Source organism: Scyliorhinus canicula, chromosome 1 (genome assembly GCF_902713615.1).
Source record: "Scyliorhinus canicula chromosome 1, sScyCan1.1, whole genome shotgun sequence".
NCBI lineage: Eukaryota > Metazoa > Chordata > Chondrichthyes > Carcharhiniformes > Scyliorhinidae > Scyliorhinus > Scyliorhinus canicula.
Genome location: NC_052146.1, coordinates 103,974,044 through 104,118,222, shown reverse-complemented (window position 1 = coordinate 104,118,222; position 144,179 = coordinate 103,974,044). Strand labels below are relative to the sequence as shown.

The following is a 144,179-nucleotide window of genomic DNA, read 5'->3' as shown; positions in this document are numbered from 1 at the left end:
CGATGTGAAGAGTAAATACACCAGCAGTGGTTGCTTAGCAACTGGGGCTTTGTAAGGTGGAGAAGCTTTTCGGTTTTTGTTTAGCTAATTTGAATGCAGTTGGAGATAGTGAGAGAGAAGTCAGCTCTCATAGCTCTGCTGAAAGCAGTTGGTTTTAGAAGGCTGAAGAGGGAATATCTCTTTCAGCCTTGCTAGGGGGAAAGCCACACTATGGAGTAATGGTTAGGAAAACAGATGCTGGAATCCTAAAGTCCAGCTAGTTAAGGAAAATAGAGTCTGGAGTTATCAGAACAGAAGAAACTGGAAACCAGAACAGATTACTGTTCATTAAAATCCAAGAGTTAAAAGGCAGTGGATTATGATAGGCTGAAAGATATCTGCAGTAGTGCCAAGATTTCTGTGAGATTACTACAATTTTGGAGACATTATTTGAAATAATTGTGGAAATTGGTGACTGGACCTTGTAGTTTGTGCAAAAGCCTTAAAAGCAATGGGAACCTGAAGGGGGAGATGTGAAACCTTAAGCGAAACCTTGACAGAAACAATGGAGGGAAAACAGAATTTAAAAGAAGATTTGAAAGTATGACTTTTGAAGTCACTTGTGTGGAAGCCAGGATTCAGTGAGTCGAGGTGGCTCACAATTTAAGAACCATCTGGGGAGATTTTTTTTTTAAATTTAAGAGTACCCAATTATTTTTTTCCCCAATTAAGGGCAATTTAGTGTGGCAAATTCACCTAACCTGCACATCTTTGTATTGTGGGGGTGAAACCCCCGTAGACATGGGAGAATGTGCAAACTCCAAATGGACAGTGACCCAGGGCCGTGAATTGAACCCGGGTCCTCAGCGCCGCAGTTCCAGTGCTAACCACTGCGCCACATGCTGCCCTCTTCTGGGGGGATTTTAAGGAGAAATCCACAGACATTCACTTCACTTCAGACAGGAGTGTATCTTCCTACAGTCATCTTGTGTGCTTAAAAGGAACTTTGTATTAATGAGACCATTGCAGTTTAAGATCTACTTTGTTGGGCAGCACAGTGGTGCAGTGGTTAGCACTGCTGTCTCACGAGGTCCCAGGTTCGATCCTGGCCCTGGGTCACTGTCTGTGTGGAGTTTGCATATTCTCCCTGTGTTTGCATGGGTTTCACCCCCACAACCCAAAGATGTGCAGGGTAGGCTGATTGGCCACACAAAATTGCCCGCTAATTGGAAAAAATGAATTGGATACTCTAAATTTATTTATTTTTTAAATATTAAAAAATATGTACTTTGTAATCTTTGTTAATCTTATAATCTGTGCACAATTGTTAAACTAAGGGGGGTAAGTAAAGAAGTAGTGTATTATAATCCAATTTGTTCATGTTTAATAAATGTTTTTTTCCTGTTCTGAAAGCTAATTAGTGGTCCTGTGACTCTGTGTCTCCACATTTTATTTTAGACAGTACAAGTTACGATCTTTTGAGCCAGGGTTCCATTCTGGTGTCTTCTTGTTCAGTTATAACAGCAATTGGGATTGTAACAGGTTGATGAATAATTATCAACAAATGCTCAAATAAAAAAAAATAGAGGGTTTGCTATTTTTTCATATTTCAATTTCCATGGTCTACATCCTGTGTTCGAATTAATTAAAGTTTCTGCAAACAGCAGTAGGCCATTTGGCAACCCTGAGGCTGCTCCGACATTCAATAAGATCACGGCTGATCTGATTGTGGCCTCAACTCCATATTCCTGCCTACCCCCGATAACCTCTGACCCCCTTGCTAGTCAAGAAGTTACCTACCTCAACCTTAAAACCATTCATTGACTCTACCTCCACCACTCGCAGAGGAAGAGAGTTCCAAAAACACACAATACTCTGAGAAAAAAAAATCTCGTCGTCTCTGTCTTCAATGGGTTCGCCCCCTAATTGTTAAATTGTGTCCCATAGTCCTTAGATATGAAATAATTTTTTTTAAAAATTTCATTCTTGGGATGTGGGCGTTGCTGACTGGCCCAGTATTTTTTGCCCATCCCTAATTGCCCTTCAACTGAGTGGCTTGCTGGGCCATTTCAGAGGGGGGCCAGTTAAGAGTCAACCGCATCGCTGTGAGGGTCTGGAGTCAAATGTAGGCCAGACCGGGTAAGGAAGGCAGATTTCTTTCCCTAAAGTACATTAGTGAACCAGGTGGGTTTTTACGACAAGTGGCAACGGTTTCATGATTATCATGATACTTTTAATTTCCTGTTTTTTTAAATCAAATTCAAATTTCACCACATGCCATGGTTCCCAGAGCATTGCACTGGGTCTTTGGATTGCTAGTCTCGTGACAATACCACTAGGCCACCAAATCTGAGAAGACGTTTGTGCTTTAATTTTCCTTTTTTTTTCACCTTTGTCTGACCTTTCCTTGTCTGGGAGAGCAATGCTGTCAAGCTTGTGGATTTTCTGTGAACCAGCCGCTGCCGTTGCTCGAACGTTCAGTCAACAGGAGGTGACAATTATTTATTTTTAAAAAAAATTTAGATTACCCAATTATTTTTTCCAATTAAGGGGCAATTTAGCATGGGCAATCCACCTACTCTGCACATTTTTGGGTTGTGCGGGTGAAACCCACGCAGACACGGGGAGAATGTGCAAACTCCACACGGACAGTGACCCAGAGCCGGGATCGAACCTGGGACCTCAGCGCTGTGAGGCGGTTGTGCTAACCACTAGGCCACCATGCTGCCCAGGAGGTGACAATTATGACAGCCAAAGTCAAATTCAATTCCTTCCGTCACACAGCTAACTAAACTCATCACATTTGAAGCCAGTAGATTTGAGAAAGAAACAGCTTCAGGACCCGTTATCCTGGATTACAAAACAAGCATCATTACCACAACACGCAGCCTCCTAGGCTGCAGAATTTAAAGGTGTGAGATTTTGCCAGAGAAATGTGCGGAGTCTGCACGTTCCCCCCGTGTGTGTATGGGTTTCCTCCGGGTGCTCCGCTTTCCTCCCACAGTCCAAAGATGTGCGGGTTAGGTGGATTGGCCATGCTAAATTGCACTTAGTGTCCAAAAAGATTAAGTGGGGGTTGCTGGGTTGCAGGGATAGGGTAGATACGTGGGCTTGAGTCGGTTGCTCTTTGTAAGGGCCGGTGCAGACTCGATGGGCCGAATGGCCTCCTTCTGCACTGTAAATTCTATGATTCTATAAATCAAAAATACCTGGATGAAGTTAGACCCTTAACATTTGCAATAATAAGTGAATGCTTATGAAATAACATGAGAAAAAAAACATATATATATTATATATATATATATCCCCAGTTGGTTACTTTAGATTGATAGGTTGACTCAGCATAATAAACATAATGATCTCGCTGCTGTCAGAAATGTCTAGCATCAGTTAGAAATAATTACATATCTTGTGTCCTGCCGTGTTGGGTGTTGGCTGCTATAATTAAGCTGAGGAATGTTGTAAAGTGTTTCACCTGGACGCGCACAGTATTGAATTCAAGTTACTTTCGCAACAAATCCACGGTGAATAGGGCCCCGCTTGAAACTTCAGGAAGGTCTTTTCCTAATTCTTAGGTGGGGTGGTGGGAGCAAGACCGATCATTCAGGCATTTCCACATAGTGCGTCTTTAATGATTCAAAGCTGCATTGCCCGACTAGCAGCTGAATGCTTGTTTGACGGAGATGCACATGAAAATATTTGAAGATAAGTTTGAACATTTTCAATTTGAAGTGTTTGGAGAAAGGGAGTCCAGTACAAGTCAGCAAGCATAGGGTTAATGGGAGAGCTGCAGTAGTGCATGATGGGATAGAGACCGCTGAAGTGACAAATCAATCACAAAACCAACACCACATGTAAGCTTCCAAAATCACTGATATAAATTTTGCTGTAATCAATCAGCCAGCTACTTTTATGCATGACTTGTGACAAATGTCTAGTTCATGATTCATGTTATTTTAGAGGCAATGATTAATTCTAGGAAGATTGTTGTTGATAAGATAATGTAACTAAAATGAGCTTTAGAGATTGCCAGGACACCTAACAGAAAATGATAGTTCAGAAAGTTACTCAGAATACTCACGTTTGTTTGATAGAGTTATAATAGAAGAGATGGAGCCAAAAAAAACAGCAGGTGGGCTCACTTAGCTGGAGACATGGGGCTAGGTCCTCCGTTTCTGCAGCTAAGTGTTGACACCAACGGAGGATTTGTGGAGTTCTACGACGGAAAAATTGGTGCCATACCCGCACCGATTCAGATACCAGTGAGGGGCTATCACCAGCGGCGCGTGAAACACCGCGGAACATGCGGAAAACAGTGGGAGAATTGCCGGGTCCGCACGTACGCTTATACCGGCCACACACGTACCGATCACGCCCGAAAAGATGGCGCCGGTTGTGCTGGACCGCATGCCTGTCCATCCTGACCCCACAGCTCACCTCCCGGCCACCCCCCACGACTATCCCCAGTCCTGGCAGAAGCCCCCCGGCCAGCGACACAATTGTCGGCGATGTATGTTGGTGCTAGACACAATCTGTATGCCCTCTCTCTCTCTCTCCGCAGCCATCATGCCAGGCTCACGTGGCCCATCCATCAGGAACTCGACCCATCGGAGGCGAGGCATCACTGGCGGGCCCGATAATGAGATGCGAACGCGGTGGCAACTGCGCACGCCGCGCGTCGCAGTGACGCCGATTTGGAAGGGGCAGAGCATTGCGATTCGGTGCCAATCCGCTGTCTGCCACGATTTCCGCCCGATCACCGTTCCCAATTTCGGCATCGGGCAACGGCAATCGGGCCACCTATGATGTCTACACAATGATTGAAAAGAAGTACAGTCCAGGCAGATGTTCTGTTATGGGAGTTAAGAATTAAATTAGTTTAAAAGCATTCAGTGAACTCTGAAAGGCTACCCCATCGTGAAATTGGGTGGAGCTTAATAAGGTTATTTTAATTAATTTATGGAATTTGGATGTCACTGGCTAGGCAACCATTTATTGTCCATCCCTAATTGCCCTCGAGAAGGTGGCCTTCTTGAACTGGTGCAGTGCTGTTAGGGAGGTAGTTCCAGGAGTTTCACCCAGTGACAGTGAAGGAAAAATGATAGCCTTCCAAAGTCAGGATGGTGTGTGGTTTGGAGGGACCCTCCAGGTGATGGTGTCCCCATGCATCTGCTGCCATTGTCCTTCTAGGTGGTAGTGGTTGTGGGTTTGGAAGTTGCTGTTGAAGGAACCTCGGTGGGTTGCTGCAGTGCACCTTGAGCTCCAGAAGGTTCTCTGCATTCAACTTATCGGTGTGTTTACTGGGAGGGGGATTGGTTGCAGTTTAGAACTCATGCAGTTTGCAGCTCACAACAAACCCCTCAGAACTGTAAGCAGGTCCAGGCTGTTAGAGGTCAGAGAAGTCCTGGAGAGCTAAAATGTTGATAGAGGTCATTGGTTCTGTACCAAGCAATCCTGGCTCAGAGGAGCCCAGGACCTAATATTTTTAGCTTGGGAATAGGTAGGGATGCAAAGGTTTATAAGGGGGACTATTTGAAGGGGAAAGACGCTCATTTTTTGTCCAAGAAAGAGCCAAGAAAGACGAAGATTCTGGTTCAGCTCCATGTTTATTGTTAGCAAAGCATTTAGACTTTTCTTCAGAAGGTTTACTGAATCAGAATGTATTAATACAGGGTATTGATAGGATCTGTGTGCATTTCCCACTGCATAAAATAAATTGAATCTGTGGTCTGATGAAGAGGCCTTGCGTGGTTGGAATTGTCCCTACAACACTTGGAATTATGGTCCTATGGAATATTGTGTACGGTTCTGGTCAACCGATTATAGAAAGGATATTATTAAACTCGAAAGAGTGCAGATAAGATTTACTAGGATGCTACCGGGACTTGATGGTTTGAGTTATAAGGAGAGGCTGGATAGACTGGGGCTTTTTCCCCTTCAGAGTAGGAGGCTTAGGGGTGATTTTATAGAGGTCTATAAAATAATGAAGGACATAGATGGTAGATAGTCAACTTCTTTTCCCAAAGGTAGGGAAGTCTAAAACTAGAGGGCATAGATTTAAGGTGAGGGGGGAGAGATACAAAAGTGTCCAGAGGGGCAATTCTTTCACACAGAGGGTGGTGAGTGTCTGGAATGAAATGAAATGAAAATTGCTTATTGTCACGAGTAGGCTTCAAATGAAGTTACTGTGAAAAGCCACATTCCGGCACCTGTTCGGGGAGGCTGGTATGGGAATTGAACCGTGCTGCTGGCCTGCTTGGTCTGCTTTCAAAGCCAGCGATTTAGCCCTGTGCTAAACAGCCCCCTCAGGAATGAGCTGCCAGAGGCAGTAGTAGAGGTGGGTACAATTTTGTCTGTTAAAAAGCATTTAGAAAGTTATATGGGAAAGATGGGTTTAGAGGGATATGTGCCAAATGCGGGAAATTGGGACTAGCTTAGGGGAAAAAACTGGGCGGCATGGACAAGTTGGGCCTGTTTTCATGTTGTAAACCTCTATGACTGTATTAACTATTAATGTACAATTCTGTATTGGGAAATAACATAGTGGGCAATGTTGTTTTTCCACAATCGGGGACAGTATGCCACAACTCAGGAATGTTTCCTGTGAGTAAAAACACCTCACTTATCTCCAATCCAGTTTAGAAGCAAACAGATGGATGTACAGGTACTGATGGAACTTTATCCCAGCAATGGACCACACAGAGATAGCAAAAGGGTCTGCAGAATGTCCAAATCAACTCTTGTCACAGAAAGGACTGAAGCCTCCGAATAACCAAGAGGGTTTGATAAATGTAGGAATTGCAGATATATTCAGGCATTTGGTGCAGTACGGGTTAAAAACCTGGTGTTGTGTGTGTGTATGACTGCTGCAGTCATGTTTTAAAAGAATCCTGGTTTGAAAAGTTGGGAGTCTGGGGTGAGGTGCAATTAAGGCTTCGTAAAAAGCTTGTGATAATGCAGTTCAGTTTGGATTAAAGGGGACTTCTCTGTGGAGTTAATTAGATTTCAGCTTGGTAAGATGACACAATTACTGGGAGGAGCCAAGTTGTCGGGCATTTTTCAGAAAAGCAGAGTTCAGTTGAATGTTAGCTGGATATGAGCAGAGATCAAGCATCTCAGTTCAGTTAAATATGGGCAGCATGGTGGCACAGTGGTTAGCACAGCTGCCTATGGCACTGAGGACCAGGGTTCGAGTCCTGGCCCTGGTTCACTGTCATGTGGAGTTTTCAGAGTCTCCCTGTGTCTGCGTGGATTTCACACTAAACTGTTAACGCTAAATTGCCCCTTAATTGGAAAAAATAATTGGGTCTAAATTTTAAAATAAAGTTCAGTTAAATATATGTCTGTAGCCAGATTAACACTCTTTGTTCAGACTTTCATGATTAGAAGGGGAGCTAAAACAAGTTGAGAATCATCTTCTAGAGAAATACATCCAGAGTTTCTGCATGGCTCTGACAGGATTCAGATCTGTTCTTTAAAGCGGTGTCGAAAGATCTCTCTTTCACGAAGAACATCTCTGTAAAGCAGGTATTCCTGAGTGTTAATGGTATTTAACAGTGGATTCAGAGCTGAGATTCTGCCCCGTGTACTTGCCACTGTTTGGGTCTGGTCTGGGATGGTAATACGGGTTAATAACAGTTAACATTAATAGTCCTGCCCACCTCATGTGGCGGCCATGAGTTGAGCGGTCACATGAAAATGGCTCTCGTCTAAGAACATTGACTAAGGCTTTTAACCCCAACAATCAGGCACCAAAAGTACTCGGAATCCCTCAGACTAACCCCCTATTAACCACACTGCCAAGCAGGATGGGAAAGAATCAGCCGCCCAGCTGAGAAGCCAGTAAAGATGAGGGGAGGGAAACCTCAGCCTCGGAGCAGGGAACCACACGTGGAGGCACAGGACCGGTGAGGGTTGACCCTGCAGAGCTCCCAGCACAGACACAGGCGCTGATGGACAATTGCCGGGTTTCATCACCTCTGAGCTCCAGATACATAGGGAGGAGATGAGAAAAAGATCTCCTGGCAGCAGTTGAGGCGGCAGTGGAACCTCACCCCCACGACCCAAAGATGTGCAGGGTAGGTGGGTTGGCCACGCTAAATTGCCCCTTAATTGGAAAAATTTAAACCAAGAAAGCAAGCAGCCGGAAGTTGGGGAGAAGTTGGGTAGCAGACCAAAACGAGGTTAATGAGGACTTTGCAAACTTCTACCTGGCAGTCCCCGGAGTGGGACTCGGTAATGGAACAGTTCTTCGACAGACTGGATATACCGGTGGTGGGGGAGAACAGGAAACAAGGGCTGGAAACACCTCTAGGGCTGGGTGAAATCATGGAATGCATCAACTCCATGCAATCGGGGAAAGTGGCAGGACTGGATGGGTTCCCGGTAGACTGTTACAATAAATTCTCAGCAGCGCTGGCCCTGCACCTGTGGGAGATGTTCATTGACTCACTGTCAAAGGGGTCCTACCACCTACGCTGGCCCAGGCCTCAATCTCATTGATCCCCAGAAAGGATAAAGACCCGACAGGAAGGATCATACAGACCCATCTCTCTCCTAAATACTGATGTGAAAATCTGAGCGAAAGCACTGGCAAAGTGAATGGAGAGCTGCCTGCCAGGATTGATCGCAGAATATCAGATTGGGTTTGTTAAGGGCAAACAACTAACAACTAACATCAGATGCCTGCTGAATATAATAATGACCCCATCCGGGGAGAGGACACCAGAGGTGATTGTCTCCTTGGACACTGAGAAAGCCTTTGATCGTGTAGAATGGAGGTACATCGTGGAGGTGCTTGAACGGTTTGGGTTTGGAGCAGGGTTCACCGCGTGGGTGAAGCTCCCGTACAGCGCTCCCACGGCGAGCGTACAGACAAACGCCACCAGCTCCGAATACTTTCAGCTGCATAGGGGAACGAGACAGTGGTGCCCATTATCCCCACTCCTGTTCACACTGGCCACACTGGCAATCGAACCACTGCCCATCGCCCTTAGATCGGCGGAATGGTGGATGGACATTCTTACTCGATGTGGATGACCTGCTCCTCTGTGTCGAAACCCCTTGCCAGCATGGGAAAGACTCCTCAGGGAATTCGGTGCCTTGTGAGGTTACAAACTCAACCTGGGGAAGAGCGAAATCTTCCCGGTGAAGCCCCAAGAGGGAAGAGCAGAGCTGGAGGAACTGCCGTTTAAAGTAACCCAATCCAAGTTCAGGTACCTGGGGATCCAAGAAACCCTCACCTAGACGAGGCTCCACAAATGGAACCTCTCCAGCCTCATGGAGAAGGTGAAGAAGGACCTGCAAAGATGGAATTTGCTCCCTCTTTCACTGGTGGGAAGGGTACAGATGGTCAAAATGAACGTGCTGCCTAGGTTCCTCTTAGTATGCAGATCACTTCCGATCTTCATCCCCAAATCCTTCCTCACCAGAGTTGACAACCTAATAGTGGCTTTTGTCTGGGGGGGGGGGGGAAGAGTCCCATGGATAGCCTGGCCCTACTGAACCTCCTATTCTGTCACTGGGCGGAAAATGCGGACAGCGTGAGAGGGTGGCTGAGGGAACCGGAGACGGACTGGGTCCGAATGGAGGAGGCCTCCTGCACTGGGCTGTCTCTCCGGGGATGGCCACTGCTCCAATCCCGGTCCCCACACACACTCACTCTGGAAGGCCGGTGGTAGTGGCCACACTAAGGACATGAAACCAGTTCAGATGCCATTTCAAGCTTGGCGAGATGTCTATAGAAGCACCCATCTACAACAACCCATAGATTCACCAGTGAGAATAGACACCACATTTGGGACGTGGAGGGAGGACTGGGGGGCACTGAGAGTAGAGAACATGTACATGGACGGTAGGCTGGTGACCCTGGGGGAACTCTCAGAGAGGCTCCAACTCCCAAGAAGGAACAAGCTCAAATACCTGCAGCTGCGTGACTTTCTCCATAAGGAAACAAAACTGTTTCCTCAGAGACCCGGACACACATTTCTGGACACAATGGTCTGGCTGGCCTTGTTAGTGGACAGCAATTGTGGCGACATCTACGGACAACTTATAGATAAGGTTAGGACCCCACAGGACGAGAGCAGACGGAAATAAGAGGAGCTGTGTATCGAGATAGGGGGACAAGACTCTGCATCGAGGCGCTGCACAAGATCAAATCCACCTCCTCCTTTGCCGGACTAAGCCTGATGCAGCTCAAGGTAGTGCACCTTACGAAGATACGTATGAGCAGGTTATTCGTGGAGGTGGAGGATAAGTGCGAGCGGTATCGGGGGGGGGGGGGGGGGGGCAACCACACTCACATGTTCTGGTCCTGACCCAGACTCAGGGAGTTCTGGATGGCCTTTATCGGGGTCATGTCCAGGGTTGTGGGGGTCGTGCCCGTCTGTGGTAGTCTTCAGGGTGTCAGAGCATCCGGAGCTCAGGACAGGGAAGTGGACAGACGCCCTGACCTTCGCCTCACTGATCACCAGCCGGAGACTTCATCTAAGTTGGAAGTTGGCAGCACAACCAGGGCCTCGGAGTGGCTCTCAGATCTGGCCCTGTTTCTGAGATTAAAAAAGATAAAATTCGCGATAAGGGAGTCTGAGGAAGCGACTTCCGGTTGCGGCAATGAGTGAGTGAGCCACACATTCAGGGCTCTCACTCCGGCGGGACTTTAGGACCAGGTTTCCCGGTTTTGCGGGACTGTGGAGCGGTGAAAGGACGGCCACGGAGGTGTGGAGGAGCGGGCAGGACTGCATGGAACCGCGGGAGAGCAGGAAGCAGCGAAAATGGGAGAGGAAGGGACAAAGGCAAGGTGCAAGGGAAGATGACCCGGGACCCAAGGTGGTGGACCTGCGGACCTCGGAGCCAGCAAGCGCTGGAAAACATGCTGCAGGTTATTAAAAGCAGCTTTGAGTCGCTGAAGCGGGATAACTTGGACCCACTTCAGAAGGCAGTGGATCAGCTGAGTCAGAGGCTGGATGCCCAGGACGAAAAAGTTAAGGAGCTGGGAGAGGCGGTGGAGGAGCAGGCGGATGCGCAGACGATTGCGGCACTAAAAGTCGACGGGTTGAAGGAGAGGCAGAGAAGACTGCTGGACAGAGTAGAGGAGCTGGAAAATAGAGCCCGCAGACAAAATCTGAGGATCATCGGCCTCCCGGAGGGGGCTGAGGGAGCTGATGCTGCAGCGTTTGTGGCAGACCTGTTGATGCAGCTGATGGGGGCTGAAGCCTTTCCGCGACCGCCGGAGCTGGAGGGGGCACATAGAGTGCTGGCGAGGCAGGTGCATCCAGGGGTTCCCCCCCGTCCGATGGTGATCAGGTTCTACAGGTTTGTGGAAAAGGAGCAGGTTCTACGGTGGGCAAAGAGGGCCCAGAGCAGCACGTGGAATAACAGTGTTCTTTGCATCTACCAGGACCTAAGCCAGGAGGTGGCTAGGCGGCGAGCAGCCTTTAAACAAGTTAAGGAGGTGTTGTTCAAGAAGCATGGATCGGTCGTGTCCCAGAACGGGTAGAGTCCCAGCAATGGCAAGGGAGCTGAAAGGGTTCATGGCGCAAATGGGGGCAGTGGACCCATGGAGAGCCAGACAGCCGACGGGAAGGGGCTACTCGTTTTACTCACACGTCCATAAAGTATATTCTAGGATAGATTTCTTTATCCTGAGCAGGGACTGTGTAGGGGAGTAAAGAATACGGAATATTCGGTAATCACTATCTCGGACCATGCCCCGCACTGGGTGGACCTGCAGGTCGGGGGGGCGAATTACTAACGCCCGCAATGGAGGTTAGACGTAGGATTGTTGTCGGAGGAGGGGATATGTGAGAGACTTCGGAAGTGTCTGCAAAACTACTTGCAGGTGAACGATACAGGGGAGGTTTCAGCAGCGACCCTGTGGGAGGCGTTGAAGGCAGTAGTGAGGGGGGAGCTGATCTCAATTCGGGCCCACAGGGAGGATAGAGCAGAAATGGACAGACTGGTTAGGGAAATTTATCGGATAGACGAGGAACATGCGTGGTCCCCGGGGGAGGACCTACTCAGAGAGAGATGGAGATTACAGGCGGAACTGGGGTCGTTATCCACGAGTAGGGCCGTGGAACAACTTAGGAAGGCGAGGGGAGTGGTGTATGAGCATGGGGAGAAGGCCAGCAGATTGCTAGCGCAGCAACTCAGGAAGAGGGAGGCGGCCAGGTAAATAAGTAGAGTTGATGGGGAGGGGAGCAGAGTGGAGGACCCGGCAGGACTGAATAAGGTATTCCGGGACTTCTATAGTAGGCTGTATACTTCAGAACCCCCCGAAGAGCCGGAGGAGATGAAAAGGTTTCTGGACGGGCTAACATTCCCAAAAGTAGGCGGGGGACTAGTGGACAAGCTGGGGGCCCCGATTAGAGCGGAGGAGGTATTGGGGGGCTTAAAGGCCATGCAGGCAGGGAAAGCCCCGGGGCCGGATGGATATCCAGTAGAGTTTTACAAGAAGTTCTCAGAGTTAGTGGGACCGGTCATGGCGAGGGTTTTTAATGAGGTAAGGGACAGAGGGACCCTGCCGCCGCCGATGTCGCAAGCCACCATCTCGCTGATATTGAAGTGGGACAAGGACCCGGAATCCTGCGGGTCATACAGGCCAATCTCCCTGATCAATGTAGACGCCAAGCTCCTGGCAAAGGTCCTGGCGATTAGAATTGAGGACTGTGTACCGGAGGTGATTGGGGACGATCAGACAGGGTTTGTTAAAGGCAGGCAGCTGACAGCTAACTTGAGAAGATTGCTTAATGTGACCATGATGCCCCGACGGGCAAGGAGGTGGAGGTGGCAATGGACGCTGAGAAGGCCTTCGACCGGGTGGAGTAGGGCTATCTGTGGGAGGTGCTGGGCCGGGATGGAAAATATACTGGAAACATTGAGGAAGTTCGGCCGGTTTTCAGGGTACAAATTAAATATGGCCAAGAGTGAGATGTTTGTGGTGCAGGCAAGGGGCCAGGAGAATAGACTGAAGGAGCTGCCATTTAGGCTGGTTGAGGAAAGTTTCCGGTACTTGGGGATACAGGTGGCACGAGACTGGGGCAGGTTGCACAAGTTAAATTTGACGAGAGTGGTGGAACAAATGAAGAGGGAGTTCCTCGTTAGTATAGTGGTTAGTATCCCAGCCTGTCACGCGGGAGACCGGGGTTCAATTCCCCGACGGGAATGTGTACCTCTCCTGGAAGAAAATTGCGGTCCTTTGGGGCCTCACGGTAGCATGGTGGTTAGCATCAATGCTTCACAGCTCCAGGGTCCCAGGTTCGATTCCCGGCTGGGTCACTGTCTGTGTGGAGTCTGCACGTCCTCCCCGTGTGTGCGTGGGTTTCCTCCGGGTGCTCCGGTTTCCTCCCACAGTCCAAAGATGTGCGGGTTAGGTGGATTGGCCATGCTAAATTGCCCGTAGTGTAAGGTTAATGGGGGGATTGTTGGGTTACGGGTATACGGGTTACGTGGGTTTAAAGTAGGGTGATCATTGTTCGGCACAACATCGAGGGCCGAAGGGCCTGTTCTGTGCTGTACTGTTCTATGTTCTATGTTCTATGTTCCGGAGATGGGATGCACTCCCGCTGTCACTGGCGGGGAGGGTGCAGACTGTAAAGATGACAATCCTCCCTAGATTCCTGTTCATCTTCCAGTGCCTCCGGATCTTTATCCCACAGTCCTTCTTCAAAAGGACTGGCAAAATCATCATGAGCTTTGTCTGGGCGGGAAAATCCCCGCGGGTGAAGAAGGAGATGCTTGAGAGGAGCCGCAGCGAGGGAGGGCTGGCATTGCCGAGTCTGATCAACTACTACTGGGCGGCTAACATAGCTATGATAAGGAAGTGGATGGTGGGTAAGGGGTCTATCTGGAAGCGGGTGGAGGCGACTTCGTTCCGGGGCACCTGTTTGGCAGCCCTGGTCACGGCTCCCCTACCGCTGTCGCCGGCCAGGTACTGCACCAGTCCGGTACTGGGGGCGGCCCTGCGGATATGGGGCCAGTGGAGGAGGCATGTAGGGGAGGTGGGTGCGTCTGTCTGGACTCCAATATGTGCTAATCATCGATTTGCCCCCGGGAACATGGATGGAAGGTTTCGAACATGGCGGCGGGCGATGAGGAGGGTGGGCGATATGTTCCTGGAGGGGAACTTTGCAAGTTTGAGGGGCTTGGAAGAGAAATTTGGGCTGGCAAGGGGAAATGACTTTAGGTACTTACAGATGCTGGACTTTGTCCGCAGACAGGTCCCATCCTTCCCACGCTTCCCGCCAATAGGGATCCAAGACAGAATAGTCTCTAGAGGAGAAGGAGGAGAGGGTAGAGTCTCGGATATTTACAAGGTGCTCATGAAGGGGGAAGAGTCCCAGACGGAGGAACTGAAACTCAAATGGGAGGAGGAGCTAGGCGGGGAGATGGAGGACGGGCTGTGGGCAGAAGCCCTGAGTAGGGTAAACTCAACCGCAACATGTGCCAGGCTCGGCCTGATTCAATTTAAGATCGTTCACCGGGCCCACATGACGGTAGCTCGGATGAGCAAATTCTTTGGAGTAGAGTATAAGTGCGCTAGATGCGAGGGAGGACCAGCAAACCACGTTCACATGTTTTGGGCATGTCCTAAGCTTAGGGGGTACTGGGAGGGATTTGCGGGGATTATGTCCCGGGTGTTAGAAACAAGGGTGGGGATGGGTCCAGGGGTGGCAATTTGTGGGGTTTTGGAAGACCCGGGAGTCCAGGGTGAGAAAGAGGCTGATGTTTTGGCCTTTGCTTCCCTAATAGCCCGGCGGCGAATACTGCTGGCATGGAGGGACTCAAAACCCCCGAAGACCGAGCTATGGCTTTCGGACATGTCAAGTTTTCTGGGTATGGAAAAAATTAAGTTCACCTTGAGGGGATCTGTACTGGGGTTCGCCCGAAGGTGGCAACCATTCATTGACTTCTTCGCGGGAGAGTGAACGTCAGCGCGGGGGGGGGGACGGGACATCAGCGCGGGTGGGGGGGAGATTAGAGTACAGTAGGAGGGGTAAATAGGCGGGTAGTGTCTATGGGAGAGGAGCGGGCTTGTGCAGAATGGCTTGATTGAAGTATTGATTTCATGTTGATGTTTGCACATTTTTGCCTTTTTTTTTGTTATCTGTAACTGTTTACAATGTCAAAAAATACCTCAATAAAATTGTTTGATAAAAAAAAGGGAGTCTGAGGAAAGATTCCACAACACATGGAAGAAGTTTGCAAACATCTGTGCAGGCGTGTTCTCAATCAGCAACTAACTAGAGGGTGGTGGGGTGGTGGTGAGCAGGTGGGAAGTGGGGGCGGGAATGGATAGTAAGGGGGGAATAGGAAGTGGGGGGCAGGGAGCACTGCCGGAATGAAAGGGAGCTTGCGCAGTGGAGAAACAGGGAAGAAGGCTATTCACAGGAGGGGACACGAATCCCTCCCATATGTAACAAACCGTGAAGACGGACCATCCTAACCTCCCCTAAAAACTCAAAGAGTTCTGACAATAATTCTAAATACGAATGTAATGTTGTGTATAATTCTTATTATTGAATGTTAAAAATCCAAATAAGAACACTTTAAAAAAAGAATGTGTATGACACATACTAATGTAAATAATGTAGGAAATGATAGAACTGGGACTACTGTCATAGATGTGGTGGCAGCTTGTGATTCTTGTGTTAGTGTTGTTATTGTTTTGATTATTATTATTGTTTCTATATTGTTCTGTAAAGTTTCAATATTAAGTGCAAAAATCCTAATAAAAATAATTTTCAAAAACACTCATTGATAGTCCTGTCAGTACTGAGGCAGTACAAGAATTAACCATGCCTGTCGGTGTTGAGATACAGGTGAAAACATCTAGGCAGCTGGAATGAGTTGAAAAGACCATTTGCAAACTCAGAATGATTGGAATAAAGTAATTTTGAATTGCTTGGAAGAACAAAGTCCTCGAAAAAAAGTTTAAGATCCAAAATGAGGAGGTTATTGATATTGTTCAGAAAGAATTAAATAGAATTCAGTCTGTGTGAGATGAGGAGAAACTGAAAGATCACAAATAGTTTAAAGATCAGACAAGAATATCAAACCATTCAGCTTGAGGTAAAACACATCTGAATGATGTTCTTCAAGTGGCTAAGGAAAATTTTGATCAAAGAAGGAATGAATTGTTAGCACAAAAGAAGCTGGGCGAGATTCTCCGGACTTACGACGGTTCGGAGAATAGCGGGCGTCGGAAATTTTTACGGCGACGCTGTTCCGACGCCCTCCCGCTATTCTCCGAACCCCGCAAAATCTCGGAGTCGCCATTCCCGACAAACGCCTCCTTCCCGCCCCTGACACGACCAGAATCGCCACTGATAGCCCCCCCCGCTATTCACCGGCCCGGATGAGCCGAAGTCCCGAAGTCATCGCGTCCTGTTTGCACGGCGTGAAACACACCTGCTTTTTAAGTTCGTCAAACAGTCGTGCTGGCTGACGACAGCTTGGAGGAGGTCAGGGCACCACTCTGCGCACCGCTCAGCGCATCGCTCAGCGCACCGCTCGAGTCTGGCCACAACGGGGAAGGCATCCCTGAGAACGGGAGGGGGGGTCCAGAGCGGGGGCAGTGGGGGAGACGGGGGAGGCAGTGGGGGAGACGGAGGGGGCAGTGGGTGAGACGGAGGGGGCAGTGGGTGAGACGGAGGGGGCAGTGGGGGAGACGGAGGGGGCAGTGGGTGAGACGGAGGGGGCAGTGGGTGAGACGGAGGGGGCAGTGGGTGAGACGGAGGGGGCAGTGGGGGAGACGGAGGGGGCAGTGGGGGAGGCAGTGGGGGAGGCAGTAGGGGAGACGGAGGGGGGGGTTAGGTAGAGAGTGAGCCGTCCAACCCCGTAACAAAATGTCTGCCAGCGTGCCATGGCGTGCCGGTCACGAGGACACGGCCGCTGGTTGCCCTGTGGCTTCCGGACACAGGCCACTGACGCACCCATGAGGAGGACATAGTTTACTGGCCGTTGGATGCAGAAAGTGATCAGGGGTTAGGCTGCCCGCGTGTCAGCAGCGCGACCAGGCCACCGGGACACACAGGTATCCCGTGGCAGGCGGCTGCCGAGGTGTCGACTAACCTCCGTCTAACATGTCCCGTTTCTCTGCCCCCACCACCCTTCTGTAGGTTAGCACAATGTCTGTGAACAGAACGGCTATGTTCTGCACAGTGGTTGGGGCCGCTGCACTGCATTTGGCGATGCAGCAGCATCCACACCCACAACCCGCAGTGGATGCAGGGCCAGCTGCAGCAGCAGAGGGAAGGGCCGAGGAGTCGCCAGTCGTCGAGCAGCATGGGGGGGGAGGAGGAGGAGGAGGAAGAGGAAGAGGAGAGAGTGAGGGTGCAGCCACGGCGCCAGAGGCGACGACCAAGGCCGAGGGTGTACCGTGTCCGGGTCTCTTTCCTAACAATGACGAACATCACCTGCAGGAGGAGACTCCGGCTGAGTAGGCGGACGGTGATACATATCTGCAAACTCCTGTCGCACCTCGCCCCACGTGGAACGGGGGGAGGACACGCGATCCCGGTTGCCATCAAGGTGACGGTCGCTCTTAACTTCTATGCTACCGGCTCCTTCCAGTCTCCGAGCGGGGACCTCTCCGGGATCTCCCAGTCATCGGTGCACAGGTGCATCCGGGATGTGACCGACGCCCTCTATGCCATCATGGACCGCTACATCACCTTTCCCGAGGACCAAGCAAGTCAAGATTCACGAGCTCGTGGATTTGCCAACGTGGCCGGGATACCGAGGGTGCAGGGGGCAATCGATTGTGTTCACGTCCCCATGCGCCCGTCTGCAGGGGACAGGGAGGTGTTCACAAACAGAAGGGGGACATACTCCATGAATATCCAGGTGGTATGCGCCCCCCACATGAGGATCATGAACGTCTCTGCAAGGTTCCCAGGGAGCGTGCATGACTCCTACATACTGGAGCAGTCGTTCATCCCTGCGATGTTTGAGGGACGTCCCCCCCGGCTGAGGGGCTGGTTGCTAGGCGACAGGGGTTATCCTCTGAGGTCTTGGCTGATGACGCCTATACGGAGGCCTCAGACCAATGCGGAAACACGATACAACGAGGCCCATGCAGCAACCAGGGGTGTGGTGGAGCGCTGCCTTGGCCTCCTGAAGATGAGATTCAGGTGCCTGGCCCGCTCCGGAGGGGCCCTGCAGTACCAGGCCGAAAGGGTCGCTCGCATTGTAGTGGTCTGCTGTGCGCTGCACAACATCGCGATGCAGAGGGGAGATGACCTGCTGCAGGAGGCGGAGAGAGAAGCTAGTGGCAGTGGTGCCAGAACAGAGGAGGAGGAGGAGGAGGAGGAGGAGGAGGAGGAGGAGGAGGAGGAGGAGGAGAGGGAGGAGGAGGAGGCTGCTGGAGTGGCGGGCGCAGCACGCAGACACGACCCAGATGCTGGTGATGTCCAGGAGGCGGCACGACAGACCCGGTGAGGACGGCGGGCACGCGACGCCTTGGTGGCAGCACGGTTCACGCATCGCATGTGACGTCCCCGCTGAACACCAAACCACCACCTGCATCGATCGTTGTGCAGAGGGTTAACACATAACTGCCACCACCACAACCCCCCCCCCCCCCCCCCCCCCCCACCCCCTCTCAGTGTACACTGCTCCACTTCAACATCACCCTTATCACTGGGTCCAGACGGTATGGCAAAACATTGATGGCTGTGTCAGTGGGTGTGATCAGTGTCATGTGGAATGATGACAGCCCGCTCTGCGATGAGCTGTGAGCTCAGAATCGTTAGAGAGAGTCTGACCCATGGCAATAGCTGAACCATCCACCTTGGTGGCCGCTGAGATCGTCACGGACACTCCATCACGTGCCCGCGTGGGCTAGCTGTGGGAGGGGGTAGGGGCAGGGACTGCACACCCGGCACCGAGGTTTCACCACTCGTCAACCCCAGCGACACTCGGTCACCATCACGATTCCTGTGGCTGTGGAACAATCACACGGTATTACAAGTAAGGTGGAACAGTGCGTTTAATGTTAACAAGTATTTACAGGTGCCCTAGCCCCTACAACTAAACTGTGCCCTTCACCCGTGCCAACTTACTCAGTGTCTATTTTACTTGCCTTACGGGCCCTACCACTACGTCTACGTGACTCCCCAGATGATACAGCAGGAGTGGAGGAGGATTGCTGCAAATCGCCCCCTCGACTCGTTTCTCCTTGGCTAAGCGTTTCCTGGGGCGACCCGGCCTTGATGGGCCAGGCTGCTCTGCGGACGTCTCGGGTGACATTGTGCCACCCTGCTCTGCCTGCTGCCCACCCGATGCACCAGGGATGGGACGGGGGGAGGCCGAGAATTCCGGGACGTCCCGTGATGGCCTTAATGGGACGGACCCCGAAACCTCCTCCTCCCTCGGGGAGCCCGGTGGCTCCCGGGCCTCACTTTGGGACAGAGGTGCAAGTGGGGAGGTGCCCCGTCGCACCACCAACACCTGGCACTGCCAGTCCTGGAGGCCTGTAACGGTATCCACCAGGATACGAAGGTTTGCAGAGACGGAGTCCAGGGAGTTAGACATTCCCGCCAGGGACTGTGCGATCTCAACCTGTGTGTGCACGACGCCATCCAGCACATGTGTCAGGCGGTTGATGCTCTCGGCGACTGACTGCTGCGACTGGCCAATGACCTGCTGAGACTTGGCCAAGGCACGCAGGGCGCCGGCAATGTCGTTTTGGCTCTGGCACATTGCTGCCTGTGAGAGGGCAACCCTGTCCAGGGCCGAGGATGACGCGTGCATATTAACCCCAATGCCTTGCATAACCTGACCCATTGCCTCCACCGCGGATGCCATCCGTGCGGTGTCGGACTGGGTCTCTGCCATGAGCGGCACCACTCCCTGCTCTTGGACGCGGTTCGACTCCTCTAACAGCGTCTGCAGAGCCAGGAAGGCAGCCACCTTCCCGTCATTGTTTCCCTGGGTTTCTTGAGGCATCGGCTGTGCGGGTGGGTTGAGAAACTCCAGGAACTCAGAAAACGTCTGCATCCTGGGCCTGGTCTGGCCTCCGCGAGTCCGGGCCCTCGGTTGCTCCAACCTCCACCTGCTGTACCTGCTCAGCTGTGATGTGCCAACCAGACTGTGACCCAGGAGACTCATCACTAAATAGGCCCGCCGGGGTGTGTGTCTCTGGGATGATGGATGTTGTGGGAGATAGCAGTGCCGCAAGCCCGAGGTTTTCAGTGTTTAGGCCCTCCTCCAGGGTGTGGGGCTGCTCAGCGTCCGGAGGGTTGTCCCTGGCCATTTATGGTGGTTGTGGTCTCGCAACCCTCTGGGCGTCCTGGTCCGCAGATTGGGTTGGGGCGGATGGGGCTGCCCGCTGATCGGGCACCCTCTGTTGTGCGGCCCCGGGTGAGGTGGCGGCAGATTCCTGTCTCCGTCTGGAGCCAGACGGCCCTGGTCGTTCGGCATCACGTCCTAGGGAAGAGAATGAGACGGGTTATTTAGATTTGCTCGGCAGGTCGCTGGACGGTCCCAGTGGGCAGGGTGTGAAGGGACAGAGGATGGGGGAGGTATCCCAGTGGGCAGGGTGTGTGAAGGGACAGAGGATGGGGGAGGTATCCCAATGGGCAGGGTGTGTGAAGGGACAGAGGATGGGGGAGCTATCCCAGTGGGCAGGGTGTGTGAAAGGACAGGGGATGGGGGAGGGGGGTGTTTGTCATGCAGGGTTGTCTCACTTGCTGCAGATCCGCCAACCTCGCATAGCGCGACATCCCGGGTAGCAGACCCCCCAACAAGGTCCAGGGCCCTCTGCTCAAAGGTGGTGAGGGGGTGCAGGTTGGGCGAACCCCCTCCAGTCTTGTGCCGCTCACGGTGGTTATGACCGGACTTGGCCTGTTGGGGGAGTGTACATAGGTAGATCATTACAAAACGGCAGGTATCAGCAGTCCGTTCAGATACTGGCACAGTTTGGGGGGTCAAGTTGTCATAAGACGATTGCATCTCTCCTCGGGGCCAGAGCGCTGGGTCTGTGACAACTTTGTGAACCATCCTCAAATAACTCTGCCCCAATCCCCCCCCCCCCCCCCCCCCCCCCCCCCCCCGCCGTGCCAGGGGGGGGGAGGTGGGTGATTAAGTTAAGGGGGATGGATGGTTGTGACCAGGGGGCACCTTCTTGGCACTTACCCTGGCAGCCCTGGTGAGGTCGTGTAGCTTCTTCCGGCACAGCTGAGCGAGGGGCCTGCCCCACAGCACTAACGGCAGCACCCACCTCACGCCAGGCCTGGCATACCGCGCTGGCAGGTTGGCGATGCCCTCTCCGCGGGCGGATGATGCCCCTCCTCTGCTCAACGGCATCGAGCAGTGCCTCTACGTCAGCCTCCACAAACCGAGGAGCAGCTCTCCTCGGCTCCGACATCCTGACCAACAGATTCTGTGGTCGCCCGCGCCTTTTTACGGCGTCACGTGGGCGTGATCGTGTCGTCGCCGCGTTCCGTCGTCATCACGCACGTGATTGACGCGGCCGCGTTACTAGCCCATTTCCCGGAAGTGAATACGTCGGGAAATGGAGCCTTCGCGACCGTCGTAAAACGCGCCCGATTTTTACGACGGTTTTACAATTTTCCGCGGGTGCGGAGAATCTCGCCCGCTGTTTTGAACTTATTATCTCAAAGGGAAATTTTTAAATGTTCAAGTCTGGAAATGAACTTAAAATTGAAGATACGACTACTGCTATCAGAGAGAGTGACAATTTAACTCTGGACTTAACTGAAACATTCTTTGGAGAGCTTAAGGATGAGAAAGTCATAGACATGGAGAGCAATGACAAACTCAGCAAAGTCCTCCTTACTAACCTTTGGGGGCTTGTGCCAAAATTGAGAGATGTCCCACAGACCTGTCAAGCAGCAGCCTGACGTAACAATACCTGAAATGAAATGAAATGAAAATCGCTTATTACACAAGTAGGCTTCAAATGAAGTTACTGTGAAAAGCCCCTAGTCGCCACATTCTGCCGCCTATTCGGGAAGGCTGGTACGGGAATTGAACCGTGCTGCTGGCCTGCCTTGGTCTGCTTTAAAAGCCAGCTCTTTAGCCCTGTGCTAAACCCTCTGGGCCAGAGCGCTGTGAATTCCAGCCCTACTTGACCCAGAGGCGCAACACGGCTGAAGTTAACTATTATTTTAAAATACCTGAGGACTTCGGCTGCCCAACACCGACAGCATCAGGTTTGTAAATTTAAACACAATTAACTTTTTATTAAGAACGGTAACCAAACATATGGAGCCAAGGACCCGGGTTCGATCCCGGCTCCGGGTCACTGTCCCTGTGGAGTTTGCACATTCTCCCCGTGTTATATAGATACATAGAAGATAGGAGCAGGAGGAGGCCTTTTGGCCCTTCAAGCCTCTCCGCCATTTATCACAATCATAGCTGATCATCCAACTCAATAGCCTAATCCTGCTTTCTCCCCATAGCCTTTGATCCCATTCTCCCCAAGTGCTATATCCAGCCGCCTCTTGAATATATTCAAAGTTTTAGCATCAACTACGTCCTGTGGTAATGAATTTCACAGGCTCACCACTCTTTGTGTGAAGAAGTGTCTCCTTATCTCTGTCCGAAATGGTTTACCCTGAATCCTCAGACTAAGACCCCTGGTTCTGGACACACCCATCATTGGTAACATCTTCCCTGCATCTACCCTGTCTAGTCCTGTTTATAATTTTATAAGTCTCTATGAGATCCCCCCTCATTCTTCTGAACTCCAGCGCGAACAATCCCAACCTAGTCAATGTCTCCTCATATGACAGTCCTGCCATCCCTGGAATCAGTCTGGTAAATCTTCACTGCACTCCCTCGAGAGCAAGAACATCCTTCCTCAGAGAAGGAGACCAAAACTGCACACAATACTCTCAAGTGTGGCCTCACCAAGGCCCTGTACAATTGCAGCAACACATCCCTGCTTCTATACTTGAAACCTCTCGCAATGAAGGCCAACATACCATTACCCTTCTTTACCGCCTGCTGCACCTGCACGCTTACCTTCTGTGACTGGTGCACAAGGACACCCAGGTCCCGCTGCACACTCCCCTCTCCCAATTTACAACCATTCAGGTAGTAATCTGCCTTCCTGTTTTTGCTTCCAAAGTGAATAAGCTCACACTTATCCAAATTATACTGCATCTGCCATTAGTTTGCCCACTCGCCCAACCTGTCCAGATCTTGCTGTAGGATTCCTGCATCGTCGTCACAATTCACCATCCCACCTAATTTGGTATCATCTGCAAACTTTGAGATGTTACATTTTGTTCCCTCATGCAAATCATTAATATATATTGTGAATAGCTGGGGTCCCAGCACCGATCCCTGTGGTACCCCACTGGTTACTGCCTGCCAATTTGAAAAGGACCCATTAATCCTTATTCTTTGTTTCCTCTCTACCAACCAGTTTTTTATCCACCTCAATACATTTCCCCCAATCCCATGCACTTTATTTTGCACAATAATCTCTTATTTTTATTTTATTTTTAAAATAAATTTAGAGTACCCAATTATTTTTTCCAATTAAGGGGCAATTTAGAGTGGCCAATCCACCTATCCTGCACATCTTTTGGGTTGTGGGGGTGAAACACACGCAGACACGGGGAGAATGTGCAAACTCCACACGGACAGTGACCCAGGCAATAATCTCTTATGCAGGACTTTGTCGAAATATACCACGTTGACTTGCTCCCCCTTGTCAACTGTGCTGGTTACCTCTTCAAAGAATTACAACAGATTTGTCAAGCATGATTTTCTCTTCATAAATCCATGCTGACTCTGACTAATCCTCCCACTGCTTTCTAAATGTTCGGCTATGAAGTTCTTGATAATGGATTCAAGCATTTTTTCCCACTACCGATGTTAGGCTTATTCCCTGCTTTCTCTCTACCTCCCTTTTTGAATATCGGAGTGACGTGAGCTACCCTCCAATCTGCAGGGCCAGTTCCAGCGTCTATAGATTCCCGGAGGATGATCAGCAATGCATCCACTATTTCCAGAGCCACCTCCTTAAGCACTCTGGGAAGCAGATTCTCAGGCCCTGGGGATTTATCCGCCTTCAATCCCATCAATTTTCCCAGCACCATTTCTCTACTAATGTCGATCTTCCTCAGTTCTTCCCTCTCACTAAACCATTTATTCTCCAACATTTCTGGGATCTGATTTGTGTCCTCATTTGTGAAGACAGAACCAAAGTATGTATTCAATTGCTCAGCTATTTCTTTGTCCCTCATTATGCATTCCCCTGTTTCTGTCTGTAGGGGGCCTACATTTCTCTTTACCAATCTCTTTCTCTTCACATATCTGTAGAAACTCTTAGTGTCAGTCTTTATGTTTCCTGCAAGCTTCCTTTCGTACTGTACTTTCCCCTTCTTAATCAATCCCTTCGCCCTTCTTTGCTGAATTCTAAACTACTCCCAATCCTCAGACCTATTATTTTTCTTGGCCAATCTGTATACTTCTTCCTTGGATCAGATACTATTTCTAATTTCCTTTGTAAGCCATGGATTGGCCCTCTTACCGTCTTTGCTTTTGGGACAGACAGGGATGAACGGTTGCTGTAGTTCCCCCATGCGTTCCTTGAGTGTTTGCCATTGTCTATCCACTGTCATCCCTTTAAGTAACCCTCCCCAATCTATCAAGGTCAAATGTTTGGGTGGATCTCACCCCCACAACCCAAAGCTGTGCAGTGGTGGTGGATTAGCTACGCTAAATTGTCTCTTAATTGGAAAAAAATATTTTTTAGAAAAAGAACAGTAACCAAAATTAAATAACAAATACAATGGGTTAACTACTATCTAATCTCTAACACCATTTAACTCACCCCACCCTCTGCACACACACACGGACAAACAAACACAGAGGGGGAAAGGGGTGTGAAACAATGATGAAAGTAAAAGGATAAGAGTCTTTGTTTTAGATGGACGTCTTCCAGTTAGGTTGCTCTTCAGTCTTGGGTTTAGGTGGGTGCTATCTTTTCTTTCAGCTTGTAATGGTTTTCATTGTAGACGCACGGAAATAGCAGGCAGTCAGCATTTGAGAGAGAGAGGAGCAGTTTCTTCTTTCAGAGTATAGAAGTTTCTGCCTTCGGACAGTAGGCAGCAAAGCAGAGAGAGCTGCCTACCAAGCCAGGGAATCAGCCCTGGTTCAATGAAGAGTGCAGGAGGGCATGCCAGGTGCAACACAAGGCATACCGAAAAATGAGGTGTCGACCTGGTGAAGTTACAAGACAGGACAAACAGCATAAGCAGCAAGTAACAGACAGAGCTAAGAGATTACACAACAAACGCATCAGATCTAAACTCTGCAGTTCCGCCACATCCAGCCATGAATGGTGGTGGACAATGAATCACTGGAGGAGGAGGCTCTGCAAATACTCCCATCCACAATGATAGAGGAACCCAGTGCATCAGTGCAAAAAGATAAGTTTGAAGTATTCGCAATCTTCAGCTAGAAGTGCCGAGCGGATGATCCATCTCGGTCTCCTCCAGAGGTTCCCAGCATCACAGATGTCAGTCTTCAACCAATATGATTCACTCCACATGGCTGAAGGCACTGGATATGCAAAGGCTATGGGTCGTGATAATATTCCGGCAATAGTATGGAAGACTTGTGCTCCAGAACTTGCTGCATCCCCAGCCAAGCTGTTCCAGTACAGCTACAACACTGGCATCTACCCGGCAATGTGGAAAGTTGCCCAGGTGTGTCCTGTACACAAGAAACAAGACAAATCCAAGCCAGCCAATTACCATCCTATCATCCACCTGATACGTTGCCGACATCCTCCCCTCTCCAACCCATATCCCCGAATGCACCCTGTCTTGGACCCCTCGTGGCGGCAGCAATGGGAACTCCACCACCTGCCGCCTAACAAACGCCCTTACCCGCACATATCTGAAGGTGTTCCCCGGGGGGAGACCAAACCTCCTCTCCAGCTCACCCAGACTCGTAAATTTCCCGTCCACAAACAAGTCCCCCATCCTTTTAATGCCTGCCCTGTGCCAACTCAGGAACCCTCCATCCATTCTCCCCGGGATAAACCGGTGGTTCCTGCGTATCGGGGACCACACCAAGGCCCCCACGTCCCCCCTGTGCCGTCTCCATTGCCCCCAAATTTTCAGGGTAGCTGCCACCACCGGACTCGTGGTATACCTTGTTGGAGGAGGCGGCAGCGGCGCCGTCACCAGCGCCTCCAGGCTCGTGCCCACACAGGACGCCATCTCCAACCTCTTCCATGCCGCCCCCTCCCCCTCCATTACCTACTTGCATATCATCGCCACTTTGGCGGCTCAATAATACCCACAGAGGTTAGGCAGCGCCAACCCCCCCCCCCCCCCTATCCCTGCTCTGCTCCAGGAACACCCTTCTCACCCTCAGGGTCTTCTGTGCCCACACAAACCCCATGACGCTCCTGTTGACCCGCCTAAAAAAGGCCTTGGGGATCAGGATAGGGAGGCATTGGAACAAGAACAAAAACCTCGGGAGCACCGTCATTTTGACTGACTGCACCCTTCCCGCCAGGGAGAGTGGCAGCACGTCCCACCTCTTAAACTCCTCCTTCATCTGCTCCACTACCCTCATGAAGTTAAGCTTATGTAAGGCCCCCCAGCTCCTAGCTACCTGTACCCCCAGGTACCTAAAACTCCTCTCCGCCATTTTCAACGGGAGCTCACCAATCCCCCTCTCCTGGTCCCCTGGGTGCACTACGAACAGCTCGCTCTTCCCCATATTGAGTTTGTACCCGGAGAAATCCCCAAACTCCCTAAGGATCCTCATCACCTCCGGCATTCCCCCCACCGGGTCCGCCACATACAACAGCAGGTCATCCGCATATAGCGACAACCGATGCTCCCCGCCCCCGCACTATCCCCCTCCAGTTCCTCGATTCCCTCAGCGCCATGGCCAGGGGTTCAATTGCCAGCGCAAAGAGCAGAGGGGACAGGGGACACCCCTGCCTCGTCCCCCGGTGCAATCGGAAATACTCTGACCTCCTTCTGTTCGTAGCCACACTCGCCACCGGGGCCTCATAAAGCAACCGCACCCACCTGACGAACCCCTCCCCAAACCCGAACCTTTTCAACACCTCCCACAGGAACCCCCATTCCACCCTATCAAAGGCCTTCTCCGCACTCATCGCCGCCACTATCTCCGCCTCCCCTTCCACAGCCGGCATCATTATAACATTCAAAAGCCTTCGTACATTAGCATTCAACTACCTCCCTTTCACAAACCCCGTCTGATCCTCGTGTATGACCTGTGGCACACAGTCCTCTATCCTCGTGGCCAAAATCTTTGCCAGCAACTTTGCATCTACATTTAGGAGTGAGATCGGCCAATATGACCCACACTGTAGGGGATCCTTGTCCCGCTTCAGGATCAAGGAGATCAGCGCCCTAGACATCGTCGGGGGCAGAGCCCCCCCTTCCCATGCCTCGTTGAAGGTCCTGACCAACAGCGGGCCCAGCAGGTCCGAATACTTCTTGTAAAAGTCAACCGGGCCCCGGTGCCTTCCCCGCCTGCATGTTCCCTATCGCTTTGACCAACTCCTCCAGTCCAACCGGCGCCCCCAACCCCACCACCCGCTCCTCCTCCACTCAGAAATCTCAGCCGGTCTAGGAAGCGACCCATCCCTCCCTCCTCCACTGGGGGCTCAGACCGGTGCAGTTCCTCATCAAAGCTCCTAAAGACCCCATTGATACCCACCGCACTTCGTACCGTGCTCCCTGCTCCATCCCTAACTCCACCGATCGCCCTAGCTGCCTCCCGCTTCCGAAGCTGGTGCATCAGCATCTTGCTCGCCTTTTCTCCGTATTCATATACCGCCCTCTGCACCCTCCTCCACCGCGCCTCCACCTCCCTGGTGGTCAGTAAATCAAACTCAGCCTGGAGGCTACGCCACTTCCTCAGCAATCCCTCCTCTGGGGCCTCCGCGTACCTCCTGTCCACCCTCAACATCTCCCCCACCAACCTCTCCCTCTCTCTCCTCTCCCCCCTCTCCTTGTGTGCCCTAAAGGAGATCAGCTCCCCTCTGACCACTGCCTTCAGCGCCTCCCAAACCACCCCAACTTGCACCTCCCCATTATCATTAGTCTAACACTACATCTTTTAGCTATCTTGGAGAACTATACAAGGAACATCACCTGGTACCAGGTAATTACTGAAGTAATTTAGCTAAAATTAGATAGAATCTAAGAAGAAAGAAAATCAACGCGTGCTCAGACTTCAATGGCAAGACTGCTTCCAGACCTGTTACATCAACTCACATGGACAAGTCCAGACCTCATGGAGAAACTGCAGACTCTGAAACACTTCTGGACTTCTGATAAAATTGATGTTAATTGGAAATTTTTTAAGCAGAGATTTCAACTGTACCTCTCTGCCTCAGATTTAGATACAGCTAGTGATAACACAAAACTCGCGTTAATTTTAACAATCACTGGACCACAGGCAATTGAGCTATATAACTCCTTCCAATTCTCCACGAAAGATGATAAAATAAAATTTAGTGTAGTGATTTAAAGATCTGACCTTGGGACTTCCGGTTGCGGCTATGCGGAGCTAAGTCGCACGTTCGGCAACTCCTGCCAGAGACGGACTTTTGGGCTCTTTTTAGGGCCCTCAACGGCATTTGTTCGACGATTCCAGAGTGGGAAGGTGACAGCAATATTTCCCCGGCACTGTATGGATTGGACCAGGAGTGGAGCGGTGAAGGAAGTAAAGTTGGAGCAGCGAAAAGTGCGAGGGAGGAAAACCAAGATGGCGGCGGGTGGAGACCAGGCAGCGTGGGCGCAGTGGTCGCAGGAGCAGCAGGAGTTTCTCCAGCGCTGCTTCACGGAGCTGAAGGTAGAGCTGTTGGAGCCGATGAAGGCTTCAATTGACAAGCTGCTCGAGACCTAGAAGGCCCAAGGGGTGGCGATCCGGGAGGTGCAGCAAAAGGCCTCTGACAACGGGGATGAGATCTTGGGCCTGGCGGTGAAGGTAGAGGCTCACGAGGACATGGAGAATCGGTCGAGGATGAAGAACTTGCGGATCCTGGGTCTCCTGGAGGGGGTGGAGGGGTCGGATGTCGGAGCATACGTGGTCACGATGTTGAACACGCTGATGGGCGCGGGGGCCTTCCCGGGGCCCCTGGAGCTGGAGGGGGCCTATCGAGTCCTGGAGAGGAGGTCCAAGCCCAACGAGCCGCCGCGGGCGGTGCTGGTGCGGTTCCACCGCTTCGTGGACAGGGAGTGTGTCCTAAGGTGGGCAAAGAAAGAGCGGAGCAGCAGGTGGGAGAATGCAGAGGTCCGGATTTATCAGGACTGGCGCGGAGGTGGCCAAGAAGAGGGCCGGGTACAATCGGGCTAAGGCGGCATTGCATTGGAAGGGGGTGAAATTTGGAATGTTGCTGCCGGCGCGACTGTGGGTCACCTCCAAGGACCGCCATCACTACTTCGAGACGCCGGAGGAGGCGTGGACCTTTATCCAGGTCGCAAAGTTGGACTCGGATTGAGGGTCGGTGGCGAGGGGATGTCAAGAGGGGATTGATGTGATTGTTGTGTTTTGGGGGAATGTTCTGTTCTGTTCGGTACTGCTTTTCTTCTTTGTTCTTTTCTGGTTGGTAGTGGTGGTTTGGTGAGAGTGTGGGCGTCGGTGGTTGGAAGGGGGGGCCCCGTTGGGGGGGAAGGGAAAGGGGAGGCCCGAGGTGGGGGAGCTGGGATTAGGCTGTGAAAGGGAGCTGCTCCAGAGGGTGCGGGGCCAGATTGGTGGAAAGCACCGGCTGATCCGGCTGATAACCTGGAATGTGAGAGGACTGAATGGGCCAGTCAAGAGGGCCCATGTGTTCGCGCACCTGAAGGGACTGAAGGCAGATGTGGTCATGCTCCAGGAGACGCACCTGAGGGTGGCAGACCAGGTTAGGCTGAGAAAGGGGTGGATAGGGCAGGTCTTCCATTCGGGGTTGGACGCTAAGAATCGAGGGGTGGCGATTTTGGTGGGGAAGCAGGTGTCGTTTGAGGCACTGAGTATTGTGGCAGACAATGGAGGTAGGTACGTGATGGTGAGTGGCAAGCTGCAGGGATTTCGGGAGGTTTTGGTGAATGTGTATGCCCCGAACTGAGATGATGCCAGATTTATGCGGCACATGTTGAGCCGGATCCCGAACTTGGAGACAGGAGGCTTGATAATGGGGGGGGGGCTTCAACACGGTGCTGGATCCAGCATTGGATCGCTCTCAGTCCAGGACGGGTAGGAGGCCAGCGGCGGTCAAGGTGTTGAGAGGGTTTATGGACCAGATGGGAGGAGTGGACCTATGGAGGTTTGTTAGGCCGCTGGCCAGGGAATTCTCATTCTTTTCCCACGTCCATGGAGCCTACTCCCGGATTGACATTTTCGTGATGAGCAGGGCGCTAATTCCGAGGGTGGAGGACACGGAGTGTTCTGCCAAAGCCATCTCTGACCATGCCCCGTACTGGGTGGACCTTGAGTTGGGGAGGAGAGGGACCAGCGCCCGTTGTGGCGCCTGAGGTGGGGTTGTTGGCAGATGAAGAGGCGAGCGGGCGGAACCGGGGGTGCATAGAAAGATACCTAGAGGTCAACGATAATGGGGAGGTGCAGGTAGAGGTGGTCTGGGAGGCGCTGAAGGCGGTGATCAGGGGAGAGCTAATCTCCATTAGGGCTCACAAGGAGGGGAAGGAGAGGAGAGAAAGGGAGAGGCTGGTGAGGGAGATGGTGTAGCCACCTGGGGTGGCCACTGCCCAACACAAAATGGAAGATTACAAAGAATGCAGGGAAAATGGACATGTTGCAAAAGCAAGCAGCTTGCAAAAGCGCTTGTGTATTCTGACTGCTGCAGAAACCAGACAGCACTGTGAAAAAAAAACAAGTTAGCATACAAATGTGGCGATACCCGGTGATTCCCAGGTACAATGGAAACAAGTTAACTCAAATCGCTACATTGAATAGGAGGCCAGACTTCTCGGCGCCAAGAGAAGTCCAAAACAATAAGCCCCAAGAACCGCCCAGTGATCGAGGGACTGCCCTGTTATTGGGGAAATTCAAATGAATCGATTGGGAAGAGACCCAATCGACTGCAGGTTTATAGAGGGTCCGCCCTGAAGGATGCAAAGCCCCTGGGACCTATAAAAGACAGGTCACACAACTTATTCACTCTCTTGACCAGCTCTCTTAGCCAGCCTCTCCTTGACCAGCCAGCCCTCCTAGCAGAACACCGTTGCAGCAGAAGACCTTGAGAAGGAGAGGCCTGGTCAGCAGCCGCCATCAAGTAAGTGTCATACAATGCACACTACGAGAGTAGACACTCCTGACCCCTTTAGTCCACACTGGCTGGAAGCCTGCGGATCCAGGCCAAAGCTAGAGGCCGTTGTTCCCTGATCCGGCAGTTCCCTTATTCCAGATAAGTATTGGCCTGTTAGTGGTAGGATTAGCTTAGTCTTGTAGTTTTATATGCACAATTAGTAGATAACTGTATTATAATAAACGTTTCTTGTTTGAACTTACTAACTGGTGTATGGAGTTATTGGTCTGAACTTGAACTTGAAACTTGTGGCGGTATCTTAACGATACCTGGCGACTCTAGAGCTAAGGAACGAAACAGAGCCAAATTGAGTATAAAGCACACTCACCCAGAACGAGCAAAAATGGTAAGGGTAGATAGGAGGTACGCAGAGGTCCCCGAGGAGGGACTACTCAAGGAGTGACAAAGCCTCCAGGCCGAGTTCGACCTGTTGACTTCCAAGAAGGCGGAGGTACAGTGGAGGAAGGCGCAAGGGGCGGTGTATGAATATGGGGAGAAGGCTAGCCGGATGCTGGCACACCAGCTTCGGAAGCAGGAGGCAGCGAGGGAGATCGGGGGAGTTAGAGATAAAGGGGGAACACGGTGCGGAGTGCGGTGGGAATAAATGGGGTATATAGAGACTTTTATGAGGGGCTGTATAGGTCGGAGCCCCCGACGGAAGGGGGGGGGGATGCGCTGGTTTCTGGACCGGCTGAGGTTCCCAAGGGGAGAGGAGGGACAGGTGGCGGGGTTTGGGGCACCGGTTGGGTTGGAGGAACTGGCTAAGGGGCTGGGGAGTATGCAGGCGGGGAAGGCACCGGGCCAGATGGGTTCCCGGTGGAATTTTACAGGAAGTATATGGACCTGCTGGGCCCACTACTCGTGAGGACTTTCAATGAGGCGAGGGAGTGGGGGTCCTACCCCCGACGATGTCTAGGGCGTTGATCTCGCTTATCTTGAAGCGGGACAAGGACCCCTTACAGTGTGGGTCGTATGCTCCTCAATGTGGATGCGAAACTGTTAGCGAAGGTGTTGGCTACTAGAATTGAGGACTGTGTCCCGGGGGTCATCCACGAGGACCAGACGGGTTTCGTGAAAGGAAGGCAGCTAAACACCAAAGTGGGGAGGCTCCTAAATGTAATCATGATGCTGGCAGTGGAGGGGGAGGCGGAGATAGTGGCGGCTATGGATGCGGAGAAGGCATTTGATAGGGTGGAGTGGGGGTACCTGTATTGAGGAGGTTCGGGTTCTGTGAGGGGTTCGTCAGTTGGGTTAGGTTACTATATGAAGCCCCCGTGGTGAGTGTGGCCACGAATCGGAGGAGGTCGGAATACTTTTGGCTGTTCCGGGGGACGAGGCAGGGGTGGCCCCTATCCCCCCTGCTATTTGTGTTGGCAATTGAGCCTTTGGCGATGGCTTTGAGGGAGATCTGGAACTGGAGGGGTGTAGGGGGGGGAGGAACACCGGGTATCGCTGTGTGCCGACTATCTGTTATTGTAAGTGGCGGACCTGGTGGGGGGGATGCCGGAGGTGATGCGGATCCTCAGGGAATTTGGGGACTTCTCCGGGTATAAGCTCGACATGGGGAGGAGCGAGCTGTTCATGGTACACCCAGGGGGCCAGGGAAGGGGGATAGATGAGCTTCCACTGAAAAGGGCGGAAAGGAGTTTTAGGTACCTGGAGATCCAGGTAGCCAGGAGCTGGGGGGCCCTACACAAGCTCAACTTGACGAGGCGGGTAGGGTGCAGTCGGTGAAGGTGATGGTGCTCCCAAGGTTCCTTTTTATATTCCAGTGCCTCCCCATCCTGATCCCCAAGGCCTTTTTTAAGCGGGTCAGCAGGAGCATTATGGGGTTTGTGTGGGCGAAGAAGACCCCGAGGGTGAGAAGGGTGTTTGTGGAGCGGAGCAGGGACAAGGGGGGGCTGGTGTTGCCTAATTTATGCGGGTACTACTGGGCTGACCAACGTGGCGATGATACGCAAGTGGGTAATGGAGGGGGAGAGGGCGGCGTGGAAGAGGCTGGAGATGGCATCCTGTGTGGGCACGTGCCTGAGAGCGCTGCTGACGGCACCACTGCTGTTCCCGCCGACAAGGTACACCACAAGTCCAGTGGTGGCGGCGTCCCTCAAAATTTGGGGGCAATGGAGACGCCACAGGGGGGAGGAAGAGGCTTCGGTGTGGTCCCCGATCCGAGAGAACCATCGGTTTGTCCCAGGGAGAATGGATGGGGGGTTCCTGCGCTGGAACAGGGCAGGTATTAGACGGATGGGGGACCTGTTTATAGACGGGACGTTCACGAGTCGTGGGGCATTGGAGGAAAAGTTCGGGCTCCCCCCAGAAATGCCTTCAGGTACATACAGGTAAGGGCGTTCGTAAGATGGCAGGTGATGGGAATTCCCGCTGTTGCCAGCACGCAGGATCCAGGATAGGGTGCTCTCGGGGGCATGGGATGGAGAGGGCAAGGTCTCGACGATTTACCAGGAGATGCAGGAGGAGGAGGAGGCCTCGGTGGAGGAGCTAAAAGGTAAATGGGAGGAGGAGCTTGGGGAGGAGATAGAAGAGGGTATGTGGGCGGATGCCCTGGGTAGGGTAAATTCTTCCTCCTCATACGCCAGGCTTAGCCTGATGCAATTTAAGGTTCTTCACAGGGCACACATGACTGGGGCAAGGCTGAATCAGTTTTTTGGGGTAGAGGACAGATGTACGAGGAGTTTGGGGAGCCCGGCAAACCACGCCCACATGTTCTGGGCGTGCCCAGCGCTGGATGAGCTCTGGAGGGGCGTTGCGAGGACGGTGTCGAAGGTGGTGAACACCCGGGTTAAGCCGAGCTGGGGGCTCGCAATTTTTGGGGTATCGGACAAGCCGGGAGTGCAGGAGGCGTAAGAGACCGGTATTCTGGCCTTTGCGTCCCTGGTAGCCAGGCGGAGGATTCTGTTGCAGTGGAAGGATGCGAGGCCCCCAAGTGTGGAAGCCTGGATCAGCGACATGGCAGGGTTTATTAAATTAGAGAGGGTAAAATTTGCGTTGGGAGGGGGTACTCTGTGTTTACTATTGTATTTATTATCGTTTATTGTTTAATGGGGAGCATGTAGCCTGGGGGGAAATGTGTGATATAGCTATACTCAGTTTATTTACGCGTTTTTTGTTGTTTCTCTTATTTTTGTATGGGAGGTTTGTTTGTTGTTGAAAATATGTGAAAAATTTTGAATAAAAATTATTTATAAAAAAAAGAAAAATCTGACTTTCATTGCAAAGCTCAAATTAATGAAAATTATGAACGATTTGTCTTTCAAACGAGAGTGCAGAACGGAGAATCTGTAGATTGCTTCATTACTGATTTAAGATTAAAGTCACAAACCTGCAACTTCTCAATCCTTTCAGACTCAATGATTAGGGATCAAATCATTTTTGGCATCAAAGATGAAAAGCGAAGAGAACATTTCTTGAGGCAAAAAGATTTAAAATTGAAAGATGCAATTGAAATGTGTAGAGCGAATGAAATATCCAGGAATCAGTCTTCAGATATGCTGATAAAAGAAAAGGGTGTGAAAACACACCTCGGGGTTGACTGCGTTGGATCTGTGGCGCAGTTGAGAAACAAGCGCGTTTCGGACGGCAACCGTACTGTGCATAGTCGTTCTGCACATGCGCACTTCAACAAACTATGTAATTTGGACGAAGACCGTTATGCGTATGGACGCAACCAATTTGCGCATGACGAACGCAACGCCATGACGTGTGGACGTTGTGAACACGCCCACCCACACAGAAAATACCCAGCACATGGAAACATTTTCTCCAAATGTGGCAAACTGAATCACTTTGCTGTCTAGTGGAGATCTGCACTAAAAGGGACACACTTTAAAATATCAAATTCAATGAAGAAACAAATGAATGTTCAGAGTGTTCGTACAAGTGCAGAAACCTCAAAGATGGCTAACCCTAATGTTAATTAAAAAATGCTTATTGTCTTGAAGATTCTATCTTTGTGAGTATTGTTGCGAAATACCAGACAACTGTAAAGAACACTTCCTATCCACAGGTACTGTATCCCATACCATCGATTAACATGGAATCTGAATGGAACACACCATTACAAGTCAATGGTTCCAAGATTGTGTTCAAACTGGACACTAGAGCATCTGCTAATTTAATCAATACTCTTGATTTATCCCAATGTGTCATAGTCTGAAGGTTCACAAAACTGACTGCCAGTTACGTGACTACAATGGTAACACGATTACTTTTTTAGGATCATGCTATCTTTTAGTGACAAACAACGACACTACTATATCTTTGCGGTTCGCGATTGTTGAAGCTAGACATTCATTACTATTAGGTGCACAAGCCTGTGAACACCTTGTGAACACCAACAAAACTCTTCCAGCTGTGCAGGAAGACATTGAAAGCATCCTAGCAAAGTTTTGCTCAGGTATTTGAAGGTATGGGTGCTCTTCCTTTCCAATACAATATTCAACTAAAAGCAAATGCTAAACTAGTGGTACACCCGCCAAGAAGAGTCCCTGCTCCATTGCATGACCGTTTCAAGCAAGAACTGGAACAAATGCAGTACCTTGGGATTATTTCCAAGATCACAGAACCTACAGATTGGGTGAGCTCGATGGTATGCATGAAAAAACCCAATGGTGACCTCAGGATTTGTACTGATCCGAAGGATCTGAATATGAACATGAGACGTGAACACTATTCAATACCGAAATGCGAGGAGATAACTAGTGAAATGGCTAATGCCAAGATATTCTCCAAACTAGATGCTTCCAGAAGTATATGGCAAATGCAACTGGATGACACAAGCAGCAAATTGTGTACATTTAACGCAACGTATGGTCGTTATTGCTTTAAAAGAATGCCATTTGGCATAATCTCAGCATCTGAGATATTCCATCATGCCATGAGAGAAGGCATAAATGGAGTTTGTGTGTATGTTTTTTTTATTTTTTATTTTATTTTTTATTTAGAGTACACAATTCATTTTTTCCAATTAAGAGGCAATTTAGTGTGGCCAATCCACCTACCCTGTACATCTTGGGTTGTGGGGCAAAACCCAAGCAAACACAGGGAGAATGTATAAACTCCACACGGACAGTGACCCAGAGCCGGGATCGAACCTGGGACCTCGGCGCAGTGAGGGCAGCAGGGCTAACCCACTGAGCCACCATGCTGCCCGTTCGCGTGTATGTTGACGACATTATAATATGGTCATCTACTCATGAAGAACACAATGCAAGACTCCTGCAAGTGTGACAGAGAATATGTATATCTATATATACTTTTTTAAAATGTAGAGTTCCCAATTCATTTTTTCCAATTAAGGGGCAATTTAGCTTAATTGGGCCAAGTGCAACTTTGGCATCTCAACGTTAAATTTCTGGGTGACCAAATATTGAAACATGGTGTGCAGATGATGATAAGATTGCTGCTATCCAGAAGATGTCCATCCCAGAAGATAAAAAATCAGTTCTGTGATTCCTTGGTGTAGTGAATTTCTTTTGAAAATTCATCCTCAACCTTGCTTCACGAACAATTGCCTTGCGTCACCACATAAGGAAGAACACATTCATCCCATGGACTGCAGAGCACACAAAAGAATGGCCTGATCTCAAGTCAGCACTGACCACCGCACCTGTCCTTTCTTTCTTTGACCCTGGGCGAAAAATGAAGATTTCCACAGACGTGAGTCAAAATGGAATTCGGCAGTCCTCCTTCAAAAGAAAGATGATGCTTTTTGGAGACCCATTGCATATGCATCCAGATCTATGACCACCACAGAATAACGTTACGTTAAGATCGAGAAAGAGTGTTTAGGCTTGCTTACGGGAATACAGAAATTCCATGACTACGTATCTGGTCTTTCGATGTTCACGGTTGAAACAGATCACCAACCATTAGTTCATCTGAATGATATGACACCAAGACTGCAACGAATTATCATGAAACTACGAAGGGGGCAGCACGGTGGCCTAGTGGTTAGCACAACTGCCTCACGCGCTGAGGTCCCAGGTTCGATCCCGGCTCTGGGTCACTGTCCGTGTGGAGTTTGCACATTCTCCCCGTGTCTGCATGGGTTTCGCCCCCACAACCCAAAAAATGTGCAGAGTCGATGGATTGGCCACACTAAATTGCCCCTTAATTGGAAAAAATAATTGGGTAATCTAAATTTATTTTTTAAAAAATGAAACTACGATGGTACAACTTTCAACTGGTCTAAACTCGAGAGTAAGATCTTACCATTGTCGACGCATTATCTCATGCTACAGAAACAGATGAACAGTAACGTGAGATAGTTCAACCTGTAGAAGCTCAAGTGGAACTTCTAGCTGAAACTCTTCCTGTCTCTGATGAAAAACTCAAGCTCATCAGAGCAGAAATTTAAAAAGATGCAATGTTACAAGGAGTAATCAGCCATATGAAAAAAGGTTGGCCGAAAAGAAACGTATTAGATCTGATATCACTGTCATAGATGGATTTCTACTTCATCTCGATCATCTTGTCATTCCCACAATGCTAACACACATGATCCTCCAGAAGGTTCATGAAGGTCATTTAGAGTGTAAACGTCGAGCAAGACAAGCAGGAGATTGACCTGGAATAAATTCTGACATAGCCAATTTTGCGCTAGAATGTGAGATATGCCAGGAAAATCAGTCAATAGAGAAAAGAGAAACTCACAGTTCATGATCTCGAGAAGACTCTGTGGTCGAGGTGTTGATCTTTTTCATTTTCATGGTCGTGATTATGTATTGATCATTGACTATTTTTCAAACTATCCGGAAGTAATGAAATTGTCTGATTATACTTTGAAATTCGTGATCGAAGCGACTAAAGAAATATTTGTTCATCATGGATACCTTTCAGAGTTATGACAGACAATGGACCTTGCTTTGATAGTAATGATTGGACAGAATTTGCTCGTAACTAGAATTTTATTGATAACATGTCTCGTCCTCTTTATCCACAATCTAATGGCAAGGTTGAAAAAGGCATTCACATTGTGAAACAACTTTTCAAGAAAGCACTTGACTCTGGCTCATATATGTTCTTAGCTTTAGTAAATTATAGGGCTACTCCTCTCTCATTGTTAATGAACAGATTGTTGCACACTTCCGTGTTTACAACTAGCTGATCCTGATCTTCAGCAAGTCCTCGAGAAAATGCAGCATCAAAAGCATCTTCAGGAGAAAAACTACAATGAACATGCAAAATCGATGATTTGATCCAGATGATCTAGTGAGAATTCAGATTCCCACTGAAGGATGGTCTCACTTAGCTAAGGTCATATGCCAAGCAGCACCTCATTTGTATATTGTTAAAGCAACTGATGGTTCTGTTTTTAGAAGAAAGCGACATGCTCTTCTGAGAGCCAAGTCTTCTCAAATTTTATTTCCATTTATTCAGTTTGATGGCAATTTATTACATAATACTACAGGATCTGATGATAAACAAGATGACTTCTGGAAGTCATTGAAAACATCTGCAACTCAATTGACTGGATTGAGGAGATCATCCAGATTCTGAAAGAAACCTGACTTAATTTGTACAGAAACAAACAAATTTTTAAACAAATTTAGACTAACTTTTGGCACACATATCAATGTATCATGTAATATCATTACTCAGATTTTGCTGTTTGTACTGTCTAAACATCTATTAAAAAAAGGGGATGTAATGATATGTATAATCTAAGTAGAGCAAAGGGTTAGCAAGATGATATTCATGTATCTCAACACTGTGATCTGGCAGATATGTCGCACTTTCCCTCTGCTCAGCTGGAATCTTCGATGGCATGCTTCGAATGACACTGCTGGTACACACTAGGCCTGATGCGGTGCCTCCTTCCCACCTCCTCCTCGGTCTGGTGGGCGGCCGACTCCTGTTCCTCTGCAGCCAGGATAAAGGCCTGGTTGGATTCTGATTGCCATTGTCTGCAGGGAGTGAAAGGCAGACATGTTAGCATGGTGCGTACCCCTGTGCCCAACTAGGTCCAATGGGTTACACGGTGGCCCTGGTTTATACAACAGCCATTGTCTCACAAGTGCCCCTCCTCTCCATGTCCCCTCCTCCCCCTTCCCCACACCCATTTGTTCCCCCTGGCACTCTGCCCTCCACAACCCCTGGTCCCATTGGTGCCCAGCACCATGGGGGCCTCTGGCACTGGCACCCATCTCTTCTGCCAGGGGTACCGTTGGCTGGTGCTACCAATGCCAGTGATAGGCTCCATGGCCCCAGGCCAACACCCTCCTGCAGAGGCTATTGTTGCCATTGCCCTAGGGTGGGCCGCAAGCTGCCCCGCCAGTGGGTAGCGGCCGGTTGGGGGGATGGATTTGATGAGGTGTGATGTGGTGTGCGAGGGTGGTGGTGTTGGGGCTGGGATGCAGGGGAGTGATGGGTGTGGGCACCCATATGGCTGGTGTCACTCTGCACACACTCACCGGCCGCGGTGGGCAGTCAGCGGGGTGCCCAGCAAGGTGGTTGCCTTGCAGGCCACAGCAATGGTGGTTCGTGCCTGGGCACCCCAGACCCATAATTTGTTGTTCAAGAACTCCACCAGCTGCTCCATTGACCACTGGGCAGGCAGGGCTGTTCCACCCACTTGGCCTCTGCTATCTTCACCTGTGGCACACCACAAAAATATTCCTGCTACAGCTGCTTGTTCTTGTGGCATTCCTCATCCGCTGATCCATATACCAGCCTCACCAGAGGAGTATTACCTTTTCTGGGCACCCATACATCTCTTACCCTCAAATACCACACCATTCATGTGGTGAAGGAGCAAAAAAATCCACCTTGAGCAGGAGGCACCAAATAAGCAAGCACTCACTCCACGGCCACCACTGGAGGTCACTGCGCATTATCATCTAATGCCTTGTTGAATACCTCAATTGAACCTGCCTCCACACTTCCAGGCAATGCATTCCAGACCCGAAGCACTCATGTGAAGAAGTTTTTTCGTACATCACATTTGCTTCTTTTACAAAACACTTTAATTCTGTGCCTCGTTTTCATCCATTCACGAGCTGAACATTCCATTCACAGGTTGGACATATCTACTATGTCCAACCCGCTCATGATGTTGAACATCTCTGTCAAATCTCCTGTAAACTTCCTCTCTCAAAGGAGAACGGCCCCAACCTCGCCAATCTACCCTCATAACTGAAGTTTCTATATTCTCCCCGTGTCTGCATGGGTCTCAACTCCACAACCCAAAGATGTGCAGGTTAGGTGGATTGACCACGCTAAAATTACCCCATAATAAAAAATTAATTAAAAAACTGAAGTTTCTCACCCCAGGAACCATTCTTGTTCCAGGGGTGAGAACCCTTCTGCACACTCTCCATCTTTCCTATAGTGTGGTGCTCAGAACCGCATAAACACTCCACCTGAGGTCTAACTAGTGTCTTGTTTAAGTTCAATAAAACCTCCTTGCTCTTGTACGCTATGCCCATATTAATAAATCCCAGAATGCTTTTATAACTGTTTTCTCCACCTGTCCTGCCACCTTCAATAATCTCTGCACATATACACCTGATTTCCTCTGGCCCCGCAACCTTTTAAGAATTTTACCCCTTATTTTATATTTGCCGGACATTTCCCATATTTTTTTCCCAGTGTCAGGTTCTGACTGAAACCAGCGTTTAGCTGTCCAGGTTTTGAACCTTTCTGGTGGAAAAAGAAGTGGGTACGGTTTATGCCATAGCTGCGGCAGGGTAGGGCCTGACAAGAGTGGGGCACCCCAATCAGCATCAGCACAGAAAGAACCCCCTGCCACAGCCATGGGGAGGACCAGGGCTCTCCCCCCAACCCCAAACATCAGCATTGTGGGCCTTCACCACCCCCACCCTCCCCCCAGTATCAGCATTGTGGGCTCACACTATTAACTCACCGAGGGGCATAGAAAATGAGAAAATGTGATCGGCCGGAGAGAATGGAGTTTTCGGATTCTTGCAGGATTTTCCTCTGTTCTGACGGCCAATACAGGCTGCAAATCGCCCCATTGCCGGTCCATATTCTTCCGACCAAAATGCATCACCTCCCACTTCTCTGCTTTGAATTTCATCTGCCCACTCCATCACCAAATTGTCCACATTCTTTTGAAGTTTTGCACTGTCCTATTCAGTTTACAGTACTTCCAAGTTTTTTGCGTCATTTGCAAACTTCAAATTTATAAGAAAAATGATGGCAGTGGTTGGCATGCTGCCTCACAGCGCCAGGGACTCTGTTTCGATTCCAGCCTTGGGTGACTGCGTGGAGTTTGCACTTTCTCCCAGTGTCTGCGTGGGTTTCCTCCCACCATCCAAGGATGTTCAGGTTTGGTGGATTAGCTATGCAAAATTGCTCTAGGGTCAAAAGATGAGGTTGGGGGGGGTTTTACCAAGTAACAGGATAGGGTGGGGATTAGGCCAAGGTAGGGTGCTCTTTTGGACAGTAGCTGCAGACGATGGGCTGAATGGTCTCCTTCTGCACTGTAGGAATTCTATGATTCGATTCTAAAAGCAAGTATCCCACTAACGACCCCTGGGGAACACCACTGCACACCTTCCTCCAGCCTGAACAGTATCCATTATGGTCTGCTTCCTGTTTTTTACCCAATTTTGTATCCATGTTGCTACTGTCTCTTTTATTCTACGAACCATAACTTCTCTCATGTCCATTGTTTGGCACTGCCTTTTGAAAGTCCATGAATCAACCCACATTTTTCCATGTGATTACTAGTTTAAAAAAAATTTCAATTAAGGGGAAATTTAGCGTGGCCAATCCCCCTACCTCCACATCTTCAGGTTGTGGGATTTCTGTTTATTTTCCAATGCCTGCCGATTTTCCTGCCAAAAGATTGAAGGAATGATTACCCCATACATATGGGGAGGCAAGGTGGCCAGAGTTAGAAAGGTGCTGCTACAGAGGGAAAGGCAGGCAGTGGATTTGGGTCTTCCAAACCGGATGTATTATTACTGGATGATGAATGTGGAGACGGTGCGGAGCTGGGTCAGGGGGGGGGGGGGGGGGGTTGATTCCCAGTGGGTCAGAATGGAGGAGAGTTTGTGTAGAGGATTGAATGCGCTAACAACAGCACCGCTCTCAATGGCCCCGGGGAAATATCAAGGAGTCGGGTAATAATAGCTTCATTGAGAATTTGGACGCAGTTTTGCCAAATCTTCGGGTTGGGGGCAGGGTCAAGGGAAATGCCGATTCAGGGGAACCACAGATTTGAGCCAGGGAAGTGGGATGGAAATTTTTGGAAATGGAAGAAGGGGATTAAGACATTAAAAGATTTGTTTCTTGGAAGTCGGTTTGCAGGACTGAAGGAGCTGGGAGCGAAGTATGGGCTGGAGCAGGGGGAAAGATTTAGATACATGCAGGTTCGGGATTTTGCCAGAAAGGATAGAGCTTCCCGGTGGAGCTGGCCTCCACATTGCTGGAGGAGGTGCTGAAGACAAGGGGACTGGGGAAGTGGGTAGTGTCAGCAGTTTACATGGCTATTTTGGAAGAGAAGGCACCACTGGAAGGGATCAAAGCAAAGTGGGAGGAAGAGTTGGGAGAGGGGTTCTGGTTTGAGAGTGAACGCCTCCATCTCGTGCACGAGATTGGGGCTGATACAGTGAAGGTGGTATATAGAGCACACCTTACAAGGGCGAGGATGAGCCGGCTTTTTGTGGGGGGTATAAGATATGTGTGAACATTGCAGGGGTGGGGCCGGAAATCACATTCATATGTTTTGGTCCTGTCCAAAGCTGGAGGATTACTGGAAGGAGGTTTTTAGGATAATCTCTAAAGTGGTGCACATGAAACTGAACCCAGGCCCTCAGGAGGTCATATTCAGGGTGTCGGACCAGCCGGGTTTGGAAACTGGTACGAAAGCAGATGTTGTAGCCTTCACCTCGTTGATTGCCCGAAGGCAGATCCTGTTGGGATGAAGGGCAACCTCCCTACCCTGTGCTCTGGTGTGGCGGGGCTACCTGTTGGAATTCTTGACTCAAGAAGGTTAAGTTTGAACTGAGGGGAAGGATGGAGGGTTTCTACAATTCATGGGCGTTATTCATTATGCACTTTCAAGAATTGGATAACATTGAACATTACAACATTAGTGGGGGTGGGGGGAGAACTGTATGTGTTAATAGTGACTATGGGTGATTCTTGATTCCTTTTTGTTATTTGTTTTATGTTAATATGCAGGCAGGTGTTTGGGGGTTGGTGGGAGGATGGGATTGCTGTTGGATTTGGGGATTGACATTATATTTGTTACTGCTTATTGTTGGTGGGTGTAAATTTCAGAGAAAATGTGAAAAAAGGAGAATAAAAATATTTGAAACAAAAATCATTAGGTTGTGGGTGCGAGACCCACACAGACATGGGGAGAATGTGCAAACTCCACAAGGAAGTGTCCCAGATCCTCGGCACCATGAAGAAGCAGTGCTAAGCACTGCATCCTTTTCATTACTAGTTCTATTTTTTCTGGAAGCTTGTCCACCACTGATATTAAACTGACTGGGCTGTAATTGTTAGGGCTAGCTACCTTTGCAGCCTCTTTTGAAAAAAACACCAAGTAGTTCATTTTCAAATAAATCACAACTCAAAAAACCCATACATTCGACTTTTTATTTAAAATATATTTGTGGCCTTACACAAGGTGTAGTCTTAGCACACTGATGACAAAAAGTGCAAAATCTTCTAGAATTTAGCAAAAAAGGTGCCTTTTTCTTTTAAGCACCTTTCTTTGCATGCCAAAATATAAATCTGACAAGCCAATAAAAATTACATTGCTTTTCCACTGTTTAAAATGTGTATAAAATGAAAAGTCCAATTGGCATTTCATGCATATCTGTGGACCAGCTGTTAATTCTAATGGAAAGTCAGTTAAGTGTACTTTAGTTCAGAAACTGTCCTTGTAATTCAATCAATCTACATAATCATTTTTACAACCAATAAAAAGCATAACATAATTTGCTTTGACTGTAGACACTAGGGTTGACAACATTAAATGTCAATAATTCACAGTAAAATTCTTGGCACACTAAAGAGGTACAATAAGGGAAACCATTAGTGGAGTGATTCAAATGAAAGCTTTAGGTACTATGGTGAACTAATCTTCAGCTAGGTTATCAAGTGAGGCACCGCCACCTCAGGAAATAAGAACTTGCAAATGTATAGCACCTTTCACAACCGTAAGTAGTCCCAAAGCACTGTATAGCCAATGAAGTACTTTTGAAGTGTCGTCTTTGGATGCACGTTACTAAAACCATCACAACAATGGGAATGCAGGAAATTAGAGGAACATGTCTTAAAAACCCGTAGGGTACAGCATAACAAACTTAGTGATTAATTTGTCACTCGCTCAAATTATCCTTGAAATCACTGTCATTAAATTTGCAATACAGTCGCCGCTTTAAAAAGCTGCTCACACCGGTCAGAATTTTTACACTCTTAATGACGGTGCTCCTACCACTTTCATTTTTCTGCTGATATGGACATTTGTTGCCCATCCCCAATTGCTCTTGAGAGCAGTTAAGAGTCAACCACCATGCTGTTGATTTTTATGACAATTGCTGACAGATTCATGGTCACCATTACCAAGACTAGCTTTCAATTCTAGATTTTTAAAATAAATTTCATTTATTTATTGACTTCAAATTCCACCAGCTGTTCTGGTGGGACTTGAACTCATGGTCCCTAGAGCACTAGTAGTAGCACTAGTTCAGTGATATTATCACTAAGACATTGTCTCCCCAATTCATTCATTCCTTTTCAGCCCAAAGGCACTATGTGAGACCCGTAGCTGCACAATAAAATAACAGTGCAGCTATCTGAAGTGTTGCAAGTGCTATACTAGACTAGCAACCCAGAGATGGAGTTCAAATCCCACCTGAGCAATAAATCTGAAAAGAAAAATGCAGGAATCAGCAGCTCGGGTAGCAATGTGACATGATGAGTATTTTCAAGCATCTTGTGTTTATGTTTCAGATTTCCAGCATCTTGCATTGCCTCAGTTTTAAAGCAATAAATCTGGTAGCTTTAACTATGAAATTTACTGGAATGATGCAGAAACTCACTGCTTCATTAATGTCTTTTGGCTCTACCCAGCTTGGCTTATACACAATTCTGACAATGCTATGCAGCTAGTTCTAACTGTCCTCTGATGTGGCCGAACAACTAATCCAGTTGCAAAAACAATTGCAAGGAGACTTCCCATCACCTTCTGAGCAGCAATATGTGGTTTTCATAAGTCATTGATATTCCAAATGTAAAACAAAGTATAGAGTACTGGCTTCCGACAGAAAATGGTTGGAATGAAAAAAGGATGAACATTAAGAGTGCCAAGATCACGAGCTATGTAAAGCATCACATCAGCACTATTCATCATTGGGCATTCCACTAGAAGCTTGATCAAAACCAATGGAAACCCCTGCAAGTTCATAGAAATAGGTTTGACAAGTCCTATTTGACACAAGATAACCACAAGATCGCCACAAAAGTGGTGATCGTTAGAAGCGAATTTCACCAAGTACAATGTGAAATGATTTGTTGGTGAGGTTGAAGGAGGGAAAGATACAGATATCTCCTTTAAGGAACAGGAATTAAATAGAAGGACAACAAGAGTTTGAAACAAACCCTATTGTCCATAGAACCAGTTGGGACTCCGCTCCTCCTTCCTTGAGGCAGTGAGGGAAACGCATGATCCTATACTCCACCACACTTCGACACATGTTGCAGTGTTCCTCAAGTCAGACACTGGTGGGAATACTGGTCCTTTAGAAACGTTTTGAGCAACCCTACTCCGTAGCATATGGGCCAAAAGGGAGACTGGATCTGCAACACTAAACATCAGTTAGAGGCAGTGGAATATTTTAATAGGCTCCAAGTAATATCTTTATCATTTATACCACATTTCTAGGTAGCATTTAAGACAACAAGAATTGCAGTTGTGATGAATGCAAAGATCATTTGACATTTTCAATCTCGAGTGTGCAAAGTAACCCGAGTTAATTAGGGAGCGTGGTTATAGTGAAATTCATTAAAGCAAGTAAGAATGGTCCAAAAGAATCTCCTCACAAACCTAGGTATTGCAGTGAAAGTATTTAAAAAATGATACAATATGAACAAGCTTCAATATTGAGCTACCTTGATCCATTAATAGCCCTAGTGTTTACAGTAACCACACATTAAAACAAATGCCAATTTTATGAAAAATATTGACCATTACATCAAAAAGTTTTATTTCTGCAAATTCACTCAAAATATCCTAAAGCACATACTAGTATGGCTGGGGAAAAAACACTGTCAATAATACAATCACTCACACTCTTGCTCTCACAAACAAAAGGTCTGCTGCATTTACACAGGAGTTAATGCTACAGAGCACCCAAGGCATTTGAATGGGCCATCACATAATTTGGTCAGAAGTGTGTCTCCCCCTCCCCCCCCCCCTCCCAAGAGTAAGCTGCTCCACTTGGCTCAGTCTCATGGTCATGGTGCCCCAAAAACTTGGCAGTAATGGGGTGGAGAAAAAAAAAGGAGGTTTGAAACCAGTGCATCAAGTCTACAGTGAGTCTACTGTAGGGCTGCAGTAGCTTAGCTTTACCACCGGATGAAATCTAAAAGGATGATTTCCATCATATGATCCTTTCCTCATTATAAATTACATGCTACTGGGTTGTTGGGTCGGGATGCCAGGCGTTCCTTGTCGTTGAAGAGTATACATTGCACCCAGAAACTGATCAGCAATTCGACCGGCTTCCCTTAATCCACTCAATAAAGCGCCATGAACTGTTGCAGGGTAGTTGCGGATAGTGTGCTCTCCAGCAAAAAAGAGACGAGGAACTGGCTGTAACAAAAAGAAAATGAAATCAGTTTTCCAGACAAATGTATTAAAATAGTAAACACCAACAGCAGTAGTTTATGTTTAATAAGTTTATAGCAATCCATAATTTGAAGTTTAAACAAAACAAACTTCACTTAAGATGCACTTTATCTCGTCTTCTAAAGGTGCAAAGGCTTGTTAGGAAATAATTTACCCTGCATTAGCATTCGATCACATATTTTATATTCTGTACTTCTAGCTATAAAACCCAGCTTTAATCTCTTTTAAAAATAAATTTAGAGTACCCCATTTACTTTTCCAAATAAGTGGCAATTTAATGAAATGAAAATCGCTTATTGTCACAAGTAGGCTTCAAATGAAGTTACTGTGAAAAGCCCCTAGTCGCCACATTCCGGCACCTGTTCAGGGAGGCTGGTACGGGAATTGAACCGTGCTGCTGGCCTGCCTTGGTCTGCTTACAAAGCCAGCGATTTAACCCTGTGCTAAACAGCCCCTTTTCCAATTGAGGGACAATTTAGCGTGGCCAATCCACCTACCCTGCACATCTTTGGGTTGTGGGGGTGAAATCCATGCAAACACAGGGAGAATGTGTAAACTCCACACAGACAGTGCCCTAGTGCCAGGACCTCGCCACCGAGAGACAGCAGTGCTAACCACTGCGCCACCGCGCTGCCCCACTCTTATTTGTTTTTAACATAAAAGTCATGTTTGCTTACTGTCCAATTTAGTGACACCTCCCCATAGTCTAAAGGCTCTCTACCTAATACAGTCAGTGCCTCCTTCCATTAATGTCCTTCCTCGTAGGGCGCATGCGGATTGTTGAGAGTTGGTGGAATCTGTTGCCTTCACTAATTCAGCACAGATTGGGAACCAAACCTGGTATCTGACCATGTAATCTGTTTCCGTGATGTTGCCCGAGGCCAATGGGGAAGTTGCTATAACTAAGGGCGATATTGGGAAGCGTCTTTCCCACAAAACCATCTGACGTACTGATCTGCAGTTAATGTAAATCCAGTGAATTTACAAACCATATGAAGAGTCCAGTTTCTTGTACTTCAGCTTCTATGGACACTACAACACATCAAAGATCTGTAGAGGGACAGGTAGTATTGAGGAAGCTAGGGGGCTGCAGAAGGTCTTGGACAAGCAAGGAGAGTGGGCAATGAAGTGGCAAATGAAGTGTGAGGTTATGCACTTTGGAAGGAGGAATCTAGGCATGGACTATTTTCTAAATGGGGAAATGCTTCGGAAAGCAGAAGCACAAAGGGACTTGGGAGTCCTCGTTCGCGATTCTCTTAAGGTTAATGTGCAGGATCAGTCAGCAGTTAAGAAGGCAAATGCAATGCACTTCTGAGGCTATATAAGGCTCTGGTCAGACCCCATTTGGAGTATTGTGAGCAGTTTCGTGCCCCGTATCTAAGGAAGGATGTGCTGGCCTTAGAAAGAGTCCAGAAGAGGTTCAGAAGAATGATCCCTGGAATCTCTGGGTCTGTACTCATTGGAGTTTAGAAGGATGAGAGGGGATCTTATTGAAATGTACAAGATACTACGAGGCCTGGATAGAGTGGACGTGGAGAGGATGTTTCCACTTGTAGGAAAAACTAGAACCAGAGGACATCATCTCAGATTAAAGGGACAATCCTTTAAAACAGAGATGAGGAGGACTTTTTTCAGCCAGAGGGTGGTGAATCTGTGGAACTCTTTGCCACAGAAGGCTGTGGAGGCCAATTCACCGAGTGTCTTTCAGACAGAGACAGAGATAGATAGGTTCTTGACGGCTATGAAGGATTAAGTTGCACATTTGGTGGCTCCCGCTCTGGTTGGACTTTTGGACCTTTTCCCCTGATTTTCTACCGGACGTGAATTGTAAAACTGATGACAGAGGCAATTGTGTACTGAATTCCCACATCGATGCATGGAGAGAAGGACTAGAAGTGCTCCTAAAGGCAGAAACAGAAAGACAGAAGGCTTGGGCTGAAGCTGCAGCAGGAGACAGCATTGCGGAGGACCGGACCTCTGGTTTTGTCGACCCAGCGGTCAATGGAGCAGCTGATGCAAGTTATTCAGGATGGCTTTACCAAGCAGAAACAGGACTGCCTGGACCAAATAAAAGAGTCAATTGCAGCTGGAGCTTAGATTGGACGCCCAAGATCGGGCGACCCAGAAAGTAGAGGAGGCGCTGGCTGAGCAGGAGGAACATCAAACTGCAGTGGAGTTGGAGGTGGGGATGCTGAGAGACCAGCAGAAGAAGCTCCTGGAGAAGATGGAGGACCTAGAGAATAGGTCCCGCCGGCAGAACTTGAGAATCGTTGGGCTCCCGGAGGGGTCCGAAAGAACAGACGCTGGGGCATACATCGCAGACATGTTTGAGCAGCTGCTGCGGGATGGGGCATTCTCCCGGCCCTTGGATGTGGACAGGGCTCACAGAGCACTCGCGAGGAAGCCGCAAATTGGAGACCCCAACAACACCCCCCCCCCCCCCCCCCCCCCCCGGGCAATGGTGGTGAGATCCACAGGTACTTGGATAAGGAGCACATTCTACAGTGGGCCATGCAGACACGGAGCTGTAAATGGGACAACAGTATCCTGTGGGTCTACCAAGACCAGAGTGTAGAAGTGGCCAGGAGAAGAGCAAGCTTCAACCAGATTAAGAATAAAGAACAAAGAAATTACAGCACAGGAACAGGCCCTTCGGCCCTCCAGCCTTCGCCAATCGAGATCCTTTATCTAAACCTGTTGCCTATTTTCCAAGGATCTACTTCCCTCTGTTCCCCGTCCATTCATATATCTGTCCAGATGCATCTTAAATGATGCTATCGTCTCTACCACCTCCGCTAGCAAAGCATTCCAGGCACCTACCACCCTCTGCGTAAAAAACTTTCCACGCACATCTCCCTTAAACTTTCCCCCTCTCACCTTGAAATCGTGACCCCTTGTAATCGACACCCCCATTCTTGGAAAAAGCTTGTTTCTATCCACCCTGTCCATACCTCTCATAATTTTGTAGACCTCAATCAGGTCTCCCCTCAACCTCTGTCTTTCCAATGAAAACAATCCTAGTCTACTCAACCTTTCTTAGCTTACACCCTCCATACCAGGCAACATCCTGGTGAACCTCCTCTGCACCCTCTCTAAAGCATCCACATCCTTCTGGTAATGTGGCGACCAGAACTGCACGCAGTATTCCAAATGTGGCCCAACTAAAGTCCGATACAACTGTAACATGACCTGCCGACTCTTGTACTCAATACCACGTCCGATGAAGGCAAGCATGCTGCATGCCTACTTGACCACTCTATCGACCTCCGTTCCACCTTCAGGATACAATGGACCTGAACTCCCAGATCTCTCTGTACATCAATTTTCCCCAGGACTCTTCCATTGACTGTATAGTCCGCTCTTGAATTAGATCTTCCAGGGAAGATATCTGATACCCACAAGGTTATGCAGGAGGCGGAGGAGGCATCAGTAGAGGAGCTGAAAGCTAAGTGGGAGGGGGAACTGGGGGAACAGATCGAAGACGGGACATGGGCTGATGCCCTGGAGGGGGTTAATTCTTCCTCCTCGTGTGCGCGGCTTAGCCTCATCCAATTCAAGGTGCTGCACCGGGCCCACATGACTGGGACGAGGATGAGTAGGTTCTTTGGGGGTGAAGACAGGTGTGTCAGGTGCTCGGGGAGTCCAGCGAACCATGCCCATATGTTCTGGGCATGCCCGGCACTGGAGGAGTTCTGGAAGGGGGTGGCGAGGACGGTGTCGAGGGTGGTGGGATCCAGGGTCAAGCCAGGATGGGGACTCGCGATTTTTGGGGTTGGGGTGGAGCCAGGAGTGCAGGAGGCGAAAGAAGCCGGTGTGCTGGCCTTTGCGTCCCTAGTAGCCCGGCGAAGGATCTTGCTACAATGGAAGGATGCGAGGCCCCCAAGCGTGGAGACCTGGATCAATGACATGGCAGGTTTTATTAAGCTAGAGAGGATCAAATTCGCCCTGAGAGGGTCGGTACAAGGGTTCTTTAGGCGGTGGCAACCTTTTCTCGACTTTCTGGCTCAACGATAGGGTACGGGGACAGTAGCAGCAGCAACCCGGGGGTGGGGGGGGGGTGGGGGGGAAGGGGGAGGGAAAAGGTGTGGGAGGGGGGGCGGACGATGACTATGTTTGTTTATTTAATTTAAATTTATTTTTAAGTTCTTCTGTTGTTCATTGGGGTTGGGGGGTGTGGGGGGATGGGATACATGCGTCGATACGGTCTGGGGGTGTTACAGTTATTATGGGTTATTTTGTTGCATTTCATTGTTTGTCGTTACATTTTATATTTTCTGTAAAAAATTCCAATAAAAAATTATATTAAAAAAAAAGAATTAGATCTTCCAAAATGCATCACCTCGCATTTGCCTGGATTGAACTCCATCTGCCATTTCTCTGCCCAACTCTCCAATCTATCTATATTTTGCTGTATTCTCTGACAGTCCGCCTCGCTATCTGCAACTCCACCAATCTTAGTATCATCTGCAAACTTGCTAATCAGACCACCTATACCTTCGTCCAGATCATTTATGTAAATCACAAACAACAGTGGTCCGAGCACGGATCCCTGTGGAACACCACTAGTCACCTTTCTCCATTTTGAGACACTCCCTTCCGCCACTACTCTCTGTCTCCTGTTGCCCAGCCAGTTCTTTATCCATCTAGCTAGTACACCTTGAACCACATACGACTTCACTTTTTCCATCAACCTGCCATGGGAAACTTCATCAAATGCTTTACTGAAGTCCATGTATATGACATCTACAGCCCTTCCCTCATCAATTAACTTTGTCACTTCCTCAAAGAGTTCTATTAGGTTTGTAAGACATGACCTTCCCTGCACAAAACCATGCTGCCTATCACTGATAAGTCTATTTTCTTCCAGATGTGAATAGATCCTATCCCTCAGTATCTTCTCCAACAGTTTGCCTACCACTGACATCAAGCTCACAGGTCTATAATTCCCTGGATTATCCCTGCTACCCTTCTTAAACAAAGGGACAACATTAGCAATTCTCCAGTCCTCCGGGACCTCACCCGTGCTCAAGGATGCTGCAAAGATATCCGTTAAGGCCCCAGCTATTTCGTCCCTCGCTTCCTCAGTAACCTGGGATAGATCCCATCCAGTCCTGGGGACTTGTCCACCTTAATGTCTTTTAGAATACCCAAAACTTCCCCCTTCCGTATGACAACTTGACCTAGAGTATTTAAACATCCATCCCTAGGCTCAACATCCATCATGTCCCTCTCCTTGGTGAATACCGATGCAAAGTACACATTAAGAAGCTCACTCATTTCCTTTGACTCCACGCATAAATTCCCTCTTTTGTCTTTAAGTGGGCCAATCCTTTCTCTAGTTACCCTGTTGCTCCTTATATACGAATAAAAGGCGTTGGGATTTTCCTTAACCCTGTTAGCCAAAGATATTTCATGACCCCTTTTAGCCCTCTTTATTGCGCGTTTGAGATTTGTCCTACTTTCCCGATATTCCTCCAAAGCTTCATCAGTTTTGAGTCGCCTCGATCCTATGTATGCTTCCTTTTTCATCTTCGCTAGTCTCACAATTTCACCCATCATCCATGGTTCTCTAATCTTGCCATTTCTATCTCTCATTTTCACAGGAACATGTCTGTCCTGCACTCTAATCAACCTTTCCTTAAAAGACTCTCACATTTGAAATGTGGATTAACCCTTAAACAGCTGCACCCAATCTACATTACCTAGCTCCTGCCGAATTTTGTTATAGTTGGCCTTTCCCCAATTTAGCACTCTTCCTTTAGGACCACTCTCGTCTTTGTCCATGAGTATTCTAAAACTATGGAATTGTGATCGCTATTCCCGAAGTAATCGCCGACTGAAACGTCAACCACCTGGCCGGGATCATTCCCCAATACCAGGTCCAGTATGGCCCCTTCCCGAGTTGGACTATTTACATACTGCTCTAAAAAACTCTCCTGGATGCTCCTTACAAATTCTGCTCCATCTATGCCTCCAACACTACACGAGTCCCATTCAATTTTGGGGAGTTAAAATCTCCCATCACAACCACCCTATTGCTCCTACATTGTTCTATAATCTGTCAATATATTTATACCTCTACTTCACGCTCGCTTTTGGGAGTAGATCGATCCTTTTTAAGAAAAAGGAGAGGTTAGGACTGACAAGGGAGGGACTTGGGCCAAGGGACAGAGAGGAGGTTGTGGGGCGGAGGTTGCCTGGGGGTCGGTGGAGGCGTGGAGCATGGGCTGGAGGCAGGCCCAAAAAAGGGGGTGGCTGATCGGCGAGGGGAGGGGTGGGGGGCAAATGAGGCCCCAAACTAGGCTGATTACCTGGAATGTTCGAGGGTTAAATGGGCCGGTGGTAGGGGACTGAAGGCGGACGTGGCAATGTTGCAGGAGACGCACCTTAGAGTAACTGACCAGATTAGATTGAGGAAAGGGTGGGTCAGTCAGTCATTCACTTGGGACTAGACTCAAAGACTAGAGTGGTCGGGATCCTGATCAACAAGCGGGTGGTGTTTGAGGCGGTTAGAATAGTCTCGGATGTGGGAGATCGGTACATTATGGTCAGTGGGAAACTGGAGGGGGTGCAGGTGGTATTAGTAAATGTGTATGTGCCAAATTGGGATGATGTGGAGTTTATAAAGAGGATGCTGGGAGATACCGAACCTGGACTCGCACAAATTGGCCATGAGTGGGGACTTCAACACAGTTACTGACCCTGGCTTGGACCGGAAAAGCTCAAAAACGGGCAGGGTGCCAGCAATGGCAAAGGAACTAAAAGGGTTCATGGAGCAGATGGGATGGGGTTTGGATCCATGGAGATTTGGGCAGCCGAGGGTGAAGGAGTTCTCCTTCTACTCACACGTGCATAAAGTATACTCCCGGATTGATTTCTTTATTTTGAGCAGGGCCTTACTGACAGCGTTGGTGGACACGGGGTACTCGGCGATCACAATCTCAGACCATGCTCCGCACTGGGTTGGCCTGCAGGTCAGTAAAGACAGTAACCAGCACCCGCAATGGAGATTAGATGTGGGACTTTTGGCTGACGAAGGGGTGTGCGAGCGGCTGAGGAAATGTATTCAGAACTACCTGCAGGTCAACAACACGGGGGAAATTTCAGCAGTGGTGGTCAGGGAAGCACTGAAGGCGGTAGTCAGAGGGGAGCTGATCTCGATACAGGCCAATAGGGAGAAAGTGGACAGGGCAGAGACAGACTGACAGGTAAAGGACTTACTACAGATCAATAGGAGATATGCGGAGACCCCAGAGGCAGGGCTTTTAAGGGAACGGCGGAGGCTACAGGTCGAGTTCGGCTTGTTAACCACAGGGAGGGCGGTGGAGCAGCTGAGAAAGGAGAGGGGGGCAATCTATGAGCATGGAGAGAAGGCCAGCAGAATGCTTGCACAGCAGCTTAGAGAGAGAGAGGCAGCCAGGGAGATAGGGAAAGTAAATGACAGAGATGGGAACCTGGTTGAAGTTTCAGCAGGAGTGCATAAGACGTTCAGGGATTTCTACAGCAGGCTGTACAGGTCGGAACCCCTACGGGGCAGGAGGGGATGAGGCACTTCTTGGAGGTGCTGAATTTCCCCAAAGGTGGACGGGGAGTTGGTAGAAGGGCTGTTGGCCCCGATTGGGTTGGAAGAGATAGTGGAGTGTCTGAAGGCCATGTAGTCAGGTAAAGCCCCAGGATCAAATGGGTACCCAGTGGAGTTTTATAAAAAGTTCTTTGGTGCCGGTGCTGGTGAGGATGTTCAATGTGGCAAAGGAAAGAGGGGTGTTGCCCCCGACAATGTTACAGGCCACGATTTAGCTGATTCTGAAGCGGGACAAAAACCGGGAGCTGTGTGGGTCCTAGAGGCCGATACCCCCTTGAATGTGGATGCTAAATTGCTGGCCAAAATTTTGTCCTCCTGAATTGAGGGTTGTGTTCCGGACGTTATTGGGGAGGACCAGACGGGGTTTGTAAGGGTAGTCAGTTGGTGGCCAATATAAGAAGGCTATTAAACGTGATCATGATGCCCGATACGGGTGGTGGAGGTAGTGATCGCAATGGATGCAGAAAAGGCTTTCGATCGGGTAGAATGGGATTATCTGTGGGAGGTACTGGGAGGGTTCGGATTTGGGCGGGGCTTTATTGACTGGGTCAGGTTGCTGTACCACGCTCCTGGGAAAGCGTACGGCCTAATAGGGCAACATTGGACTATTTTAGACTACACCGGGTTCGAGACTGGGATGCCCCCGCTCCCCACTGTTGTTCGCGCCAGCTATAGAGCTGTTAGCAATTGCTCAGAGAGCCTCAAGGGGCTGGTCTGGGCCCGGGGAGGGGGTGCACAGAGTATCGCTCTATGCTGACGACCTGCTTCTGTACGTATCGGACCCAATAGAGGGGATGGGAAGAAATCATGAGGATTCTCGGGGAATTTGGCCGGTTTTCAGGGTATAAGCTAAATATGGGGAAAAGTGAGATGTTTGCAATGGAGGCGAGGGGACAGGAGAGGCGATTGGGGGAGCAGCCGTTCAGATTAGTCGGGGAAAGCTTTAGGTACCTTGGCATTCAAGTGGCGTGGGAATGGGACCAGCTGCATAATTTAAATCTGGCAGACTAGTAGACCAAATGAAGGACGATTTTCAGAGATGGGACGCGCTTCCATTATCACTGGCTGGGAGGGTGCAGACGGTGAAGATGACGGTCCTCCCGAGATTTCTGCTTATATTTCAATGCCCCCCATTTTTATTCCACGGTCCATTTTTAAACGGGTCAACAAAGCGTTCACTGCTTTGTGTGGGTGGGCAAGACCCCACGGGTAAGGAAGGTAATGCTTGAGCGGAGTCCGGGGGGGGGGGGGCTGCCGCTGCCAAATTTTAGTAACTATTACTGGGTGGCGAATATAGCCATGATCAAGAAGTGGGTGGTGGGGGGAGGGTTGGCATAGGAGCGTATGGAGACAGCTTCATGCAAGGGCACCAGTTTGGGGCCGTTGGCAACTGCGCCTCTGCCGTTCCCACCGGCACAGTACCCCACCAACCCCGTGGTGGTGGCGGCCCTGAGAGTCTGGGAGCAATGGAGGAGACATGTGGGAGCAGATGGAGTATCGGTCTGGTCCTCAATCTGAAATAATCACCGGTTTACCCCGGGACGTATGGATGGAGGGTTCCGGATATGGCGGAGAGCAGAGACTGAGAGGATGGGGGGGGGGCGGGGGATATGTTTATAGAGGGGAGCTTTCAGAGTACGAAGGCGCTGTAGGAGAAGTTTGGGTTGGCATGGGGAAACAAATTCAGGTACATGCAGGTGCAGGACCTCCTACATAGACAGGTGTTAAACGTCCCACTCCTACCACCAAGGGGGATTCAGGACAGGGTAGTTTCCAGAGGGTGGGTGGAAGAGGGGAGCGTCTGTGACATTTATATGGAACTTATGGGGTCAGAGGAGATGCAGACTGAGGACCTGAAGCGCAAGTGGGAAGAGGAGTTAGGAGGAGAGATAGAGGATGGCCTCTGGGCAGACACGTCGAGTTCCACCACGTTTGTGGTGGAAGACAATGTGCGAAATGTGCAGGAGGACCAGGGATCCATGTCCACATGTTCTGGACATGTCCGAAGCTTAGGGGATTTGGCAGGGGTTTGCAGATGTCAGGTCCATGGTGTTAAAAACAAGGATGGCACTGCGTCCAGAGGTGGCGATTTTTGGGGTGTCAGAAGACCCAGGAATCCAGGGAGGAGAAAGAGGCAGACATTCTAGTGTTTGCTTCCCTGGTAGCCCTGAGACGGATATTATAGCTTGGAGGGACTCAAAGCCCCTGAAGCCGGAGACCTGGCTATCGGACATGGCTAGTTTTCTCTGTTTGGAGAAAATCAAGTTCGCCTTAAGAGGATCACTGATAGGGCACGCCCGGCCGTGGCAACCGTTCGTCGACTTCTTCACGGAAAATTAATCGTCAGCGGGGGGGGGGTTTAGTTTAGCTCAGAGTAGGGGGTTAATAAATGTGGGACTTGTAAGGAAGGGAGACAGCTTTTGCACTATGATTATAGTTTCATGTACATTGGCTATTTTGTTGTTGTTACAATACCAAAAATACTTCAATAAAATATTTATTTAAAAAAATATAAGGGGATGAGGGGTTATGGGGAGAAAGCAGGACAATGGGGATGAGAAAATATCAGCCATGATTGAATGGCAGAGCAGACACAATGGGCCAAGTGGCCTAATTCTGTTCCTATGTCTTATGGTCTTATTCTGTTCAGAGAGAAGTCGTCAAACAGAAGTATGAGCCTACCCATGTTAAGAATCAGTACGCAATTTAATCTTTTGATCTTATGCAATCCAGTTCTCTTTATTTAATTGCCGATGCATCAAAAGACTTTGCCAGGTGAAAACATTGGACAGAATCAGTCAGGATGGCATGGACTTATAAAACTGCCATTCTTATAACCCTACAAGTGTCTTCTAGGGCATGTGTATTTAATCAGTATTTTCCAACAGAGGGAAGTTTATAGTTAATCAGTCATAATGTGCCTCTTCCAGCCATATCCTGCTGCCACATGTCCTCTTGCCAATGTCCAACTTTGCTCAAGTAGCCAGCACTCTCCATTTCCTGCAATCTCCTCCTAGAGCTGAGCAGCTGCAAGATGCAAAAAGAGAACGTGTTGTAGAGAGAGAAAAAAAGAGTAAAGTAAAACGAGTAAGATGGGGGGGGTGAGAAATGGTCAAAATAATTGGATTGGGGAGGGCAGATATATATATATATATATATATATATATTAATTATTTTTCTAACTTAAGTGAAAGAGGAGTCGGGACAATACGTGGGGGTAAAGAGAGCATATGGGATAGAAGCAAGACAGCTAGCCTGCGCGCTCACACAGGGACAGAGAGGCAAGGATCACAACGCAAGTTTTGCAAACATTTGTGTGTTATTGCAAATAAATATTTTAAACATATTTCTTTTGTTTCTTCACAAGATCTGGAGTGCTGTCAAATTTTCTGAAACTTTCTAGATGGGGACAGGCACTCTTAACAATTTTGAGAATGGCCCCAACAAAATTAAATAATTCTCTCTGCGCTGTTCGCTTCAGTTGGACAATCAAGGTGTTACTGTCAGACTGCCAACTGCTCTCCAACAAAAATAATTCAAAGACTGTGAATTCTGACAAAAGTATGGCTTTTCATTTGGGATATTCGCAAACAAATTTCATTTCATTAATTTCACCCCAATCCCCAAGAATGACTTTCGTAAAAACAAAAATCAATTAAAAGGAAAAACACATGATGAACAGCGGATTCCTAATATAGGAGGAAATCAAGCAGCATACAGGTGCAGAGAACGGAAAAAGGAAATAAGGAGGGGAGCGTAAGAGAACATGGGAAAACATTGATGGTAATATTAAAAAGGATCAATTAAAGTATTTTATAAAAATATAAACATAAAAAGGACAGTGAATAAAGATTTAAAAAGATGGTCTTGTAGAAGCACAGGAAGGACTGAGGTATTAAATGTGTGCTTTTCAGGCAAGACCAACTTGTTCCCCATCCCCGATTGCCCTTGACAAGGTGGTGCTGCGCCACCTTCTTGAACCATGAGGCGTAGGTACACCCAAACAGGGCTATGAAGGGAGTTCCATGTTTTTTGACCCTGCGACAGAGTAATAACAGCGGTATAGTTCAACGTCAGGATGGTTTGTGTGACGGAGGGAAATTTGCAGGTGGTGGTGCTTCCACAAGCCTGCTGCTCTCATCCTTCTAGGTGGTAGATGTCACAGGTTTGGAAGGCGCTATTAGAGTAGCCTTGATGAGTTGCAGTGCTATAGATAATTCACACTGCTGCCACTGTGCACCGGTGATGCAGAGACTGAATCTTTAAGGTGGTGGTCAAGAAGGCCGCTTTATCCTGATAGTGTCGCTTTTTGAGCATTTTTGGAGCCGCACTCATCCAGGCAATTGGAGAGTAGATGGTGGACAGGCTTAGGGGAGTCCGGAGGCGAGTTGCTCACCGCAGAATTCACAGCCTTTGACCTGCTCTTGTAGCCACACTATGGCTAGTTCCGTTTCTGGTCGATAGTGTGCCCGAGGGGATTGATGGTGGGGATTTGCCGATGGTAATGTCATTGAATGTCAAGGAGAGATTCTCCTTGTAGGACCTGGTCACCACCTGGCACAAATGCTATTCCAATGGTGCAGCAAAAGGAGGACATAGACGACAAACTGGATAGGATAAAAATAGTAAGAAGTCTTACAACACCAGGTTAAAGTCCAACAGGTTTGTTTCGAATCACTAGCTTTCGGAGCACAGCTCCTTCTTCAGGATTCACTTGGAGGAAGGAGCTGTGCTCTGAAAGCTAGTGATTCGAAACAAACCTGTTGGACTTTAACCTGGTGTTGTAAGACTTCTTACTGTGCCCACCCCAGTCCTACGCCGGCATCTGCACATCAAGGATAAAAATAGAGGAGGTACTTCTGCAGAGTTGAACATGTAAAACCTTGTTCAATAAAAGCAGAGAGAGATAAACCAGCAAGTGCAGATTAGTCAGCTAAACATATACATTCTCTATATATGCCCAATTTTAACCGGATTATGTACCTTACACGAGTCATAAACCACCTTTCTCTACTTGATTCAAATCCTATTCCCTTAATTATTTAGGGAGCTCCAAATATAGATTTTGTTAGCACAATTGAAGCCCAAGGGATTCAAAGGCAACGGTAGAATGGATACAAAATTGATTAAGAGACAGAAAGCAGTGCCGAATGGTCGCTTTTTTTTTAGACTGGCAAGATATATACAGCGATGTCCCCTCGAGTCAACATTAGGACCACAGTTCTTTTTGGTGTATACAGCACAATCTCAAACGGTGCTGATGACACAAAACTCAGAAATTAGTATACAATGAGGAAAATGGTGGCAGACTACTACAGGCGGAAGTGGACACACTGGTCAAATAAACAAACATGGCAGATGAACTTTAATGCAGAGAAGTGTGAAGCAATGAAATTTTAAAAGGACAATGAAGACAAACTAAATGGCACAACTTGACAAAACACACTGTCTCTTAGTTGTTCCTGTTTCTTTTTCAACTTGCTTCATTCCTTTCATAACCAGTCAACTCCACACTATCCTTCCACTTGTGTTAAGCTGGTATGACACATTGACAAGACTGTGAAAGCAGCATACAGGGCCCTTGATTTTATAAATAGATGTGTAAATAACAAAAAAAGGAAGTTAGAAACACTTCTTAAATAATATATGTCATTAATGAACTAGAGCACACTGCCTGAAAGGGTGGTGGAAGCAGGTTCATTAGCAACTTTAAAAATTCTGCAGGACTACGGAGAAATTGCAAGGGAGTGGGACTACTGAATAGCCCTTTCAAAAGCGCAAAGAATCAAATGGCACCCACTGTGCTCTATGATTTAGATTAAGCACGCACAGAATATGCGTCAAGGATTACCTGCAAACTGAATATTCCTTTTGAAATAACTACAGCTTGACATTAGTGCCTTCCACACGTCTGAACGGCAGGTACAACTGGACAACATAATTGTCAATTCAGCTGCAAACTCTTGACAAAATACATTTCCATCTCTTAGCTGCTTCCTTTTCAACTTGCCTCATCCTTTTCATAACCATTCAACTCCACACTATCCTCCCACTTGTCAAGAAAGTAGGTCACACACAGCTCTCCATAGCTTCTGCCACAAACTATGCTCAGACTTGCATCAGGCAAACTGGCATTTCTGCTTTCCATAGTATATAGCCGCTGAATACAAGTTGCATCTCTTTACAAACTGAAAAACACTATCGCAACTGATTGAAGTCACACACTTTGCAGCGGACTGCTCGGCAGATACAAACTTTTTATTTATCGCAATAACTTGAATTTTCTGCCTTAAAGTAGGCTCTGGGTTCACTAGACTGACCTAGGTATGGATTTTCTTACGAGGAGAGGTTGAGTAGGTTGGGGCTGTACTCATTAAAAGTTTAGAAGAATGCAAGGCGACCATATTGACTTATAGGGGGCTCAGAGTAGATGCGGAGAAGTTGTGGGAGAGTCTAGAAAGCATAATCTCAGAGTAATACGTCGCACATTTAAGGTAGATATGAGGAGGAATTTCTTCGCAGAGGGTAGATTTTTTTACATGGGAATGTTGGCATCACAGATTGTTCCAGCATTTATTGCATCAACCACATGTATGTATGGAGTCACATGTAATGACGGCAGATTTCTTTCATTAGGGAACAAGATGAGTTTTTACAACAATCGACAATGGTTTTAGTTCCAGATTTTTACTGAATTCAAATTTCACCATCTGCAGTGTTGGGATTTGAACCTGGGACCCTAGAGTACTCTGGATTACTAGTTCAGTGACAATACCTCCCCTGTGGAATTCTTTACCACAAAGAGCTATAGAGGCTGGTTCGATAACTATGTTCAAGGCTGATAATAGCCAGATTTTTAATCAGTAAGGGAATCAAGGGTTATGAGAATAAGGTAGGTAAGTGGCATTGAGGATCATCAGATGAGTCATGATCTCGATGGGCCGAACGACCTACTTCTCTGCCTATGTCTTATGTGTTTCATTTAAGAGCTTTACACAGATTTGAGAATTAGACGACTTGCGCCAGGAATATAATCAGTAAAGAGATAACATTGATGACATATCCTGCATTGCAAACTGACTTACTGCATTCATATCTGTATGCTACAACAAAAATTGCATTTTATTGTCTAGCGTACATCCCAAGGCATAGTCCCAAATATGCTTCACTGTCAACAGTGATAAACGTGGTACTCCGCCAGTTATATTTTATTGTGGATGGACATTTTTAAATAGATCACTGGCAGCTTTCCATTAGACAAAACAACAATTTCATCAGTCCTTCCAATAGTCTTTATTGAAACCCTACTGACAGAGAGATATTGCGATAGTGACGCAGCAAGTTCATGTCTCAGATACTGATATGTTGCAAATAAATAAGTCGACAATATTAGGAGCAAAAATTTAATATCTCCAGGAATCAAAATGCACATTTCTCCTCAAGCTAATTATTTCACTGTAAAACTGCCGAAGTCCAATTAGAATTTTACCTGAGGAGCACCAGGGATGCTGGGGCCTGGGGTCACTGGTTGCGCCATTAGATCATAATCATTACCAGAAGAACCAGCAGCCACATAGGAGTAGGAACCACGGGCCCATGGATCGGCTCGCCAGCGAGTGACAACAGTTTCCTTCGGCTGCAAGGACAAAGAAAAGTAATTAATTAAGTAACAAACCACCTTTCTACTTCAGAACTAAGGATTATTCAGTGGTTGCGTCTTACGGCCATTCCTCAAGAACATTAATTGAAGCATTCTTTAGAAATTCAATCTTCAAAAATTCCAACTGATCATACAATACAGTGAATGGAGATGGGATGAAAGAGAAGTGAATTTCATGCAAACAATAAAGATGGACTGGGAAATAAACGTTTTATTCCTTTGGGACTTCATCTTCTTGTATATTTTTGATCTTCTTCCCCCCCCCTTAATGGACAGGTTTGTCCCACCAGAATAACAGCTTCATACATTTAAGGTCAACCTTGCCTTCCGAATATAGTTGATGGCAACCCAACCAGCCCTCTCCACAGCTGTCAAGGAACGCAAAAGAGGAAGAGAATTTTTCTACATGCTTGCTCAAAATTTGTTTAATTATAAAACAGACAAGTGTGGCATAGCATATATTTGTCACTGTACATCTCAGTTATTAAAGTTGCTAAACACACAGAACATCTCAAGGGTAACATATTATGAGCAGTCCTCATTAATTAGCCAAAACATCAGGTTGACCTGGTTACAGGAATCAGAGGATAACAGTAACATGCTACAAATGGTAACTATGAATACATTTGATTTGTGATATTTAGCACTGTACGTAAAGGGTGAATTTCACAGTCATTCAGAAAGCTGAAAGAAAATAAATCAGCCAAGGAATCTCATACAAGTTTAATTGAAAGCTTTAAAAATAACACATATCATCAATAATTGTGCCAGTGTTATATTATTCTATAAAAAACTTCAATAAAACTTAATATAACAATTTAAGAATGACATGTTTTACACACTATTCAAAGTCCTGGTTTGTGCTTTTCATACACATCTTTAAAATGTAGAGAATTTTTATATTTTGCTTCAACACACAGCTACATGTCTGAAAATGTCAGGATGGGGAGGAAAATGTTCGACTTGCATTATTCTAGAGTATGGAAGTATTGCGTGGAAAGAACCATGGTTTGTACTAGCATTGGGGAGAGAGCAGAGGAGATTAACTGAATAGACAATTCCAGGGATCTGCAAGGAGAGTTGTGTTTGACAGGAGATACTGTAGTCTGGGGCACATCAGCAATGGATGCTATAACATTGATATTAAGGCTGGTCTCAGAACAAGGTCCCACGCTACTGTTAGACTATATCAGCCATGTTTTAATTTGTAGCACTTTCATAAGGTTACAGATTTGAGCCTCTTTGCACAAAATTAAGCACAACATCTAGACTAACACTTAATTGTATAGTACTGATGGGAGCACTTTTTCAAAAATAAACAGCGACTGTAAAATCAACCCAGCCTGCATATCTTTGGATTGTGGGAGGGAAAACTGAGCACCCGGAGGAAACCCACACAGACACAAGGAGAATGTGCAAACTCCAGTTACCCGAGGCAGAATTGAATCCGGGTCCCTAGCGCTGTGAGGCAGGAGAGCTAACCGTGTCCCACCCCACACACTGTTTTACATTGTCAATCTCATCTGGAATTTAATTCCATGTTATATGCATGGCTGTACATTTTACAGAATGCATTTTTTTTAGCATCACTGAACCTTCATGATGTTGCAGCGTTCAAATCAGTGTTCTTCGGTCTATATAGATCATTTCTATGAAATATAAATCAGTCTTTTTTTAAATAAATGTATTTATTAGGTTTTTTTGAACAAGGCATAATTACGGTTATGTACACAGAATAAGAAACACATATATATACACACTATATATAAACACACATTTAGAGGAGAAGGGCACACCCCAACATAAAAAAAATACAATAACATATGAAATGGAATAACTGGTGGGGTATTGTGCACCAGCTCGACAGCGGTAGCTCTGTACATCTGACAAAATTACCCACACCACGTAAGTAGGCGACTGCCTGGGGGGGCGGGGACTGGGGGGGTGGGGGGGGGGGGGGGGGGGGGGGGGGGGGGTGCAAGCACGCCTTTGGGTGCAGGGGAGAAAATCAGTGTGCGATATTTGGCTGTGCTGTGTTGCTGTCGCCCGCCCTTCTCGGATGGGTCTCACTGCCGTCCCACGCTCCGGCTTCTCCATCTCCAGTTTCCTCGTTCCCCGCTCCTGGAGATGTCATGCAAGTTTTGGCAACCTGTCCCCTCCCTCCGGCTCCCGCTTCCCTGCCCCCCGCCGTCCCCCCCCTCCACGGTTCGCCTCCCTCTCCCTAGGTTTAGCTGTCTTCCACCCCCCCCGCCGTGGTTCGCACCTCCCTCCTCAGGTTTAGCCGTTTTCCGCCCCCTCCTCCCTCCCAGTCCACATCTCCCCTACATGCCCCGGCTACCTTCCCCCGACTCACGACCATTTCCCCCTGATTCTTGGCCACCCGGCCACAAACAAGTCCCGGAACAGTTGCATGAATGTCTCCCACGTTCTGTGGAAGCCGTCGTCTGACCCTCGGATGGCGAATTTGATTTTCTCTATTTGGAGAGATTCCGAGAGGTCGGACAGTCAGTCTGCAGCTCTGGGTGGTGCTGCTGACCGGCAGCCAAACAGGATTCTACGGCGGGCGATCAGGGAGGCAAAGGCAAGGGCGTCTGCCCTCCTCCCCAGGAATAGATCTGGCTGGTCTGAAACCCCGAAGATCGCCACTATCGGACATGGCTCCACCGTCACCACTTTGGACATGGCCTCAAAGAAGGCTGTCCAGTACTCCACAAGTCTGGGACAAGACCAGAACATGTGGGCGTGTTTGGCCGGGCCTCTTTGGCACCGTTCACATCTGTCCTCCACCTCCGGGAAGAACCTACTCATACGGGTTCTTGTTAAGTGGGCTCTATGTACCACTTTTAGTTGCGTTAGGCTGAGACTTGTGCACGTGGAGGTGGAGTTGACCCTATGTAGTGCCTCGCTCCAGAGTCCCCACCCTATCTCAATCCCCAGGTCCTCCTCCCATTTCTTTCTTGTTGCATCCAGTACGGTGTCGGCCCTTTCTACCAGTCGGTCATACATGTCGCGGCAGTTTCCTTTATCTAGGATACTTGCGTCTAGTAGGTCTTCCAGTAGTGTCTGTCGTGGCAGTTGGGTGGTACATCCTTGTCTCCTTTTGTAAGAAGTTTTTGAGCTGCAGATACCGTAGTTCGTTCCCCCTGGCTAGCCGAAATTTCTCTAAGTTCATCCAGTGTAGCAATCCTGCCATCAGTGTATAGGTCCCTGACTGTCAGTGTCCCCCCGTCCTGCCTCCACCTTTTGAAGGTGGCGTCAGTCAGTGCTGGTGTGAACCTATGGTTGTTGCAGATGGGAGCTTTGTCTGACATTTTGATCAGGCCAAATTGCTGCGACAGTTGGTTCCAGGATTGGAGGGTGGCTGCCACCACTGGGCTGCTGGAGTGTTTTTTGGGTGGGGATGGGAGTGCTGCCGTGGCGAGGGCCCGGAGGGAGGTCCCCACGCAGGAGGCTTCCTCCGCACGCACCCACTCGGCTTCTGGATCCATCCCCTTACACGCTCGGCTGTTGCCGCCCAGTGGCAGAATTGTAGGTTTGGGAGGGCTAGCACCCCCTGGATTTTGTTTTTTGTAGGACCTTCTTTGGGATCCTAGCATTTTTACCCCCCCCCCCCCCCCCCCCCATACGAATGCCATGATTAGTTTGTCCAGTGCTTTGAAAAAGACCTTGGGGATGTAGATCGGAATGGATCTAAACAGGAAGAGGAACCTGGGCAGTACGTTCATTTTGATCGTCTGGACTCTCCCCGCGAGGGTGAGTGGGAGTGTGTTCCATCTTTGCAAGTCCTTTTTTACTTCCTCCGTCAGACTGGTGAGGTTCTATTTGTGGATCCCTTTCCAGTCATGGGCTATTTGGATCCCCAGGTAGCGGAATTTGTGTCAGGCTTGTTTGAACGGCAGCCCCTTTAGTGCTGCCCCCCCTCCCCCCTCCCTCTTCCCCCTTGCGGGTGTACTGGGAAGATCTCGCTTTTGCTCATGTTGAGTTTGTAGCCCGAGAAGGCTCCAAACTCTTTCAGAAGCGCAATGATTCCGTCCATGCTGCTCTGTGGGTCCGAGATGTAGAGGAGCAGGTCATCTGCACAGAGTGAGACTCTGTGCTCTCTGCCTCCCCTTCGGATCCCCCTCCAATTCTTTGCTGCCCTGAGCACGATTGCTAGCGGTTCGATTGCTAGTGCGACATATAAATCAGTCTTTGTGGAACTTCTGGAACGGTGTAGAAAAACACTGTACTCTGCATGCAGGGCAAGTGAATTGGCCAAGCTAAATTGCAAAACCAATTTGAAAAACTATTCCTTGAAAAACATATGCCCTGTTGACTTTTGAAAAGAGGATGACTCCTCTTAGTAAAGTTGTTCTAATATTGGTTAATTTAAATCTTATGAACTCCTGGGCTAATGCCTAGTCAATTACAGCCCCACTTGACCCAGAGTCGCAACACAATTGAAATGAACAAATGATGGTTGTCTTCCAGCAAACTTCCTTCAGTCTAGGCCTTTCAGATCAAGGATTCTGTTTTCAATTTGTGATAGATTTCATGAGAGAAAGAAAGAGAACAAACGAGAGCAAAAACGAGAAAAAGAGGGGGGGAAAGAGAGAGAGAGAGAGAGAGAGAGAGAGAGAGAGAGAGAGAGTGAGAGAGTGAGAGTGAGAGTGAGTGAGAGAGAGTGTACTTCCGCGGTACTTCCCATGATAATTTAGCAGTACCACTATGTGATGAACAACATCCATTCCTCACCCGCACGCAGGCCAGTGAGGACATGTCCACTTCCTCATCAAAACTCCATTCTTAATACTCTGGAACCACCACAGCCTTAACCGCTGTGAGAGCTTACTGTACTAATTTATGTACGTCTGGATTTGCTTCCTTGGCCTCCGTTAATGAAGTTCTACCAAACACTTCCTCGGAATTATCCTCAGTCTTGAGGATAGTTTCGGCTGCTCTACCATCTGATTGTGGTGCACTTTTAATCTCTGGTGATGAACTTAATTTAGTCATTGCCCTGGTCACCACGCAAGACTGGAAAATATCTGGAAATTGAGCCTGCAACTGTTCTGTCTCTGTATCTTCCCTCGGACCCTCTGTAATCATGAGTGAAGCTATAACCTTCACTCCTGTCAAATCATTCCCCAAAAGTAAGTCTACTCTATCCGCTGGTAATTTCTTAACCCCTCCAATAACTACTGGACCCAACAATAAATCATACTCCCATTATAGAAAATGGAACTGGGATATTACCAACTCTTTCCAAGTTTTACATATGCACCATAGAAAGCATCCTATTTGGCTGCATCACAGCCCGGTGAGGCAACTGTTCGGCCCAAGACCGCAAGTAACTTCAGAGAGTCATGAACACAGCCCAGTCCATCACATAAACCTGCCTCCCATCCATTGACTCCATCTACACCTCCCGCTGCCTGGGGAAAGCAGGCGGCATAATCAAAGACCATTCCCACCCGGCTTACTAACTCTTCCAACTTCTTCCATTGGGCAGGAGATTCAAAAGTCTGAGAACACGCACGAACAGACTCAAAAACAGCTCCTTCCCCACTGTTACCAGACTCCTAAACAACCCTCTTATGGACTGACCTGATTTAACACTACACCCTGTATGCTTCACCCGATGCCAGTGTTTATGTAGTTACATTGTGTACCTTGTGTTGCCCTATTATATATTTCCTTTATTTTGTTTTCATGTACTGAATGATCTGTTGAGCTGCTCGCAGAAAAATACTTTTCACTGTCCCTCGGTACACGTGATAATAAACAAAATCCAAATCCAAATATAATCTCCACTTATCCCATTCACTAATAACCTAGATTTCATTGAGATCTCTGGTGGAAAACAAATCCCTTTCCAGTAAGAGAGTTTGCATAGCACCTGTGTCCCTTAAAATAGTTATGGGTTGAGCTACATTGTTTGATGAAAATGGAGTAATCTTCCTCTTAGAGAAGAATCCTGCATATCTCTCATCCAACTCATTCATCATACCTGCTCCCACATCAGTGTTTATATGTGCTCCCACATCAGGATTTATCTCAGGTCTCCCAGTTCCAGTTAGAGCTACAGTTTGCCCTGAAGTATTCTCCACTTTTGTTCCCTTTTCAGGTTACTCCTTATGAACCCCAACAAGTCCCATGAACGTTCCTCACAACTTCCAATGTGCTGAACAAACGTGTCCTACTTTACTACAGTATCCTTTAGAGAATTATGTGGATGACGGAACAAAGGTTTAAATTCATGTATCAGCTCATAATCGTCAGCCATTATTGCTGCTTGCCTCATGGTCATCACCCTTTGGTCTTGAACACGGGTTAGTTCAGAAGCTAGATTGGGCGGCATGGTGTTGCAGTGGTCAACACTGCTGCCTCACAGCGCCAAGGACCTAGATTTGATCCCGGCCCCGGGTCGCCACCCGTGTGGAGTTTGCACATCCTCCCTGTGTTTGCGTGGGTGTCACCCCCACAACACAAAGATCTGCAGAGGAGGCGTCTTGGCCACGCTAAATTTCCCCTTAGAATTAGATACTGAAAAAAAAAATCACAGAAGGTGGAAAATTCTTCTAAGAGAATGACACCTCAGAGCCTCGTAGGTAGTTTCAACTCCCAATGCTCTTCCAAACCATTACAATTGTTCTGCCTAACCCTTTCAAATTCAGCATAAATCTGTCCTGGCTGCCTCCTTTCTGAAGCTTTTGCATATATGCCTCGGAACTAATTCATGTGCACCCAGAATAGCCTTTTTCAACACGTCATAATCCTTAGACACCCCTTCTGACAGGGAAGCATACACTTTCTGTACCCGCCCAGCAATTTGCTTTGCATGGGTAATGTCCACTTTTATTTTGGCCACTCCATTTGGGTTGCTATTTTCTCAAATGCCCTAAAAAATATTTCTACTTCATGTTTTGAAATTTTAGGAGGGAAAACGTAAACATATGGCCACTGGGTTCCATTCTAGGATTCAGCTCCCCTCTAGCTGTTGGCAGCTCCTTTTTAATTTCTAGTGCCTCAAGCTGGAACTCTCACTCTCTTTTGCTTTTTTCTCTCTATAATTCCAAACTCATTTCAATTCCCATTTGAAAAGTTCTTTCACTTTCTTTTGCTGCATTTCCATTTCATAGAAAAGAATCACAGAATCCCAAAAGTCTAGGAGGCCATTCGGCCCATCAAGTTTGTACCAACCCTCCGAAAGAGCCCACGCCCCTGCCTAATCCCCGACTCACCTTTTGGTCACGAAGTAGCAATTTAGCATGGCCAATCCACCTAGCCTGCAGACCGTTGGACTGTGAGGGGAAACTGGAGCATCCGGAGGAAATCGACAGACATGGGGAGAATGTGCAAATTTCACAGACAGTCACCCAAGGCTGGAATTGAACCTGGTGTTGAGAGATAGCAGCGCTACCCACCGATTTATTTTTCTATTCTTTTTAATTCCCTCTCATGCTCGAACTGCAATCGAATTTCCTCCAGTTCGATTTCCCCACCAGAAAATGTATTTGATGCTACACTACTTTGTGGGCTCTCCTGTGTTTCTAGCATCTCGTTCAACTTCAAATGATGAGCAATCGCTTTAATTGTCTCTACCTTCCTGACTTTATCTGGTATCTCTTTTTAATTCACCTGCCAATTTTCTTAGCTTGACATTTTGAAGCCCTTTTAAGTAAAAAAAAAGGCAACTTACATCTGAAGAAAAACTGTAGCAGTTTGCAGAGCTATTCTGGCATACCGCTACAAACCTGGGGTCTCCTTTTAATTTATGCTGCAAGCCAAACATCGCTGTCTCCCATTGCAAAGATCCAAAATCCACAAGTTACGTAACAATCCCCTGGGCTAGTGCACGGTCAATTCCAACCCCACTTGACCCAGAGTCACAATACAACGTAAACTTAACAAATACTTCTTAGAAAAACACCCTTGGCAGCCGGTAACTAGTTACCAGGTTTGTAGATTTAAACAATAATAACTATAATTAAATATGCAGAAAATGCAACTCATTAACTATTACCCAATTCTGACCACCCACCTGCTCCAACTCAACCCATCCTCTATACACACACACACAAACACAGAGGGGGAAAAAAAAAGAGTGCTGTAACACCTTCCTTCAGTCTCTTTCGAAGTTTCTACTTTCAGTCTGTAATGATAGGATCGGATGATCCTTTCCTTGGGACTCTGTAAACCATCCCACTCGGATAGGACCCAATTACTGCCCGTTGTCGGGCAGAATACGGCCTTTTGCTAATTTATTGGCCACCGGCCAACCAATCATACCAAATCCCTCAATCTCTCTCGGCTGCCAGGAAGTCTGAGTTCTGTCATTCAAAAGCTAGCGCAGTGCACTATTTTGTAACTTTTGAGCTCCTCAATTCCTCTGCTCAGTATACGTCCATTAAACATCCATGGATCAAAAAATGCTAATGGCAAAAGAAATGGGAAATAGCGGAACAAGGGAATCAACAGGACAGGCCAATTCCATGCTATATATATGGCTGTACATTTTGCACAGAATGCATTTTTTTTTATTGTCACTGAACCTTCATGAAGTTGCGGGGGTCTAATCTGTATTCTACAGTCTATACAGAACGTTTGAAAATAAATTAGTCTTTGTGCAACTTCTGGAACTGTGCAGAAAAACCTACTTAAAAATATACAGCCTTTTTACATGCAATAACTTTTGAAAAGAGGATGACCCCTCTTAGAAAAGCTGTTCTCATATTGGTTGATCTAAATCTCAACAGGCCAGAAGTAATGCATAGTGTTTCAAAAACGGGGCATACACGCTAATGCGTAACAGATGACCCTAACTGTAACACCCCACACCTATGAATAGCTTGGTTCAGAAGTAATGATATTCAGTAATAATGATGGTCCACATTCTTCTCACATGGATTTCAAAAGACAGTCAAATTTTAACATACATGGATTAACAGCAATAATTAAGCTAATTACTAAGGCATGGCTAAATTTTAACCAGGTTTAACCAATGATTAGCAAATCATAACATGGTTGATTTACTCAAATTTCCTGCCAACGGTTGAACCTAATGTTGGTCAGCACAATTACAATCAATTTGTTTTGCCATGCATAACCACAGCAATGGAAACAGCTACCCCTGTTATCCTGACAAACAGAGAGCAATGATGGATCAGTACAGAGGATTGCAAACATGTTTCAAATGTATGCTATGCTCCCTCCCTCACATTAAAATGAGTGCATTATTACAAAAGGTACAAAGGTGTGGCATATAGACAATGTCCCCTGTAGGCTGTGTAGCAACCAAAACGCCCCCCCCCCCCCCCCCCCCACACAGCTGGTTTCTTCAAGTTATTGTGCACATGCAAGTGTGCAAAAAAGGATAAATCTGCCGCAGACTTACATAAATCACAAGTGGACTCAAATAGGAGGGAAGATTGCATATGCATAGTGAAAATATTAGAGTGGATAGACTGGACGTTTTTGCAACTACAATTAGACAGGGCACCTAAATAATGTTGCTAAGATGTGAGAGGGAAGGGAACGGGCAGCGTGCTACATCATATTTAATAGCAGTGATTGCAGTTCTACCCAGTAGGGTGAGCAGCCACCAATGTGTGGATCCAATTTGGGGAGACACATTTCAAAAATTTGCATGGCGTAGATAGACAACATTGCAGAGTGAGAATAAATGACTCTTCCTGTCACCTGAAAAAAGTGACACAAAATAGCTACTTTACAGTAGCTCATAATCCTATATTCATGCTGCAGAAGCAGTTTCCGACTAGAAATTCCCACATTGGTGAAGAATAAGTCGCTGAATGTTTTGAGGGTGCCCCTGCAGAGACATAGGAGTATCTAACAAGCGATGGAACTTTATGCCAATGTTCAGCATACTTTGAAACCCCGTTCCTCGCTGTTTGATAAGATTTTCAGTCTTGACCAAAATGGTGAAAACTTCCACAGGAGAATACAGCAGCAGACCTGATGACAAAAAATATATATACACTGATAAATATACATTGTGATAAGATTTCCAGGTGGCATTTTAATAGATTTACCAAAGCGGATGTAACAGTAGACTATTCTACGTAGAACTATTTATGAATTAATGTCCACTCACCAGTGATCTGGACCCTGGGGTAGATGCGTGGACTTCAGGAATATTTTCCAATCTTTTCCTCCAGCCATAAGAGATTCATTTTCATGCCAAAATGAAATGTTTTGAGTAAAACATTTTGCTTTATTTTGGCTTGCCCTTTCATCATGTGTGGTTTGATAAAACTTGACACTTTATTCACGCATCTTAAATTATCCAGCATTTGTCCTTCTTTCTGGTCGCGATGTAGCTATTGTCAACAAAGAAATTTAACACCTGGCTGAATGGTTGACACAATGCAGAAGTTTTGACTGGAAGTAACTTGTTCATCATGGTTTCCTTCCAAATTGCAGTTAGGGCAGAAACACAAGACTTTGTGCTGGTTATCATGCATCTGAATAAGCAAAGGATCTTATTGGGGCTGCTGTATTTAAAATACGGCAACCACCTTTTAATGAGGTGTCTTAGGGTACCATTTGTTGGCAGCTCTCAGGGCTGTGGGTTTATTGCTAAAGGGTTTTTGACAGTTGTAACTTTAATTATCAGTCCCGCTCAGTTACAAAACAAAAAATCAGTTCCCGCCCTTCTACAAAAATCATCTTTCCCCTCACCCCTTGCTGGGTTCTCTCCCCCCCCCCCCCCCCCCCACCCCCTTGCTGGGGTCTCTCTCACCCCCCCCCCCCTTGCTATTTCCTCGGAAATTAACACCAGAATTAATAAAGCATCAAAATATTTATACTGCAGTATGTTACAAAGTCTGAAGTTATGTTTAAAAACAGTCAAGCTGAAGTTTCAAAGCCCTCCTTTCTGTCTTTTCAGCCAGCCCACCCCACACCACCTTTCCACCGAGAAAGACACATTAGAAAATTAAATCACATCAAGCAATCTTAGCATCTTTATACCTGTGGTACTGCACTGCTGCCAAATATTCCTTTCAGGATGGCTAGACAGCGACCGACAATGACATCATCACTAATGTTCTCCATTATCCCGGCAGCCTCTCCAGCCACGAGAGCCAAAAGGATTGGTGCTGGTAATGGACAAATTAACAATGAAAAGAATTGCAACCACATGCCCGTGGTTACTCAAAGCAAGTTCCATATTTTATGCAACTACAGAGCAACTGCAGCATTCGTGGATTTAATATGTGTCCAACTATTTAACTTTAGTCTAATTAACAATATACATTTCCAGGAAAAGGGAATCAAAGCGGGCATAATAGGGCCAGAAAGCAGAAGATGGATCCAAATGTGTCTGGAAATGTTGAACATTAAAAGAAGCATGTTTTATTCCCAAGAGTGTTGATTTAGAATGTAAATAAGCAGAGACAATTGGTCACATTGAAAAACAAAGCTCTTGTTGCTGTTGGACTGTAGCTACAGATGTTTTAGTATTAACAAACATTATTTTACATCAACTGAAGCTCTGCCACAACACAATATGCGGAACATGATTCGTAAAACCATTTATAAAATGCAGCATCTAGTTGGGATAGTCAGAGAACTTTATAAGTAATGAACCACATATTTAAATAGCATTGCACAGAAATTGGAGGACTGAAATGATCATCGCACTGTATCAAAGGAGAAACTCAAAGGTGCAGCTGCTTAATAATTGCTACCGTCTAAATTAAAGCCCAGATCAAGCAGGATTAGGGACTGCAACAGAAACATCATAGGGTAATTACTGGGAGGGTATGGGGAACTAAAATTGTGACTACAAAGTGTAGGCATGTCTTATCTTGCTCAGCAGAACATAACCTTTACCAGCAAATTCAAGCATGGATCCCATTCTCTGTGGGGCCACGTTTGAAGATTTACATTAATTGTTCCTGCTCCACTGCAATCCCATGCACTCGCCCACACACAAAAAAAATCAGTTGTGATGTTATGCATAAATTACTTTAAAGAAAATGTTAAAACTGATCATAAACTGCGATTGTTAAATAAATTAAAATTATTCCAAAGTATTAAAAAAATAAGGATAATTGTGATCAATTATTTCAAATTAAGCATTAGCAAAGGAAGCAATGGTTAGATTTTACTGGCTCACTCCTGGGATTTGTTTCTGGTGTCCGACTGATCCTGCTAAAACCATGATTCCATTAATTTTTACTGTACATACAGAACATTAGAGTATCCAATTCTTTTTTTTCCCAATTAAGGAATAAATTAACATGGTCAAATCACTTACCCTGCGCATCTTTTTGGGTTGTGGGGGTGGGACCTACGCAGACACGGGGAGAATGTGTATACTCCACACGGACAGTGACCCAGGGCCAGATCAAACCCGGGTGCTTGGCGCCGTAAAGCAGCAGTGCTGATCTACTGTGCTGCCCCAGAACATTAATGTATCAAGTGCAAGAACCATAATTTCAAAAAGATAATTTATTTTAGTTTTAATACTTCATATCAGACAACATAGAGAAGATTCTTTTCAGTCTGAGGGGAGAAAAAGTAGCAAAACAATTGCTTTTACTGAGCTGGACTGAAAATTTGGTAAATTTGCTTTTGAAATTTAAATCATTTTGTGGTTCTTAATGAAAATAAAACAAATTAAATTACCAAAAGTTAGATTAAGTTCTACAGCAGGTAAAAAGATGGAATTTATTTCCCTTGGAAAACATTTAACAACAGATGTTTATAGAAAAATATTGAAAAGATTCTGGAACTTGCCTAGATTACGTAAAGAAGCAGTCTGCCATAAAGTAATTATTTAACTTGTTGCAGGGGAGATCCATGTAGCCAATGGATGTCTAGAATCCAAAACCCTGCTTTGACAGCAAATACAGCAAACCCTAGGTGCATTCATGAAGCCACTTGCAATACATTTACCATGAGTGGAATTTAGGTTTGGGGATTGAATTTAAACAGGAGATTGGTGCTAGCAGGGTGTGCACCAGGCCAACATATAGATGATTGCCTTGTCATGCAAAAGGAACTTATAACAGAGATTCCATGTAATTGAAAACATAAAATTTATGTAATTTGATCTTACATAGTTGAGAACATTTTTACTGATTCTACCCCTCTGTCCAGCATTGACCGGAGCTACATTTTGAATTACAACTTCAAATAATATGCATTTGACACGGAGCTGCATGGACTCCATCTCTTAAAATATTTATTCAAAATGATGCTTAAAATGGATTTTGCTGGTGGGTGAAATGCCATGGGGGCAAACATTCCAGGAATTATTTTGAATAATCTGCAGGTCTGCTGGGCATGAAAACTTGAAGACTGAGCCATAAATGTCAGATTTTGCAATGCTTAACGTTTAATTTAGACAGCAAGTCCTTGACTATCAAATACAAACTAGGCAACCCGTATCACCCAAATTACAACTTTGACAGTTCCACAAATGTCTATGGTCTGTAGTTTGCGGCATGCAAATGAAAATGAGATTATAAACGAGATTATAAAGATTACAATTGTTCAAGTGCAAAATAAATTTAATTTGCTCTTCTTCATCATCAGAAAGTAAATAAGTGCTGCTAAAGTTATATCATGTTTAATTATTCTTTCTTGTCAAAAAAAGCGTAGTAAATAATTTCTGGTATTCATACCTTTGTAAAGGTTCCAAAAAAGGAACAATTCTCCCCGACTGGCAGTCGTACTTCCAACATGACCAAAGAGATTTACACTGGGGTCCCAGAATACACGATCAAAACATAATACAACCTGTAGGGAGAATATTAACAGATCACAAATTATTTATTCTCGATATGTTTCAATCCATGACGGTACATCTGCAGTTACCCAACTACAACACTCAAGTGACCAATCAGATTCACTGTAATTTTCCATGGAGATGCTTCAGTGGGCCAAAATAAATCAAAAAGGAAAACCAAGCAGCAACACTATCACTCTACACAGACGCTTCAAAAATCTTTCCTGCATTTTTGATTATTCGATTAATGTTTTTACAAGGACCATGACTGGTCTCTCAATTCCAGAGGGCCAAGCTTAGCAGGGACTTACCTTGTTGAGATTTCCAAAGCCCATACGCTGAATGGCAGACGTTTTCCACTCAGGAAGGGGAGGCACAAACTGAACCGCTGGTGGCTGCTGTTTCAATACACCCAGCGGGAGAGTACATAAAACTGCATCACACTTGTAAATGAACGTCTGACTGTTTGAACGAGTATTCTGAGCAATGACTTCACATCCTGAAAAATATTTTATGCATTCGTGCTATTACATAGCTGTAAAGGACATAGGGAGTAACAAAACCAGAAAAAATTAATAAAAATAACTGCTCAGTTACTCAGGATCGCAGTCAGAAGTGTAATAAATCTTCTAATACCAATATTATAATTTTCTTTCTGCATGCAGTCAACTGCAAAACATCCCACTGTACATTCTAGGCATAGAAGCTGTAATGCCCCTGATCTGGTTACAAAAGTTTACTTTACCTTAGTTCACAGCAGGACTTCCATTAGCTTTCAATTAATAATTTACTTTGGAGCTCTAGCCAAAGAATGGAGTTAGAGTAAGGTAAAATTAGAAAGGTACAAATTATCCAAAATAGGATTTTTTATTATTTTTTTTTAAATGACTTTGTAAAACAGGAAAAGAAACGACAAGAAACAATGTTACAAGAAACAATGGCTTATGGCTTTCAATTCAGAAACTAGAATTTCAAATCCAGTCTTAGTGATTCATAATAGAATCCCTACAGTGCAGGAGGCGGCCATTAGGCCCAATGATTCTCCACCAACCCTCTGAAAGAGCACCCCACCTAGTTTCACTCTTCTGCCCTTTCCCCGTTGTTATGGGAGGGAGATTAGGAAACAGGTCCAGAAATGGGATCGAAGTTATAGCAGGCAATTTAGGGGTTCAGCAGATGGAGGGGGAAAATAAGCTAGCACAGAGTCAAAGAGATGAGGGCGTTCAAAAAGGAAATGGGGAGGGTACAGGTCCAACATGTTCCGTCTAGGGTAATAGGAAGGAGTAACAAACCCAGAGAACTATAGATGACCAGAGACATTCAGGATACGATGAGATGGAAAAAAGGCTTTCAGCAAGTATAAGGGGAGAAAATCAACGGAGGCATTAGGAGTACAGAAAACGCAGGATGGAGTTTAAGAAAGCATTTAGGAGAGCAGAGACGGGAAATGAAAAAGATCTGGTTGGTAAAAATAGGAAAAATCCCAAGATATTCTATAAATATATCAATGGGAAGAGGGTAACAACTAGGGACCAAGGGAGAAATCTATGGGTGAGCAAGAGGACATTGGTAGGGTGTTGAACAGAAACTTCACATCTGTCTTCACCCAGGAGAATGAGGAGGTTGAACATAGAACAGTACAGCACAGGCCCTTCATATGGAACTCTGGGAGAGAAATTGTGAGGTTCTTGAGCGAACTGTCACAGGGAGTGACAAGGTATTGGAGGTGTTGGTAGCCTTAAAGTAGGCAAATCTCCAGGTCCAGATGAATTCTGTCCTAGTATGCTGTAGGAGACAGGGGAGGAGATGCCAGAGGATTGGAGAACAGCTGATGTGGTCCCATTATTTAAGAAAGGTTGTAGAGATAAGCCAGGGAACTTCAGACCGGTGAGTCTCACGTCAGTGGTCGGCAAACTACTGGAAAGAATCCTGAAGGGGAGAATCCACCTCCACTTAGAGAGGCAAGGTTTGATCAGGAATAGTCAGCATGGCTTTGTTAAGAGAGGTGGCAGACCTAACAAATTTGATTTGAGTTTTTTTGAGCATGTGACCAGGTCTGCAGAGGAAGGTAGTGCAGTTGATGTAGTTTACATGGATTTCAGCAAAGCCTTTGACAAAGTACCATATGTGAAACTTACAAAGAAGGCAAATGCACATGGGATTCGGGGTAATTTGATAAGGTGGATTCAAAATCGACTTAGCCGTAGGAGACAGCCGTAGGAGACAGAAGGCGATAACAAGACAGCTGCTTTTTGACTGGAAGCCTAGTCGAATGGCAGACCACGGGAATCCCCTATTGTTTGGCATTTATATAAACAATGACATGAATGCGGCAGGCAGGATCAGTAAGTTTGCGGATAACACAAAGATTGGCCAGGTGGTTAACAGAGAGGTCAAGTGGGGACTTGTGGTGGCGGCATGTAGGTGGCTCCTCCTAGAGGCTCTGGTTGTTGGACTTTTAAGCCCAGTTTCAGGGGTAGTTTGTGGATAAGTTGGTGTGGGAAGTCATAAGGAAGAGGAGGAATGTCAAAGCCGCAGAGGAAGGTGCTGGAAAGAAGGGGACGAGTGAAGGTCCGTCGGTGTGTGAGGGTGATAGTCCTGCAGGAAGAAAGATGACGGGGGTTGGGTCGACTGGTGGAGCCGCTCCCCTCATGGTGAAAACTCTGACCAAGGTGATGTTGGTGGAGTTTGAGGGGCTGTTTACAAACATATGGAAGTGCTTCGGAGGAAAACGATGGCTACACTGAAAATGAGTGGGTGGAGGAGGCGATTGCCCGGGTAAAGGCAGCAGTGATGAAACCGTTGGTCGAGGTGCGGAAGCAAGGAGAGATGTTAGAGGGGGTGGAGGAGGCACTGTCACAACACAGTGACCAGTTCACCACGATGGGAGAGAGGGTAGAAGAGGCCGACAAAGGGCTCAGAGCTAAGGTGGAGGACCTGGGGAGGCAAAAGTTGAGAATTGTGGGCCTCCCAGAGTGGGTGGAGGGCCAGAGGCTGACTGAGTACTTTGCGACGATGTTTGCAGAGTTGATGGGGAGGGAGAAGCATCCTCCTGCTACGAGTTGGTCAGGGCACATTGCTGGCTCAGGCTGAAGCCTAAAGCACATGAGCCATCGAGGGCGGTTAAAAACTGCTTTCACAGCTACCACATGAAGGAAAGTTTTGAGCTGGGTGAAGCAGGGCGTTGGTATATGAATATACCAAGATCTTATGGTGGAGGTGGCGAGAAGGCGGGTGGCCTTTGGACGGGTGAAGGCGGCATTGTATGACAGTGAAGTGCGATTTGGAGTGGTCTACCCTGCGAAGCTGAGAGTGACTCGCAATTCAAGGGATTTTTACTTTGAGATGGTGGAAGCATTTGTTCAGGCTGAAGGACTAGGGCTGAGAGGAGAGTTGAGACTTGGACTTGGTTGGTGGAGACGGGGGTGGTAATTTTCTTTTCTATTCGATTGGGGTTTTGTTTTCTGTCTCTTGAGCGGGGAGGTTTGTTTATACGTGTTCTGGATTTTGGTTTTCCTTTCTCCTTATGGGTTCTGTATTGTTTCTTCGTTTAAGGTAGGTGCATTTTTGGGCACGTGGGGCCTTACCAAGGAGGGAGCTCTGGAAGGGGTCACCACACTAGCAAGCGTGGGTTGGCTAATGAATGCAAGTGTGGTGGAGGGAGAGGCCATGGTCATTGGAGCCTGGACGGGGGTGGGGGGTTTGAACATTGTGCTGGACCAGAGAGTGGACAGGTTCCAGCCATGCTCGCTAACCCAAGCGAGACTCAAGGGAGATAGGGGAATGGACCAGTGGAGATTTTTACACCCAAGGGATTGAGAGTATTTGTTTTTCTCCCCGGTGCACAAAGTGTTTTCGAGGATTGATTCTTTTTTCGTGGTGGAAAGACGCTGTTGGCCGGAGTTAAGAGGTCAGAGTATTCAGCAAATGTGATCTCGGATCACGCTCTCAATTGATTGAGGAGGGGACAGCCCAGAGGCCGGGGTGGAGAATGGATGTGGGATTGCTGGCGGTTCAGAGCTTCTGTGATAAGATAGGGAAGGTGATTGAGGAGTATGTGGGGTTTAATTGTATGGGAGAGGTCTCATGGTTGGTGGTCTGGGAGGCTCTGAAGACGGTGATGAGGGGGGAGGTGACCTCGTTTAAGGCTAAGGGATGAGAGGGAAGAACGGCAACGACTGACAGAAGAGATTTTGGAGATGGATGGGAGATACGCGGGACACCTGGACCTCCTGTTGAAGAGGAAGGAGCTGCAGGTGAGGTTTGATCTATTGTCCACAGAGAAAAGCAATATGGGGAGAAGGCAGGGTGTATGCCGGCAGGTCAGCTTTGTAGGGAGGCCGCACAAGGGAGATAGTTTGGCTGAGCGACAAACGGGGGTGTTGGTGTTGGTTCCGGAACGGACTAATAAGGTGTTTGAAGAGTTCTACAAGGACTTTCATCAGTCGGAGCCACCGGAGGAGTGGGAGTTTTTGGGTGGACTGGAGGACCCGAGGTTGGGGGAGGCAGAGAGAGCAGGGTTGGAGGAGCAGAGGTGAAAATGGCGATTGGGAGGATACAGGCAGGGAAGGCAGCATGCCCTGATGTGTTCCCAGTCAAATTTTATAAAAGACTTAAGGATAGGCTGGCGCCATTGATGGTGGGAATGTTTAAGAATGCGATGGATGACTTCCGGTAGAGCTCTGTAGGGGGAAGACATGCACGGGGCAGCTCCCGCTAAAGGACTAAATAGAACATAGAACAGTGCAGCACAGAACAAGCCCTTTGGCCCTTGATGTTGTGCCGAGCCATGATCACCCTACTCAAACCCACGTATCCACCCTATACCCGTAACCGAACAACCCCCCCCCCCCAATCCGCCTAACCCGCACATCTTTGGACTGTGGGAGGAAACCGGAGCACCCGGAGGAAACCCACGCACACATGGGGAGGACGTGCAGACTCTGCACAGACAGTGACCCAGCCGGGAATCGAACCTAACTTTCAGGTTTTTTTTTTGTTTAGTCCCAGGGGTATTTTTATTTTTAAAAAAAAATAAATTTAGAGTACCCAATTATTTATTTATTTTTTCCAATTAAGGGACAATTTAGCGTGGCCAATCCACCTACTCTACACATCTTTTGGGTTGTGGGGGGTGAAACCCACGCAAACATGGGGAGAATGTGCAAACTCCACCCAGGGGTATTTTTATTCTTTTTAAAAATATATATATTAAAAAAAGAAAGAACCCACGCAGCACTCACCCGGAGTTTCAAGCAGGAAGAAAAAAGCCGCAAGGGTCCGGCCCGTGGGAGAAATAAGTGTGCAAGAGGAGCCGGAGAATTTATTTTTAAAAAGGTGCGGTAGGAACCGGAGCCGGAAGCTCAGAAGCGGCCGAGCTGAGTCGCGTTCCCAAACAGAACTAGCGCCCAAGAGCGCAAGGCTGCCCGACCGAGCACCCGCACCCCACCGCGAGCCTGCCCGATCGAGCTACCCCCCCCACAGCACAGCAGAGCGTGGGCAGAAGTGAAATGGCAGCCCAGACCGCGAAGCCAGGGACAAAAGCGCTCGGGAGCGGAGCCAGCGGACCAAAGACCAGGAGGGAGAGAGCGAGAGCGAGAGCGAGAGAGCGCGAGAGAGAGAGAGAGAGCGCGCGAGAGAGAGAGAGAGAGAGAGAGAGAGAGAGAGGAGAGAGAGAGCGCGAGAGAGAGAGAGAGAGAGAGAGAGAGAGAGCGCGAGAGAGAGAGAGAGAGAGAGAGAGGCGGCGAGAGAGAGAGAGAGCGGGAGAAGAGAGAGAGAGAGAGAGAGAAGCGCGGGAGAGAGAGAGAGAGAGAGAGAGAGCGCGGGGAGAGAGATAGAGGAGAGAGAGAGAGCGCGAGAGAGAGAGAGAGAGAGAGCGCGAGAGAGAGAGAGAGAGCGGAAGAGAGAGAGAGAGCGAGCACGCGCGAGAGAGAGAGAGCGCAAGGAGAGAGAGCCGGGGAGAGAGAGAGAGCGGAGAGAGAGAGAGCGCGAGAGCGCGAGAGAGAGAGCGCGAGAGAGAGAGCGCGAGAGAGAGAGCGCGAGAGAGAGAGAGAGCGCGAGCGAGAGAGAGAGCGCGAGAGAGAGAGCGCGAGAGAGAGCGCGAGAGAGAGAGCGCGAGAGAGAGAGCGCGAGAGAGAGAGAGGCGCGAGAGAGAGAGCGCGAGAGAGAGAGCGCGCGAGAGAGAGAGCGCGAGAGAGAGAGCGCGAGAGAGAGAGCGCGAGAGAGAGAGCGCGAGAGAGAGGCGCGAGAGAGAGAGCGCGAGAGAGAGAGCGCGCGGAGAGAGAGCGCGAGAGAGAGAGCGCGAGAGAGAGAGGCGAGAGAGAGAGAGCGCGAGAGAGAGAGCAAGAGAGCGCGAGAGAGAGAGAGCGAGAGAGAGCGCGAGAGAGAGAGAGACGAGAGAGAGAGCGCAGAGAGAGAGAGAGCGCGAGAGGAGAGAGCGCGCGAGAGAGAGAGAGCGCGAGAGAGAGAGAGAGCGGAGAGCGAGAGAGAGAGAGCGAGAGAGAGAGCGCGAGAGAGAGAGAGCAAGAGAGAGCGAGAGAGAGAGAGCAAGAGAGCGCAGAGAGAGAGAGCAAGAGAGCGCGAGAGAGAGAGAGCAAGAGAGCGCGAGAGAGAGAGAGCAAGAGAGCGCGAGAGGAGAGAGCGCGAGAGAGAGAGAGCGCGAGAGAGAGAGAGCGCGAGAGAGAGCGCGAGAGAGAGAGCGCGGAGAGAGAGAGCGCGAGAGAGAGAGCGCGAGAGAGAGCGCGAGAGAGCGCGAGAGAGAGCGCTAGAGAGAGAGCGCGAGAGAGAGAGAGCGCGAGAGAGAGAGAGAGCGCGAGAGAGAGAGAGCGCGAGAGAGCGCGAGAGAGAGAGCGCGCGAGAGAGAGAGCGCGAGAGAGAGCGCGAGAGAGAGAGAGCGCGAGAGAGAGAGAGCGCGAGAGAGAGAGAGCGCGAGAGCGAGAGAGCGCAGAGAGGAGAGCGCCGAGAGAGAGAGCGCGAGAAGAGAGAGCGTCGCGAGAGAGAGAGAGCGCGAGAGAGAGCGCGAGAGAGCGAGCGCGAGAGAGAGAGCGCGAGAGAGAGAGCGCGAGAGAGAGAGCGCGAGAGAGAGGAGCGCGAGAGAGAGCGCGAGAGAGAGAGCGCGAGAGAGAGAGCGCGAGAGAGAGAGCGCGAGAGAGAGAGAGCGCGAGAGAGAGAGAGCGCGAGCGAGAGAGCGCGAGAGCGAGAGAGCGCGAGCGAGAGAGCGCGAGAGCGAGAGAGCGCGACAGAGAGCGCGAGCGAGAGAGCGCGAGAGCGGAGCGCGCGAGAGAGAGAGAGCGCGGGAAGAGAGCGCGAGAGAGAGAGAGCGCGGCGAGAGAGAGAGCGCGGAGAGAGAGAGCGCGGAGAGAGAGAGAGCGCGAGAGAGAGAGAGCGCGGAGAGAGAGAGAGCGGAGAGAGAGAGCGCGAGAGAGAGAGAGCGCGAGAGAGAGAGAGCGCGAGAGAGAGAGAGCGCGCAGAGAGAGAGAGCGCGAGAGAGAGAGAGCGCGAGAGAGAGAGCGCGAGAGAGAGAGAGCGAGAGAGAGCGCGCGAGAGAGAGAGCGAGAGAGAGAGAGCGCGAGAGAGAGAGAGAGAGCGCGAGAGAGAGAGAGCGCGGAGAGAGAGAGAAGCGCGAGAGAGAGAGCGCGAGAGAGAGAGAGAGAGCGGCGAGAGAGAGAGAGAGAGCGCGAAGAGATAGAGAGCGCGAGAGAGAGAGAGCGCGAGAGAGAGAGAGCGCGAGAGAGAGAGAGCGCGAGAGAGAGAGAGCGCGAGAGAGAGAGCGCGAGAGAGAGAGAGAGCCGCGAGAGAGAGAGAGCGCGCGAGAGAGAGAGAGAGAGCGCGAGAGAGAGAGAGAGAGAAGAGAGAGAGCGCGAGAGAGAGAGAGAGCGCGAGAGAGAGAGCGCGAGAGAGCGCGAGAGAGAGAGAGCGCGAGAGAACCCCCCCCCGCACGGGACCGGCAGCGACCATGTGGTGAGCGGCAAGACGAAGAGGGACTCCCATCTGCACCAGGAAACTCCTCTACCGAACCCTTAAATAAAAGAAACAAGGAAAGAGAAAAAGGAAGGGAACCAACCACAACCACCCACCCCTCACAAAAGAAAAATGGAAACCCGAAGACCGAGACCGACCCAGCGAGAGCAGAGGAGCGGGAGAAGTGAGAGCAACCCCAGGGTAACGAACAGCAGCGGGGGAAGAAAGATAGACAAGACAGATGGCTGGAGGAAAGAAAACCACCAAGGTGAAGGGACAGCAAGACGCAAGCAGCAGCAGCGAGGGTAAGGCACACGAGCAGCGGACGTGCAGGCAGAGGGGCCCACAAGACAAGACGGAGGTTCAGGAGAGCCTGAAAGGGAAAAAGATGGCGGACCAAGCAGCGGAGCGTGAGCAGGACAGCGAGCAGCATAAAGGAGGCGCTGTGGTCAGAGCTCCAAGCAATGATGAAGGAGACGACGCACAAAATGCAGCAGACCATCGAAGGCCTGGAAAGGGAAGTGAAGGAGCAGAAAAAACGATTCTGGAGTTGGAGAGGGCCGCCTCGGACCAGAGCAACAGGGTGATAACCTTAGAAGCCGAGGTCAAAAGGTTACTAACGGCCCAGGAGAGCCTAAGAGGGAAAGTGGAGGACCAGGGAAATAGGTCCAGATGGCAGAACATTAAAATAGTGGGTCTGCCAGAGGGGAAAGAGGGCAGAGTCCCAAAAGGATACATCACCCAAATGATGGGCAAGCTAGTGGGAAAGGAGGTATGCCCAAACCCACCGGCAATAGACACAGGTCGCTCCGACCCAAGCCCAAAGCCGGGGACCAGCCCAGAGTAATTATTGCGAAGCTGCACCAGTTCCAAGACCCGGAGAATCCTAAAGTGGGCCTGGCCAACGAAACAGAGCACGTGGGAAGGGAAGATCATAAGGGTGTATCAGGACATTGGGGCGGACCTGGCAAAAAAAAGAGGGCTGAATTCAACAAGGCGAAATCAGAACTGCACAAAAGCAAGGTAAAATTTGGGATGTTATTTCCGGCCAAACTCTGGGTAACATTTGAGGGGAAAGAGCTGTATTTTAATAACCCAGCGGCGGCTGATGAGGTTGTTAGAGCGAACAAACTGGGGGAGGAGCAGACGCAACCGCAATGAGACATGGGGATAGAAAAGGAAGGGAAAATCAGAACAAAGAGCGGAGGACAGACCGCAAACAAGGACAATAGACTCATGAACTGTGCATATATGTGTTATGCCTTGCGCGGGACTGTGCTGTCTTGTTTCAAAGCTTGTCTCCTTTCTCAATGCAGTGGGAGGGGAAGTGGAGTGAGGGAAATGAAGGTAAGGAAAGTAAACAGGAGGGCGAGGCAAGGGTCAATAGGAGGAAACAGGGCCAGAACTGGGCGAATACTGGGAGGAAGGCCAGCATACTAGCGAGGAGGGCCAGCACGGAAGGGCAGGAAGGAAAGACGGCCGCGGTGCCCCTCTCAGGGGAGGGGGGCACACAAATGTACAGGGGCTGGGGGGGTGGAAGAGGAGTGTGGGGTAGAACGCAGAACAAAAGAGAAGCAAAGAGAAGGGTGAGATAGTGAAGCAGTACAGACATAGGTCTCGGCGGGCATGGAGCAGGGCAAGGAACCAAGAGGGCGCCGCAAAGAGCCACTCAAGAGGGCATCAGGGCAGAGGAAGACCCCGGAGCGCAGAGGCGCACCCGTGTGGCATACACACAGCTGGTGGCCGCATTTGGTGCCCCCGGTCAAAGGGAAACCCCTGAGCGCTGGGGCCCGACCCCATGGTGAGAGAGGTGACCCTGGCCATTTTGGATGGTCCCCTAGCAAAGGGAACCCCGCAGTGCAGGGGCACATCCACCAGGTAGGTATGGGTGATCCCACAGGACCCAGGGGGTCATAAACCACCCACCAGGATTGTTACCTGGAATGTAAGGGGACTCAACGGCCCAGTGAAAAGATCCAGAGTGTTCGCCCACCTAAGAAGCCTAAAAGCAGGCATAATTTACCTGCAAGAGATGCCCCTGAGGGCGAAGGACTGACTGATGGTAAGGAAGGGCTGGGTGGGACAGAGATACCACTCATGCTACGGGAGGAGGGCTAGGGGGCTAGCAATGTTCATTAGCAAAAGGACGAGGTTTACGGGAACCAAGACAGTTACGGACCCAGGGGGAAGGGACGACATGGTCAGCAGTGTCCTGGAAGGGGCACCTGTCGTACTGGTAAATGTGTGCGCTCCCAACTGGGACGACTCAGAATTCATAAAGAAGACCATGGCGGAAATCCCCGACCTTGACACACACCGATTGATTACGGGGGGGGCGACTTTAACTGCGTGCTGGACCCACTGACCGACTGATCAAACCCCAGAATGGGGAAAACGTCTGGCATGGCTAGGGATCAAGGGGCCTTCATGGAACAGATGGGGGCGGTGGACCCATGGAGGTTCCTGCACCAGGGAGAAAAGGAGTTCTTGTTCTGTTCGCAGGTGCAGAAGATATACACCCGTATCGACTTCTTTGCAGTGGGAAAATCGGTACTTCCAGGGATCACGGGAACGGACTACTCCGCGATAGTTATCTCCAACCACGCTCCACACTATATGGATGTGAGGTTGGAGACAGGCCGTGCCCAGCGCCCCACATGGAGGCTGGACACGGACCTCCTGGCCGACAAGGTTTTCTGCCAAAAAATATCGCAGGCCATAGGCGATTACGTTAGTAACAGCCAAAACAGGGCGGTCTCACCCTCCACGTTTTGGGAGGCACTGAAGACCGTGATCAGAGGAGAGATCATAGCCTATATGGCTAGTAGAGATAGGGAAGAGCGGGTGGGCAGGCAATAGTTAGTGGACTCCATTCTGGAAGTCGATAGAAAGTACTCCGAGGCCCCGACCGTAGAGCTGCTGGCGGAGAGGAAAAAGCTGCAAATGGACTTTAACCTGGTATCCACTAGGGAAGCAGTGTACCAACTCCGCCAGACAAGGGGGACCTTCTACGAACACGGAGACAAGGCTGGCCACCTATTGGCTCACCAGCTGAGAAAGCAGGCAGCCACGAGGGAAATAGCGCAGGTTAAGGATAGCAAAGGCAGATTGGTAACAGAGTCAAAGGCAGTCAATCGGGCATTCGAGACCTTCTACCGGAGACTGTACACCTCCGAGACCCCCCCCCCCCCCCGACGGGGATGCGGGAATGAAACAGTTCCTAGACAGACTGGGACTGCCAGTGGTGGGGAAAGACAGACAGGGGGAGCTGGAAGCACCAATAGACCTGGGAGAAATCATGGAGAGCATCAGCTCCACGCAGGCGAGGAAGGAACTGGGACCCGACGGGTTCCCGGCGGACTTCTACAAAAAATTTGCACCAGTCCTGGCCCCACACCTAATGGACATGTTCGCGGACTCACTGGCAGGGGGCACCCTGCCCCCCACTCATGCGCAGGCCACAATTTCACTGATACCCAAAAAAGATTAAAACCTGACAGAATGTGGATCATACAGACACATTTCACTGCTGAATGTGGATGCGAAAATACTCGCAATGGTCCTGACCAAAAGGCTGGAGGGCTGCGTACCAGAGGTGGTCGCAAAGGACCAAACGGGCTTTGTCAAGGGTAGGCAACTCACAGCGAACATTAGGCGGCTGCTGAATGTGATAATGACTCTTTCTCTCCCCCCTCCCCCCCCCGGCCCCCCCGATCAGCGGGCAGGGGTAGACGCAGACATCTTCAACCTCTCTTTACAACAATCCGAGGTCCCTATCTGCTTCAAGAAGACAACCATCATTCCTGTAGCAAAAAAAAAGTCAAGCGGCGTGCCTTAATGACTATCGTCCAGTGGCTCGGACATCCATCATCATGAAGTGCTTCGAAAGGTTAGTCATGGCACGAATCAACTCCAGCCTCCCAGATTGCCTTGATCCACTACAGTTCGCCTACCGCTGCAACAGGTCCACAGCAGATGCCATCTCCATGGCCCTGCACTCTACCCTGGAACACCTAGATAACAAAGACACCTATGTCAGACTCCTACTTATCGACTACAGCTCAGCTTTCAACGCCATTATTCCTACGAAACTCATCTCCAAACTCCATAGCCTTGGCCCCTCCCTCTGCGACTGGATCCTGAACTTTCTAACCCACAGACCACAATCAGTAAAGATAGGCAACAACACCTCCTCCACGATCATCCTCAACATCGGTGCCCCACAAGGCCGTGTCCTCAGCCCCCTACTATATTCCTCATACATCTATGACTGTGGCCAAATTCCCCTCCAACTCGATTTTCAAATTTGCTGATGACACCATCGTAGTGGGTTGGATTTCAAACAATGACAAGACAGAGTATAGGAAAGAGATAGAGAATCTGGTGAACTGGTGCGATGACAATAATCTCTCCATCAATGTCAACAAAACGAAGGAGATTGTCATCGACTTCAGGAAGCGTAGTGGAGAACATGCCCCTGTCTACATCAATGGGAACGAAGTAGAAAGGGTCGAGAACTTCAAGTTTTTAGGTGTACAGATCACCAACAGCCTGTCCTGGTCCCCTCATGCCGACACTATAGTCAAGAAAGCCCACCAACAACTCTACTTTCTCAGAAGACTAAGGAAAATTGGCATGTCAGCTACGACCCTCACCAACTTCTACAGATACACCATAGAAAGCATTCTTTCTGGTTGTATCACAGCTTGGTATGGAGCCTGCTCTGCCCAAGACCGCAGGAAACTACAAAAGGTCGTAAATGTAGCCCAGTCCATCACGCAATCCAACCGCCTATCGATTGACTCTATCTATAATTCCCGCTGCCTCAGAAAGGCAGCCAGCGTAATTAAGGACCCCACGCACCCCGGACATACTCTCTTCCACCTTCTTCCGTCAGGAAAAAGATACCAAACTTTGAGGTCACGTACCAACCGACTCAAGAACAGCTTCTTCCCTACTGCCCTCAGACTTTAGAATGGACCTACCTTGTATTAAGTTAATCTTTTCTTTACACCTTGCTGTAACTGTAACTTTATATTCTGCAGTCTCTCCTTCCTTCCCCATGTATGGTATGCTTTGTTTGTATAGCATGCAAGAAACAATACTATTCACTGTATGCTAATACATGTGACAATAATAAATCAAATCAAATAGTTTGGGCTAGGAGCGGGATTCACCGCCTGGGTGAGGCTCCTGTACAACACTCCCAAAGCGAGTGTCCGAACTAACACCACCAGCTCTGATTACTTCCACTCTTGTTCACGCTAGCGATCGAGCCCCTGGCGATAGCCCTGCGGGACGCAAAAAGCTGAAAGGGAATCCAGAGAGGAGACAGAGAGCACAGAGTCCCACTCTATGCAGATGACTGCTCCTCTATGTCTCGAAGCCACAGGAGGAACTGAAAGCAATACTGCAAATACTGAAAGAGTTTGGAACCGTCTCGGGCTACAAACTTAACCTGGGCAAAAGCGAGACATTCCCAGTGAACCTAAAAGGGGGAGGGACAGAGCTGAAGGGGCTCCCGTTCAAAACGGCCTAGAACAGATTCCGTTACCTGGGGATCCAAATAGCCAGAGACTGGACACAGATCCACAAGTGGAACCTGACCAGCATGGTGGAGGAAGTAATAAAAGACCTTCAACAGTGAACATAGAACATTACAGCGCAGTACAGGCCCTTCAGCCTTCGATGTTGAGCCGACCTGTGAAACCCCTCTAAAGCCCATCTACACTATTCCCTTATCGTCCATATGCCTATCCAATGACCATTTGAATGCGTTTAGTGTTGGCGAGTCCACTACTGTTGCAGGCAGGACATTCCACGCCCTTACTACTCTCTGAGTAAAGAACCTACCTCTGACATCTGTCCTATATCTATCTCCCCTCAATTTAAAGCTATGTCCCCTCGTGCTAGACATCATCATCAGAGGAAAAAGGCTCTCACTGTCCACCCTATCTAATCCTCTGATCATCTTGTATGCCTCAATTAAGTCACCTCTTAACCTTCTTCTCTCTAACGAAACAGCCTCAAGTCCCTCAGCCTTTCCTCATAAGATCTTCCCTCCATACCAGGCAACATCCTGGTAAATCTCCTCTGCACCCTTTCCAATGCTTCCACATCCTTCCTATAATGCGGCGACCAGAACTGCACGCAATACTCCAAATGCGGCCTCACCAGAGTTTTGTACAACTGCGACATGACCTCATGGCTCCGAAACTCAATTCCTCTACCAATAAAAGCTAACACACCGTTCGCCTTCTTAACAACCCTCTCAACCTGGGTGGCAACTTTCAGGGATCTATGGACATGGACACCGAGATCTCTCTGCTCATCCACACTACCAAGAATCTTACCATTAGCCCTGTACTCTGTCTTCCTGTTATTCCTTCCAAAATGAATCACCTCACACTTTTCTGCATTAAATTCCATTTGCCACCTGTCAGCCCAGCTCTGCAGCTTATCTATGTCCCTCTGTAACTTGTAACATCCTTCTGCACTGTCCACAACTCCACTTACTTTAGTGTCATCTGCAAATTTATTCACCAATCCTTCTACGCCCTCCTCCGGGTCATTTACAAAAATGACAAAAAGCAGTGGCCCCAAAACAGATCCTTGTGGTACACCACTAGTAACTGGACACCAGTCTGAACATTTCCCACCAATTCCTGATCCAAACTGCTAAATCACCCCGAATCCCATGCCTCCGTATTTTCTGCAATAGCCTACCGTGGGGAACCTTATCAAACGTGTTACTAAAATCCATATATCCCACATCAACTGCGTTACCCTCATCCACCTGTTTGGTCACCTTCTCAAAGAACTCAATAAGGTTTGTGAGGCACAACCTACCCTTCACAAAACCATGTTGACTATCTCTAATGAAATTATTCCTTTCCAGATGATTATACATCCTATTTCTTATAAACCTTTCCAAGACTTTGCCCACAACAGAAGTAAGGCTCACTGGTCTATAGTTACCGGGGTTGTCTCTACTCCCCTTCTTGAACAAGGAGACAACATTTGCTATCCTCCAGTCTTCTGGCACTATTCCTGATGACAAAGATGACTTACCGATCAAAGCCAAAGGCTCAGCAATCTCCTCCCTAGCTTCCCAGAGAATCCTAGGATAAATCCCATCCGGCCCAGGGGACTTATCTATTTTAACACTTTCCAGAATCGCTAACACCTCCTCCTTATGTATCTCAAGCCCTTCTAGTCCAGTAGCCTGTATCTCAGTATTCTCCGCGACAACATTGTATTTTTCCAGAGTGAATACTGACGAAAAATACTAATTTAGCAACTCTCCTATCTCCTCGGACTCCACGCACAACTTCCCACTACTGTCCTTGACTGGCCCTACTCTTACACAAGTCATTATTTTATTCCTGACATATCTATCGAAAGCTTTCGGGTTATCCTTGATCCTACCTGCCAAAGACTTCTCATGTCCCCTCCTGGCTCTTCTTAGCTCTCCCTTTAGATCCTTCCTATCTAACTTGTAACTCTCAACGGCCCTAACACCATCACGTCTCATCATTACATAAGCCTTCTTCTTCCTCTTGACAAGTGTTTCAACTGCTTTAGTAAACCATGGTTCCCTCGCTCGACAACTTCCTCCCTGCCTGACAGGTACATACTAATCAAGGGCACGCAGCAGCTGCTCCTTGAATAAGCTCCACATTTCAATTGTGCCCATCCCCTGCAGTTTCCTTCCCCATCCTGTGCATCCGAAGTCTTGCCTCATCGCATCATAATTGCCTTTCCCCCAGATATAACTCTTGCCCTGCGGTATATACCTATCCCTTTCCATCGCTAAAGTAAACGTAACTGAATTGTGGTCACTTTCACCAAAGTGCTCACCTACCTCCAAATCTAGCACCTGTCCTGGTTCATTGCCCAGTACCAAATCCAATGTGGCCTCGCCTCTTGTTGGCCTATCTACATACGGTGTCAGGAAACCCTCCTGCACACATTGGACCCATCTAAAGTACTCGCTCTATAGTGTTTCCAGTCAATATTTGGAAAGTTAAAGTCCCCCATAACAACTACCCTGTTACTTTTGCTCCTATCCAGAATCATCTTTGCAATCCTTTCCTCTACATCTCTGGAACTTTTCGGAGTCCTATAGAAAACTCCCAACAGGGTGACCTCTCCTTTCCTGTTTCTAACCTCAGTCCATACCTCAGTAGATGACTCATCAAACGTCCTTTCTGCCACTGTAATACTGTCCTTAACTAACAATGCCATCCCTCCCCCTCTTTTACCAATTTCCCCGAGCTTACTGAAATATCTAAACCCTGGAACCTGCAACAATCATTCCTGTCCCTGCTCTAGCCATGGCCGGGATTCTCCCCTACCCGACGGGGCGGGGGTTCCTGGCGTGATGGTGTGGCGTGAGCCACTCTGCGCGGGCCGCCCCAAAGATGGAGACCTTTAGGGGCCAGGGCCTCAGCTGGAGGGGCTAGGCCCGCGCCAGAGTGGTTGGCGCTCTGCCAGCTGGCGTGGACGGCCTTTGGCGCCACGCCAGTCGGGGCAGAAGGGACTTCGCCGGCCGGCATAAGTCCGCACATGCGCCGGAGCATCAGCGGCTGCTGACGCCATCGACGCGCATGCGCAGGGGAGGGGGGTCACTTCCGCCTTGGTGAAGACCACGGCGAAGGCGGAAGGAAAAAGAGTGCCGCCACGGCACAGGCCCGCCCGCCAATCGGTGAGCCCCGATCGCGGGGACAGGCCATTGTGGGGGCACCCCCCCGGGGCCAGATCACCCCACGCCCCCCCCCCCCCCCCCCCCGGACCCCAGAGCCCGCCGCGCCACCTGCTGTCGCTGGTAAGTTAGGTGGTTTGATCCACGCCGGCAGGAGAGGGTTGCCAGCGGCGGGACTCCAGCCCATCGTGGGCCGGAGAAGGGGCGGGGGCAACCGGCGCGATACCCAACCCCGCCGAATCTCTGGTGGCGGAGAATTCGGGACACGTCGGGGGCGGGATTGACGCTGGCCCCCGACGATTCTCCGACCCGGTGGGGGGTCAGAGAATCCCGCCTCATGTCTCCGAAATGGCCACAACATCGAAGTCCCAGGTACCAACCCACGTTGCAAGTTCACCCACCTTATTCCGGATGCTCCTGGTCTTGAAGTAGGAACACTTCAAGCCACCTTCCTGCCTGCCGGTACACACCTGCAACCTTGAAACCTTACTCATGACCTCACTACTCTCAACCTCCTGTATACTGGAGCTACAATTCAGGTTCCCAATCCCCTGCTGAACTAGTTTCCCGAAGAGCATTAACAAATTTCTCCCCAGGATATTGGTACCCCTCTGGTCCAGGTGTAGACCATCCCGTTTGTAGAGGTCCCACCTACCCCAGAATGAGCCCCAATTATCTAGGTATCTGAAACAGGCTAGAGAGAAGCGTCTGAAGCAACTGAATGGGATGTGGGTCTGGATCTTTAAAATAGTGAAGCTGAAGTTACAAGTGCTTGAGTAACTATGAGCGCAAGTGCAATTTTCCAGGGGAAGTTAGCACTTCTGGACAATTGCTGGGTAAGCCCTTAAGGTGATCAGCCAGGAAGTAATGAGCCACAGTATTCACAGGACAAAAACTGAAGATTTGACCCACAAGATCTATGCACGTGTTTATGCTCCAGTCAAGCTTACTCGCACCTTACTTCATCTCACCCAACGTTCAGAATCTAGATATTTTGCATCTCAAGTTGTGTACCATCTATCCATAATAATCAAATAAAAGACAAGAACAACCACTGGGATTTAAAAAATAAATACATTTAGAGCACCCAATTCTTTTTTTTCCAATTAAGGGGAAATTTAGCGTGGGCCAATCCACCTACCTGCACATCTTTTGGGTTGTGGGGGTGAGACCCACGCAGACACGGGGAGAATGTGCAAACTCCACACGGACAGTGACCAGGGCCGGGATCGACCCCGGGTCCTCAGCACGGTAGGCAGCAGTGCTAACTACTGCACCACCGTGCCGCCCCTACAACCGCTGGCATTAAGTTGAAGTATAATCTGAAACACAATTTAATCAATATAGTTTCTTTATCAGCTTCAAATGTATCATGGTAAATCCACAGGATGCTGATGTTTCCAACATGAGAATTTGTATCAGAAATTAACTGGCACACACCGAATTCGCACCAGCTGACCTGAGGCAGTGTAGCGGACTTGTCGAACAGCCGTATTTAATTTAATGTCAAGACCTTCTGCAAGTGCCACAGGAACACAAGAATAACCATTTCGTACTGTTAAGTGACTTCCTGTGAATTCAAAGTCATCATCCTGAAGGGAGAACAAAAAGGAAACAATACCATAAGATACAGTGAGCATGAGAGCTCTAACGTTTCATTTTATTTATTTCAATCAATCCACAAGTAACAGCAAATTAAAATTTCAAGCGTCCGATTGCTCCTATTTATCAGCCATTCAAAATTTTCACATGCAATTAATATCAAAGAGTACACTCGTATACACATCCTAAATAGGAAACAACAATTTGCACTTATGCAATGCCTTAAATATAGAAAAAGCCCCGAGACACTCCACAGGAGAATAATCAGATCTGCCACAGTGACAACTTACTGATCATATTTTGTTGGAAAACATAGACAAAGGGCAGTTGAGATAAAGGAGGAGCAAGTTAGCTGAGACTAGGTAGAAATTGGCACTCGGCACTTTGATTAACAATTGCAAAGGAAGACTTGGAAAATTAGGACTGTTTTTGTCAGAAGAGATTTTGTAGTGATTTGATAGAGGCATTCAAAATCCTGAAGGGATCAGAGGAGTAGAAACATGTGGTTCCCAGTGGTTGCGGAGTTGATTTAGAAGGAACATTGATGCAAGATTATTTAAGACAGAAAAGGAATTTGTGTAGTTATTATGCATGAACACAAAATCAGAGTTTTTAATTGAAGCAGAGAACATGTTAACATTTAAGTGTGGGTTTTATAGCTGGGTGAAGAAAAGGGAAGCAGCGGGATATAGGATTAAGACCACTGCTGATATGGAGAACAAACATCAACATTAACTGGTCATTTCTATTTAATCTGCCTGTTCAGGAGATTACAAAATATCTCATGCATAATTCAAAGTGTTCTCCCAGTGTCCTAGGCAATGTTCTTCCCTGAAGTTATAAACCTTTCGGCAACAGAACAGACACTGGGCAGCCATGTACTTCCCTGAGGGTCTTCAATTAATTTCAATGGAGCCAGTGACTTCAGACCAGTTTTAAAGCAATCTGACTCAGGGAAACACGAGTGGTTCAAATGTGTAGTTACTGTAATGGATAAAGATTATATCGCACATATACTTTGGAGATAACAGATTCATACACCAGTCCATGATACATTAGTTATCGTTAATGCTTAATGTGCACTGTATATTAAATATCTATTCACCTGGTCCCAATGCTTCAATGAAAGTGTGGAGAGAGGTGTTGCATTGGCAAATTCCAAGTTGGCAAAATGCCAATCCAGGATCTGTCGGTCCCTTGATGACAGATAAACGTCACTAAAACATGCACACAAAAAAAACAAAAATAATTCAAGACTTTCTTCTTCATGTGCCCCAAAGTATTACAAGTTCCAGTACAGGCCAGAATTTCTCAAAGCATGGGCCACAGGATCCTAGGTATGGCCTAAAATGCAAAGCACTGATGCACAATGCCATGGCTGAGATTATACAAGGGAACAGGCCAGAACCCTCAATCTCAAGAAAAGCAACAAAATATTTAGTTTCCGTAAGTCCTGATTAATTCTGATATTTTGCAGTAGCAAGTGAAAGCGGGTAGGGTAGGACCAGGTGGTGGTCTGTCTGGTCTTCCTCCCCCCGCCCAGTGGTCTGCGCAGATGAAAATGTTTGAGAACCGCTGCACTAGACCGTCAGTACTTTTAAAAAAAAATGTCTTTATTCAAAGTTTTCCATAAGTTTACAAAACCCTCCAAAAAGGAAAATAATACAAAGAAAGAAGGGCAACATGCCAACAGAACAGAACAATGAAATGAAATGAAATGAAAATCGCTTATTGTCACGAGTAGGCTTCAATGAAGTTACTGTGAAAAGCCCCTAGTCGCCACATTCCGGCACCTGTCCAGGGAGGCTGGTACGGGAATCGAACCGTGCTGCTGGCCTGCTTGGTCTGCTTTAAAAGCCAGCAATTTAGCTCAGTGAGCTAAACCAGCCCCAACTTAACCCTCTAAACGATAAACAGTTTAGCAAATTAACACCCAATTCAAAACAGGAGAGAGCATGTGCCCCTTACAAAAAGGAAAAGAAATCCCCCCCCCCCCCGGGTTGCTGCTACTGTTTTTTTTTAAATTAAGGTTTTGCAAAATTTTCCATATTAAATAGTAATAATCTTAACACAGCAAATTAGTGAACATTAACATAGTGCATAATGAGAATATACATCAGCAATCCACTAGACATTACACCATGCGCCTCAGTCCCCCCCCCATGGGTCGCTGCTGCTGCTGAAATGTTACCTTTTTCTGCGAAGTCAGCGGATGGTATTGTGCCCCTGCTCAACAGCGGCAGCTCTGTACCCGTGGCAAAGTTATTTACACACATATGTAGACATCCGTTCGTGGTGTTGTCCCTTGCTTCTTCCGGACGGAGTTCGCCGACGTTGCCGTCTCGTGCGCACTTCCGCTTCTGCGGCCCTCCCGTCTTCCCCATTTTCTCTGTTCCAGTGGATGCCAAGTTTGTTAACGTTTCCCTGCCTCCCTCCTCCCCATCCCTGGCTCTCCTCTATTGTTCCCTGTCTCTCCCCTCTGCCTGCCCCCCCCCCCCCCCCCACCTCCTGCGGTTCGCCTTTCCTTCCTCTTAGATTTAGTTGTCCCTGTCCCTCCCTTCCCCCTCCCGGTCTATCTCTCCCTCTCATGCTTTAGCTACTTTCCCGTTTCTTGGCTACCTGGCTGTTCTGCTTGTTGTTGGCCACGAACAGGTCCCGGAACAATTGGTTGAATGGCTCCCACGTTCTGTGGAAGCCGTTGTCTGACCCTCGGATGGCGAATTTTCTCAATTTGGAGAGATTCCGAGAGGTCGGACAGCCAGTCTGCAGCTTTGGGTGGTGCTGCTGACCGCCAGCCGAGCAGGATTCTACGGCGGGCGATCAGGGAGGCAAAGGCAAAGGCGTCCGCCCTCCTTCCCAGGAATAGATCTGGCTGGTCTGAAACCCCGAAGACCGCCACTATCGGGCATAGCTCCACCCTCACCCCCACCACTTTGGACATGGCCTCGAAGAAGGCTGTCCAGTACTCCACAAGTCTGGAGCAAGACCAGAACATGTGGGCGTGGTTGGCCAGGCCTCTTTGGCACCATTCACATCTGTCCTCCACCTCTGGGAAGAACCTACTCATACGGTTCTTGTTAAGTGGGCTCTATGTACCACTTTTAGTTGCGTCAGGCTGAGCCTTGCGCACGTGGAGGTGGAGTTGACCCTATGCAGTGCTTCGTTCCAGAGTCCCCACCCTATTTCGATCCCCAGGTCCTCCTCCCACTTCCTTCTTGTTGCGTCCAGTACGGTGTCGGCCCCTTCTACCAGTCGGTCATATATGTCGCTACAGATCCCTTTATCTAATATGCTTGCATCTAGTAACTCTTCCAGTAGTGTCTGCCGTGGTGGTTGTGGGTATGTCCTTGTCTCCTTTCGTAGGAAGTTTTTTTTAAATTGCAGGTCCCTTAGCTCGTTCCCCCTGGCTAGCTGGAATTTCTCTGTCAGTTCGCCCAGTGTTGCGATCCTGCCGTCTGTGTATAGGTCCCCGACTGTCAGTGTCCCCCCGTCCTGCCTCCACCTTTTGAAGGTGGCGTCAGTCAGAGCTGGCGTGAACCTATGGTTGTTGCAGATGGGAGCTTTACCTGACATTTTGGTCAGGCCAAATTGCTGCCGTAGTTGGTCCCAGGATTGTAGGGTGGCTATTACCACCGGGCTGCTGGAGTGTTGTTTGGGTGGGGATGGGAATGCCACCGTGGCGAGGGCCCGGATTGAGCTCCCCCTGCAGGCGGTCTCCTCCGCGCGCACCCACTCGGCTTCTGGCTCTTTGATCCATCCCCTTACACACTCAGCCGTCGCCACCCAGTGGTAGAGTTGTAGGTTTGTGAGGGCAAGCCCCCCCCACTGGATTATGTTTTTTTGCAAGACCTTCTTTGGGAAACTAGCATTCTTCTCTTTCCCCTCTCCTCTCCTCTCCCCCCCCCCCCCCCACCCCCCCCCCCCCCCCCCCCATACGAACGCCATGATTAGTTTGTCTAGTGATTGGAAAAAGGCCTTGGGGATGTAGATCGGGATGGATCTGAATAGGAAGAGGTACCTGGGCAGTACGTTCATTTTGATCGTCTGGACTCTCCCCGCGAGGGTGAGTGGGTGTGTGTTCCATCTTGGCAGGTCCTTTTTTACTTCCTCCATCAGACTGGTGAGGTTCCATTTGTGGATGAAATGAAAATCGCTTATTGTCACAAGTAGGCTTCAATGAAGTTACTGTGAAAAGCCCCTAGTCGCAACATTCCAGCATCTGTTCCGGGGGGCTGGTACGGGAATCGAACCGTGCTGCTGGCCTGCTTGGTCTGCTTTAAAAGCCAGCGATTTAGCCCAGTGAGCTAAACCAGCCCCTGGAAAGGATCTCTTTCCAGTCATGGGCTATTTGGATCCCCAAGTAGCGGAATTTATGTCGGGCTTGTTTAAACGGCAGTCCCGTTAGCGCTGCCCCCCCTACTTGTGGGTGTACTGGGAAGATCTCGCTTTTGCTCATATTGAGTTTGTAGCCCGAGAAGGCACCAAACACTTTCAGGAGCGCGATGATTCCGTCCATGCTGCTTTGTGGGTCCGAAATGTAAAGGAGCAGATCATCTGCATAGAGTGAGACTCTGTGCTCTCTGCCGCACCTTCGGATCACCCTCCAGTTTTTTGCTGCTCTGAGCGGAATTGCTAGTGGCTCGATCGCTAGACCGAACAGCAGCTGGGACAGTGGGCATCCTTGTCTGGTGCCCCTGTACAGCTGGAAGTATCGGGAGTTGGTGTTGTTTGTCCGTACACTCGCCATGGGAGTGCTATATAGGAGTTTTACCCAGGAGGTGAATCTTGTTCCAAGCCCGAACCGCTCCAGCACCTCTGAGGTATTTCCATTCGACTCTGTCGAAGGCCTTTTCTGCATCTAGGGAGACAATCACCTCTTGTGTTCTCTCCCCGGATGGGGTCATTATCACGTTCAGCAGGCGCCTAATGTTCGAAGTAAGCTGTCTACCTTTGACAAAGCCAGTCTGGTCTTCTGCTACCACCTCTGGCACGCAGTCTTCCAGCCTTTTGGCTAGGATCTTGGCCAGTATTTTGGCATCCGCGTTCAGTATTGCGTTGGGTCTTTGTCCTTCTTAGGTATCAGCGAGATTGAGGCCTGTGCTAGCGTGGGTGGCAGTGTGCCCCTGGCTAGCGAGTCTGTGAACATCTCCCGCAGGTGCGGGGCCAGTGCTGTCGCGAATGTTTTGTAGAAGTCCGCCGGGAACTCGTCTGGTCCCGGCGCCTTCCCCGCCTGCATGGAGCTAATGCTGTCCATGATTTCTCCAGTGCTAGTGGTGCTTCCAATTCCCGTTTTCTGCCCTCCCCCACGACTGGTATGTCCAGTCCATCAAGGAACCGTTTCATCCCGGACTCCCCCCTTGGGGGCTCCGAGGTGTACAGCCCTTGGTAAAAGGCCCCGAATGCTTTGTTGATCTTTTCTGGTTCCGTTTCTAATGTGCCCAGAGTGTCCCTGATTTGCGCAATTTCTCTGGTGGCCGCCTGCTTTCTCAGCTGGTGTGCCAGCAGGCGGCTGGCTCTGTCTCCGTGTTCGTATAGGGTCCCACGTGCCTGGCGGAGTTGATGCATTGCTTTCCTGGTGCAGAGCAGATCAAAGTGCCTTTGTAACTCTTTCATCTCCGCCAGCTCTACGGTCGGGGCCTCGGAGTATTTGCGGACTACCTCCAGTATGGAGTTGACCAGCTGCTGCCTAGCCGCCCTTTCCTCCCTATCTCTTCACGCTTTGAAAGCGATGATTTCCCCTCTTATTACGGCCTTTAGTGCTTCCCAGAACGTGGAGGGCGAGACCTCCCCGTTCTGGTTGTTCTTCGTGTACTCTGCTATGGCCTGCGATATCTTTTCATTGAAGGCCTTGTCTGCTAGTAGGGTAACGTCCAACCTCCATGTGGGGCGTTGGGCCCTGCCCGCCTCCAGCCACACGTCCATGTAGTGTGGGGCGTGATCTGATATCACCATTGCGGAGTATCCCACTTTGTCTATCCCTGGAAGCACCGTTTTCCCCACCACAAAGAAGTCAATTCTGGTGTATACGTTGTGTACTGGGGAGAAGAAGGAGAATTCCCTCTCCCCTGAGTGGGTGAACCTCCAGGGGTCCACTGCTCCCATCTGCTCCATAAAGTGACTGAGTTCCCTTGCCATGCTTGAAGTCTTCCCCGTTTTGGGGTTTGATCTGTCAGTCGTTCGATCCTGTACACAGTTGAAGTCCCCCCCATGATTAGTTGGTGTGTCGCTATGTCCGGGATTTCCACCATGGTCTTCTTGATGGAGCTCGTGTCGTCCTAGTTGGGCATGTACACGTTAACTAGTACTACCGGGCCCCATCCAGGACCCGCTGACCATAATGTACCCCCCCCCCCCCCCCCCCCCCCCCCGGGTCCGTAACCATCTTTGTCGCCTTAAACATCATCCATTTGCTGATCAGTATTGCCACCCCCCTGGCCCTCGTCCCGTAGCAGGAATGGTAGTCTGTCCCACCCAGCCCTTTCTTACCCGCAGTCGGTCCTGCTCTCTCAGGTGCGTCTCTTGGGAGGAAGATTATGTCGGCCGTCATATTTCTTAGGTGGGTGAGGACTCTGGATCTTTTCACTGGGCTGTTGAGACCCCTTGCGTTCCAGGTGACTATCCAGGTGGGGGGCTTCTGTCCCCTCGCTCCTGAGGGATCAACCATATTTACCTGGTGGACGCGCCACTGCCCTCCGGGGTTCCCCTTTGTCCAGGATGGCCACTGTTGCTGCTCTCTCCATGTGGTCGGGCCCCTGCGCTCCGGGGTTTCCCTTCGCCCAGGGGGCACCCGAAATGGCCGCCCATGTGCGACTGCCACGCGGGTAGTCCCCTGCGCTCTGGGGTCTCCCTTTGTTAGGGGGCCGTCCAGGATGGCCGCTGTCACTGCTCTCTCCATGCAGTCGGGTCCCTGCGCTCCGGGGTTTCCCTTCGCCCAGGGGGCACCCGACATGGCCGCCCGCTGTTCGACTGCCACGTGGGTAGTCCCCTGCGCTCTGGGGCCTCCCTTCACCCAGCGACCGTACTGGGTGGATGCTTGCAGCGATTCCTTGTTCCGAGCCCTCTGTTGTGGCACTTTGTCGCCCTATTGTTGTTCCTTTTCTAGCCATGCTTGTCCCTCCGTCCCTGCTCTCCCCATCCCCCGGGTCTATCCCTTTCTGTGTCCCCTCCTCCCCGGTCCCCCCCCTTTTATCTCCCTCCCCCCCCATATATCCCTCCTTTGTCCCCCTTTCCCCTGCTTCTATCCCCGTTTGTTCTTCCGCCTCTGTTGAGTGCCCCCCCCCCCTCCCTGCCTGGCGCCTTCCCCCCTGTTGGGGGCGCGCTGCGGCCCTGCTTTGCTGCATGTCCCCAGCGCTAGCTTTCTTGCTAGTGTGGTGACCCCCCTCTCGGGAATTTCTGTCACGCTTCTCCTTTGCCCAGCCTCTGCGTTTTTCTGTCTGCTCTTCCCCCATCCTACTCTGCGCTCTCCTCGCTTGCTCTCCCTTCTCCGCTGCTCTCGTTCCCTCGTGCTGGGGCCTGGTCTCCCACCTGTGGTGATCCCTCAGGTAGCGGTTTCCTCTTTGATCAGGGTGCGCTTGCCCTGATTTGGGGGGGGGGCTGGTGTTGCCTCACCCCTCCCCCGTTGGCGTGCTGTTGCCCCTTGCCTGGGACCCCGTATTTCTACCCTCGCTGCTGTTTTTCCAGCCCACGTTCCTCGATAAACTGGTTTGCTTCGGCAGGGGTTGTGAAGAAGTATTCTCTTTTTTGGTATGTGACCCAGAGTTTCGCTGGGTACAGCATACCGATACGCACTCTGCTCTTGTGAAGATCTGCTTTCGCTCTATTAAATTCGGCCCGTCTCCTGGCGAGGTCTGCCCCGATGTCCTCGGAAATTCTAATGACGTGTCCTTCCCATTTGCAATTTCTGTTCTCCCTGGCTCAGCGCAGGATTGTTTCCCTGGCTTGGTACCGGTGCAGTTTAGCTATAACTGCCCTCGGGCGGTCCCCCACCTTGGGCTTCGGGCATAGCGACCGGTGTACTCTGTCCATTTCTGGTGGGTCGGGGACAGTTTCCCTCCCCACTAAGTTGCCCAGCATCTTGGCCACATAGGCAGTGGGGTTTCGACCCTCGATCTCCTCTGGCAGGCCCACTATCCTGACATTTTGCCTTCTCGGGTGGTTTTCCTGGTCGTCCACCCTGCTCTTCAGGCTCCCCTGCGTTGTGCCCAGTCTCGCCGCCTCTCTCTCCAGGGCCATCATCCGGTCGCTCATGTCAGTTGCGGCCTTTTCCACTTCCTTAATGGTTGCCCCTTGGGCTTCCAGTTTCTTGTCTTGGGCTTCCAACTTTTTCTCTTGGGCTTTCAGTTTCTTCTCTGCTATGCCCAGGGCAAGCTGCATCTCTGCCAGGGCCTTGGCCATTGCTGCCTGTACTGTGGCCTCCATGTCTGCTCTGGCCTCTGCCTTGTTTCCCTGCTGATGTTCCCTCAGCGCCTCGGCAAAGGCTGCCTTCCAGTACCCCTCTGGCCCAGGGGGGAAATACTCCTGTCTGACCAGGTCTTTTTGTTGCAGCGTGGCTTTGGTTCCCCGCTTCGTGTGACAGTTGGCTCGTCTGAACAGGCTCGCATAGTATCGTCCCGTTTGCTTTTGGTGCCTCTTCTCCCTCTGCTCTGGCTCCCTTCTGGCATTTTCTTTAGGCAAGTTATTTTTTAAAAAAAGGTTGGAGAAAAAAGTCTGTTTTTTTACCGGGGGGGGGGGCTCAGTCCAGCCGCACTTTCGACCGTCAGTACTTTAGTGTTTTGAAAAACTTGCGATTTCACACTCATCCTCTAAAAAGGTTGATCATGCATTGTTCACAGCTCTTCACAAAATACAAGCGGCACAGTGGCTAGCCCTGCTGCCTCACGGCACCGAGGACCCGTGTTCGATCCCGGCCCTGGGTTACTGTCCATGTGGAGTTTGCACATTCTCCCGGTGTCTGCATGGGTCTCACACCCACAATCCAAAGATGTGCAGGGTAGGTGAATCGCCCATCCTAAATTAGCCCTTAATTGGAAAAAATTATAGGGTACTCTAAAATTTATAAGAAAAGAAAAGCTGTGCTCAAAATACAACTTCCCAATTGGAGGACAGTCATAAAAGTCTGCCACTTATACCAGATCACACTGTGAAACAATCAACATTATGCTGGTAACCTACTCACATTTAATTTTAAGTAAGTTCAAATGTGCTCGTGAACGGGTGGGTTACCTGGGCGGGTTAGCTTCTAATTCCTGCAGCTTCTCCTCAAGCTTCACTTGAGCTTCTGCAAGTTCATCGTACTCCTGTTAAAATTGAAATCAAATGAATTTGTCAAGTGATGATATCGTAAAGAAATTAATGTTATTGAATGGTATGATAAAATTCTGCCTCTTCACCTTTGAAAATGGGTTGTAACCCAGCCCAGACGGATGGGTTTTGCTGACTGTCGGGAATCCCAAATGAGAGAAAATTGAACCCATTTCAATCTAGAATCTATTAGCTACAACAGCATAAAGCTCTGTCCCAAAGGCTGGTCTTAACCCATTCATTGAAATAGGCCTTTAGTTCACAGACAGTAATTGTTTCATTTTCCACGCCAGCACTACATATGACCAGCATGGTCTCACAGTGGTTAGCACTGTGGCTTCACAGCGCCAGAGACCCAGGTTTGATTCCCTGCTGGGTCACCTTCTATGAACGTGCAGACTCTGCACAGACGGTCATAGAATTTACAGTGCACAAGGAGGCCATTCGGCCCATCACGTCTGCACCGGCTCTTGGAAAGAGCACCCTACCCAAGGTCAACACCTCCACCCTATCCCCATAACCCAGTAACCCCACCCAACACTAAGGGCAATTTTGGACACTAAGGGCAATTTATCATGGCCAATCCACCTAACCTGCACATCTTTGGACTGTGGGAGGAAACCGGAGCACCCGGAGGAAACCCACGCACACACGGGGAGGATGTGCAGACTCCACACAGACAGTGACCGAAGCCGGAATCGAACCTGGGAACCTGGAGCTGGGAAGCGATTGTGCTATCCACAATGCTACCGTTCTGCCACGTTCTCCCCGTGTCTGCGTGCGTTTCCTCCAGGTGCTCCAGTTTCCTCCCACAGTCCAAAGATGTGCAGGTTAGGTGGATTGGACATGCTAAATTGCCCTTGGTGTCCAAAAAAATAAAAAAGCTTAGGAGAGGTTATTGGGTTACGGGGACAGGGTAGATGTGAGGGCTTAAGTGGGTCAGTGCAGACTTGATGGGCCAAATGGCCTCCTTCTGCACTGTATGTTCTCCCAATCCAAGCAGAATTAGGAGTCATTTGTTCTGTATTCAAATGTTATAGCATCACAAGTAGGCTTATATTAACACTGCAATGAGGTTACTGTGAAAATTCCTCAGTCGCCACACTACAGCTACACTGAAGGAGAATTTAGAATGTCCAATTCACCTAAAAAGCACGTCTTTCAGGACTTGTGGGAGGAAACTGGGGCACCCGGAGGAAACCCACGCAGACACAGGGAGAAAGTGCAGACCCCGCACAGAGTGAATCGAACCCGGGTCCCTGGCATTGTGAAGCATCAGTGCTAACCACTTTGCTACCGTGTCACCCTGAGAAAAACTCTGAGCTTGGCGTCATTTGAACTCGCAACCTTCTGATCTGGAGTCAAATGCACTACCAGTGCACCACAAGCCCAACTATTTATGGCCTGTGTTTGGATTATACAAAATAATTCTTTGCACTTGGTTAAAGCAAAGCTTCCTGTCTGGATTTGGCTGTAAAGGAGAAGCCTGTAAAATATTATTTTTGTAAGTACTTTTATTAATAACATTGAAGTTGCAGTAGCGAACCAGGCCATTCAGCCACACAGTCCATGTTAGCATTTACCCTCCATTTCCTCACAGCCTGGCAGCAAAGTGAAATTGTGCTGTACCCTCTCAAGCCTCACTCTACCTCTAGTGGTGTAGAGTCCCATAATGCAGCAAGTAATCTGACTGAGGAATTGTAAAAAATTTTAGATAGGCCTTTGCCTCAGCTTTAACCCTTGGCTTTTATACTCTAGTAATGTGATAAATCCGAGAACTAGATTATCTTTGTCCACTGCTGTTATTAACCCTTTAATGTTCTGTGAACCTGTCACCCCATCTCCCTTTTGCAAATTTGCCAGTCCAAGCCTGCTTCCTTCCGAATATAACTACTTTGAACCAAATGCATTAATATGTTCCATGTGGTGGAATAATTATTAGCAGAAACCTGTAAAACATTTTTCACAATACTTTAAAAATCCCATCCCAAGCCATTCCTGCGCTACCCCCACCCTATTTCTTTCATCCTTTCACATCATCGGCCATACCCCTTATCCCCCACCAACATTCCACATTTCCTCGAACCCACAGAACCTCTTCCATGCCATCACCTCCGCACCCCCCACCCCTCCGCATTCACCTTTCCCCAATACTGTGCCCCCTTCTTCCTCTCTCACGAATCATCTATTGTTCCCCCACCTCGCCCATGAAGTCCCCCATCCACTCTAAATGCCCTCCTGTACCATTCCCCCATCCACTCCAAGCGCCCCTTGCTGCTCCCACCCCCCTCTCCACTCCTCTTGTTTCTCCCTCGTCGCAGTGACAATCTCTTGATTACAAAGTGGGGGAGGATGGGCAGGACAGACAAGTCAACAATATTAATTTATAGGACAAACTTCTCTATTCTGATGTGTGACTGGAAACTTTCTTCTTCTTGTGGCTAATTAGCTGGTAGTATCCTGGCTAGTTCAAAAAGAGCTACTTCAGGCTTGAGAAATAGCTTTCATGCTTCTAAGCTGCTGTTGGCTGAACCTTAATAATATTAGGAATAGCTTTCTAAGCTTGCAACATTACTATTTTCCATTACCACGCCACAAAAATATTTCAGTTTTTAAAGTTAAGAACAATTATTTAAATAACTGCAACCACTTTGCAAACTGATACATGAATACAAGGTACTACTCCAGTGGCGTGGCAACATTTGAGTGCAAACAAGAAGATATGCAAACAGTCACCAACAAATGTTGATTAACACAGTACAAAACTATACCTATGCCATGAGAATCCATTTTCACCTTCACATAGCTTTCTAAACTGCATGCAGTTAAAAGAATCATTTTAAAAATGGCATAACATTCCGGCGGCGCAGTGGTTAGCAGTGCTGCCTCACGGCACCAAGGACCCGGGTTTGATCCCAGCTCTGAGTCACTGTCCATCTGAAGTTTGCACATTCTCCCCGTGTCTGTGTGGGTCTCACCCCCACAACCCAAAGATGTGCCGGGTAGGTGGCTTGGCCACGCTAAATTTCCCCTTGATTGGGAAAAAAAGGAATTGGGTACTCTAAACTAAAAGAAAAATGGCATAACATTCAAGTCAGATCATTACACTGTTTCTCCACATTACATCAAATTCCAGGCTTTTTGGACTTCAAAAGAGGTGCAAGCAAAAGGATGCCTCCCCATTTTCCGCATTCCCACCCCTCAAGTTTATTCAAACTGCCATACAAATCCCCACATAATAAAAATTCACCTTGCATAATGCAGTTAGGTCTCTCAATTTACTTTTCACTAGAAATTCTGCGGTGATGTCACGAGGGGGCTTCACTTCAGAGGCTTCTTTATACTGCTGATGTAATTCTTTTATTTTTTCTTTTAATGATACCATCTGAGTAAAAAAAGAAACAAAGATAAAAATATACGAAAAGCACAAGATAATCCGGTGTAAAATCCTTATCAAATGTTATCGACACAAACAACCTTTAATCCAGGGGTGGACAAACTACGGCCCGCGGGCTGCATGCAGCCCGCTAAAGGTCTTTATGCGGCCCACCAAGTCATTAAAAAAAAAATCTTTATTTTAATTGTTTTATTATTTTTTTAAGGTTAATGGGGGGGCTGTTGGGTTACTTACTGGTATAGGGTGGATACGTTGACTTGAGTAGGGTGATCATTGCTCAGCACAACGTCGAGAGCCGAAGGGCCTGTTCTGTGCTGTACTGTTCTATGTTCTGTATGAGGCGCCCAGAATCATAACCGGGTGAAGTAATTATTTTACTTAATATACTATGCGGCCCTTTAAAATTGTGAATTTCTGAATGTGGCCCTTGCACGGAAAAGTTTGCCCACCCCTGCTTTAATCTATAATGGAAACAAAAATGATATGCTGTTAGTATTCAGCAGGTCAGGCAGCACTTGGATAGAAGAAACCAAACGTTTTAGGGTGATATTATGGAAACTGCAATTCCTTTCTGCTCACTTCACGCTCCACGGACAATAGAGAATTATGCATTTTGTTATATTGCAAACGTAGCAATTGCATTAATACTCCTGAAGCAGAGTAGCTTTATCCAGGATCACAAAAGCCTGGACAACTACAAATAATTTTGAAATGGCATAACATTTCAGAAATCCAACATAGAAGCAGAAAATGTATCAGCACCTGAAAATAAAGATGGTACTATCAGATGGTATTATCTGGTCACTATCCAGTGGCCTTGACATCTATCATTATGCAGTGCTTTGGCGGTAGCACGGTGGCACAGTGGTTAGCACTGCTGCCTCACGGCGCCGAGGTCCCAGGTTCGATCCCGGCTCTGGGTCACTGTCCGTGTGGAGTTTACACATTCTCCCCGTGTTTGCGTGGGTTTTGCCCCCACAACCCAAAGATGTACAGGGTAGGTGGATTGGCCATGCTAAATTGCCCCTTAATTAGTAAAATGAATTGGGTACTTTAAATTTATTTTTTTAAAAAGAAAAAAAAATGAAGTGCTTCGAGAGGTTGGTAATGAGACACATCAACTCTATGCTCCTATAATGCATTGATCTATTGCAATTCGCATACCATCACAACCAGGCCACTGCAGACACCATCTCCCTGGCCCTACACTCATCCCCGAAACATCTCAACAACAAGGGTTCCTATGTCAGACTCCTATTCATTGACCGCAGCTCCACTTTCAACACTATTATCCCAGACAAGCTCATATCCAAACTCCAAAAATGGACTTGGCTCCTCCCTCTGCAACTGGTTCCTCGACTTCCTGACCCATAGACCACAATCATTAAGAATAAACCACATCAGTCCTCAATACCAGAGCCCGCAAGGCTGTATACTTAACCCCCTACTATACTCCTTATACTCACATGACTGTGTGGCAAAATTCAGTTCCAACTCCATCTACAAGTTTGCTGATGACACGACCATAGAGGGTCAAACAACGATGAGTCAGAATACAGGAAGGAGATAGAGAACCCAGTGGCATGGTGTAACGACAACAATCTCTCCCTCAATGTCAACAAAACTAAAGAGCTATTCTTCGACTTCAGGAAACCAAGTGTCATACACACCTCTCTATCAACAGTGAAGAAGTGGAGATAGTTGACAGCTTTGAATTCCACCAACAATCTTATTAATCACCAACATCTGTCCTAGTCCACCCACATCAACACTCCAAATAAGAACAGCGCCAAAAACTAAGGAAATTCAGCATTTCCACACAGACTCTAACCAATTTTTACAGATGCACCAAAGAAAGCATTCTATCTGGCTACATTACAGCTTGGTATGGCAATTGCGCGGCTCAAGATCGTCAGAAACACAGAGTTATGAACACCACCCAGTCCATCACACAAACCCGCCTCCCATCCATTGACTCGGTCTACACCTCCCGCTGCTTTGTGAAAGAAAGCAGCATAATCAAAGACCCCTCCCACCCGGCTTACTCACTCTTCCAACTTCTTCCATCAGACAAGAAGATACAAAAGTCTGAGAACACGCAGATTCACAGATTCACAAACAGCATCTTGCGTGCTATTACCAGACTCCTGAATGGCTCCCTTATGGACAGAACTGATCTCCCTACGCATCTTCTTTACTGTTGTAGCACTACACTCCATATGCCACACCCAATCCCTATGTCTTTGCGTCTACATTGTGTATTTATTGTATGTCCGCTGTTTTTCCACGTATAGAACGATCTGCCTGGACTGTATGCAGAATGCTTTTCATTGTACCTAGGAACACGTGACAATAAATCTAAATGTAGACCCTTATTGTCATCAAGAGCTATTCTGAAAAAGGGACTTCATTCCAAGCATTAACCTTTTCTCTTTACTATGGATGTTATTTCTCCCTGAAAGGATTACAATGGATAGTGATAGAAAGTCAATCGATTTTAACAAGGATGTATTGCTCTTAAAGTGTTGGCTTTGTCAAATAGCTGCATGACTGCTAGTATGAAGTGTTATTGCCCTCTGCAGTTGAAAAATAATCAAAGAATAGCCTCCAACTTTTAACAGCTTTTCGGAACAATATATTTCAATACTTGTCCCACTACAGATGACAAATCACAAACAACTTGGCCCAGTCTCTAAAATTTATGGACAGGCAAAACATAGGACCAAGCATTTACACACTGCAGTAATTTACAACCAGGACATCAGGTCTGCAATGCTAATGCCCGCCAGAAGCACCATTACAGGGTAGAAATTGGTACTGCAGCCTAACATAAAGGTAATCATAATGTCAAAGGATTGACTTCTCTTTAAATGTGAGTGTTTTGGAATATTTAAATTTCCATGTTCAGCATAGAGCACATCTGTGATGAATATGCATATTTAAAGAAATGCTACAATGATGATGGTACATTGACAAGAATAAATAACAGGCGCGATTCTCCATCGGCGAGATCCTCTGCTTTGCCGACAGCGCATTCATGCCCGCGGATTTCCCCAACAGCATAGAGGTGGCCACAATGGAAACCCCATTGGCCGGCTGCCAGCAGAGGTGTACCATGCCAGAAAACGGGTCTGGCGAGACGGAGAATCCCACCCAACATTTTCTTACTAAGAGAGAGATCACAGAGTGGATGCAGGGAAGGACTTTCAATCAAGGTCAAGCAATACAGATGTTTGCAGTGGTTCAGTTTGCAGGATTCTCACCCAAGTTTAAATGTTGAGAGTCCAAGTCTCATGTGATGGTACATCAGATGACTTTTAAATAATTATTACACAGTTTACAGCAACGGTACATTTCTTCATGGCACAAAAATCCAAAACGAAAAGTGAAGGACTGTATAAGATTAAACGAAAAGGCTTATAAAGTTGCCGGAACTAGTAAACGTGAGTATTGGGATGATTTTAGAATACAGCAAAGGAGAACCAAGAAATTGATAAAGAAAGGGAGAGTAGAATATAAATGTAAACTAGCAAAAACATAAAAATGGACTGCAAAAGCTATAAGTACATTAAAAGACCCATTGCAGGCAGTCTGGAGAATTTATAATGGGGAATACAGAAATGGCAGAGAAGCTAAATAAATATATTGTGTCTTCCTTACTGAGGTAGATTCAAAAAATCTCCCAGAATTAGGGTACCAAGAGACCAGAGAAAATGAGAAATTGAAGGAAATTAGTATTAATAAGAAGATTGTATTGTAGAAATCAATGGAACTGAGGGTCAACAAGTATTGGAACTGGATATTCGACATTCCAGTGTGTTGAAAGAGGTTGCTACATAGATAATGGATGCATTGGTTGTCATCTTGCAAAATTTTACAGATTCTGGAATGGTTCCCGCAGATTGAAAGGTAGCAAATATCACCCCATTATTTAAGGGAGGGAGAGAAATCAGGAAACTACTGGAATCGGTTATAAAGAATTTGATAAATGGACACTTGGATAATAATGATCTGCTTGGGCACAGTCAACATGGACTTATGAATGAGAAATTATGCTGGGAGTTTATTGAGGATATTACTAACAGAATTGATAAAGGGAAGTTGGTAGACAAAGTATACTTAGATTTGCAGAAGGCTACTGATAAAGGAGGTCGAGTTAGCAAAACTAAAGCATATGGGATAGGAGGTAACATACTGACATGGATTGGTTAATAAGCAGAAAGCAGAACAGGAATGAATGGGCATTCTCACATTGGCAGGCTGTGACTAATGAGGTACCACAAGGATCTGTACTTGGGTCCCAGATATTCATTTTTTTTTAAAAAACCTTTTTATTGGCTTTTCTCATATTTATAAACAGTTGTTACTTATATACATTACATTTTTCTTGCCCCCGCTAATTTGCTTTATTTTACAGAGAGGTTTGTTTTGTCCTTCATTTGACTAACTACGTACATTTTGCTGTCCTCTGGATTAGTGAATGATATCCCCCCCGGGTTGCGCAGTCCTTTGGTTCTTCATTTTTTTTCCCCCTGGCTTACTCCTCGTTGCTGACGTCGAACAGGTTTTGGAACAGGCCGATGAACTGTCCCCAAGTATCCAGGAAGCCTTCCTCTGACCCTCGGATGGCGTACTTAATCTTCTCCAGGTGGAGAAATTCCGAGAGGTCAGCGAGCCAGTCTGCAGCTGTGGGTGGTGCTGCCAATTGCCAGCCAGGCAGGAAACGAACGCCAGGGCGTTGGCCCCCTTCCTCATGTGTAGCTCTGGCTACTCCATATACCCCGAAGATTCCCACTATTGAGCATGGCTTCACCCTCATCCCCATAACCTTGGACAATGCCTCGGAGAAGGCTGTACAAAACCCAGCAAGCTTGGGGCAAGCCCAAAACATGTGGGTGTGCTTGGCCGGGCCCCTCTGGCACCATTCACATTTGTCCTCCACCTCCGGGAAGAACCTGCTCATTCGGGTTCTGGTCAGGTGTGCTCGGTGCACCACTTTGAGCTGCATTAGGCTTAGCCTTGTGCTGGAGGAGGTGGAGTTCGTCCTGCTCAGTGCTTCGCTCCAGAGTCCCCATCCTACCTCTGTCCCCAGTTCGTCCTCCCATTTTTGTCTGATCCCGTCCAGTGGTGTTCGGGCTCTGTCCAGTAGCTGTCTGTATATTTTCCCACATAGCCCCCTCTTCTCGCTGCTTGTGCCTATCAGGTCCTCTGGTAGTGTGCTTTCTGGGGCCACAATGTACCCTCCTGTCTCTTTGCAGAGGAAGTACTTTATTTGGAGGTGTCTGGTGTCTCAGTTCCTGTCCTCTTGCTAGTTTCCACTTCCTTGTCAGTTCATCCAGTGTCGCCAGTCTGCGCCCTACGTAGAAGTCCCCGACCGTCAATGTGCCCCCGTCCCGCCTCCATCTTTTGAAGGTGGTATCTAGCATGGCTGGAGGGAAATCTGTGATTGCCGCAGATTGGGGCCAAAAGGGGCATTTTGGTTATCCCGAAGTGCTGTCTCAGCTGGGTCCACGTTCTCAGTATGGACGCTACCGCTGGACTCGTTGTGTATCTTGTTGAGGAGGATGGGAGTGCTGCTGTGGCCAGGGTCCGGAGGGTTGTTTCTTTACAGGAGGCCTCCTTTATTTGTACCCAATCTGTGTCGGGTTCTTGTACCCATCCCCTCACTTTTTCTACCGTTGCTGCCCACTGGTAGTATTGTAGGTTCGGTAGAGCCAGGCCCCCTCTAACTTTCCCTCTTTGCAGTGTCGGCTTGGGAATTCTCGGGTTCTTGCCCCCCGCCCACACACAAATGCCATGATTAGCCTGTCTATATTTTGGAAAAAGGCCTTGGGGATGAAGATCGGGATGGATCTAAACAGAAGAGGAATCTTGGCAGTACGTTCATCTTGATCGTCTGCACTCTTCCCGCCATGGAGAGTGGGAGTGAGCCCCACCATTGAAGGTCTTTTCTTACTTCCTCCACCAGGCTGGTCAGGTTCCACGTGTGGATCTGTGGCCAAGCTCTAGCTATTTGGATCCTCAAGTAACGGAATCTGTTCTGGGCCGTTTTGAACGGGAGCCCCTTCGGGAGGCCTTTTGGGTTCACTGGGAATGACTCGCTTTTTCCCAGGTTAAGTTTGTAGCCCGAGAAGGTTCCAAACCCTTTCAGGATTTGCAGTATTGCCGTTAGTCCCTCCTGTGGCTTCGAGACATAGAGGAGCAGGTCATCTGCATAGAGTGAAACTCTGTGCTCCCTGTCTCCTCTCCGGGGTCCCAGATATACATGACAAATATCAATGATTTGGATGTGGGGACCAAAAAAGATGGTGGGAATGTGTGTTGTGAGGAAGATGCAAAGCAGCTTCAAGGCGATTTAGGCCAATTTAACGAGTGGGCAAGAACATGGCAGATGGAATATAATGTGGAAAAAATATGAGGTTACTCTTTGGTAGGAACAGATGTGCAGAATATTTCTTAACTGGTGAGATTAGAAAGAGTAGATGTACAAAGGTGTCCTTGTCAGTAAAGCACTGAACATTAACAAGCAGCTACAACATGGGGCAGCTCTGTAGCGTAGAGGTTAGCACAGTTGCTTCACAACTCCAGGGTCCCAGGTTCGATTCCTGGCTGGGTCACTACGTGCAGAGTCTGCACATTCTCCCTGTGTCTGCGTGGGATTCCGGGGGCAACACGGTAGCATAGTGGTCAGCACAGTTGCTTCACAGTTCTAAGGTCCCAGGTTCGATTCCCGGCTGGGTCACGGTCTGTGCGGAGTCTGCACGTTCTCCCAGTGTCTGCGTGGGTTTCCTCTGGGTGCTCTGGTTTTCTCCCACAGTCAAAGATGTGCAGGTTAGGTAGATTGGCCATGCTAAATTGCCCTTCCAAAAAAATGTTAAGTGGGGGTTACTGGGATAGGGTAGATACGTGGACTTTAGTAGGGTGCTCTTTGTAAGGGCTGGTGCAGACTCGATGGGCTGAATAGCCTCCTTCTGCACTGTAAACTCTATGGTTCTATGAGCAGGCAATTAGGAAGGCTAATGGCATGTTGGCCTTTATTGCAAGAGGATTTTTAATACAGGAATAGTTAAATCAAGCTTCAATTGTATAGAACCTCGGTTAGATGGCACCTGGAGTACTGTGTGCAGCTTTATCTTAGGAAGGATATTATTGCCATAGAGAAGTGTAACAAAGATTCATCAGACTTGTCCTAAGATGGTGGGGTGTTTTCTGAAGCGAGTTGCGGAAATTGGGGCTGTATTTTCAAAGAATGAGGGGGATCCCATTGAACTCTACAAAATACTGAAGGGTTGGACAGGGTACATACAAGTAAGATGTTTCCCCTGCTTGGGGAGTCTAGACCCAGGGATCCCAATTTCAACATAATGTGCAAGCCACTTAGTTACCGAGATGAGGTGAATCTTTGGAATACTCTACCCCAGAGGGCTGTGGAAGCTCAGTCATTGAGTATATTTAAAACAGAGATGAGATGATTTTGAAATACCAATGTCATAATGGGACATTGGGATCATGTAGTAAAAAGGAATTGAAGTGGATGATCAGCCATGATCGTACTGAATGGTGGAGAAGGCTAGATGCAGAAAGATATTAAGTATTTGGGTATAGTGAGAGGGTGCAAAAGTAGTATATTTGAGGTAGTCCAACATTCTCATCTAGAGTAGATGTAAAGCATCTCTGTACTTTAGACAATTAAAATACAGAATAAGTCTACAACCACTTTAGCAAGTACTGGCAACTTTCTAAACAATGGAACTTAATCATCAAATGTCAAAATAAATACAATTTATTTTCCCTATTCCTAGTTTCTAGATAGAGTTTAAACCAAGTTCAAATTTACCTTATTAAGCAACTCTTTCAAATCCTCTTGTGTTTTCACTATTTTCTTCCAGTGTTCAATCTGTTCATCCTTCACGTGTTTCTCTTGCAGTCTGACAAGGTTTCCAATTATTATTTTAACACAATCAATGCTTTGGGTTATTGAGTTACAAACCTGATTATATTTACATTACCTTAATAATTACAACAATGACATACTTCAAAATTACTTGTTAGCTATAAAGCCGTTTGGGATATTGGGAAAGATGGTGTATCTTGGGCAGCACAGTGGTTAGCACAATTGCTTCACAGCACCAGGGTCCCAGGTTCGATTCCCCGCTGGGTCACTGTCTGTGCGGAGTCTGCACTTTCTCCCAGTGTCTGCATGGGTTTCCTCCGGGTGCTCCGGTTTACTCCCACTGTCCAAAGACGTGCAGGTTAGATGGATTGGCCATGCTAAATTGCCCTTAATGTCCAAAAAATGTTAGATGTGGTTATTGGATTATGGGGATTGGGTGGAAGTGAGGGCTTAAGTGGGTCGGTGCAGACTCGATGGGCTTCTGCATTGTATGTTCTATGTACCTATGTATCTTTCTTTAATATTCATTGCGTTAAACTCAATACATTGCCTGCTGTATAATTATTGAAGAATACTTGGGGTGAAAAGCAGATTCTAAAAGACTAGACATTTTAAACAACTTTTTGTTGAACCAAAAGATGCCAACAAAATAAGATACACAATATCAATGAGAAGTATTAATTGGTGATGACTTGAAAATACAGTTGTCAAGAAATATCTTGGATAATTGTTATTTTGACTGACTGGATGACGTGAGGAAGTAATGCATGCAAGAGTGTGAAGTTTATTAAAACAACCAAATACTCACTGTATGACAACTTCCAATGCCTGTCCTAATGATACAGGCTTGTTGTTCAGATAGTTGAAGTCCAACTGATGACTGAGGTAAGATGTGGCCTCCAGCAACCGATTGAATTCCTGCTCTACCATCTCATCTTTTTCTTTGGGGACCTGAAAAACAGGAAGAAATATTGTTGTTGCCTATAGCATCAGAGGTAGGATCATTTATTTATGCAAGAATACACAATAGCTGCACCGGTAACACCGATATCTCCATTTTGATTAGGGTTTAGCAGTGCTTTGTGCTTATGGGTGCCGCATCAAAAAAGTCAACAAATGTAATATCTGTTAGCAGAGATCCAAGCTTTCAGAACTAATTCCACCCTAAGCAAGACTTCTCGATATCCCTCAAGGGCCAAGTGCGTGGTGGCCAATGAATGCTGAAGGTGAAACAATAAATACAGTCCCCACCAACATACCCTATTTTTTTTTTTTTGCAGTGCCATTTTTTCTTTGCTTGGCCATGCACGTGTGGCATCTTAAAAAGAACCTACCTACTTGTATGCGGCCTGCACACGGACTTGTGTGTTGCTGTGCAACTGGAGGAAACATTGGTCCTCACCACTCACAGTGGACGCATTGGTGTCAGCATAATCTGTCCCCATTCAGATTATGTACATTTCCATCAGATTTATGGGAGGAGCAAGTTTCACTGCGAATGTGCCACACATGGAAATTGCATTGTTAACCATGCGGGAGTGTCAAAATCAGGTTCCTCAAACCAGTGCAAATGTCTCATCAGAAGGAAAGATCCAGGAATGTGTTGAGGTTGTTTTCTTTCAATTCTTGCCCGAGGCTTAGAACTGAATCTTCAGCCATAATTTAGGTTTTACTTCAGAATTGATGTCAATGGCAAATGATTAGCACAAATCCCAGCCGACAAAGCATCTCAGGCTTTGGCCTCCACTATCCTAACCGAGAACATATGTGCTATCGGTTTTTCTTAAGGTGCACTTTAGATATTAAAACCTCAAAATGAAAGCCAAAATAATCACACTGGAAGGACAACAATTTCCACCATAAACCAAGACAATTAAGTTCTTTTAAGCATTCAGATTAGAAGATTAACAGAGCTGGCTCGACAAATTGATCTGTACTATTTATCCAATGTATCTCCTTAATTTAAAAAATCTAGAATTCTATTTTGGATATAAAAGGCGATTAATACAGAATGAATATTAATATTCCCCAATTTAGTGTAGCTATTACATCCCAAAGTGAATTCAAACCAATGAATTGCTCTGTATAATAAACAACCCCCTCCAACCTTATGGTCGGACTCAGACAAAATTATTTCAAATGTTTGAAGCATTTTATGTTAAACTTGATTACCAGCAATTAATTAAAAAAAAACTTTTAGAGTACCCAATTCATTTTTTTGAATTAAGGGGCAATTTAGCGTGGCCAATCCACCTAGCCTGCACATCTTTGGGTTGTGGGGGTGAAACCCACGCAGACACGGGGAGAATGTGCAAACTCCACACGGACAGTGACCCAGAGCCGGGATAGAACCTGGGACCTCGGCGCCTTGAGGCAGCAGGGCTAACCCACTGCGCCACCGTACTGCCCTATTACCAGCAATTAATGTGCAAAGGATAAAACTTTGAAGAACAGTGTAAGTATTGTAAATTATTCAATTTAATTCAAAATTAGAAATGGTTCTGTCAGAGTAGATAGGGAGAAATTGTTTTCACTAACAGGAGGTTTAGTAACCAGAGGACAGAGGTTGAAGATCATTGGGAAAAAAGACAATGATGGCAGATGCAGAGACTTGTTCTTCTTTAGGCAGCGAGTTGATGTGATCTTGAAATATACCGCTTTTTAAAAAAAAAGTGGGGGAGTGGGGGGGGGGCGAGAGCAGATGCAGTAGGGAACGTGATAACACATGAAAAGGAACAGTTTACAACGCTATAGGGAGGAGCAGGCGAATGGGACTAACTACATCATTCTTCAAAGGAACTTGGGCTGAATGGCCTCCTTTTGCACACTACGATTTTTAAATTCCTATGCTTGCACAGAATCTGCATTTCTAAACTTGCCAATTTCCAATTGCAACCTCCCACTAGGCCCCTAGTCGCAACATTCCGGGGGGCCTGTTCGGGTAAGCTGATACGGGAATTGAACCCATGCTGCTGGCTTTGTTCTGCATTACAAACCAGCCGTCTAGCCCACTGAGCTAAACCAGCCCTTATAACTTGCCTAATCTCAATACGACAACTTCCTTACACCCTTCATGTACCATGCCATAGGAGACTGTCACCAATACTAGCAAATGAGAGGAGGTTGCTGCAATCTGAGGTTTGTGGGACTACAACCATATTTACACTTCCTGTTCCTCAGAGCTGGCGGCTGCCATGTGACCAGTAAATGCCAGTTCAAATAAAGCAACTGACCAATTTCAAAAATGATTACAGCAGTGTAATAGGCCAATCACAGAAAGGCCCCTTGCTTTACTTTGATTGTCTAATTTTATTTAATGCTGGGCATACAAGCTTGTGGCAAACAGCGAAGATTAATCCAGAGGCAGGAGACGATGGCCAAAAGAGGTGGCATGAAGCGGCAAACAGAATTGGCAGCAGGGCCTCGGGAAAGGAGTGGGTGGGATTAGATCCTGGAAAAGAGATGGGGGGGGGGGGGGCAGCAAGGGGACGAGCAAGGGCTAGCGGGGAGTCGGTCGATTGGCGAAAAAGATGGCCGAGTGTCTGTGTGAGGGAGAAATAGGTGCATGGGTGTGTCCAATAGAAGAATCAGATTTACAGCATCACTCCTCCCATTAAAATTGACAAGAGCCAAGCCTTGAGTAATTTTTCAGTAAGGTACCTTCTTAACAGATTCCGCACTGCTAAAGTTGGTACTTCTAAAGCAGGGATTAATATTACGGTGACATGGGTACATAAGAGTTAATGGGAGGGGCCCATGTCGCTGGTGAACATATGATTTCTCTGTTCGCACCTATTTCACAACTAAAAATAAAAAGGAGTCAGCATTACGACAATGCTTGGGGTTCCCCGATGCTACTGGGGGATCCCCAGCTCAAAATGTTTGTGAAACGCTGTGCCAACATGTTTCAAAACAATTGCACTGATTTTTCTATTCCCCATAATTACATTCTGCTTGCTGAGATTTCATAACATATGCCCATTAGAAAACGTAAAAATACATACGTTGGTGCATCTTTCTCCCTGCATTAGGATCAGGTTCCAAACATCAGGAAATGACATGGAAAAAAGGGGAGAAAAGTTATTAGTCTCTTGACCAATGACCACAATTTTGAAGTGTTCAACCTTTAAAGAAATAACCTTGCATTTATACGATGCCTTATTGTGTCTCTCAGGGTGGCTCAAAATGCTTCACAGATGAATTACTCAATCATCAGAACCTGAAGTAGCCGAGTTGCTTGCAAAACAGTAATGAGAATTAATGAGCAGTTAATCTATTTTTGGTAGTCTATATTCAGAGACGAACATTCTGCAGTAAAATGGAAGAATTCACTGCTCTTCCTCGAATCACACTAATGGATTATTCATGTCAACATGAACATCTGAAAGTTCTTCAGCACTGCACTGAAGTATCAACCTACAATACTTGCTTGTGTTCTGGATGGGATTTAAAACCACAACCATCTGATTCAGGGACAGCACGGTGGCACAGTGGTTAGCACTGCTGCCCTACGGCGCCAAGGTCCCAGGTTCGATCCCGGCTCTGGGTCACTGTCCGTGTGGAGGTTGCACATTCTCCCAGTGTTTGCATGTGTTTCGCCCCCACAACCCAAAGATGTGCAGGGTAGGTCAATTGGTCACACTAAATTGCCCCTTAATTGGAAAAAATTAATTGGGTAGCATTGTGGATAGCATAATCGCTTCACAGCTCCAGGGTCCCAGGTTCGATTCCGGCTTGGGTCACTGTCTGTGCGGAGTCTGCACATCCTCCCCGTGTGTGCGTGGGTTTCCTCCAGGTGCTCCGGTTTCCTCCCACAGTCACAAAGATGTGCAGGTTAGGTGGATACGATAAATTGCCCTTAGTGTCCAAAATTGCCCTTAGTATTGGGTGGGGTTACGGGGATAAGGTAGAGGTGTTGACCTTGGGTAGGGTGCTCTTTCCAAGAGCCGGTGCAGACTCGATGGGCCAAATGGCCTCCTTCTGCACTATAAATTCTATGATTCAGAGCTAACTAGGCACTGAATGAGCTACGCTCAAAGTCCATTTAATAGTTTTCATTCTCTCGAGAAAATGCACAAGCCAGGAGAAATAGCACAAGATTAACATTTTTCACTTTGTGTTCAGTAATATCAAGCTTTCCCCAAGTCAGACAGAAATTTCCAATGTCCACTTCAACTGAAGCACCAACAGAACACTAGCTATTTCAAGATCAGAACATACTTACTCAACAAAAATATCAATCCCTGGGCTCTGAGAAAATATCCTGGCAATGAATCAAGTTGTAGTACTACATACTAAACAGGCCAGGTATAGTACTCAGTCAAATGGTACTGAAAATCCAGTTGCTATCATCTTTGGTCAGCTCATTATCCTGAAAGAATTTGTTCGCTGTTATATCTCAGGGTCCTAGATTCCTTCCCGAAATTCAGAGCAAACTCAATGTCGAAATTCTTGAAGCAGTTTATCAAGAGCCATAATGACAATTAACCACCAATTCTATAATATTTTCCTACTAAAATTGAATATCAGAAAGTCCAAAGCTCTTAATATGATGCATGTTACTTCTGGCTATCACCTCAGTAAACCAGAAAACACCCTATGGAAATATACATAAAGCAGTGGATTGTTTCCAAACATGGAACCTTATTCCTTAGATTCTAGTAAGTCTAGACAAATACAATTTGCGCAAGTCAATAAAGAGTAGAACACCAAAACACAGTACAGCAATAGAACTAGCCAATGGTCAGAGTAGCTTCACTATGATACTATTAACTTGACCTAAAATAGCAAACACAAATTTAAACTTTGATCTTACTGGCTTTACAATTGATGTCCAAATGCAGCAAGACCTGGAATATATCCAGGCTTGGGCTGACAAGTGGCAAGTAACAATTGAGCCACACAAGTGGCAGGCAATGACCATGTCCAACAAGAGAGGATCTAGCCATATCCCCATGACATTCAATGGCATTACCATCACTGAATCCCCCACATCAACATGCTGGGTGGGTTAACATTGATCATGAATTGAACTGGAGTAGTCATATTAATACTGTGGCTACAAGGGCAGGTCAAAGCCTTGGAATCCTATGGCAAGTAGCTCACCTCCAGGCACAAGTCAGGGGGTAATGGAATACTCTCCACTTGCCTGGATAAGTGCAGCCCTGACAATGCTCAAGAAGCTTGACACTATCCAAGACAAAGCAACACGTTTGATTGCTCCCCCTTCCACAAACAAACATTCATTCCCCCACCACCGTTGAGCAGTGACTGCCATGTGCACTATCTACGAGATAAACTGCAAGAACTAACCAAGGTTCATTAGGCTGCACCTTCTAAACCCACAAACACTACCATCTAGGACAAGAGCAGCAGATACCTAGGAACACCACCACTTTGCTCACCAACCTAACTTGGAAATATATAATCCTTCCTTCACTGTTGCTGGGTCAAAATCCTGGTTCTTCCTCCCTAACAGCACAGTGGGTGTGCTTACAGCTCAGGGGCTGTAGTGGTTCAAGAAGGCAGCTTATCATCACTTCTAAAGGGCAATGAGGGACGGGCAATAAATGCTGGCCTAGCCAACAATGGCTACATCCTGCAAATGAATAAAAAAATACTCCCTAGAATATTAAAACAAATAGAATGGGGAAGTGAGCGATGGTAAACATCAATTTATTTAAAATTGGTGTTTTCTGTTGTAGACTTGACCAAATCTTTTCCTACAAAAAAGATTACACTTCATTTGCCAGTCATCTTCTGCCACTCTCCAAGGCAAGGCAGCCTGCTTGACTGGCACCCCATTCACCAGCTTAAATATTAACTCTCTCCACCATCCACGCACAGTGGCAACAATGCACTGCAGCAACTCACCAAGCCTCCTTTGACAGCGCGTTCCAAACCTCTTGACCTCTACCACCTCCAAGGACAAGTGAGCACCCCCATCTGCAAGTTCCCCTCCAAGCAACACAGTTTCCTACTTGGAAATATATCAGCGTCCCTTCCATGTCACTGGGTCAAAATCCTGGAACTCCCTCCTGAATGGTACTGTGAGTGTATCTACACCAAATGGACTGCAGTTGTTTAAAGCTGCACTTCCCACCACTTTCTCAAGGGAAATTAGGAATGGATAATAATGCTGGCCTCGCCAGCGATGCCCAAACCTCATGAATAAATTATGCAGCATGGTAGCATAGTGGTTAGCACTATGGCTTCACAGCACCAGGGTCCCAGGTTCGATTCCCGGATAGGTCAATGTCTGTGCATTCTCCCCGTGCTGCGTGGGTTTCCGCCGGGTGCTCCGGGTTTCCTCCGACAAGTCCCGAAAAACATGCTAGTTAGGTAATTTGGACATTCTGAATTCTCCCTTCGTGTACCTGAACAGTTGCCGGAATGTGGCGACTAGGGGCTTTTCACAGTAACTTCATTGCAGTGATAATGTAAGCCTACTTATGACAATAAAGATTATTAAAAAAGCTCCCACCTCACATTTTGGAATAACTATTTTTAACATTGCTCTTTGGTAACAAATTTATCAAGCAGCCAAAAGGTAAAAATTGACATTCGCGAACAAACCGGGTCGACTTCATCGGGAAAAAAATCATCCACCAAAGACTTATTAAATAATTTATGAATTTAAAATCTGGTTGTACACAGGTCACTTTGCTAAAGGCAAAATGACAGAAATTACCATTTCCTGCAGAAAATCTTGTATGTTTACAAAAGTGGCAATTTGGGGCATTTTATGATAATCTTTATTGTCACAAGTAGGCTTATGTTAACACTGCAATGAAGTTACTGTGAAAAGCCCCTAGTCGTCACATCACGCCGCCTGTTCGGGTAGACAGAGGGAGAATTCAGAATGTCCAAATTACCTAACTACACGTTTTTCAGGACTCGTGGGAGGAAAGCAGAGAACCCTGAGAAACCGACAGACACGGGGAGAATGTGCAGACTCCACACAGGGAGTGACCCAAGCCGGGAATTGAATCTGGGACCCTGGAGCTGTGAAGCAACAGTGCTAACCACTGTGCTGCCATGCAGGCTGATGTTTGAGGAGCACAACCCACATCATTGCCACAAATAGTGGGTAAACCACTTACTTCAACATTAATATGTCTGCTTGAAGCGGTGGAGAATGTATACTCATTACATCAATATAAAGCGTCTCATTTACAGAAAAACAAAAGGCCTCAAAGTTCAGGCAAGTGTTAAAACTTGAATGCTCTTTACAGTACAAGTCTTCAATTTTGGGATTATTTGCAGGCATATTTACCAAGGATCATCCCTCTCATTCTTTCCCCACATCACCACTTTTATTCAGATAACAGGTAGGGGCCCATCTCTTCTTGCCTATCAATTCGACTCTTTACCCAATCACTAGAATATGCGAGATTGTGTTTGGAAGTAACCAGCTGCCAACTTTCCCAATTCCCACTAGGGAAGCACTTGTCATTCAATCAAATTCTTCCCCAGTGCCATGCTGGTATAGGAACCCACTGAATAAAACATCCCATCACTCCACAATGCAGAATACACAGGATCATTAATCAAAGAGAAATTCCACTCTCACCACATGGGGTGAAGCAAGTCTAATTGTTACATAATTTGTGCAATACTTGTAATCGTAGCCTATTATTTTGAGACTTACAGCCTGCCCATTTGCTTCATAAAGGGGACACTTTTGTTTGATTTTGGCCAGCTCCATGTTGACTTGCTTGCTGACCACTGCCATTGGGTTTCCACCTGCAGAATAACGGGACGAGTAATTATAACAGCCTAGGTATTTTCTAAAAAAAAAACACTCCGGTGAAACATGGAGAAACACAGATTGAAAGATTAAAAAATACCCAACACAATGTGTCCAATAGACATTACACAAATTACGTGGCTAAGGGTCCAAAATTCTCCTTTCTCATATTACCAAAGCAGTCAAGGCTCTCACTTGTGATTATGATCCGATCATCTCTGGTCAAAAACATAAATGAGCTCTCCAGGACCAAATAAGTTACTGACATTCAAACATGAAGAATGGTCACTCAGAAATCGTACTGGAAATATCCAAGGTACACCAATGATGCAACAAATGTTGCATTAGCTATTTTCAAAGGGTAGAGGGAAAAGAGAGAATAAGAGAAGAGCAGATCAGAGAGGAACAAGGCATGTGATTTTCTTTGGTTCAATTCCATTTGGAGTACTGTGTCTAGTTTGGGCACTGTTGCTCAAGAAGGATATATTGGTCAGGGAAGGGGCACAGGCAGATTCACCAGAAAACATCACAGCTGAAAGGTTAAATTTGGAGGGTAGATTGAATAAGTTTGGTTTTTATTCCCTTGAATTTAAAACATTGAAGGGAGATCTAATAGATATATTTTAAATGATAAAAGATGATTCAGTACAGGGAAGCTATTTCCTGTGATGGGGAAAACCAGCAAAAAATAATTGTTAAATTACAGCTAGGCCATGCGAAAGTGAGATCGGGGAGTGCTTTCTACCTCACAGAAAACATCATGGGAATCTGGAATTCTCTCTCCCATAGGGATATGAATGCTGGGTCAGTTAATTTTGGTTTAAAAAAGACTGACTGTAGGGGTATGGAACAAAGACAAAGGAATGGAGTGAGGCACAGAGCAATTGCGATCAAGAGAATCTGATGGTACAAGCTCAATCGAGCTTTTGAAAACCTTACTCGTTTTGCATTTCTTCTCCCTTAGCCTCCTTCCAAAAATGGAAAAACATTTTTTTGAAGTTATGTAAAACTTACCAAGTCCTGTCACAACCATTGCCCCTAAGTCAGCAACATAGTTTCCCTTTCGAAATGTTGCTACTCGTCCTCCAACACGGTCCTGCAATTTAAGTGATTTAAAGAGATAAGCATGTTTACATGTATAAAATATAGTAAAACTGTTGGTTACAGTTCACACTCTTGATTTGGGTTTATCATTGTGAACATTTAAAAAAAATCATTGGAATTCTTTACTCCAGAAGATAGTGGAAGCTCAGTAATGAAATCAGAGATTGATAGATTTCTCTATACCAATGACATCAAAGGATATGTGGATAATGCGGGAAAGTGGCATTTAAAGAGATGACCAGCTTTGATCTTACTGAACGGCAGAGTAGGTTCAAGGGGCTGAATGGCCTCCTCCTGTTTCCACTATGCAGGTCAAAGGCAAGGGTGACTTTCAGCAGGATCTCCCCCAATGCTCCCTCCCCCCCCCCCCCCCCCCTCCTCCCTGATGTCGAGTCCCTCAACCAGGCATTTGAGTGCCTTTGAATGAAGGACTCCCAAGAACTCTCAAACAGGGTTTGCTTTTCAGACTTCCCACATGGTGACTTCCCTGCTGCGACTGGCTGAGTGGAAATAGTAGCGAGGATAAGGCCCTTGAGTACCATCCGAGTGGGAAGGCTGTCTACAAGCTTTCCCATCCCAGAGTTAATCAAGGAGCAGCAGAGGTCCTCACACTGCACCCTCACCTGATCAAATGATGTACCCCCCCACCCATCTAACCTTCAAACTCGCTTCGGGGGGTGGGGGGGGGGGGGGGGGGTATTAAATTCCACCCATTAATCTGGCTTCTCGCTCCATGGATGCTACCAGACCTGAATATTTCCAGTATTTTGTGTTTTCATTTTACATTTCCAGCAATCTACTTTTGTTTTATTGTATTCAACATTGAGTAAATGTCTGGCAAATATAGGTCTTAGGTCTTCAATGTTTTAGGTAGATCAATTCTAAAAACATGCTCTGTCATCCAATGGATAGAAGTTGTACCCGCAGCACGCCTCCACCAGCAAAGCCACCTACTAGAGTAAAATCTTCCCTTTGATTAATTCATTAAATAATGGGCACGTCTCAGCTCAAAAACAGTTATTTAAAGAATACTACAGGCTCAATGGTGTCTGGATGATTTTCTTAGTAAAAGTACGAGCCAACAATATTTTAACATAAGTGCGCATTAAACTTTGACGTTGGAAAAAAAGAGTCAATTATGAATTTCATTTTGTTAAATAAATTGTCAATTTTTCTTCCACCTCTTATGCAGCCAAATAGGATGCTTGGATTTTACAAACATCTGCTGCTAGATTTTCTGCATTAATGAACAAAAACTGGACTTACTCTTGCCTCCAAGACGGTGACATCCATTCCAAAGCTCTGCAATTGGCGAGCTGCTGCCAGACCAGATACTCCCGCACCAATGATTATCACCTTGCCCGTTTTCTTTGCTGCGAATCATAATTTTTTCCAATTACTGAACAAAGGAAACACTGACCAACAGCATAGCCCAGAATCATCCAAACTACCAGAGAGCTCTAACTTTACTTAGAAATTCTTCTAAATAATTTGGAGCACCTTTTGGGACTATTTTCTCACCACCATGGTAACACAGTAGGTAGCACGTTGCTTCACAGCACCAGGGTCGATTCCCGGCTTGGGTCACCGTCTGTGCAGAGCTTGCAAGTGCTCCCCTTGTCTGAATGGTTTCCTCTCACAAGTCCCGAAAAACGTGCTGTTAGGTGAATTGGACATTCTGAATTCTCCCATGTGTACCTGAACAGACGCCAGAGCGTGGAGACTAGGGGCTTTACACAGTAACTTCATTGCAGTGTTAATGCAAGCCTACTTGTGACAACAATAAAGAGTATTATTATTGTTTCCCTGATCAATTCCAGCCCCCTCCCTAGTCACTGCAGTCTTGTTCATCGGAGATAATCTTGCAATCCTATTTGATCTTGAGCTATGATTTTGACTCCATACCCTCTCCCATCAGGGGCTGGTTTAGCACAGGGCGAAATCGCTGCCTTTGAAAGTAGACCAAGGCAGGCCAGCAGCACGGTTCAATTCCTGTACCAGCCTCCGCGAACAGGCGCCAGAATGTGGCGACTAGGGGCTTTTCACAGTAACTTCATTTGAAGCCTACTTGTGACAATAAGCGATTTTCATTTCAAGATTACCTACTTCCATCTCCATATTAACATCCGTCCCTGCCCCTGCTTCAATTTATCAGCTACTAAAGCTCTCATATATATTTATTTTAGGGTCAAACATTCCGATGTTCTTCTGCATGTCTTCACCAGCTCCATAAACTGGAGCTATTCCAAAATTCTGCTGCCGATATCCCAAAGCACACCAGGTTCCATTTCACCATCACCCTTCTGCTCATTGATCTACAGTGGCTCCTTGTGGTTAAAATTCTTGTGCTCACGTCTCTCCATATCCGTCCCCTCCATTCCTATAACCTCTGCCAGCTCGCCAATGATAAACGAAGCAAAACTGGTCAATGGAATTAGGTGCCATTCGGATTATTTTTAGCATGAATATATATTGTAAAAATTATGGTGTTAGGCAACTACTTACTTGGAAGTGGTTTCATTCGTTTGTAGATTCCAAAGTTGATTAATCCATGGCGCTCCAAGTAGCTGTGTATCCTGTGAACTAGGACAGGATCACCTGAGACAAAGAAGAATGTTGGCTAGACAAACTTGCTCGTTGAAATACATCACAAATGCAAACCAAACAGATTTTCCCATATACAAAACTACATACATGCTTTAAATTAAATCCAGGAAATCAGTGTACATTAGTTTCACACGAGTTTATTATTTTTCTGGAAATTATCAGCTCCAACTGTGGCCTAGACAATCTAACGCACAACTGAAAATAGTCTGAAAGTCAATTAGCATTTTTCTTCCATACTTAAATTTTGCAGTAAAGTATTCTTACACCATTTTACATTGTAAATGAGGTAATGCATTTCCATTAGTCACAGATTGACACGCATTTGGACACCACCCTAAATTCAGGAAAAGCTTTGTGTGTAACTTCTTGCAAGTTCACTTATAGTAACCCCACTTACTGTTATACGGAGACTCCAGTTGCTGATGAGTTACCTCAAAGGTCAACTGTACTTTAGGGTTGTCCAGCCACAGCTGCAACTGTTTAAATAGGGAAAAAGAGATTACGAATAATTCACTTCAAATTAATTTATGGAAATGTATGCTAGGTTTCTAGAGGACAATGCCAACTCTGCCCACAGAGTTTTCATAGACTTTTGTCCAGAGCTACTGTCATTGGTCTTCTGTTACAGGGCATTGTGCTGTATCTGATGCGTCTGCAAGCAGGGTAAGCAACAGGGAGGCTCTTCAACCAGTTAGACTGAAGAATTCTTGCAGACACACAGTCTAAACTAGGAAGTACAAATTAGATGTAAATCGTGTACTGAAAGAGAAATGGGAACAAAAGGTGGGACTGAGAGCAGCACAGTGACGCAGTGGTTAGTACTGGGACTATGGCGCCGAGGACCCGGGTTCGAATCTCAGCCATGGGTCACTGTCCGTGTGGAGTTTGCACATTCTCCCCCGTGTCTGCATGGGTTTCACCCCCACAACCCAAAAAGATGTGCTGGTTAGGTGGATTGGCCATGCTAAATTGCACCTTAATTGGAAAAATAAATAAATAATTGGGTACTCTAACGTTATTAAAACAAAAAGGTGGGACTGAGGGAAATAAAAGGGACCAAACAAAGTAACAAAAAATTTAGTAACTGCTGGAAATTTTAAAGGATTGCGACTCGACGCCTGTAAAATTAAATTTTCAGAGACAGTGAGGTTGTTTGCAAGTAATAACTTAGCAAGCAGTTAAAAATTCACTGACATTTAGGGCAGCACGGTGACGCAGTGGGTTAGCCCGGCTGCCTCACAGCGCCGAGGTACCAGCTTCGATCCCAGCTCTAGGTCACTGTCCATGTGGAGTTTGCCCATTCTCCCCATGTTTGTGTGGATTTTGCCCCCACAGCCAAAAGATGTGCCGGTTAGGTGGATTGGTCACACGGAATTGCCCCTCAATTGGAAAAAATTAATTGGGTACTCTAAATTTAAGAAACTTCACTGACATTTGAATGGATCAGCCCTAATTTTTCCTGTTGCACTTAATTTGTAACTAGCAAGTACCACAAAGTCACCTTGATTTCAATGTTGAGTCTATTGGCAAGGTACTATTACAGCATAGACTGTGGAGGAACAGGCTAATTTTGAACACTTGTAATTCTGAACACAACGTCCAGACTTTAGCATTTAACTGTACGGATCTGTACTCCAGGAATTGTTGTCCACTGTACTCCATAATAATGGTGAGCACATTATCCTCATTCTCAATACAAAAACAGCACCATTAATACATTCAGCCACGTTACCCATTTTCCTACCATAAGCTGTATTACGGGGTGACAGATTTAAGTGGCAATTGGATTTACAAATACAAGGGCTGAATAGCAAAATTCCAGAATTGGATTAATTGGAAATGAAAATGACCTTTTTAAAAGGTCAACAGTACGTTGCAAGCTACCTACAGACTAAAAATTATTTACTGTAAATTCATGAATTCAGTTCCTTCTATACTATTAAATAAAGAATAGAGTGTCAATAAGAATTACCCATCCCATAATGTATTGTTAACATGTCTGCATTCACTGGAATTCAAATCTCTCAAGCAAATGACTGTGTTTTCCAGGTTTAGGGAGGAAATAAATTTACATGTTTATGGTATGTGGAGAAGACTAGAACGGCCAGAAGGAATATTAAAAGAGAATTAACAACACTAGCCATTATTAGTTCATACAAATTCAGTGCTCTGTGATGAGCACACACCACAACATTCAATTCTACAAACATTGCTGATCACCTTGTGCCACTCCACCATCAATCTCGACAAACCAAGAAAAATGCAACCCTGCCATGAGCGTCCCAATTGAAGTTTGGATATTGCTGAATTTACTCTGTTAATGCAAATTAATCTCGTTGCAGCCATTTAGGGCTGGTAATTCATGTTGTAAAGACCTGGTTATTATCTAATTTATAATGCGCACATGACACTCCACCTTGGAGGCCCAGAAATGGAACAGTGAAGCAGAAGGATGAAAATAGAAAATACTGAAGAGTCGTACGTATTCAAAATGTTAACTCTGTTTCTCTCTCCACAGATGCTGCCAGACCTGCATTTACCTAGAATTTTCTGTTTTTATTTCAAATTTGCAGCATCTGCAGTATTTTGCTTGCATTTTAATGAAGCAGTGGAGTTGCACTCCAGCAGGTAGTGAATTTTTCCTAGAGGTCTTTTTTTTTTAATGTCTCAGCAGTAAACAAAGAGGTAAATTTGGACCTATGGTTCCCAAAGTTCTTGTCCACTGGAGGTTTTTCACCTGTAGACTAATTAATAGAAATTGATTGTTCTGATTAGTCAGCACCATTATCATTGCATCGTGCAACCACCAGGATGGTAGAAGGCAAACTGCACAGATCTCGGTCTTTAAGGCATCGATCCCATGCTCCGTGATCATGAAAGATGGACATCAAATCATAGCCTTTAGGAGGCCAGATCTCCACTATAAGCAATTTTCCTTTCTATATTCTTCCATGAGATGTGGGCATTGCTGGCAAGGCCAACATGTGATGCCATTGCTGATTACCGTTCAACTGAGGTCAGTCAAGAGTCAACCACAATGTTGGGAGTCTGGAATCACATGTAGGCCAGACCATGCAAAGATAGCAGATTTCCTTTCCCAAAGATTATTAGTGACCTAAATGGGTTTTCATAACAATTGATAACAATTGTCATGGTCATCAACGCGGAGGCTAAAATTATATCGCAGATAAATTAACTAAATTTAAATTCCACCATCTGCCACAGTGGGATTCGAACCCATGTACCCCAGAGCCTGAACTTGTGGATTATTAGTCCAGTGACAATGGGACAATAAAATGACGATTCACTCCAGGATACACCACAATATGTTTTTATGTCCAATTATGCCATGGCATTGAAAGGTACCCAAGAATACATTGCTGCTTAGCGCCCCTTTCCTTCCTTCTCCACCCCACCTAGACAGAGAATTGCCTAATGACAGAAGGGGGGATATAAAGGCAAAGGCAACACAAAGTTCATCTTTGCTTTTGGAACAAGGAGTCTTTTGGAACAAATATAGTTTGAATAGTCAGGTATCACCTGCACCGGCCCTTTATTCTCTCCAGCTGTCAATCATCCTCCTTGGATAAGGCTAAATTAATCAAACAGCAACCTATTTGTGCGGCAGTGTATACAATGCCTCAAAATATTGTTCTAAGGGTGAATGTTAAAAATGAATGACCTGTTCCAAAGCTTACAAATCTAAATAAGTTATTTGACTGGTTTGCCCCATTATAGAACATAGAACATAGAACAGTACAGCACAGAACAGGCCCTTCGGCCCTCAATGTTGTGCCGAGCAATGATCACCCCACTTAAACCCACGTAACCCATATCCCAACAACCCCCCCATTAACCTTACACTACGGGCAATTTATCATGGCCAATCCACCTAACCCGCACATCTTTGGACTGTGGGAGGAAACCGGAGCACCCGGAGGAAACCCACGCACACACAGGGAGGACGTGCAGACTCCACACAGACAGTGACCCAGCCGGGAATCGAACCTGGGACCCTGGAGCTGTGAAGCATTGATGCTAACCACCATGCTACCGTGAGGTTGCTCATGTTCAAGTTTGGGGATTTTGGCATTGTTGGAAGCCACGTACAATCACTTTGGGTTACACCTGTTGAGATGACATCAGTACTATAAAACTATTTAAAAGGCACAAGACTGACAAATATCATGACTTTTACTTACCATATAAAGAGAGAGTCTACCATTACCTATTGACAGATCTGGACTGCACAAAATATTAACTGCAGATGGGGGGTGGGGTGCTGTAGTTACTCATACTCTCACACCAAATTATGATGGATAAAGGGCACATCCTAGTTGAGAGGAAACTACTAATAATCTTTATTAGTGTCCCAAGTAGGCTTACATTAACACTGCGATGGAAGTTACTGTGAAAATCCCCTCGTCGTCACACTCCGGCACCTGTTCGGGTACCGAGGGAGAATTCATAATGTCCAAGGCCCCTAACGAGCATGTCTTTTGGGACGTGTGGGAGGAAACCTGAGCACCCGGAGGAACACCACGCAGACATGAAGAAAACATGCAAACTCCGCACAGATAGTAACCCAAGTGGGAATCGAACCCGTGAAGTGTTTGCAATTTGTTGCAGAATTCACAAGAAACAGATGGAGCAGTCAAACCTCATCAGAGCAGCAATGAGCTGAGAAATTCAGTTTTTTTGCAGCTGCTGTTTGCGCTGCATAGCAGTAGCAGAATGTGGGTGGTCATCACCTTCACTGAAATAGTAGCGTGAAGCTCCAAACCGGTTTTCAATTTTCCCAAAAACATCTTGCAGCGTGTGATTCAGAATCAATCCCTTTTGATGTTGCCTTCTCTTGAAGGTGAGTAACAAATGATCTCAACCAACCTACTTATTTGAGAACATATAAATAGGAGAAGACCAAATGGTCCCTCTAGCCGGATGTGGTGTTTGAGCTGACTAGTCAGTTTCTGGTTAAGAATAACCTTAAGAATCAGACCACTGTCAGGAATTATTTGCTGTGCCATTAAATACAACTGAAGAAATGTTAACAAAATGACTGACTGACCATCAATGCATCATAATTAATCTTTTCTTCCAACAATTTATCAATCAGTGCTTACAGCATCAACTCAATGCCCATAGCTATATCTGCAATTTAAATAATCCTAAATTTGTAATCTTCAGAAGGTTGATTTTTAGGTGAATGAAATGTACAATTGCTGGAGTTAATAAAGGAACCCTGCAAGAATGCGTGTAAAATACATAGAAGAGCAAGTATGTCACAATGCAATGACACTTAGCCTATCATGCTGCACCTTTTGTTTAAACAGTTAGTAAACTGATATCCTCCCAAGTTTCTAACTTATCCAGAGAATGTGTTTTTAAATTTCCATACTATCACCAGAATCAAAACAGTGTCTCAACTACAGGTGGGAGTTCTGAAAATTAAACTAGCCAAAACGTCAAAAGAATCCTACTGCTCGTTAAGATTATTAATACTCGAGATTGAAAGTAAAAGAACCAGTCAATTCTCACCTCTTTCAGCAAAGAAAAATGACTATTAAGGGCATCTTAAATGATTTAAGAAATTATTTTTCTGGTATATAAACTTACTGTGCGGTTTCTGATGTATAGAAACACCTTCTGAGTCTGTGCAGGACCACTGATAATGTCTGGGAAACAGGCTGCTTCCTGTGAGGTCATGCGATCATGAGGTAGACGACTCTGGAAAGCAGCACCCTCAACACCTGATAAGAATGAACTCACAAAATTAGTGCAATAAAACTTTTAACCTAGGGCCATGAAGAAACACGAGATCAATCTCGAAAGCCTCCAAAAAGACCGAAATGTCATCTGCCAGGTAGCACCACGTCAGGGTCGATATCTCCTCCAGTGAACGAGACTGCTCGCCCTAACCAAACACGTCCAAGAACCCCTCCATGCGCTCTTCCCCACCTCTGCCCCTGGACAGCATCCTAAACGACTGCCAAAGATACCCCGATCACCAGGTCTCAACCCACACATCAGACTTTAGCTGGAGATACTTCAGATCCCACAACCCTCACCACCTTCCTTCCTCACAAATACTACCTGCGACATAAAAAAAATTAAACACAAAATTAAAACTAAACCAGCGCAGAGTTAAAAATAAAGAAAAAGTAATTTTAAAAAAAATACATACCTGCGATCGACCCTGCCAGATTGATGTTGCTCCAATGCACTGCGGGAACGAACGTAAAAACATTCACACGCATGCGCACACTACTAGTTTCCCTAATTTCCGCGGTCTTGTATTAAAACAATATCTTAATTTAACATTAATATATGTTCTTAAAGATATTTAATGTCTGGCAAATACATACAACATTAAAAGCATTGAAAAGATTGCCAGGGCAGTTACCTCAACCTATTATTGGCGATTATCAACTGCATTATTCCTCATTGGGATTATTCCATGACAACCACCCCAGTAACTCTTTCAGCACACTAATTATATTACCGTATCTTTAAATTTTCAGACCTCTCTTCTACAAAAAGCGCCTTCCACTGCCCTCCCAAAAGTCAACACAGATGATTTAAATTACTGGAGGGCAATGTTCAATCCAACTTGGGGTTGACTGGTTAGTCAGCCTAAATGACAATTTATTTGCTGACTTGCACCAAAACTCCTCTTATATTGACATTTACAGAAAATCTCTATTATTTATCATTAAAATCCAATGTGAAATTTAAACAATATTTAGCGAAACAGGTTACAGAATAGGATTAATTGAAATATTTTCTGTACCAATATACACATACAATTAGAAAATTCCTTTTGGATCTGTATAAAATTAACAAATTAGAATAGCTTACACATTCATAGATATTTAAATATCACAACGAATAAAGTAGGATGTCCCAATTCCACATCCTGGAATATCAGGAAGCATTAGGAAGGTTCAATGTCATGTCTGCCCTCCCCAAACTTTGATGTGGAGATGCCGGTGTTGGACTGGGGTGAGCACAGTAAGAAGTCTTACAACACCAGGTTAAAGTCCAACAGGTTTGAATGGTCATTCACCTAAGGAAGGAGCAGTGCTCCGAATGGTAGCAATTCGAAACAAACATGTTGGAACTTTAACCTGGTGTTGTAAGACTTCTTACTGGGCTCGCCCCAATCTTAGTTGGCCTCCAACTGAAGTAACAATAACAGTATTAGAATAGGCCTCAGCATTCCCAGGGCTAGGAAATAGGCAAAGTGAAGTGGCAAAAGTCAACCAGTTTCTCCTGCTAACCATTATTCAATGATCACTGGTAGAAAGCAGGCACATGTAAACATCAGGTGATACCAGGTTGAGGCATGGTAATTATACCCCTGACATTCAAACAGTCTGCTAACGCTCACCATCTAGCTAGGCTCACAAACAAAGAACGGTTGCTTGGCCAAGTTACATGTTGGTGACTGTTAAACTGCACCCCAGCAACAAGAAGCAATGAAATAGGCAAGGGGAAAATGAACCCTATGAAAACAAAATTACACACGGTCCAAATCTGGGCCACTTTACATAAATGCATACTTCTGAAGTTTGACTGAGTATTGAAGAATTGAGTATACTATATATAGCTGGATGAACTACTGGATATTTCAAATGCTTCCTAATATACACAGTTTCTTTAAAAAACAACTCCCTTATTAGTAAGCTTTACTGTGCGCATGTATGTCTTGCCCCCATCTTTAGCAGATTTGCTCTCATTGTCAAAGTTTAAAATCTGCACTAGTCTACACTCGTCTCTGATCCCAAACCACATGCCCACATCTCAATATCTATGAAGTCTCAAAGAAGTTTGATTTTCATTTCATGCCAATTCCCCCAATTGGAAATTCTGAATTCTCATGATGTGCACCAGGCGCAGGAGTGAAGTGACTCGGAGATTTTCACAGTAACTTCATTGCAGTGTTAATGTAAGCCTACTTGTGACACTGATAAAGATTATCTGCCACTGTTGCCACTCTTAACAACACCATCTCCCCCCCCCCCCAGCCATATTTTACTTGAATAATACCCCCCATGCACACACATATCTGGGAAAGCATCTTTAAGCAATATGATCGCAATCCTTTTTTTTTTTAAATTTAGATTACCCAATTATTTTTTCCAATTAAGGGGCAATTTAGCGTGGCCAATCCACCTACTCTGCACATTTTTGGGTTGTGGGGGCGAAACCCACGCAGACACGGGGAGAATGATGATCGCAATCCTAAACAGGATACTATATCTGTAATCCTTCACATGTTAGTCTCTACCTTTCATCATGTCTATGTATATCCATAATCATTATTCTTCTGATCTACCCGCTTCCTGCTAAATGGCCAATAGTGTTGTGCCACATGGTCTTTTTACTCCCAATATTTCTTGTTGAAATCAAGACTCATCACTCCAGGGGATGGTTTAGCTCACTGGGCTAAATCGTTGGCTTTTAAAGCAGACCAAGCAGGCCAGCAGCACGGTTCGATTCCCGTACCAGCCTCCCCGGACAGGCGCCGGAATGTGGCAACTAGGGGCTTTTCACAGTAACTTCATTGAAGCCTACTCGTGACAATAAGCAATTTTCATTTTCATATTCTACTCCAACTTTTGCTTTCCCTGTACCTCAAAACTGTTTTCCTTTTCACTATATTCAATCCTCCCCAAATCCAACAGTTTTACATACTACACATAACATTCTGCTCAAATGTAAAGCAGTAATTAAATCAAGATACTATGAAGTACAACAAAGCTTGAGCAAGATTAACGTGATCACCTTTAATCTTAAAATTGGATTACAGAATGAAATCATAACCAAGTATTTCTTTTTTCTCTCTTCTACGTTCTGGTTATATAGTTTGCAAGCAACCAACAGTTAACAGTGACAATCAAGTTTAACCCTTCACTGTGGACGTTAAACTTCAATGGAAGGAAATTCAACGGTGACCTGCCAATAAAGCTGCTGACAAAAACGGGAAACCTGAGGAAATGGGAGGAAACAGATACACTGGGATCATTTGAAGGTTGCGTCGAGAGGAATCATTAGAAAACGGCAGAATGTTTCAGCAGAAATCGGAGGACACAGCTTCCACAGAGTCAACTACCCGATTTTGTCTGGTCCAAATCTGAATTGAGAACTTGCCAATAAGACATATGGGGTCTCAGCAACTCTGGGAGGCAGGTTTTGTCATTGGTATCAAACAACCAGCCTCACAGAGGCAAAAGAAAAAGTCCCTACAAAAATAGCAGCGAGAATTTCAACAAGCCTGGCAGCCGACACATACTGGAGGTCTGTCACACACGGATTTTGAACAAACTGAAATTCTCAAAGCCAATGTTGGAAGGAGATCAGGTGCTAGCTAGATGTTTCAAAATAGGTGTTTTAAAAATGACCAATCCAAGGTGGATTACCTTTCTTGGATACCTTGAAAGAACAGAGTTTGACCGAGGGATTGGGCAGTCGAGAGGGGTTGCACTCCAGAACAGGACGGGATTATTGCCCAGATTGTGTACAACTGCTGAACTTTAAGGGAGCAAGATGGGAAACCGAATGTCACGCATCTTGAAATTGGACAGGTAGACAACTGGAGGTAGATACGTGTGCTTTCCTTAACTTTACTGAATTGTGCCATATTCACTGGTGACTAATACACATTTAATTTGCAATCTAATTTGTCCAGCATTCCAATGCAGAGCAATAAATGGACAGTTATTAGGCAGCAGAAATTAGTTCATATAAATTGTAATCTTATCTGAGTTTTAAAAAAATATTTGGGATTTGTTATTTCTTGCTAGTTTGGGAAAATTTGATATCCAGTGTATACAGAAGATCTTCAACGTGTTGGGAGCTTCCTCATCTCCTCCCCATCCCATTATAAATTCACTACTCTTAGTAAATGTCACTTACCAGATGGTTCTTCTGGATCACTTTCAATCTCCTCCTCAGGTGGAGGTGGCAGCGGTGGTGGCACCTGCTTCTTTTCTTTTTCAGCCTTTGCGTTGCGTTCCTCTTCTGAATAATATTCATCTTCTGATAGGTTTGCCAGGCTCTCATCCATCTCTCTGTACTCAACCTATAAAGAGTATTGCAGAGGTCAATCTCCCACACTGTGGCAGTGACCATATAAAAGTACAAACTAGATTTGTAATTCCAGTATGTGTTCTATAAGCACACAGGCATAGGCACCATTGCAAAAATATTTCACGCAATATTTTAATTTATGCAAACGATCTGCAATAACAAGTCATTTAAGCATAGAATTTGAATTATACAGTGCAGTAGGAGGCCATTTGGTCCATTGTGCTAATGTCAGCTCCTTGAAAGAGCCTTCAAATAGTCTTTTCTCCTCTTTCCCCAAAACCCTGCATATTTCATACCCCCACCTACATTCCTTTTGAAAATTACAACGCAAATCTGCTTTCACATCCTTTTCAGGCAATGCCTTCCAGATCATTACAATTCACAAAACAAAAGGTGTTGGCAATAAGTTTAATGATATGGTAAACAAAAAAATGTAGCACTATTATTTCCCTCACGGACTACTCTTACCTCATCACCTTGGTTTGACAATTGCTGGGATTTCACTTGAAATTAAAGATGCTATCACTCTGCACTATTATGCGCAAGTCAGCCAGCAAATTCAGGGGACTAACAACTACGCCTTGAGTTGAGAATCTCAAGAACCTGCTGATCGATTCATGCTACTCTACACGCTTTTCACATTACATTGCCCAGTCTGGAATACACTGCCAGAGGATGTGGTGGAAGCAGGAATAATAGCAACATTTAAAGAGGTACTTGTATGGGGTACATGAATAAGGAAGAAATAAGAGTGAGTAAGGGCAAGCTTTTTTTAGTTAGGGCATCACAATCAGCACACGCGTGGGGGTCTGTTGGGCATGTTCCTGTGCTGTACTTTTCTTTGTTCTTTGCAAACTCATCATAAAAGGTTTGAATTGGAATGCAATGACACAGGTACTGTAACATAAAGTTGCCATAGTCCCAGATGACCATAGGCTGCTTTCCCTTTGAGGAGGAGAGCTGACTAGTAGTGGTTTAATCTGAGGATCACTACACCTCAAGCGAGGTTTAGAAGGCGGGCCTTCATGAATAACTTCAGTCGGTACAGGAAATGAACCCACACCTTCTTTTGCATCACAAACCAACTCTCCAGCCCAATGAGCTAAACCAGCCAACTGCCAACACCTTCCCATTACATTAACCAATCCCTTTCAAGTCTGGCCTAAAATGACATGGTAATTGTTAATGCCTTCAATCAATTTGACTCAAAGGAAACAATTTAAATTGATCACAATTAATTCTGCGTGGAGTAAATAGTTGCTGGAGATCTAAAAAAATAATCAAGGTTTAACAATTTTTTCAGAATCTCCCTCCCAATCTATCTCCCATTCTCTTATTTCTGTTCTATTTCTGGAAGTGCTTTGACCCTAATTTGTCCTCCTCCTTCCTTCCATTGTTTCTTTCTCAGTTCTTAAATCTTATCGTCATGGAGATCCACTTGTTAGTTTCACTGAAATTGCAGATGCTCCATTGCCCTTGCCACACCAATATTAGCCTGTACTTCCAATAATGTACTACACAAAACAAAATTTCACTGAAGGGCGTAAGAAAAAAATCTAATAGCACATATTGCTTAATGCCCCACTTAAAACCAGTGTTAGACTTATCCCCATTACTTCACCCTAGTGTTAATGGCTCCAAACGTCTTCAGGCACAACCAGGTTAGTAAAAGTAAAAAACAGATGATTTCTGAGCATTAACAATTTGAATGAAGAGACATGTAACCATTTCTGCACTATCATTTATGCTTCAAGTCCTAGCAATAATAGCTACGATACTAATGTTGTTTCATTTGTCATTGTCAAGGTCCATGGAAAGACAGCCCCTTGTCTTTGACTGGTCTTTTATCATGAAGTGAAAGGGGTTTTCTGCTAGCATTGAAACCAAGTGATCCTTTACAATGCATCAGTTGAGAAGTATGAACTATGTATATAGGATGACTAAATCACCACTTTGCAGTATTGCAATTCTGGATACATTGTACAATGCACAAATTAGTACATAGCCTGCACTGGCTCGAAATTGTATCACTGAAGACTTAATGTTATACCGGTGAGACGTCTGCAACACATGGAAGGTCAGAACAAAGCGAATTGCTTCAGATGATGCTTTCGATAAGGGAATCCAATTTCTGGAGCTTGGATAGTTCCAGTAACAGCAGAGTTGGAGGGGAGTTGGAGGGCATACTGTGGGTCATCCATATCAAAGGCACAGAATGTACAGCACACATAGCAAAATTATAAATATGAAAATCTCTTTCTGTATTTTAGGTCTTGCAACGAAGAATTGATTTTCATTGCATACCAACCTCGAAGTATCAGCAGATCGTTTTCAACAACAAAAATCTGGATGCGGGGTACGTTGTATAAAGCAAATGACCATGGAATCAATGACAAAAGATACATTCAAGAACAACCTGTGCACTAACAAGCCTGATCCAGTTATTTCATATATTGGGGAGAAGCAGAATGTTTAACATTCACTCTGCTAAATGCATTGCACAACTCCCATTATGATTCACAAATTGACAAAAATTCAGTCATCCTAAAAGTTCATATTTGCAAGTAAACTCAACAATCTCATTAGGCATTTTGAAAGCTCAATGTTCGAATACTTTTGGAGAAAACTCAATTAGCCTAGACTAGGTTTCACAAAATCCCTAAAAACAACCTTGTGCAAATATTTACATAATAGTGTAAAACTTGCAACAGTGTATCAGTCCACATATACTGACCAGAATCAAGATAGGCTAAATGGATTTATACAGCAACTAGTCAATTCAGAAGAATATAAAAGATTTGAAAAAGTTTATCTGACAATGCAAGCGTGAACTACTGAAAAACTGTAATGGTCTGAACACGGAAATCTAAAGGTAACCACCATTCTTTGGCTAACTTTAATGTTAAGTAATATTCGAGTCTATAAAATATTGTAATACCATCAATCCTGAGCACAGAGCAAAGACAATGAGCACTCAAACACCCATCACAAAACATCAGTATCAAACATCATTGTGAAGCTATTCACCAAATCTACCTAGAGTATAAATAGATACAAATCACATATGAACCATGTATTCATCCCTGCCTCAAAAAACTTACTTGGATGATTTTTAAAAGTACATGTCTGTTGTATCGCTTTCAATTTTCAAATAAATTTTTCATGGTTGGGGGGGGGGGGGGGGGGGGGGGGGGGGGGGCAAATAAAAGACAGTTAGCCCGCATGTGGAATTCGATTTAAAAGTATGGGGAGAGCAATCCATCACTCCTGTGTAAAATGCTACCTATTCTTCTTTTCCCCAAAAAAGGGAACTCCCTAAAATTGCTCCTTGTTACAATGTTGTTTCGATCTTGCCTCTTTTTTTGTTGTCTAAAATCTGCAGAGCAGGAGAACAAAGCTTTAACCAGAGAAACACCCTTGAAGTGGTAGCTTCAGATGTGAAAGCTAAAACAAAGGGCAGAGTGTGGCAGGTCCCAGAGCTCACAATTCCTGCTCGCAAACTCTCTTTCCCCGCCCCCCAAGCATGCTTTCCAACAATAAAAAGGAGATATTCGACAGCAAAATAATGAGGGGGAAGAGATGATAATAATCGAATGATCCACAATTGCAATTAACCATGTGGGGAGAAATGAACCAGACACAAAAGAAAGAAATGCCTCTCTCCTTTAAGGCAGGCACCCTCCTGCACCCACAAAAATACAATGAAAAGATGCCCAAGCTTCTCTCTCTCTGTACCATTTGTTTTTTTTTATATGGGGGGGGGGGGGGGGGGGATTTTTCCTCCCTCTCTCTCTCTCCCTCTAGAGCCTTACTTTAGCTCGCTTGCGTTTGCTGGTTCTCCGGCCGTCCGGGGTTTCTGCCGTGCCACCCTCCATGGTGCCCTCGTTGCTGCTGCTGCTGTGGGGAGACGCTCGCTCCTTCTTCTTGGGGGTCCGCTCGCTGGCGGCGACCAAGGCCAGGCCTCCATCGGCCGGCGCCTCCAGGCCCTCGGGGCCGCCTGCCGGCCTCTCCTCAGTCTTCTTCGCCGCCGCCGACAACATCATCGCTGCCTTTCTGTCTTTCCTCCCTTCCTTCCTCCCTCCCCGGGGAGGGCCCGGGCCCCAGCCTTTCACTCACAACAACAACCCTAACCCTCCCCACCTCAACACCATCAAATCCAAAATGTTTTAAAAATCAAATATAATCCACCGCCAATTTCTCCCCCCGCCCCCTTTACAAAAACAAAAACAGTGAGGGTATGTGGGAGGAGATGGGGGTAAATTATTTAATATATAAACACAAACCCCAATACAAACGATTGATCGCCTAACGCCGAACCAAAACCTAGCTTGATTGGCGGAAGCACCCGCCCTCCGTCGCGCCCTGCTTGGCAAGCGATTGGACAATGCTGACGTCCATCGTGTTGATTGACAGCGGGCCCAGGGTTGCTGAGCAGGTTCGGTTGAGGGGGGGGGAAGAGGAGGAGTAAGATGGTCACCACGCACGGACTACGTCAGCGCGTCCGTCGGCACGTAGGGTTGTGTTTTTCCTCCCATGCAAGTGCATGTGTCCTGGGCACAGTACCTGTCCCCAGGTGAGTGCATCTTCTCAACCAAGACAGAGAGCTGCCATCATTGCAATAATGTGGAGATACCGACGTTGGACTGGGGTACAGTCTTACAACACCTGGTTTGTCCAACAGGTTTGTTTTAAACACTAGCTTTGGAGCCCTGCTCCTTCCTCAGGTGAATGAAGAGGTATGTTCCAGAAACATATATATATATATACACACAATTTCAAAGATGCCATCATTGCAATAGTTCATGGTACAGGTCTGCTGTGCATTTAATGGAACTTTTTCTTTAATTTCATCAAAATTTAATTAGAGAATAGTTACAGCACAAACTGTACTTTCAGCCCATCTGGGCTACATTAATGGTCCACACCAGCTTCCTCCTACCTTTATTCATCTCCCACACACCCATCTCCTTCACACCCACCCCCAGGAGTCTGTAGGTCATATTTGACACACATCAGAGTAGGACATGCCTTACAAACTCAGCACCTCCAGTGGGGTTATGAGATGGGATTTTGTGGTTGCGAACTCCAAGGCAGCAATGGCTGTCAGGGAATTGAGACTGAGTGCTTACAACTGCTTTTCTTTCTCACTGGTGAGTGTAGGCCTAAGTATGCCAGAGAGCCTCATCCCTTACCCAACACCCCCACACAAAAAAAAAGACCTGGTTCACACTCTGCAGTTATGGCAATTCTCAAGCCTCAAAATGGGATCATAGTGGACAAATGTTTGTGAAGTACTGAGCAGGAGTAGGCCATTTGAGTCTGCTCCGCCATTCAATATGATCATGACTGACCTGGTTGTGGTCACAACTGCACTTTCCTGCCAGCCCCCTACAACCCTCGACTCCCCTGACTATAACAATCTTTCCAACCCGGCCTTGAAAAAATTCAGTAAATATTAGATTTATTAGAAAAGTTGCAAATTATTTCATGAAGAGAACACAAACCTATTTACAGAACCCAGGAATTGGTGCAAGTAAACCAGTGTGTATTGGTGCTGGTCCCCAGCCTGGATAAATGGGGAGATTTGGAAGGGCATCCAACTGTAAAATCAGCCAGCAAGTCCAAAAATAATGGTTAATGTAAATGGAATAAGGGGATCAATCAGGATTATACTGACCCCATGCAGCATTAGGACACCTGAAAGAGAGGAAAAAGAGTAAGGACAATACCCAAAAACAGAGTTAATGGTTAGAGTCCAATTGGCTCTTCTTTGGAACTGATGAGTGGTCATATTGGACTCAAACCATTAATTCTGTTTCTCTCTCCAGAGATGCTGCCAGATCTGCTGATGTTTTTGGGATTTACTCCCTTTATTTCAAATCTCCAGTCACCACAGTATTTTGTTTTTTATATTAGGCTGGGTGGCCATAAATGTATATGTGCGATTCACCTCAGCTACTCCCTGTAGTATCAAATTTCACATTTCAACCATTCTCTGGGTAAAGAAGTTGCTTGTGAATTCCCTAATGGATTGAGTGGTGACTATCCCATATTCACCATCTTTAATTCTGGTTTCATCTGCAAGTGGAAGCAAAGCAACTTAACCAACCGCAGTAGACGTGTTTGTATTTGACCCATATTTTCAGACGTGCCATTAAACCTACCTCTTGGTTTCTGGCCACCTAACCTAAAATGCCTTCTGTGGCTCAATGTCAAATTTTGTTCCTATGAAGCACCTGAGGATACTTTATTACATTAAAGGTTATGTAATAAATATAAATTGTTATCCTTTTCACTTGCACAGTGGTTAGCACTGCTGTATCTCAGTGCCAGGGACTCGAGTTCAAATCCGGCCTCAGGTGAGTGGCTGTGTGGAGTTTGATCTTTCTCCCCATGTCTGCATGAGTTTCCTTCAGATGCTCTGGTTTCTTCCCACAGTTCAAAAATGTGCAGGTTAGATGGATTGTCCATGGTAAATTGTCCCTTAGTGTCCAACAATTAGCTGGGGTTATGGGGAAAGAACGGAGTTACGGGGAGAGTGGGCCAAATTGGAATGCTCTTTCAGAGGGTCAGTGCAGACCCAAAGGGCCGAATGGCCTCCTTCTGCACTGTAGGGATTCGGTGTGCTGTTCCAGCTTTCCCTTAAATGTATTTCTGATATTTGCCTTACC

General features: G+C 46.9%; 1 protein-coding gene across 3 annotated transcripts; it reads right to left on the bottom strand.

Moving 5' to 3' along the window:
* Positions 1–43,844: 43,844 nt before the first annotated feature.
* Positions 43,845–141,852, bottom strand: kdm1a (lysine (K)-specific demethylase 1a). Of its 3 annotated transcripts, none has more exons than XM_038796790.1 (21): positions 141,792–141,852; positions 137,335–137,500; positions 133,601–133,639; positions 133,033–133,166; positions 127,814–127,892; positions 127,315–127,407; positions 126,076–126,182; positions 124,720–124,801; positions 123,607–123,701; positions 118,961–118,978; positions 115,765–115,907; positions 114,900–114,990; positions 106,916–107,050; positions 103,588–103,661; positions 95,471–95,582; positions 94,223–94,355; positions 76,412–76,599; positions 75,997–76,111; positions 73,334–73,461; positions 62,189–62,335; positions 43,845–47,081 (listed from the first exon to the last, which is right to left on the bottom strand). In XM_038796790.1, the coding sequence occupies exons 2-21, from the start codon at positions 137,483–137,485 to the stop codon at positions 46,896–46,898; spliced, it is 2,250 nt and encodes a 749-aa protein (XP_038652718.1). In that variant the 5' UTR covers positions 137,486–137,500; positions 141,792–141,852; the 3' UTR covers positions 43,845–46,895. The 3 variants fall into 3 exon arrangements, with proteins under 3 accessions (XP_038652718.1, XP_038652701.1, XP_038652709.1); XM_038796773.1 differs by lacking the exon at positions 141,792–141,852 and adding an exon at positions 141,321–141,779; XM_038796781.1 differs by lacking the exons at positions 43,845–47,081; positions 141,792–141,852 and adding exons at positions 57,473–57,726; positions 141,321–141,780.
* Between the last annotated feature and the right edge of the window lie 2,327 nt (positions 141,853–144,179).

Excerpts from the sequence above, each read along its gene's own strand:
- kdm1a (XM_038796773.1), bottom strand. The coding sequence starts at position 141,551 with ATGATGTTGTCGGCGGCGGCGAAGAAGACTGAGGAGAGGCCGGCAGGC. Across the intron at positions 126,183-127,314 it reads ACGAATGAAACCACTTCCAA|CAAAGAAAACGGGCAAGGTG; the intron begins GTAAGTAGTTGC and ends TATGATTCGCAG. Across the intron at positions 76,600-94,222 it reads AGTCCGCTACACTGCCTCAG|GATGTGAAGTCATTGCTCAG; the intron begins GTCAGCTGGTGC and ends AATATTTTTCAG.